This window comes from Xenopus laevis, chromosome 8S, assembly GCF_017654675.1.
Source record: "Xenopus laevis strain J_2021 chromosome 8S, Xenopus_laevis_v10.1, whole genome shotgun sequence".
In the NCBI taxonomy this organism is placed as follows: Eukaryota; Metazoa; Chordata; class Amphibia; order Anura; family Pipidae; genus Xenopus; species Xenopus laevis.
Window position 1 is genome coordinate 27,429,237 of NC_054386.1, and position 142,647 is coordinate 27,571,883.

General features: G+C 45.2%; 7 protein-coding genes across 18 annotated transcripts; 1 reads left to right on the forward strand and 6 right to left on the reverse strand.

Moving 5' to 3' along the window:
- Positions 1-6,277: 6,277 nt before the first annotated feature.
- nsmf.S (NMDA receptor synaptonuclear signaling and neuronal migration factor S homeolog) lies at positions 6,278-30,942 on the reverse strand. 4 transcript variants are annotated; one of them, XM_041574406.1, is made up of 17 exons: positions 30,632-30,942; positions 26,485-26,942; positions 21,086-21,147; positions 19,011-19,487; positions 18,828-18,903; positions 18,208-18,213; positions 17,048-17,116; positions 16,386-16,438; positions 16,210-16,299; positions 15,840-15,961; positions 15,656-15,739; positions 15,475-15,508; positions 15,021-15,091; positions 11,944-12,023; positions 11,576-11,678; positions 11,259-11,334; positions 6,278-10,673 (listed from the first exon to the last, which is right to left on the reverse strand). In XM_041574406.1, exons 2-17 carry the CDS (start codon positions 26,553-26,555, stop codon positions 10,576-10,578), a joined length of 1,572 nt encoding a protein of 523 aa, XP_041430340.1. In that variant the 5' UTR covers positions 26,556-26,942; positions 30,632-30,942; the 3' UTR covers positions 6,278-10,575. The 4 variants fall into 4 exon arrangements, with proteins under 4 accessions (XP_041430340.1, XP_041430338.1, XP_041430339.1 ...); XM_041574404.1 differs by lacking the exon at positions 17,048-17,116 and having other exon boundaries at positions 30,632-30,932; XM_041574405.1 differs by lacking the exon at positions 17,048-17,116 and having other exon boundaries at positions 30,750-30,912.
- Positions 30,943-31,506: 564 nt separating this feature from the next.
- Positions 31,507-68,301, reverse strand: LOC108699878 (patatin-like phospholipase domain-containing protein 7). Of its 2 annotated transcripts, XM_041574403.1 has the most exons (37): positions 68,167-68,285; positions 66,766-66,839; positions 65,604-65,635; positions 65,328-65,402; positions 64,882-64,969; positions 64,040-64,122; positions 63,588-63,676; positions 63,127-63,267; positions 62,793-62,952; positions 62,448-62,528; positions 61,587-61,715; positions 61,365-61,445; positions 60,222-60,378; positions 59,984-60,061; positions 59,399-59,499; positions 58,977-59,135; positions 53,846-53,926; positions 52,870-53,075; positions 52,036-52,167; positions 51,620-51,743; positions 50,189-50,302; positions 49,604-49,679; positions 47,268-47,417; positions 45,290-45,353; positions 44,745-44,913; positions 43,638-43,820; positions 42,590-42,708; positions 38,898-39,054; positions 38,085-38,201; positions 37,920-37,989; positions 36,311-36,427; positions 36,051-36,199; positions 35,795-35,947; positions 35,094-35,204; positions 34,860-34,944; positions 33,471-33,580; positions 31,507-33,385 (listed from the first exon to the last, which is right to left on the reverse strand). In XM_041574403.1, exons 3-37 carry the CDS (start codon positions 65,631-65,633, stop codon positions 33,308-33,310), a joined length of 4,017 nt encoding a protein of 1,338 aa, XP_041430337.1. In that variant the 5' UTR covers positions 65,634-65,635; positions 66,766-66,839; positions 68,167-68,285; the 3' UTR covers positions 31,507-33,307. The 2 variants fall into 2 exon arrangements, with proteins under 2 accessions (XP_041430337.1, XP_018088007.1); XM_018232518.2 differs by lacking the exon at positions 66,766-66,839 and having other exon boundaries at positions 68,167-68,301.
- Positions 68,302-68,405: 104 nt separating this feature from the next.
- Positions 68,406-70,966, forward strand: mrpl41.S (mitochondrial ribosomal protein L41 S homeolog). The gene is given in 2 exon segments (NM_001091948.1): positions 68,406-68,425; positions 68,871-70,966. A coding segment is annotated over 1 exon segment (408 nt). The 5' UTR covers positions 68,406-68,425; positions 68,871-68,879; the 3' UTR covers positions 69,288-70,966.
- A 3,894-nt stretch (positions 70,967-74,860) lies between these two features.
- zmynd19.S (zinc finger MYND-type containing 19 S homeolog) lies at positions 74,861-77,595 on the reverse strand. Its single transcript, NM_001090803.1, is given in 6 exon segments — positions 74,861-75,257; positions 75,509-75,689; positions 75,843-75,983; positions 76,088-76,194; positions 76,520-76,579; positions 77,538-77,595. Coding segments are annotated over 6 exon segments (684 nt in total). The 5' UTR covers positions 77,589-77,595; the 3' UTR covers positions 74,861-75,113.
- Positions 77,596-86,048: 8,453 nt separating this feature from the next.
- Positions 86,049-90,332, reverse strand: edf1.S (endothelial differentiation related factor 1 S homeolog). Of its 4 annotated transcripts, XR_001932859.2 has the most exons (6): positions 90,092-90,332; positions 88,104-88,155; positions 87,660-87,899; positions 87,172-87,315; positions 86,669-86,762; positions 86,555-86,595 (listed from the first exon to the last, which is right to left on the reverse strand). XR_001932859.2 is itself a non-coding variant. In XM_018232131.2 (5 exons), exons 1-5 carry the CDS (start codon positions 90,167-90,169, stop codon positions 86,590-86,592), a joined length of 363 nt encoding a protein of 120 aa, XP_018087620.1. In that variant the 5' UTR covers positions 90,170-90,314; the 3' UTR covers positions 86,049-86,589. The 4 variants fall into 4 exon arrangements, 3 of the variants coding, with proteins under 3 accessions (XP_018087620.1, NP_001089760.1, XP_018087621.1); XM_018232131.2 differs by lacking the exon at positions 87,172-87,315 and having other exon boundaries at positions 86,049-86,595; positions 86,697-86,762; positions 87,739-87,899; positions 90,092-90,314; NM_001096291.1 differs by lacking the exon at positions 87,172-87,315 and having other exon boundaries at positions 86,049-86,595; positions 87,739-87,899; positions 90,092-90,176.
- A 13,229-nt stretch (positions 90,333-103,561) lies between these two features.
- On the reverse strand, positions 103,562-117,058 carry LOC108699880. 2 transcript variants are annotated; one of them, XM_018232522.2, is made up of 17 exons: positions 116,649-117,058; positions 115,970-116,206; positions 113,569-113,749; positions 111,332-111,563; positions 111,127-111,221; positions 110,357-110,553; positions 110,085-110,163; positions 108,778-108,956; positions 107,985-108,692; positions 107,600-107,746; positions 107,425-107,485; positions 107,175-107,315; positions 106,744-106,955; positions 106,590-106,654; positions 105,665-105,853; positions 105,364-105,466; positions 103,562-104,380 (listed from the first exon to the last, which is right to left on the reverse strand). In XM_018232522.2, the coding sequence occupies exons 2-17, from the start codon at positions 116,185-116,187 to the stop codon at positions 104,269-104,271; spliced, it is 2,919 nt and encodes a 972-aa protein (XP_018088011.1). In that variant the 5' UTR covers positions 116,188-116,206; positions 116,649-117,058; the 3' UTR covers positions 103,562-104,268. The 2 variants fall into 2 exon arrangements, with proteins under 2 accessions (XP_018088011.1, XP_018088010.1); XM_018232521.2 differs by having other exon boundaries at positions 105,665-105,856; positions 116,649-117,057.
- Positions 117,059-120,021: 2,963 nt separating this feature from the next.
- Positions 120,022-134,283, reverse strand: clic3.S (chloride intracellular channel 3 S homeolog). 4 transcript variants are annotated; one of them, XM_018232523.2, is made up of 7 exons: positions 133,925-134,283; positions 132,067-132,160; positions 122,821-122,930; positions 121,910-122,035; positions 121,464-121,570; positions 120,918-121,093; positions 120,022-120,571 (listed from the first exon to the last, which is right to left on the reverse strand). In XM_018232523.2, exons 3-7 carry the CDS (start codon positions 122,874-122,876, stop codon positions 120,410-120,412), a joined length of 627 nt encoding a protein of 208 aa, XP_018088012.1. In that variant the 5' UTR covers positions 122,877-122,930; positions 132,067-132,160; positions 133,925-134,283; the 3' UTR covers positions 120,022-120,409. The 4 variants fall into 4 exon arrangements, with proteins under 4 accessions (XP_018088012.1, XP_018088014.1, XP_018088015.1 ...); XM_018232525.2 differs by lacking the exon at positions 133,925-134,283 and adding an exon at positions 133,612-133,629; XM_018232526.2 differs by lacking the exon at positions 133,925-134,283 and adding an exon at positions 130,206-130,208.
- Positions 134,284-142,647: the final 8,364 nt, after the last annotated feature.

Genomic DNA, 142,647 nt, shown 5'->3' on the forward strand with positions numbered 1-142,647 from the left:
GATTGTGAATTCAGCACTGTGGCCTAATAATGTATAGTCACAGCCAAAACCATACAGCAAATACAAATAGAAAATACTGCTTTCGCTGTGGTTCAACACAACACACTTGTTTATTAATGACCTGGAGGTGGGCATTGAAAGTACTGTTTCTATTTTTGCAGGTGATACTAAATTGTGCAGAACTATAGGTTCCATGCAGGATGCTGCCACTTTGCAGAGTGATTTGTCTAAATTGGAAAACTGGGCAGCAAACTGGAAAATGAGGTTCAATGTTGATAAATGCAAGGTTCTGTACTTTGGCAAGAATAATATAAATGCAAGTTATACACTAAATGGCAGTGTGTTGGGAGTTTCCTTAAATGAGAAGGATCTAGGGGTCTTTGTAGATAACACGTTGTCTAATTCTGGGCAGTGTCATTCTGTGGCTACTAAAGCAAATAAAGTTCTGTCTTGCATAAAAAAGGGCATTAACTCAAGGGATGAAAACATAATTATGCCTCTTTATAGGTCCCTGGTGAGGCCTCATCTGGAGTATGGAGTGCAGTTTTGGACTCCAGTCCTTAAGAGGGATATAAATGAGTTGGAGAGAGTGCAGAGATGTGCAACTAAATTGGTTAGAGGGATGGAAGAGTTAAATTATGTGGGTAGACTGTCACGGTTGGGGTTGTTTTCCCTGGAAAAAAGGCGCTTGCGAGGGGACATGATTACACTTTACAAGTAAATTAGAGGACATTATAGGCAAATAGAAGGGGACCTTTTTACCCATAAAGTGGATCACCGTACCAGAGGCCACCCCTTTAGACTAGAAGAAAAGGACTTTCATTTGAAGCAACGTAGGGGGTTCTTCACAGTCAGAACAGTGAGGTTGTGGAATGCACTGCCGGGTGATGTTGTGATGCTGATTCAGTTAATGCCTTTAAGAATGGCTTGGATGATTTTTTGGACAGACATAATATCAAAGGCTATTGTGATACTAAGCTCTATAGTTAGTATAGGTATGGGTATATAGAATTTAATTAAAAGTAGGGATGGGTGTATGTATGGATGCTGGGCTTTCATTTGGAGGGGTTGAACTTGATGGACTTTGTCTTTTTTCAACCCAATTTAACTATGTAACTATGTAACTGCAAATCATGTTACATGTCCTGCAAAAGCTAAACGGTGCCACAACTGCACAAAAGTAGGACATTTTGTTAAGATCTGCCGTAGTTCTGCTAAAGATGTTCATGAAGTCACTACTACAAATGTCACAGTATTAAGTGTGGATAAAGCTGGTACATTTATTCCAGAGAAGTTTATATCCACTGTCAGTGTCAATACTGCATCTGCTTACAAACGACACTCCATTAACCTGATGCTTGATACAGGTTCAGCTGTTTCTATACTACCAAAGGATATTTTCTTGAAATACTTTGCAAAAGATCCGCTTGTTGCTCCTGCCCTGAAACTGGTCAGTTACTTAAAGGATCCAATCCCTGTGCTTGTTTGCTTGCCAGTGACTGTACAATTTGAATCAAATACTGCAAAATGTGACTTTTACATTGTGAATAAGGGTACTGCTATCAGGGCCGCCATTAGAAATCACGGGGCCCCGTACAACAAAATTTTTGGGGCCCCCTGGGCCCCGCCCACACTGACGACCAAGCTCCGCCCCATATCCCGCCCACATCGCAGTTAAAAGACCACACAGACATCAGCGCTAAAAAAGTAACCCCCCCCCCCCACACAAGTTGTAAAAAGCTATTGATGGTCAGGGCCCCCTTATAAAAAAAATTGGGGCCCCAAAAAAAAAAAAATTAAATTTTTTTTTTTTTAAAAACATTGGTGGCAGGGGCCCCCTGTTAAAAAAAACTTGGGGCCCCAACAAAAAAAATGTAAAAAAAACTAAAAAATAAACAAACATTGGTGGCAGGGGCCCCCTTCTAAGTTAAAAACAAATTGGGGCCCCAAAAAAAAATTTGAAAAAAAATTTATTTTTTTTTGAAAAAAAAAAAAAACATTGGCGGCAGGGGCCCCCTTATAAGTTAAAAACAAATTGGGGCCCCAAAAAAAAATTTGAAAAAAATTAATTTTTTTTTGAAAAAAAAAAAAAACATTGGCGGCAGGGGCCCCCTTATAAGTTAAAAACAAATTGGGGCCCCAAAAAAAATTTTAAAAAAAAATAATTTTTTTTTGAAAAAAAAAACAAACTGGTGGCAGGGGCCCCCTTACAAGTTAAAAAAATTTGGGGCCACCAAAAAGAAAATTAATTTTTTTTTTAAAAAAAAACCCCAAAAAAAACAATGGTGGCAAGGGGCCCCTTACGAGTTAAAAAAAAAATTGGGGCCCCAAAAACAAAAGTTTTAAAAAAATGATTGGTGGCAGGGGCCTATAGAATATTAAAATAATACATTGGTGGCCAGGGGATTAAAAAAAAAAAAACACAAACTGGTGTTCAGTAGAATTGAACTCATGGCTTCAGTACTTCAACTTCGCCTCCTTTCGTGACTTCGGGTCTTTTCACCGCTTCAGGACTTCGGCTTCGGCTGTTTTCGTGACTTCGGGTCTTTGCGCTGCTTCAGGACTTCGGCTTCGGCTGTTTTCGTGACTTCGGGTCTTTTCGGCTCTTCGTGACTTCGGGACTTCGGCTTTTTCCGTGACTTCGGGTCTTTTCGTCGCATCGGCTTCGGCTTTTCGGCACTTCCGCATTCGGCACTGAAGAGGCAAGACGTACGGCTCGGGCGCTCGTAAGGGGGGCCCGGATCTTCAAAAAAATGCAGCGCTGCCGGGCCCCCCTTCATGCCCGGGCCCGGTACGCTTGTCCCCCCTGTCCCCCCCTGATGGCGGCCCTGACTGCTATACTTGGAAGGGATCTCTTTGCTGCATTAAACCTACAATTAGTTGATGGTCTCATTACTACAGCACCAGTGCCTGCCACACAGCCAGTGTCTAAAATTTCACCACAAAGCAACACTTCACTGGGTTGCAAAGAAATTTGTACACAAAGTTAAGTTGAGACCAGAAGTAAAACCAGTACCATTTCCTGATTCAGCATGGGAAAAACTTGCTATTGATATTGTCGGCCCTTTTGCAGATGCTCCTATAGACTGCAGATTTGCTATAACCTTGATAGACTATTACAGTAAATGTACAGAAATTGTATTTGTTTCTCATATAACATCAGCTACAGTGATAACATTTCTGTCTACAGTCTTCAGCAAAGAAGGTAATCCAAAGGAGTTAATATCAGACAACGGACCCCAGTTTGTCTCATCTGAATTTGAATCCTTTCTGAGAGAGAGGAATATTGTGCATAGGAAATCTTCAGTGTATTACCCAAAAGCAAATGGAGAAAATTAGAGATTCAACAGAAGTCTGAAAGAAGCACTACAGACAGCAAATCTTACTGAGAAATCTTGGAAAGTATTTACAACAGAGTTCCTACATAACTACAGAGCAACGTGCCATGCAACAACCCAATCATCTCCAGCTGAATTATTACATGGCAGACAGATGCGCACTAAGTTACATGCTGCAGACATCAAACTTCCACAAAATACTGTGCCTACAAAATCATCTACCGCTGACATTGTGAAACGTCAACAAGCCAAATGCAAGGCTTATACTGACAGAAATCGTGGTGCAAGAGAAGTACACTTTCAGCCTGGATCTTTAGTCAGAATTAAGAAACCAGGAATACTGAAACAAGGACAATCTAAATTTACTACACCACTTGAAGTGAGACGCCAGCAAGGACCATACACATATGAACTGTCTGATGGATGCATATGGAATGCAAGTCGTCTTGCTCCTGTTAGATATGACTTTGGAGAAGCTCCATTTGATGAAGGACATTTTCCTACTCCTGATGTCAACTGCAATGAACTGAAAGAATCAGAAAACTACATGCATGGACTAGGGACTTTGTGATGTGAAGAATGTATAATATTGTTTTAAAATGCATACTGTTTAATTGTTGCTGTTTATTATAGTTGTCCAAATGCTTTCCTACTATAGGGGGAATATGTGGTGTTTGTGCAGATTGCCTGTACTCAAGACTTATACTGTCAGCTTAAAAGTGAAAGTTACTGTTGTGTAATGGCTGCATGAGCCTGCTAATAAAGCTGTTATACTCTACTCATCCTCAACTACCCAAAACATAACACTACCAGTGACCAGTTGTGCCAGTAACCCCTTTCAATGACTCCTTTCAAAACCACGTATCCAGGATGAGTTGAGATTCAATGTAAGTTGCACATACCAGATAAGCAGCTACTTTATCGCTTAGCCCTGATCACCAGCACAAAACACCATCCTGTGTAAAGCTTAGTCTCACCTACTCCCTAACTGTGCTTGGCACTCAGATAGGGTTGCCACCTGCCTGGTATTTGACCGGCCTGGCCAGTACAAATTAAGCTTGAGCCCAATGTTATCAATAGGGGAAATGCATGAAAATATAGGAAGGCTGATATGAGACAGAAGATTTTTGTTTTATTAACTTTTTTTCATTAACTATTAACTTTTCTTTAATTATTTAGGCAAACAGTTTTAGCCTTAATGAAAATCCGCCTATGGTTGGAGGTGCTTTGTAGAGTTCAGGAGTCAGAGAGTGGTTTTTAAAGTACAACTGGGTGAGTTTGAATGGGGATGGTTTAGTACTGGGTGCAACTCTCTGTGGGGCCACTAGGGTTGACACCAGGGGCGTAACTACGGGGGGAGCAGGCCCCTCAGGGCCCCCCGGCAGCTCGCGCGCCACTCTGTTCTGCGGCCGTTTCCGGCCGCACGGAGGGGGTGGGGCCCGGCTGCACGTCCCGCGCCAGGGCCCGTCCCCCTCTAGTTACGTCTCTCTGGTTGCCACCTTTTAGTCCGGTGGAGATCGAGCAGGGGGTGGGACCATGATATGAAGGGGGCAGGGCACTGATGTGGAGGGGGCAGTAAGTGATGTTGGGGGCTGGGCAATGGCCGATCACCGTGTCAATCATAATAGAATCCTGCCCAATTTTCCTAATTTGGAAAACCAGGCAGGCAGTTTTGACCCGGGCAGCCCTTCAAAAAGCCAGGCTGTCAGGGTCAAAACCGGACAGGTGGCAACCCCCGTGGGCACCCCTAATGGCAAACTCTAGCCCAGGGTAACATTGGGTGCAGAAGGCACAGGGGTGACATGGGAAATGAGAAACTAAATCAGTGCTTTTTTTGATTTGCCATGCTTTGGCCCAATTATCTTCTATTGCATGTGCTTGAGACCTTATATGATAATGATGTGACTCTGCCATTCCAGATGCAGGATGATGAGAAGATGCCCACCTGGAGAGATGCACTGCCTCCAACCTATGGTAAGTACCTGTTAGTCTGCTTCCACCTGAGCCACTGGGGCAAATTCACTAAGATTCGTAGTTGCGCCAGGCGCAACTTCGCCGCACTTCGCCAGGCGTAGTTTCGACAGCGCTCCTCAAATTCACTTAAATCCGAAGTTGCGCACAGGGGTAGCGTAAGGTTGAGCAGTTGCGCTAGCGTTGATTCGCTAAGCGAAGCGAAGTCACGCTAGCGATGGTTAATTTGCATACGGCGCCAAATTCAAATTTCAGTGGAGGAATACGTAGAATCACTACAAATGCCTGGGAAACCTTCAAAACATCAAATAAAATTTTTTTTTTGCCCTACACATGTGCCCTCTGTATAGTTAAGTTGCCATGAGTTAGGAAATGTAGGGGGGAAGGAGGGGAGCCCCAAAATTTTTTTCGATCTTTTTCAGCCTATCACCCATGATATAGAAAAAACACCAGCGTTTTTTGGGACTTTGAACTTTTTTTGAAGCAATCCCTATCTACTCTATTGCGCTTCGCCTGGTCTGAGGTGGTGAAGGAAGTCTAGCGTAAAAGGTAGCGTTCAGTAAACTACGCGCGTTAGTGAATTTGCGTAGTTACATCCGTAGCGAAAATTCGCCTGGCGTAAGGGTGCGAAGTAACACTAGCGAATTTACGCCAGCGTTCGTTAGTGAATTTGCGAAGTAACGAAAATGCCCAACGCTAGCGAATTGACGCTAGCGTTCGGCGCTTCGGCGCTTAGTGAATTTGCCCCACTGAGTTATACAGGGACCTTTGTTGAACAAGTTGCACCAGTCACTGCCCCTCTATGCTCCTGCCCATACCCCCATTCAGTGCAGTGCTTCTACAAACTGCCCAATAGGTGGCAGTCACTGTATATGAATGCTGAACTGATGTAAAGGCCATATGCAGTATATTGCATCATAACAGTCACATGGGTTAAAGGACCAATAAAAACATCTGGAACAACAATGAATAAATCAATATATTTTATTAAAAAATGACAGCGACAGGATTTGGCCCAACACTGCCCCCCAAAAGTCACATGGCTAATTTGCACTTTGGAAAGGTTAGAAAATCCTACTCTCGGCACTCTATGTGAATCAGAGCTTGCACCAAAAGCTACGGATGGACCTGCATTAGGGAAATGGGCGTCGGGAAATATCTGGCAGAGATCCAGCAACACCAGGAAGTGAAAGTGCCCAAAAACATTTGCATGGAGTTGGAGTGGCCAATTTACTCACCTTTTTACCCAAAAAATATTGAATACATATTTATCACCCTTTCCACTGTTGGTGTGAGTTGTTAGATACATGTGATGGATTAACCACACTCCTGCAGTTCACTTCTACTGCACTGGTGGTGCTGGCCCTCCATTGACCCGCCTAGGTCCCTTAGCAACAACAAGATTTTTGAACAGATCCGCACACACACACAATTATCTGCAGTTGGGGAGCTTACCCCTTTTATTACATTACCAACAGTATCTACGTTTCAGGATGTACACCCTCCCTTCATCTGATGAAGTGAGGGTGTAACCCCCCCGAAACATCGATACTGTTGGTAATATAATAAAAGGGGTAAGCTGATAATCGTATGTTTCCATTCAAAAATCTTGTTGTTGTCAGATACAAGCCCACCACTGGGGGAAGGTTACACATTGGGCAGTCGCTACATTGGCTGTTTCTAAGTTGAAGTTCTAGATGTTGCTACTTTTTGATAAACCTGGAACGTCTAGCTTTTACACCTTTCCAGCCCATATACCCAGATTTTTGTGCTCTGATGTTGGTATGAAGTTTTGAACTCCTTGTCTTTCTCTTCTGTAACAGTCGCAACCTGGTATTGTTAGTAAACACAACATGACATGAGAAGGCCCAGAGTCTACATTTTAGCAACAATGAAATCATGAAGGTACATTTCCTCTACTCATAAATAATCTATTTTTATAATATTTATAAGTAATAAAACAGAAAACACTATCTTTCTTCAGTAAAGACCCTTAAATGCATTCTGTTGATGCCCCTATACCTGGTGCAGTTTGGATCCATTGCTTCAAATAGATCGTAGACCATGCACACCAATTCCTTTCCCAAGACTGGGTGACCCCAAAAGTTATTGACTTCCCAATAAAACAAATAGAAAAGGCAGTTGGTGTGTGCTCTTCTATTTCTTTAAAGCAGAACATATGATTGTGGTGTGACGGTGCACCACCAAGAGTAGACCATGTTGTGTGATCTCCCAATGCATTATCTATTCTAGAGGACGGAGTTGGTGTGTGGTCATCTACTGTATCTCTTCAAAGAACTCATTGTGGTGTGAAGGTGCACCACCAAGTGTATGTACACCAATTTCTTCCTAAGGACTGGCTGACACCAAAAGTTGTGTGACCTCCCAATACATGATCTAGAGGAAGAAGTTGGTGTATGGTCGTCTATCTCTTTGAAGAACTCATTGTGGTGTGAAGGTTCCCCACCAAAAAGATAAGCACCACAAGGCCCAGGCAAGAACCAAGAAATATCTTATGGGTCATGGGTCCCATAATTTGTGTTCTGAGCTTGTTTTTCTGATTAAAAATTTGAGTATGGAAAACTTGAATTGGAAAAAAAATGAATTGTGTGGGTTTATTCCATGATTCAATCCAATCCAAAATCTTAATTAGGGAAATTAGAGTTCAAATTTAGTTCAGTATTTGCTCAAAAGTTGTAGCTTTTGGCTGAATTTAAAAATGATGGATTCATTGTACCCAATATATGAGTGAAGAGACCCTCTACTTTTTTGGCAGATAGGAGAAGAACCAGTTTCTTCTGAATTATTTTGCATTCCAAATAAAATTAAATAACGTTAAGGCTTTACCCAAATGCTATATAAACTTTGAAGATGATTTCACTTTTTTGGTCACTTTATATAAATCTGGGTAATTTTTGCCAAAGAATCCCTATTCTATTCAGACATCCAAAATATTTGTACGATTCAAATTTTTTTCATGATTTTATAGAGTTTTTTTCTGACACAGGAAATTTTTGGAGAAATTGATCAATAAATAAGGGGAAAAAACGTTTGGTCGGAATATTCTACCGAAAATTATCAAATATTTTTGGATTTTGATAAAATCGATTGCCAAAACAAATTGTGTAAAAAAAAAAACAACACATTCCACTCATCATTTTCAACAACTTGGCAAAATTTTAAACTTATTTCAACCAAAAAAATTAATAAATAAAAAATAGCTTCTGTTTTAAAAATACGCCTCCCACTGACTTGCTTAAAGCTTTATACTTGTGTTTTTGCACTTCACAAGTCCGAAAAACTTGAATTTCAGAATAGCTGAGAAATCAATAAAACTGCCGCTCAGAGCATCAAATTCTGAATCCATTAAAAAATAAAAATGTTATTAAAAAAGGGCAGAAAAAATAGAAAATTATTTATTTTCAGTAAAATGATTCTAATGGGACGGGTCCTTTTCCTACGGATTTAGATTTTGATTGGAATTTTATATTGTTTTAAACCATTATTGATTAAATTATTAAATCATCTTCAAAATCCTATCAAATTACTCAAATTCTCAAAGCTGATGGTCAGTGCAATTTTGACATTCAAATTTAACGTGTGTAGAGTTCTGAAAAAGAAATGCTATACATATGTTAAAGCTAATTTGGTGACATAATGACTGACTTGAATGGGGCTAAGGTAAGTGTGACACTCCAGTTGACTTTGGTCGGACCATTTATTCATTGGGTTGAAGATGGGAACCATGAAGAATGATACGAGAAGTGTTTAGAAGGCACCAGTTCCATGTTAATGAAGTCATTGTGCAGATGAGCCTCACTACCGTGTCTTAATTGACCTTGGAACCCCTCAATAAAAAATACAGCCAGGAGTCCAACGTAATGTTAGAAGCTAAAAGTGAAATTGGCCCAAGAGTTACGAACCAGACTGAACCATGGCCATGGCTTCTCCTCATTGTGCTGTTTAATCTCTGAGATTGACCTCAATGAAGAGCAGTGGTTTGGCCATTAAATAAACCTGTCCAAGCACCGTCTAATAGACACTTACAATATGGAGTGAGATAGTGGAGCAATAGAAAGCCCAGCCGCTTAGATAGCAGACAAAGGCGTGTTCTACATTATTTGTGAATCAACACACTAATTGTATATCTAGATCTATATATAGTTATAAAGACCTACCAAACCTGAGCTCTGGTCTGAAGTAAAATTACATATGGCATGACTTTATGCAGGCCGGTCACCTTGTATATAGAAATAAATAGATATATCAATGACTGGTCACATAGAGAAGTCCTACCAATGACTACGAAAGCTACTGGAAGCGGGACCTATTATATTGCAATGAGAAGCTACTGCAAGTCAGTGTTCTACACGCTTGGCTAATACCAGGCCAAGCAACGAGACGTCAGATCAGATGTATGTACAGATCCCACCACCTAGAAGAAGTCGGCGGCAAGTTAGGGCTGCTGGTGATATGACTGTGGGAGAAAGCCAACGACTGTATCCCACATGGACCCTACTAACCGCCCGTCACGGTGTCTAACAATTGAATAATGCTATATGTAGAAGAAAAAAATTGCACTTATTTCCTAAGTCAACCTCACAAAAAAAAGCTACCCCTCAATAAGAAATAGATATTTATGTGTAGCTACTGTAAATATCGCTAAATATATATAATACTTCTACTTGTTAGTCACTGTGGTAATATTGATTGGCTTTCACTTAGCAATGGCTGAGCAGGGCAAAAATGGCTTCAGGCAGATAACTCATCATCAGCAGCAGCAACTTCATGCGAGTAAAGATCAACGGATCGCCTGGTTTTGCTACAAATGTAAAAAGAGTTGAGTGTGATGTTCTTTGAAGGCTTGCGAGTCCTCACGTGTTTGTGCAAGACATTGCAACGGTATTGTCTTAAGAAAACCTGAGCTTTAATGCCTTGGAAGGACCTTATAATACAGATCCTTTTATGAATTTGCCCTGAATTTGTAAAGCTCAGTGTTGTGAAGGCTTCTTATTCCTGACCTTCTCTACACGATTGTCTTCTGGCTCGGCAAGCACTTGAAGCAACTTGACCCAACGGGCCAATGATTGAGAACTTATTCCTCCACATTCACCTTTCTCGCTCTCTTGAGCTGCTATGTTTGTTCTTCACTCCTGAAGATCCAAATGGGCTCATTTCACCACCAGCAAATAGCAAAAGAGTTACTCCCAAAAGGTGGCATCATCCAGATACTTTGCCCCTTTCTTGAAGGGTGGTTATCTTCAACTCATAAAATGCCATCATAGTCCAACATCTTTGAGTGTTGTCGAGTCTTCCACAGACGATACATTCGGAAATCAAAGTATCTCTCGATCATTTGCTTTCCTGGATGGTCAATCCAGCCAGGTCGTGGAGCAATCAAGAAAGGTTTTTTTGAGGAAAAAAACAGATAAAATGTGAGTTGGTTTTTTAATAATGGTGGAACTTATTGTAATTCTACTCTGTATCTGAAATGCCCCTTATCATTACAGTTATCCCAACAGTAGTGATTGTGTTTCCAAAACCCAACCATTTTCCTAATAAGGTGACCCGCAACTTCACTAGACCACTTTGCTCAGGGACATCCTTCGATAAAAAGTACAGTAAACATCTTTTCAGACAGTTGATTCTGATGAGTTATTACCTTCCTGAGATCTAAAGACTCAATCCCAGTATAACAGAGATATAGTAAGGAGGTTGAGAAGGTGCATGTAATCATAGAAGCCAGATGAAGGCATCATAAAGTCCATTTAGATGTTCATCTGAGCTTAGCAATGGTAATTGATTCCAATGATTTTAATTCTGATATCTCATGGGACCTCTAAGTAGGACACTCTAATCCTCTAAGCAGCAAATTTCACCAAATACCAGCTGGGATTCCAGATCTTAGACTAAGGAATAGGTTACCAGAAGTACTTGCCAAACTCGTACCTTGTGCAGAAAGCTCAAGTGGAGACTTGAAGTCGATCCGATGGGGGCACATAAGATTCTTTAGATTCTGGAAGAGCTGAAAGAAAGAGAACCATCTATTGAGAAAGAGCTTGGGTAACCTTGGCACAAGCAAACATTGGCACATTGAAGACAACCAAAGCTACTGACTCTAAGCACAATGGGTTTTCCATCACCTGCCTGGGCTTGAAAAGGGAGGCACTTCATCCATCAATCACCAAACCAGGAAGCTGATTTGCATATTATTAGAGCTTTTGACCCATCAAAGATTTATTATATTTTATTCTCCCTGAACTCACCTTCTCCCCGTTGGGATTTCCGAGTACATAGCAGCCCATGATGTTAATGACGTTGGCTTCCGGATTCACTTTACTCATCAGCTGGCCCAGCCGCTTCCAGAATCTGTCAACAGACCCACAAGGTTGACTATAAAGCAACATTTTTGAAAATCCAAGTGTAATGTCCAAGTTGGGCTGCAGAGGCCTTGGGGCTAAATTCTACCTGCTAATCCATAGAACCATTTCTTTGTTCTTTATTATTACAGTATATATCTCAATTATGCCTTCAGTGTCTAAGCTTCATAATGTATATCCCCCATTATCCCGGACTAGGCACCAGCTAAAGACACCCCTAGAGAGATCAGTTCTCCTTTGAAACTATAACTTACAAGATGAGATCTTCTTCCTTTTCCACTTTGGCAAATGTAGCAACTTTGTTCTTCAGCAGGTACAGATACCCAGGTCCACCCTGTGGGTGCCGAAGACAATCCATCAGATATTCAAGGATTAGTCCCTGGTACGTTTCATTCAAAGATATATCTGCTCTACAGCTGCCCTTAGTTTCCTTCCTACTAGGGATGCACCGAATCCACTATTTTGGATTCGGCCGAACCCCCGAATCCTTCGCAAAGGATTTGGCCGAATACCGAACTGTCGGATTTTCAAATAAGATGATTATTAACTATAAGATTATTCAGGTTTATTAATAATAACGTATGATTATTTTACTCAATAGAATACATATTCATGATTGATATTATCCATATTTGATAATCATATAGTGGTGAGAAATGAATGTTATATTTTGTTTTATATAAATTAATGTTTAGTTGGTAAGAAACTTCTGTTCTGAAAAGGATGTTTTATCAGACTCCTAACACAGGTGTATAACCTTTGTGCTTAAAGGTTGTATAATCCTTGGTGTCTGTGTGAATAAGATGAGAACACCTTGAAGGATTTTACAAACTATCCACAGTATAGAGCACACCTGTTTGAGAAGGTAATAATTAATCAAAGACCAGACAAATTTTGAATGGCTAGTGTTTTCACAAGTATATTGTATGTGTACTGAAGGTATTAAGGAGTTACACAGCATTGTTCTAGTCTGAAGCAATGTCAACAATAATGTGTAACATCAAATTAAGAAAGGTCAAAGGCTATTATGTATTTTTTAGATATTTTTAGGTCACGATGTTTGAAGCAATAGTGCCATCTACAGGTAGTATAGGACATCACGCCCAGGGGTAAATGATTGACATTTTACAAAATATTTAGATTAGATGGTGATAGTTTAACTTTTGGAGACTACCCTTCAATTCCAATTGGTTAGTTAATTAATCCCAGGGGTTGAGTTTTAGACAGAAAGGAGGGATAAATTAGGAGACACTGGGGTACTAAAAAAAAAAAAAAAGGAAAGAATTAAAAAGAAGAAACCAAAAAAGGAAAGAGGATAAGAAAAGGAGGGCTGACTGAAGAAGAAAAACTCTACATCTGAAAGAAAGAGAAGGAAAGAAATCTAAAACTACTTGGAGACTCTCAACTATAAGAAGACTCATTCTTCAACTAAAAAGAAAAGGACCAGTGGATTTTAAAGATCCAGAAAGTGAGATCAGGGTGACATCACAGGCCAGTAAAAATTCTACATCTGGTAAATATAAATTTTTGTTATACTCTTTCTCGATTAAGTTGTATGCTTGGATATTTATTATTCCTATGTGTATTATAGTCATACCCTAAACATTGACTTTCCCAGAATTGCAAACTGGGAATAATCTGTTTAATTTGGGTCCATTTTATTTTTCATTAATATATATATATATATGATATCCAAGTTAACAATTTAATGGGGAAATAGGAAAATTTAAGGACAGAATTCCTTAGCAAATCAGAATCAGTCACATATTCCTCCTTTGATTCCAATACCTTATTATTAATAAGAGTGTATATTGTCTTGTGGATGCTCGCCATATTAATGATTTTGGTCTTATCAATTAATATCTGTTGATAAATTTTATCTTGTGTTTATATCAAGAAGTATTTGGTGGATTTTAAAAGAAGTGATAATTTGATTTGTTATTATTATATATAAATAAATTAATTATTTTGTTAAATAGTTGTCCTGATTTTTCACCATTTGTACCAATTGATTGGGAAAGCTCGATATCGAATTCAGAGTTGGGCATATATTATTTAAGACTCCTCCTCTTTATTACTTATAAGGAGCCTTAAATTCTTTTAAATAATTTTATATAATTTCATTAAATATTCGCACAAATAGCCCGACAGAACCGAATCCGAACCCTAATTTGCATATGCAAATTAGGGGTGGGAAGGGGAATTTTCTTTTACTTCCTTGTTTTGTGACAAAAAGTCACGTGATTTCCCTCTCCACCCCTAATTTGCATATTCAAATTAGGATTCGGTTCGGCCAGGCACAAGGATTCGGCCGAATCCGAATCCTGCTGAAAAAGGCCGAATCCTGGCCGAATCCAGAACCGAATCCTGGATTCGGTGCATACCTACTTCCTACACATGGGCTGGTCATTATATATAGTCATTTGGCTGGAACCAAGTCCATGGGAAAGAGAGCAGCCCAGAAACAGGATATACAGAGAAGCAGAGCTCTGTACCTGGGTGAGTACTGGGGAAGATTTGATTCACTTACCCAGGGGGAGGTTCCTGTCTGACCATGGGAAAGAGAGCAGCCCAGGAGTAGGAAGTAAAGAGAATCAGAGCTCTGAACCTGGGTACCGTATATACTCGAGTATAAGCCGATCCGAGTATAAGCCGAGGTACCTAATTTTACCTACGAAAACTGGGAAAACTTATTGACTCTAGTATAAGCCTAGACACAACTACAGCCCTGTCTCCCAGCAGCGCACCTTCCGCCAAAGAGACTCCCCCAGCGATTGACCGGACTTCTTTGCAAAGTTGATGGTGACAGAGAATTGTGCAGAGTGCTGTGCGTCATAAAACCATCACTGATCTTTCGTATAACCAACAGATGGAGCTGTGTGATATTGCCATCACTGTTAATCCTTTATTCAACCAACAGATGGCGCTGTGTGATATTGCAGTTACTGTTATTCTTTGATATAACCAACAGATGGCGCTGTGTGATATTGCAGTCACTGTTATTCTTTGATACAACCAACAGATGGCGCTGTGTGATATTGCAGTCACTGTTATTCTTTGATATAACCAACAGAGGGCGCACTGTTATTCTTTCATAAAACCAACAGAGGGCATTGTGGGATATTGCAGTCTCTCCCCAAGTGAACTGTTGGTATAGGAATGATTAAAAGTGACTGCAATCTCGGCTACTGACCGCGCACATTTTGGATGCTGAAAAACTCGGCTTATACTCGATATACGGTAAGTACTGGTTGTACACTGGATTCAATTAGCTAGATGGAGGTTCCTGTCTGCCCATGGGAAACATCTGGAGGGGCATCTTGGCACCCACCTGGCAAAATACAAGCATCTCCCAGATCTTGCAGCCTCTCCGATATATATTGAGTTTCTTCTCAATTTCCTCTGCAAGAAACGAGGTAGGTGTTAAAGGAGTAGTTCACCTTCGAACATTTTTAGTATGATGCAGCCAATGACAAAGCCAAAGACAATTTGCAATTGGTCTTCATTTTCTATTTTTTGTGGTTTTATTATTATTTAGCTTTTTGTTCTCTGCAATTCTCCAGTTAAGGGGGGGGGTATTATAAATACCACAATGGAGACTGCTGGTGCAGTTGGGACAATGTAAGCTTAAATGCAAATTATCTTTGGAATCTACTGCTCAAAGAGATGGAACCATTCCCCCAAAAACCTCCACCCTATGTTCAATTTAGTATTCAGCCTGAAATGCACTGGGAGGGCGAGTGAGACTAAAGCATGGCCTAAGAACAAATGTACAAACAACCTACCCAAAATATCTTCAAACGTGGCATGTTCATGATCCTGGGAAGGAAACAAGAAACATCACATTCATTTTTGGCCGAGAATGTAATGATTAGGAGAAGGTCTAAAGGATTCTCCCTACTCATTTCATGCAAAGATTGAACTTATACAGCAGAAGGAAGTATCAGGAGGGGAAGAGGTTCTTACGTAGAGAATGGGAATGATGGAAGAGTCATCTCTCCGGATAATGGTGGGAATGTATTCGGCTTTGGGGACTTTGGATGAAATTAGCTGAGAAGACAGATGGAACAGGATCAGACACCTGAACCCAGACTGGTGGTACCTGACAAGCACATACACGTAAGCAATAACGGACACACAAGTCTCTTACCATTATCTTTGGGGGAATAAAATCACCCCCCTCGCATGACTGAATTTCCATATTTTTTTCCACCTCCCAGTTAGAGTCGCATTCCTCATTGAGAGCAGCGCAGGAATTCTGCAGGTCATGGCCTGGAAGAGAGAAAAAAAAGCCATATGTTAACAGGGGTGGGGGGCATTAATGAGGCAGTTGAGAGGGCGACATTTCTAAAATAAACCTCAGGGGGATCTTTACCCTCCTCATCTGAACCCCCCCCCAAGTTTGAATTTTGGAGAATAGTTGATATCACCTTTAATATTACATACAAACTGCTACGCTTCCCGGGGCCCCCCTACAGTCCAAGGGCCCGCTTTCCCTATAAGAGCCTATCCAAACTCACTTTCTCTGGAGTCATGGATGGAGTCGATCTTGATAGGGGTGGGGTCACTCCAGGACCGGCTGAAGCTCCTCTCCCTGCGCTCGGCAAAGGCTGCGACACAAACACAGAGAATCATGGGAATAAAATCCCATTCCCCAATAGGATTCATGCACAACCCAACCAACCCAAATCCTTACTTTGTGCCTTCATCCTCCGGCTGCCGACCATTCGTAAATGTTTGCGGAAATTTCTGCGGAGAAGAATAAACACATGTCCCTCTGAGTTTGGGGCGGAGGTCAATAAGGAATCATTATTGTAGAATATTATGGGACATGTAACACATTTGGGGGGGACGAGAGACACCTGGTTTGGCCCTTCCTTTTGGTCTGGCTGCTCCAAATCCTAATCACTGCAAGACTAAGCCCCCCAATATAACATTAGGATTATTTTGCTCATCTGGTGGATAAAGTTGGTTGCACAAGAAAGTTTCCGCCGGCAATGAAAGAGCTGACAGTTATAGCACAGGGAGGCAGTGGTCCACTACTATATTAAGCCTTTGCTATTTTCTGCTTTACATTCACACATTCAGCAGCGGCACCTCCAGGGAATATGGGCTAAGTTTTCCAGCCTATAGAAGGTGCCCCATGTTCTGAATATGAGGGGGGGGGTCCCTAAAGCCAATTATATCAGAATCTATGGAACCAGGGAGGTGCATGTTACATGGTCTTTATATGTTAGTGTTATATGTTAGTGTTTTAGGAAGAATTAAACCCAACATAAAATGAAGAATGAGGAGCGGTAGCATTTAGTGGAGTTTCCCATTAGTTATTGGGTGGGACATGCATAGGGGTAACCCTACCTCTGTATAACCGCTGCCGAATCATTCTCTCCCTTCCGTCTTTTTCTCTCCGCAAAGCCTCGGAAGGCCCTGAGAAACCGTGTCATGTCATTAACCATGGGCGGCCAAACACGGGAACAGCACTAGGCACCGGCCCACACCAACGACAACAACCAGGGAGGGAGCAGACTTTCTGCGCACAAACACGGATGGGAATGGACACGATGGAGTCAGAAGCACTGCCAGACCAAATTCCTAGGGCTCAGCATCGAGTCTGGACTGAGAATCAAAATAGACCCTGGCATTTCAGGTACACAGAGGCCCAATGAGCCCACACAGAGGCCCAAACAGCCCCCATCAGCCCACTAAATAAGGACTTTCTATGGCACCTTATAGCAGCCCCTCTGGCATTTGCCAAAACCCACAGATTGCCATTCTGGGACTGTTCAGCATTATACCCCTTCTTAGCCCCCCTGTGGGGCAACTCTGATGCAGCCATTGGCAAAGGAACCCCAGAAACCAAGTATCTGTAGCACCTGATAATATCCTTATAATTTACAGTATGAGGTACATGATCCCTTATAATACATGAGTGATACTCAGAGTTCCCTGTATAACTCAGCCTGCAGCCTTGTACCTTTATATAGTCACAGAACCCCTCAGTGACTTCTAATATCCTTATCATTTCCAGTAGGGGGTACATTATCCCTATTAACCTAATATTGGGGGGGGCAAGCACCTCCTATTTTTAACGTTGAAGTGTCAGTATGTGAGAACAGCCATGCAGTGAATCTCTCCAATACTGTATCACACACAGAGTTAAGGGGAACAGCTGCACAGATCACAATGTGCTAATAATTACAGTGGGGTTCGGTGGAACTATACCGTTGCGCTGCTCTGTGTCGCTGTCTGAGAATCAATAGATTACATAATGAATGTTATTCTATAAACAGAGTTGGTGAGTGAGTGACAGGCCAGTAATTAGAAGAGAAGTCCCGGCTGCAGGAATGTCACTGCTGTGTGTGTTTCATTGTACAAGAGTTGTGAGTCTGGAAGCACAGACAACGTGCAGACAAAACAACACAATGGCAAGAAACATGCGACTGAGTGATCTATACAGAGCATGCACATGCGCAGCAACATGACGACATGGAGGCATGAGGTTGAAGGGAATTACTTACGAGATACTGAGTGACAGGAGTTGTAAGGAGAAAAAAAAAGGCAATGTCAGTATCCTGCACAACTAACAATGGGGGTGAAGTCTGGCGAGTGGGGCACGATAAACTATACCCATTATACCCAAGTCTCATTCATCCCTTTAAGGCCTTATTGAAGCCCTCTATTGATGGGTGACTCCACGCTCTACTGTGACCCAGTAACAAAAACCCATTGCGCAGGATATTCCTGTAAAACAGCTGGCTGCAAATTCTCCCCAGGGAGCCACCATGTTGGAGAACATCTTGTCAGCCTGAATCATGGAAACGCTGAGGGAAGGGGATCTGGGCATAGGAAGGTGCTCTGATTCTGTCATGACCAATGCGCCTTCATCTGGACTAACTGCTTGTGTCAGCTCAATGGGCCAGACACAGGTGTATGGGAGAATGCCAAGGGCATGCTGGGCTGTTCTCCAGTACTTTCTGTCGGTGGGGCCATGATGATGTTTTATCAATAAACAAGAGCTGAAACACAGTCCTGCTTTCTAAAGAATAGACCAGGGGGCCCAGCAAAGTGATATCATTTTGGAATGTTCTGCCCTAAGTGGTGCCAAGGAAAGAAGGCAGGCCTGTGCCAGGGTACTCACGCTTGCATAGTTGTGGTGGCCGTCTGAAAGGTAAAAAGGTTCTCTTTAGGAAACCACGTCTTTACTGGTACATCATCTGGGGATCAAACACACATGATTGGGTGTATATTTAAAATCTAATAAAGCTTTAACCCCCATAACAAAGCACAAGGATTAAGTTATTGCCAAGCTGGGCCTACTCACCAGACACTCGGTCAATGCTGTACATGCGCTCTAGTTTCTTCCTGCGCCAGCCTGACTCACTGGCCTGGTGCTGCTCCAAATCAAAAGAGTGCTGGGTGGGTACCATTAGTCTGGTACAGCTGGGGCATTCCTTAGAGTTCTGCCTGCTCCCTGACCAGCTTTTACATGGCCTGGCAATGTTATGGGCACTGCCTGAGCTCTGCAGTGGATGGTGATGGTGGTGGGAATGGTGGTGCTGTTCTTCATGTCCATCCTTCATCACCACCAGCTCCATGCTGTCGCTCTCTTGATCGGAAAGCATGGGCCTTTCCCCGGAGATGGTGTACACCAGAGGTTTGGATCCCTCGCTGGGCAGATTCTCCCCACGTTCTTCTGAGAAGCTCCTATCTAGTTTGCTGTCGGAGATGGAGGACAGACGTCGTTTGTTTTGGGAGGCCTGCAGCATTTCAGGGGAATCTTCTTGGACAAGAAAGTGATCTGAGGAAAGAAAAGCGTCATGAATGGACATATATACTCTACCAGTGCAGCCATCTCAACCCAACTCTGACACTGTACGTCTCTAGGTCACATAGCGTTTGGTAGCTCGGACATCTTACCCCCAACTATAACTTCATACTTTCAAATGAACATTGTGCTTTCTAAGCAGCTCCAATGACATGTAGAGACCTTTTCAATGGAAACTCTGGGTTGGACTTGCCTTGTAGAGAACCAGAGGGTCTCCCAATGGGCCCCAGCCAAGGACAATTCCCACCATGCCATTCTATTTCCACCATAGGTCCATATGACATCTACTGTTGTGAATGTCAAGTTCTCTGGTGGCCCCTAGGAGGCTCAATCCAACTCTATTTAAACTGAAGGCCCACCATGTACAGCTGAATGGGTGAAATAGCTCTTAAATGGAATTTCCTTGGTTCTCTATACTGTTTAGGAGGCCAAATTGGCCTGTCGCATTCCCTTTACAGAGCTTGTATAGGTTCCAGACCCTTCTACTTGGTAGGCACCATAATAAAACCCCCTACCCTAAGACAGGGGATAAGTGTGCAGGGGTTTTTATAGCAAGAAGCAGAAGCACCAAGCCAATTAAACACAACCTATCCTTATTTACGGCTTCCCGTGCCGATGCCAACCAACTCTCCAGCAGAAATTAATGTATCAGATAACACAATGTGATTGGCTGTCGGCTGGACAACTTTACCCCTTGTATAAGTTGATTAGAAAATAAATGTGTCAATCAATGTGGGAAAAGTAATAATGGAAAGCAGCCAATCAGCTAATGGCAATGATTCTCTGTTTTATGGATCTAAAGAGAAACATATCGATAGGAAGGGGAATGTCTGAGCCGAGACCTGAAACGGATCAATAGAAACAGGATGAGAATCAAATCTTCTGCTCTGTGGGAATTCACATATCTAATTTGCTGAAAGAATTTGCTATTGAATTACTTGTGTTTGTTCGACGGGGAGGGCCTTCCAGAAACAGTCACAAAGTCCATTTGGGGGGGGCCTGTCCTGGTTTTGGCACAGGGATGGACCCCTTAATAAAGTCAGAACCACAACAGGGGAGATTTGAGGACAAACAATGACACAATTTAGAAGTTTTGTTTTACTTTATCTACTTTTCTAGTTACTTACTTACTCTGTGGCCTGTAACCCCCCCCCCCAGTACTGCATTATGTCTGTCCCATCCCCTATATACCTAAAGAGCTCAGGCTTATTCCCCCCTCCCCCGGGCCCCTGTGAAATGTTGGGGCACAAAGAAAGAACTGGGAGCATTTGCATAGAGAGAATAATGGGCCTAATTGCTTGTTTCAATCACTGGAGGAAGCAAGTTGTTGGAATAAGCCCCCGCTGGGCAGGAATTACCCCCGATAAGTGCTGCTGTACACACATGCCTTGTACTACAGGCCCATCCTGCATCTGCACTCTCATTATATGTGGCACTCAGCTGCAAGTGGCAGTGAGAAAACTTTAACCTTGGTGCAGGATGTTTAAAGGCAGTTTTTTTCTAAAAAAAACAAAATTAAATTTCCCCATTCTGTGATTCATGGGTGATGGTTTAAATGTGAGACATCTTACCTGATCCGTTCCTGCTGTCCGGATGGGTCTGTGAGAGATACTCCCCAAAAACCCGAGCCGCTCTGTGTGTTTAATTCCCACGGACACAAAATAAGGAGAGGAGAAAAATAATGCAGGTTAGACATGATCTCCTATATATTCCCTTCTATATACTCCCTACTATATACTCAAAGGTTTGTAAACAATATGGCACCTCCTTCCCATACGTATAAATACAAATATACAGAGAAGGAGAAAGGCTGCTTAAAAATAGGGTATTTGTTATATTTTAATATGTACATTATCAGGGTTGGATTTGCTGAGAACCGTCTGTGCTTAAAACATTATTAAAATGGGCTAGAAAATGTAAAAAATTACGTTTCAAGTATGTTGTGTCTGAATCGCAATTGGAAAGCAAATAAAAAGGAATCAAGGCACATTCATAGAAATAGGGCTATCAAGGGCCCCCTTAGCTCATAACAATATTACTGATATATAGAAACATTGGGGTCACAGTCACTCTGCTATAGGTCCAGGGGTACCCAGGGCACAAATAAACACTCACCCCAAATCTCCCCCTAACTGGCCTTCAGGCTGAGCCCCCTTAGCTCATAACAAGGTTACAGATATATAGAAACTTTGGGGTAACAGTCACTCTGCTATAGTTCCAGGGCTACCCAGGGCACAAATAAGCACTCACCCCAAATCTCCCCCTTCTTGGCTTTCAGGCTGGGCCCCCAAGCTTATAACAAGGTTACAGATATATAGAAACATTGGGGTAACAATCACCCTGTAATAGTTCCAGGGGTACCCAGGGCACAAATAAGCACTCACCCCAAATCTCCCCCTTCTTGGCTTTCAGGCTGGGCCCCCAAGCTTATAACAAGGTTACAGATATATATAAATATTGGAGTAACAGTCACCCTGCTATAGTTTCAGGGGTACAAATAAGCACTCACCCCAAATCTCCCCCTAACTCATATATCCAGTACTTAGGCGACATGTAAGACAGACAGAAGAACATAAAGGGACAAGGGGGAACAATGGCAGTTTTGCCCGTGGCTGGCAGTTTGACACGCCTCTCTGCTTTGTCCCCGTAGGTATTTTTCCAGTTGATGCCCACGATGAATCTATAAAAATCCTCCCAGTGAGAGTCCCACCCACATCTCACAATAAAGATTTCAGAGCCAGGGTCCCCCAATGCTGAATGAATCAAAGAAGCGCAGAGCGGCTGGTTATTAAGCCTCAGTATGTGAGCCGGACCCTCTCTTTCTGTCTCTATAGAAATTACGGGACATAGAAGTGTCTACTGCGGGAAATGGATTCAGGGAATCAGGGCTCTTATGGGGAGCTGAGTGGGGATTTATTATACAATAAGGCTTAAAGCTCCTCTATTTGCTTTTCTCTATTAATGAGGATCCTCCGAGGAGGCAATTTCTATCTAATCCCCTTATGAAAATGCCTTTCTCCTCCATGCTGAGTATTGTAGTAGGCAGAGCCCATGTCTAATATATTCTATATCTATTGTACCATATCTGTTTCTAGTTACCCTTTAAATCTCCCATTGCCTCCCACTTCTCCCTCTCAAGTACCTGCCTCAGACTTAATCACAGATACAAAACTTTGCTCCTAATAGTCAGGGTCGGGCCCTTATACATAGTCACCACTAGATGGTGCTGTTTTCTCTAAAATCAAAGTGTCAAAGCAAGTGTTAACCCTTACCTGCACTCAAAACATAGAGACTGCTACCTTCAGCTAGAACTTTCTGGCTTGTACTACAGTTCACAGCAGCCCCCGACAGCCCCAAGTCTTTTTCCCATAGTGCTAAGCGTTTAATATAGAGACCTGGGACTGGTTTACAGACCAATTTTTACCCTGTTCCTGGTGTGATCATGTTAAACCTCTCTGTAATCCCATCACAAGCCCTCAACATTTGCCCCTGGATAATGATCCAAGGATATAGGGAATGTTATCTGGAATATTATAACCAATTCTAAAATATAAGGATTTCACAAGTACCAGAAAACTGATATCTCATAATATACAGGTTTCATTAAACCACAGGACACAAATGACATCAGTGAACAGTATTTATGACGGTGACATCACTAATCCCTGATTATAACTGATGACATCATTGAGAGTTGTATTTACCCAATCCCATTGCTGAACGAGGCTGCCAACGGGGAGCAAACTGGGACCATGACAATTTGGCCCAACTCGTAGATGTAGGCTATAGAGCTGTGCCAACTGCCAGTTTGGTGAACAATTGAAGGTGCCTCCAACTAAGTGTATTTCACATTAGAATCATTCTCCCACGCTAGCTCATGAGCTGGACAGAATAATCGTTTGGATGGCACAGAGCCAGCCTTTGCTCGGGAAGGGTGCCCGCTCAGTAATCACAAAGCTGTGCCAAGGCTGGACTGGCACAAGGTGCTTCTTGGCATTGTCTTACTTCCCTATTTTCCAGTAGTGGATGTTGGTACGTGGAAGGGAAAACCAGGGGTGGGTAATGCTCGATGGGAGGGTTTAGTTTGGCAGGAGAGAGTCTGTGGGATATTTGGGTGGATTTATGGACTGATTGGGAAAGTTTGTTGCTGACCAGTCATTGCAAAGTGTAGCCTCTGTGTTTGTGCTGAGTGGCCTCTAGTTATGTGGAACCCCTTACATCAACCCTGTAGGGTCCTGCTGGGAAATATGTTGGGAGGGGCCACCTGCCAGGGGTATTCATTCTACAGGCCACTTGTGTTACCCTCTGTGGGCTCATTCCAACTCCCTGCTACCTTGGTGCTGGGGAACATCTCTGTGAGTGCAAGCATCTGGAAAACAGGCATTTAGCTCTGACATCTCCCACTCATTACCTTTGTCTCCCTCCCTTCATCCGTCTCTGTCCCTATCAGAGAGGAAAAACCTCACACTCAGGTATTAGATCCTTCCCAGGGTGCTGTTCCCAGTGCTTTATTATTTAGAAGAATGCACCTTAGTGGGCACAACATAGGCCCCTCCGCACCCTGCACCCACTTTATGGCCAGGGGAGACAGCTGACCATCACTCTGGTATTAGTCTCTTGCAGTGTGCCGTATATGCACCCAGTGCTTTATAGTATAGAAATAAGCACTTTAATGGGCACAATATGGGCCCCTCTGTACTCACATTATGGCCGGGCTGGGGGAGCAGAGCATTGCTGCCTATTGCAATTGTGAGACCCCCAAATGTGGGAACGCCAAGCCGCACCCTTGTGAAAATGACCTTGAATTCCATGACTTTGGGTAATAAAAGTGCAACCTCCTTGCCTTGTTGCCCACAAATCTCAGTTTTGCACCAAAGGTTGCCCGTTGCAGGGGAGTTTTATAGTTGGGTTCTTGCCCGTTCTTTTAATTTCTGTTATGATGTCACTGCCTTGTTTCATTTAATGATGCGTCATAAAATGTCCTATTTTAATCAGCCTCTTGGCACTGGATCAGTCCTGTAGGGCATTCTGGGGGGTGCCTATATGCTGTGACGTGTGGCATTACTAGATATTACAGGGCCCCACAGCAAATTATTTTTCTGGCCCCCAAAATGTTTAGAGGTTGTCTTTTTTACCAATATTTATTGAAACTGTATATGATTTATGGCCTCATGGGACCCATATACCTCCTGGACCCCCCTGCAGACTCAGGATCTGCTTCCTCTATAGTTAAGCCTCTGGCTGTGACTGTACTTAGCAATGGAAGGAACCCACAGACCACAAGAGTAGATGTAACAGAGATACCATTGCTTTATTAAATGTTGCCAGTGGGACCTTTTGGAATAAGCGCTGGCAGTCAGTTAATGACGCTTTGCCTTTAAATGGTCTGACATGTGGGACACGCGGGCGCCTTGCTGCTGGCAGATAAAGTCTATAGATTCAAGGAAGGAATTCATGGGATAGAATTTGCCTGTATTTTCCACCTAACAAGGGTAGGGGGTATTAGAGGAGGCACTGGCTTAGTTCAATATTTAGGCTCCTCATTCCCATGGCTGGACCAGACACCACACAGCAGGGTTGAACTTGAGCTCTCTGTGTCTTTTTCTCAACTCAGCGACTGTTTCCAAGGCAAAATTTCTGATGAAAAATGCACATTTATCTGCTCGAGAATTCCATGCACTGCATAGCCTGCTCAAGTACACACAATGCCACTTGCACTTTATTTAAATTATTTTAATTAAGCGGCTCAAGAGCTTGCAGCCTAACAAGCGAACACATGCCCCTGTGGGGGGATACTGTCAGCTGGGATAAGATAAGTAATAACTGGTATAAGAGTATTAATGCTCCAACCCCCAGCACTTATACATTCCACAGTAACATTAATGACACCCAGCGTTGGACCAGTCCCAGAATTCCCAGCAGGCCATGAAATATCAGCATTTTATATCATTCCTAGGAATTTCTATTTTCTACCCATAGTTACAAGCATCCAACTCTTATAAGGGCAAGGTGGGTGCAGTGCCAGGGAGAGAGGGCAAAGCACCCTATAGGTGCCGGAGGGGGGAGATGTTTGCTCCCTACTCAGTCCCCCAGGATGATATGTTTGCACCCTGCAATTAACCTGCAATAATGAGGCTGCGCTGTGTTCCTGCTCAGGTCTCTCTGGATAGGAGATGTGCCCAGACATGGGCAAACTGGCATCATTGTTATTAAGGGCAAGGCAGATAAGTGAGACTGGGAGCAGGGGGTGCTTGGAGTAGAACAAGAGGGTATAAAAACAAATTTGGCCAAATTACAGTAGATAAGTGTATTATTATGTAGAATATAAATTTATAATAAAGGAAAGGCCGAGCGCAGACTGCAGAACATTATTGCTTTGGTGTAACTAGCAGGTCACTGTCCGACAGAGCTGGCACTCTAAGAAACAAAGGGTTCTAGTCTGTTAGTTCAGAGACCCCACAGAAGTGTCATGGTTGGCAGCAGCCAAGAGTATAGTTTAGTGTGCCAAAAAGAAACCCACAGTACAAGAGAAAAGCATGGCATCGGTAGCATTTAGTGGCATCATTGTGCTCTGTTACCAGATGGGCCATGCCAACTACCACCAGCACATCCTAAACTAGTACTGATCCATGTACAATGGGCAGAGGTTCAGATATGGAGGGTGCAGATGGGTGAGGGTGATTGCAGATGTTAGGCTGGTACCTGCGGGTGCTCAGTTGGCAGGGGAGGGCAGACACAGGAGGAGGTGATAGGGTGCAGACGATGCACCTGTAGATATAACTGAGGGACAGGGACCACATTCATTAAGGGACAGAGCCAATGAGACATAAGAACTAATCACTTTGCCCCTGACCAACATGGCATCTTCTTCCTTTAGCTGCCCAACACCCCCTGTGGAGGGACACTCCCTATCCACCCTGGTACCCCCCATCATTCCCAGCCAGAGACCCAGACAAGTGAGGTCACTCACCGAACTTTGGCTGCTACATTGGAGATGGGGTCATTTCTCAGCACTTTCCTCTTGGAGACAGCTGTGCCCATCCTTGGTTGGAGAGGGGATTTGGAAACACATCCGAGCTGCCCAGGAAGTAGATGCCACTGTGTTAAAGCAAGGAGGAGGCTGGGGTACAAAGGTGCCCTTGGGTAGGTGCCTTCCCAGATGTGAGGCAGGTGCAAGAATCCCAAAAGCCGGGTTGTGTTAGTTGTGCCAGAGTCGACTGTGCCGTGTGCTTGTCTCTCATTGATTGCTGCAGGAGGGAGGGGGTGTGCAAAGCTCTTTCTCTCTCTCTCACTCACACACACACACACACAGCAGCACAACCTCAGGAAGCAAGATCCTTGTTTGGACAAAGGATGCCTTCCTCCTCTTCCTCCTCCTCCTCCTATAGATGCTCTCTTGTCATCATGGGAGTCTTGGAGATGAGAATTCTAAGGATGAGGCAAGTGAAGTGTAAAGAAAAGAACAAAAGTCCTGCTCATGTCTTAGTTAGTAGCTTCTGTTGTACAACAAACAGTTCAACACTGACCTAGTGTATTTAGACTCATTCAGGATCATTCGGCAGAGAACTGACTCTTTTATACTGTATCAGCAGGGAAACCAACTCTTTTATACTGTACCAGCAGGGAACCAACTCTTCTATACTTTATTATTAGAAATTAAACTGACTGTTCTATACTGTAGCAGCAGGAAATTGACTCTTCTATACTGTATCAGCAGGGAACTGACTCTTTTATACTGTATTAGCAGGAAAACTGACTGTTCTGTACTCAACTCCCATTCACTGTAACTCCCAGCGTGGGGCAGGTCCACTGATGGAAAGCCCCCCCAGGGACTGTTGTTGCACTAGTGAATAAGGGGTGATACTGTATCAGCAGGGAATTGACTCTTCTATACAGTATAAGCAGGGAACCAATTCTTCTATATGGTATCAGCAGTGAAACTGACTGTTCTATACTGTATCAGCAGGAAACCGACTCTTCTGTACTGTATCAGCAGAGAAACTGACTGTTCTATACTCAACTCCCATTCCTTGTAACTCCCAGCCTGGGGCAGGTCAGCTGATGGAAGCCCCCATCCCCCACAAGGACTGGTGTTGCACTAGTTGTGGTGTTTGTGCAGATGGCCTGTATATGTCACTGTGCTCAGACTTATACTGTGCACACTTCCTGGACAGCTTTAAAGTGAAAGTTACTGTTGTGTAATGGCTGCATGACTCTGCTTGTAAAGCACTGTTATACTCTACTCATCCTCGGCTACCCAAAACATGACACTAGTGAATAGGGGGTGATACTGTGACCTTCCATGTGCCTAGAGTAAGTGCCAATCCCAATGCATGGGTTTTGTTTAGAGCATATTTGGGTTGAAAGTGAAAGATTTTGCTACCTGGGGTAATTGGTAATGCCCCAGGAAGAGAAGAGTGGGGAATGTATTTGTTTGACCCATCTGGGTGCCCATGTGAGTGTGGGTTTGTTGCACCAAGCGTGAGCGCTGGAGCCGTCACCTCTCCTTGCTGCCAAGTATAAAATTACATTTGTTCCTTGTGTCCCATCTTGGCACAGCATTGCCTCATCGCCTGCCAACTGTGCCCGCCTGCGCCATGGGCCTGTGGCAGCGCTGCCAGGAATATTTTAATTAATATTTACTTTGTTTCATTAGCCCGATTCCCAGTCTCCCGGTTACTCCCGGCACCCTGGAACTTACGCTTAGGCGCCAGGGCGTCCCTGATTTCCCTGTTACTGTTAGCATTGACCAACTGCATGGAATAAGCTTGCAGAAACCAAGGCCATTTGTCTCCCTGGGAAGAAGCTGCCAACTTGATATTCCATGGCATCATCCCACATTATACAGGCTATGCTGGAGGCCACATCTAAGGCTCGTCTCACCCGCATACATAAGCAATGGGGCTGCTGTTTATTCAGCTTCTGGCAATTCCATCTGTGGCTCCATATAATAAACCTGGGGCCCATTAGATTCATCGTTGCAGACTCTGACTCCTACCTGTGCATCCGCAGAACCCACAATGTCACTCCAGTTATTTATTGGCTCATCCCAACCAGCACCAGGGAAGCACAACGATAAGGATTAATTCAATGGCTGATCAGAGCCCCCTTCCAGATTATACTGTAGAGTTTTCGGTCTTCACACAGAGTACATTATCCACACAGTCACAAACGCACATTCCTGCTCTCACTCTTATACATATATTTCTAATCATGTCATTCACCTTGCTACATACCCCCCCCAAACTGCAATAAACACTGGGGTCACCCTGCTATAGTTCCAGGGGTACCCAGGGCACAAATAAGCACTCACCCCAAATCTGCCACTAACTGGTCTTCAGGCTGGGCCCCCTTAGCTCATAGCAAGGTTACAGATATATAGAAACATTGGGGTGAATGGGGGGCGGCACTATGGCAGCACGGGGAGCAGTCAGGTTAGTGACACCTGCAATGCAATGAAGGTACTGAATGAGTTAAAGTGTAACAGATGCAGAGACTTGCCATGAACAAATTAGCATCTTGGTCTCACAGAGCATGGCGCAAATATGCCTTAATTAGTACATTTTTATCTGCTGTGAGTGTGCCACTATGCAACAATTAAGGGCAGACGGGAAGCTGACAGTTGGGGAGGGTCCTTATTATAGAGGTCGGCCTGAGACTTGGTGTAGAGAGATGTTTGTTTAGTCCCCACTGTGGAGAGACGAGAGGGGCCCCTGGGAGGCACATGTTAAGCAGTCACCTCAAAGGGCCACATCAGAGCAAACAGGACTGTTCCAACCGAATAAACAGAGGAGACTAGAAAAAATAACCATAAAATAATAATAACCAAAATAAATCAGCCCCATATAAAAGGGCAGGTTCGACATTAGATATCCCACCTGGGTTGTATAAAAACATTTTTTATTTATTTACCCAGGTATAAAGCTCCAGTGGCTTAACTACTCGCCTGTGGCCCTGATACAGGATAGGCACGTGGGCTCCCTGTCAGGCCCTCCCCCCTGTGAATCACGTGCCGGAGTGCTGCTGGTGTGTGTGTTGTAAAATCTCCCCCTGTCCTGCCATTCGCAATAACCTTTATCATAGCTCTGGCGGCCCCTAGGGCATACCTTCCAACATTTTAGAAATAGTAAGAGGGACAAAAAATATTTGCTGCTAATTTTTTGACCACGTCCATTTTTGTGGCCACACCCCTAATTACCATGACCATTTTACAAAATTTGGCAGGTTATGAAAGTTTGAACACAATTCTGTGTTTTTTATGTGTTATTACAGTTTGCTAATGAAGGTGAATTGCCCTTTAAAGGGGTGGTTCACCTTTGAAAAAACTTTTAGTATGATGTAGAGAGTGAGATTCTGAGACAATTTGCAATTGGTTTTCATTTTTATTATTTGTGGTTTTTGAGTTATTTCGCTTTTTATTCAGCAGCTCTTCAATGTGCATTTTAAGCAATCTGGTTGCTATGGTGCAAATTCTCCTAGCAACCATGAACTGATTTGAATATGAGACTGGAATATGAACAAGAAAGGCCTGAATAGAAAGATGAGTAATAAAAAGTAGCAATAACAATACATTTGTAACCTTACAGAGCATCTGTTTTTTTAGAAGGGGTCAGCGATGCAGCGAAAGCTGCAAAGAGTCAGAAGAAAAAGGCAAATAACTATAAGACTATAAAAAATAAATAATGAAAACCAATTGAAAAGTTTCTTAGAATTGGCCATTCTATAACATAATAAAAGTGACCTTAATGGTGAACCACCCCTTTAAGCTGTGAGCCTAGAATCTGCTTTTCTTAAACTGTTACAAAAGTAACTAAGTATCTATTCTAGGCTCTCTGACAACAGCCATTAAGTTTTCAGAAACTTTGTATTTTTCTGGCTGTTCATTGCAGGTAACAAACCTGGGACTGCGGGATGAGCTGTCAAAATCGGGACTGTCACGTGAAAAATGGGACAGTTGGGAGGTATGTCCTAGGTGGTGCGGGCCCAGGTGCAATCACACCCCCCCCTGATAGTTACGCCACTGCAAAGCTCCAATACTCTGCTGGGCTGCTCTCTTTCCCATGGACAAGCATGAACCTCCCCCTGGGTAAGCGAATCCAATCTCTTCCAGTACTTACCCAGGTAAAAACCTCTGATTCTCTGTACTTCCTGCTCCTGGGCTGCTCTCTTTCCCATGGTCAGACAGGAACCTCCCCTTGGCTTACTGAATGCAATCACTTAGCATTACATACCCACCTTGGAATGATCTGCACCAATAGAATAGAATGATCTGGATAGCAATAGGGGACCTGTTCCTGTCTGTTCTCTGCACTGCTGGTTGTGACTCAGAAGAATGCAGCTGAAGCAAGGTCCTATTATATTGTGGCTTATCCAGTAGAACAGCGTGCAGAGGAGTCTGGGCAGAGCAAGAGCACACACTAAATTGCAATTAGTTCCTAATGAGGATAAATACAATTAATTACAGATGTATTTGAGGATAATTATGTGCAGAGGTTCTGGGAGTCTGCACCTTTGTGCTGATTTCTGCCAGACACAGACACGATCCGGAGCAAATTAAAGGGCAGATTAACCTTGGCTGAAAAGCATAAAATTGTCCTGGAAATCAGTTTTGTTCCCGTGTAGTAATTGCTCTTGCGTATTAAGGAACAGACAGGTGCAGCAGAACTTGTAACACTCACCCTGTAATGGAACTTACTGCCTGAGCTAAACTGGAGGTGAATGGACCTCTGCTACATTGTATCAGGAGTAAGAACCACCAGGTTTGGCCTGGACAGGAACATTACAAGGTTTTCTTCCTGGGCCCCAAGCAAACATTCTACCCCCCCCCCCCATGTACTGGGGGTCAGCTTTGTGCAAGTGAAGAAAGATGCAAACTCTGTGGGGCAGGGCCTCATATAAATGCAAGTTTTATAGCATCACCGTTTACTGCCGAAATTCCCTGATACACATGCAGCGTCCCGCCCCCGAGGAGAATGAAGAATCTCACACACGATTTGGTGTCAAACGCCTTTTATTGTAAAAAAAATTTGTTAGTACATGTGCAGTCGCTACTAAATGCACCCGTTATCCCAAGGCAAAATGCCACACACAGTCAGCTGCCCCCTTGGCAATGCAGGGAGGCAGGCCTGGACTGGAAATCAAAATAGGCCCTGCCATTCCAAGTACACAGAGGCCCAAACAGCCCCCTATATAGTAACTTGCTATGGAACCATACAGCAGCCCCTCTGGCATTTGCCAGAACCCACAGATTGCCAGTCCGGGCCTGCAGGGAGGGGTATGGTACCAGGGGCATTAGCGCTAGGCAGCAAAAAAAAAGCAATATTGTAGTAAATTAAAGAGAAATCCCTAAGCCAACGTTTGGTGCTGATAGGATGGAGTCAACTGATGATGTCACAAAGACTTATGGGAGGGAGGTGATTGTCAACCTGGGGCCCTCCAGCTTTCTACTAACAACTGGGGAGCTAAACATTAAATATCACTGGTTGAAACTTTGCTGTTGGGTGTTGTTGCCACATTCAATATGGCGGCTCATCCCTGTGCCGTGGGGGGAACCTTGCTGAATTAAAAGTCCAGTCTGGTCTCCTCCCCTACCTACTGTCATTCATATGTACAGAATTCCACAGCCAATAGTCACAGAGACCCCCACCCTCCATGCCAGGCTGCTGGGACTTCCCTTTTTACATTTACCTTGGAAATCCAGTGGTGATAAGGCGAGGGGGGAACGGGAGAGTAGCTTACTGGGAGTTTTTGGTACAGGTACATTAAATGGTAAGGGAGCTGGGAGAAAGGAGCTCATTGGGAAGGATAAAGTGCTGTTCACAATGACTGGGGCCCACCTTTGCACAAAGCAAGGGGTAGGGAGTTGGCTAAGATAATAAACACCACAAACCAGGAGCTTCAATTACTGGATAATAAACCTAATGTCCCCTTTATTGTTAGGACCTGGACACAGAAGAAGCCAGATCTAGAAACACTGAGCAAGTTATTGAGCATTTTGATTCCGAACACAGCCCCCCCCCTCTCCTCATCCAGTGTCTGACTTTGGGGTAGAAGCAGATATCAGGGGTGCCTGGGGGACTACTTCCAGTATAATCCCATAAGCACATCCATGCTGCTGAGTTCATAACTGGGTATGCTACTCTATTATAATGGTATGACCCAGTGCTATGCTACTATATAATAACAGTATGCTTCAGTGTTGGATGCTTTAATAATAATAATGGTATGATCCAGTGATGGAAGCTAGACTAGAATAATGGAATGACCCAGTAATGAATGGTTCTTTGTAATAATGGTATGATCCAAGGCTGCAAGCTAGACTATAATAATGGGATGACTCAGAGATACAGTAGATGTACAGTATAACAGTGGTATGACCCAGTAATGTATGGTACTCTGTATTACTGGTATGATCCAATGCTGGAAGCTAGACTATATTAATGAGATGACCGAGTGATGGATGCTACTCTATGATTATGGTATGACCCAGTGCTGAACCGAGTATATACTGTATATAGCTAGAGCCTGTTACTAAGCAATGAAATGCATGTTATGATTTTAAGGCTTGTATAGATTTTTGGCTCCTTCCAAACAAAAAATATTCTCGTGTCCATCACGCGCCCATGCGTGCTACAGGCTTTATTGCGTCTTTATGGGGCCCGGCCGCAAATATAGATCTATATATATAAATATATATCTAGAACCACACAAAGCAGAAGAACCGCTGATGCAGGAGGTTCTGATGCAGGGGACAGGTGGAGAACCATCTCTTGATCTCCTGAACAGGGTCGGGTTCAGCTGTTCTCCTGGGTTCTGTCCTGGCGCCATTTCACTGCAGGGCGCTGCCTCACCTCCATTACCCCTTCTTCATCCTACAATAGGAAATGAGGAGAAGCTTCAGTTCAGGTATCGGGTTAAAATAACTTCAATTTAGCGGTTTGGTTGGCGGTGACTTACGCTATCGGAGACATCGTCATTGTTCTGGGTGCTCAGGAAGTTGAGATAATCCTCTTTCTGGGAGTCGGGGATCTCTTCATCTTCATATTCTGTCTGATAATCAGACTCATCTGGGGGAGAGAACAGATAGTGGGGTTATATTATGGGGGGAGGGTATTTGCTCTGCTGCCCCATGTTCCTGCAGTACAGTATCCCACTCATTGCTCACATCCACCAGGCCAGGGCACCCACTGCAGTATCCCATATCCACCAGGTCAGGGCACCCACCAAAGTATCCCATATCCATCAGGCCAGTGCACCCACCAAAGTATCCCATATCCATCAGGCCAGTGCACCCACCAAAGTATCCCATATCCATCAGGCCAGTGCACCCACCAAAGTATCGCATATCCATCAGGCCACAGTGTGTCCACTGGGAGTTTCTTGGATGAAGATTAGGGAGCACGTTGGGACCCGGCCCGTTTCATGCCTGACAATACAAGTCCTAGGTGTTGTGCCTGCCCCCAAAAGTGGGCAAGAATGGCTATGCCAAAACCAAGATGATGAATCATATGCTTTATGTGCTGTGCCATCTCATCTGAGCAGGAGAAGCTGAAATTCCCCAGGGCTAAAACTGGGGGGATCCCTGGGGGTAAGTAAGAGGAATGGCAGATAGAATAGGCAGCTGGTTGGTTCCTGCCCAGTATGATGCAGCACAAGGGGTCAGGGATACAGAGAGGCCTGGTGGAATGCTTAGCAGCACAGATAAGGGGTGTAGGAATCTTGGCATGATGAGCAACTTGGCAGCACCGACTATGGCAAAGCTAAAGCCCCAGTGAAGCTTTTGGTTATGAGTAGAATAATATGGGGGAAAAGCAGCACTAAATCACTGTCTGCTCATTCAGCTGTGGGAAAACTGTCAATCACTGTGATGGATCCCTCCCCCGGGGGTCAGTCACTCACATTAGGATTATTGTGTAATATGCCTTAATAATAGTCTCTTGCAGGAAGGAGCATGAGGTTGTGCCCATCAGACCCTGGTGCGGGGCGGGGTTATTGCTTGGGGTTTATACCCGGGGCTTTAGTGTGGGGGGAGCAATAAAGATTTCTCTTCGTCCCTTTATTGGCAGATCAGCACTAACAAGCTGCCCCCCCCAGGAGTTACACTCCATATGAAAAATACAAGAATTGCATCCAGGGTGAGGTAAACCTTTTTTTCCCATTATTAGGGAGAGTTGTTTGCTTTATTCTTTGGTAATTTATCCTGTGACTGTATCACCCGACGAAGAGGGAAATGACCCCGAAATGTTGTGACGCAATAAACGCAAAAGGGGCTTGTCCCCTGTTTGAATTGCTCTGTGTGCCGGTCCTAATTTCTGGCTACCCCAGTGGCCAACAGCATGCACTCACCATCCATGGCCGCCGTCTTCACAGGCTCAATGCGGGACACGATCTCTGCCAGGTCAGTGAAAGAGGCATTGGGGCAGGTGTTTATCTGTGGGGAGAGCAGGAAGTGATTAGTTAAAGCAAAATCTGGGGGGGTTAACTGTAGAAGCAGACCCTGTGGCTGTCGGGGGGCAGGAGTTATAAGCAGGGTTAAAACATGGTCAGGACAAATATCTAATTCCCCTTCCTCAAACTCACATCAGACGTCTTGGCTTTGCAGGTATCCTGTCGGTCCTTCAGCATCTTGTCAATGACCCCGCTGCGCCCCCAAACGTTGAACACGGTCTTGCCATGCTGGTACCCCACATCCTGCAGAAATGAGCTTATAAATGGATACAGTGCTCATAAGGGGCTCCTAAAGCAGGGGGTGCAGTTGCTGCGCACATTCATGGGGATATGACTGCAGAAAGCAGCGGCTGCATAGCAAGGACCCCCAAGGTGAAGAATCAGGGGGGGTATTGTCGAGGGCCAGATTATTATTCATAAGGAAGGAGTTTATTCTTGCAGGCACCATCCTTACATACAGGAATGGGAGGGGTTAGACTTGGTTAAAACAACAGACTGGAACCCTAATTGCCCCCCAAGGTCACATGATAATGATCAACTGAAGGGAGGGATTGATTCCACTCAGAGCAGAGGTCATGGGTCTCCCATTGAATTCTGGGGGGGGGGGCTCGTTTATTTGAGGTTTCCCTGAATATTAATGAGCTTTAATTGGAAAAACTAGTTGTGTGTGTATACATCAGGAATGGCCACTCCGACCTCACATCCCAATCACCCCCTACAGCTGTCTTCAACTCCCTGCATCCTCAACTCCCTGCATCCTCTGTATGTCTCCAGGAACAGCTGCAGGGTGCCACTGAGCCATAGCACCCCAAAACAATCCCTCAGCCACTTACACAGATCTCGTCGAACTTGCCGAACTCCAGGGTGCCATAGCGGTCAATGGGGGGGCGGATATACTCGCAGTAGTCATCGTTCTTGACCATTTCCAGCTGGCGGACACAGCACACGTAGGCGAGACGGGTCTGGATTTCCGCCATGTTCAGGACCTGTCGGGGGTTCAGAGTAACTGTGATTGCTTTGTCTTTGTGGCAATGCTGTGCCCACATCTTGCCATCACACGACTAAAGGAAAATCCATGCCATCCCTCACCTTGACTCTCTCTGCCAGCGGGTTCCAGCGCTTCCACAGCAGCCACCAGCCTGAGAGGGCATCTCCGTAGTTTGTAAGATCCGTTTCGTCTCTGCTGCCCACGTCGATGGCGAGGACCACTTTAGCACCCATCGACCGAGCGACATCAGCTGGCAGTCAGGGAGGAAAAGCATCTTGGGGTCACTAGCAATATTGGGGTGCTCTCAATAACCAATAAGGACATACAAGCAATGGCCCATACCCAAGCCCTGGGTTATTACCTGGCAGGTTGTTTATGTATCCCCCGTCCATCAGGAGGTGCCCATCCTTGGGGTCACAGAGAGGTGGCATATACCCAGACAGAGACATACTGGCACGCACGTATCTCCACAGGCAGCCTAGGGAAATATCAGACGTTATAGGGCCAAGAGCCAAAACACTGCTGTTAGCATACTGGCACCCTGGCATTTGCACGTGGGTAGAGGACGGTTACTCAGTACAGATCATTATCTGCATTCCCGGCTGTTCCTGCCTGAAACTGATGGGAGAATGTCAATCACTGGAATATTTATATCCCCACTGAGACGATGAACCGGGAACAATGGGGAATAGCGTGGGAGAGAGAACCTTTATACCTGTCAGGCCTTAGCACTGGGGGGCTCATCTGTTTAACCCCATACTCCCCTAAACAACCAATGGTTATACTCATGTATTAGCCAAGCCAGCAATCACTTCCCCCTCTCAGCCTCCAATATGGAAGTTATCCACCCCAGAACCCCAGTTCCATGTATTTATACCCTACCTTGGGAACCTAAAGGCAGAGGAGATTGACAACGCCACTCGGGCTGGAAAGAGATCTCTAATGCCCCCTACAGGAAAACACACAATGACCCAAGGGAGGGGGTGTCTGAGAATGAAAGGAGTCAGGAATTGGAAGCAGCCCCCCCCCCCCCAAGGACTCCTATTGATTATCAATAAGCTGTGAATTTGGGGTGAGGCCAATGTCCTTCTCAGGAATGGAACACAGTGGGGTTCTAAATACAGTCTGATCATCTCTACTGGAAGATTTTATTCACCACAAGCAATGATTTGTTCTGAGGTTCTATTTCCCTTTATTCTATTGTCATCTGGTGTTAATACCATTTACAGGCTGGTAATTCCTTGCTGCTCAGTGATCAGACTGCTGCTTCCAATGGCGATCGTGCAGCCACTGGGACAGAATGCTCTGTTATACAGATAGCTAGAATCTTAGCCATAAAGCAGGACAGGACTGCTGCTTCCAATGAAGATCAGATAGGATCTGTGGGGACAGAATGCTCTGTTGGGACAGAATGCCGTTGGGACAGAATGCTCTGTTATACAAATAGCGAAAATCTCAGCTGCCATAAAGTAGGGCAGGACTGCTGCTTCCAATGGGTGACCCAGATGATCATTCTATTGCTAGGCCAGCACCCTACTGACTGAGGGGTACATTATCTACAAGGTCCAGTGTATAATTATTTGTGCCTCTAATGCTTCCCGTGCAACAGATAATGGGTAGGAACCTGGCATGTCTAATTGACAGGACTTTAGTAGAGCCTTGGAGCAGGAGACATGGATTATTAATGGGATACGGACTACCCTCTGTTCTGATGAGTCACCTGCATGAACTCCTCTGGCTCCAACTGAAATGACAAGAGGGGGTTCATTGCTGCGGAGCTATATTCACAGTATTGGGCAGGGGGATTGAGTTACACTCACTACTTCTCCTCCATGAGCAATACATATGCGGCTTGTTTACAATCTCTGCATAGCTGGTTCTGGCTCCTGGAACAACATAGCTGGGGGGAATTGCCTTCTGCTACATTGTTTCAAGAGTGTGAAGCAGAGAAGGATGAGTGCAGCTCCTACCGTCCGTGTGAATCCGCATGGCGGAGGCGGTAATGTCGGTGGTGATGTTAAAATACGGGATCCACAGATCCTGCAGGGCAAAAAAAAAAGAGAAAGATGACACGTGACTCACTGGGTCTGGGAAAAGACAATTGGGGGGGGGGGGGTGTCAGTGGTTCAGCTCACCTCTATCTGTTTGTCTTTATAGATGCTGCTGATGCTCTTGTTGAAGGCTGCACCAGAAAACATGGAGGTGGTCGGATATGTCAGATCCAGAACCTTCTTCCATACAGATGTCATGTCCTGGGGTTAGGGGGAGAATGAAATTGGTACAATTTGTAGGGGATCCCCCTTGTTACCAACTCAGGTACTGTGTTATTAGCAATAGTACAGACTCAGCCGTACTCAGTTGCTGTCTTCCAGTACTCACCCGCACAACAACAGGACAGGTGTGAACCTGTCCATTCTGTTCCTTAGAAGAAAGAACCCCCTCTGCATCATCAGCTGTGTGTCAGCTGTCCCCTCTTGGAGGATGACACCTAGAAAAGTCAGTGTCCCTAACAACCTGTCTGCATTTAAAATTTTATGTAGGAAGAGCCAGAGAGAGGAAGGCCAATAAAGACCAACTGCAAGCAGTCTAGTGAGTAGAGTGCTTGTGCACATACAGACTGTGCGTGTGCTTAATAGATATTCATGTTTGTTTATGGAACTGCTGAGGAGTCAGGACATTGTAAGTAGGGATATAATAAGGCAACGGATTGTGGCGGTTTCTGGAGGCACCATGTGAATCGCGGTTGGGGGGGGGTGTGTGTGAGTTAATGAATCCTGTTCTTGAATCTATCGGCCTCATTACTGCTCAGACGCTGCAAAAGGCCACTCATACGGCAGGAATGAGCCAGTGGCATTAGCACAGCCATGGCTCGCACAGCCTCTGAAAGGGTTCTCTCACTGCCTGTCTTGCCTGTAGGGGGTTAATAATATATAGCAAGGGGCCCTTACCATACACCACTCCCGCGCCCGGATCTTCATGCGGTTAAAGCTGCGCTCCTCAGCGTACAGGGCCCCCATGAAGGCTCCTATAGATGTGCCCCCCACCATGTCGATGGGGATGCCGGACTCAATGAGCGCCTTGATGATTCCAACCTGGGAGCAGCCCCTGCAAAAGAACAGCACACAGAAGGGGTTAACAGGAAAATACACACACATGCCATAAAGCAAGACAGGGCTGCTGTGTATCTGCCAGAAAGAAGTGGAGACACAAGTACCAGGAAACGGCACAATTAACCCTTTCTCTCTCTGCGTTTGACATTAGGGGGCAGGCACTGGTGCTGATTGGGGGCTGAATTAAGCAGACACGGCAGCAGCGGGAATAAGCTCCTCGTCCCAAACAGACTGTGCCGCTCAGGTGTTGGCACTCATCATCCCACTGGGATTTTTGGCTCCCAGTGATTATCATCTGTCTGATCCCTGGCTAATTTGCATTAATTTGCTTATAGGGAAGCCGTTAGGCTGCAGCTCAGGCGTGGGCCTCTGAGGAGGCAATTTCCCAATGTTGAGCAGCAAAAGTCTGCATTGAAAGGAACGGGAGGCTCGGGATCCAGTCCAACTCCCTGCACCCTTGCACTGTGTCAGAGCGGCTTCCCATCCATTACAAAGCCCCCCAAAATCAGCTCTCTTCCCTCAAAACATCCCCAAATAACAGAATTCTTCCCACAATCCTTTGCCATGCCTTGCAGTATCATTCACAGCTCTTTTCACAAGTGCCTCGTACCCCAGGGATGTAAGTCTCTTGTATTCAGTGCAGCAGTCACAACATGACCACTAGGGACTGAACACACAGGCCCTGCATTACCCTCCCCAGGAGGGGACATGCACAGTCCTTGTAGCAGTGGGAACATGGCAGCCCCTTTTATAATCCTTTGGCTACAGGGAAGGATTGTCCTGGTTATTAATGTGAGTCATCTCTCTCCTGCCAACGGAAACGTATCCCCATCTAACACAGCACAGTGTCCCCCAAATCTCTCTCCCACCAAACCCAGACCAGTCACCCTAAGATCTCTCTCCCATCTAACCCAGCACCGTCTCCCCAAATCTCTCTCCCATCTAACCCAGCCCAGTCACCCCCAGATCTCTCTCCCATCCAACCCTGCACCATCTCCCCCAAATCTCTCTCCATATCTAACCCAGCCACCCCCAGATCTCTCCCTATCTTATCCAGCTCAGTTTTCCCCAGATCTCTCTCCCATCTAACCCAGCACTATCTCCCCCAAATCTCTCTCCCTATCTAACCCAGCCACCCCCAAATCTCTCTCTATCTAATCCAGCCCAGTCTCCCCTAGATCTCTCCCGATCGAATCCAATCCATATCTAACCAAGCCCATTTACCCTCAAATGTCTCCCAATCTAATCCAGCCCAGTCAACCCCAGATCTCTCCCTATCAATCCCAGCCCAGTCACCCCCAGATCTCTCCATATCTAACCCAGCCCAGTCTCCTCCAGATCTCTCCATATCTAATACCAACCCAGTCACCCCCAAATGTCTCCCATCTAACCCAGCCCAGTCTCCCTCAGATGTCTCCCAATCTAATCCAGCCCAGTCACCCCCAGATGTCTCCCATCTAACCCAGCACTGTCTTCCCCAGATGTCTCCCAATCTAATCCAGCCCAGTCACCCCCAGATGTCTCCCATCTAACCCAGCACTGTCTCCCCCAGCCCAGTCACCCCAGATCTCTCCCAATCTAATCCAGCCCAGTCTCCCCCCCCAGATCTCTCCCTCTCTATCCCAGCCCAGTCACCCCCAGATGTCTCCCTATGTAACCCAGCCCAGTCAGGAATGATGGGTCCAGTTCAGCAGAACCATAGAGCAAACAGTGGGAAGGTGGTGGCCCAGCAGTGGTTCTGAATAACACGCAGCTCTGTGCAATTACTTTAATTACTGGGAATGCCTGGGGGGCGATATATATAATTTATAGCAATTGCCTTTCATGCAGCCAATAAAACTTCATCAGCTGAGGGTTATGCCAGGACAGGTAGAATAACTGTGTAATTGTTACACCCCCACCAGTGCCACCTGGGGGGCATGAGACAAACAGAACCATTTCTGTGCCAGGAAACCATTGGTTCTTGTTTGCAAGGAATAATCATCCATCTTCCATTAAGGGAAAAACCCGCTGCACAGGAGACATTCATAGTGCTCCATTATCTGCAAAGCAAATCAGCATTTCCGACAGGTGTACCCCCAAACTTCACAACTGTATTCATCTGTCCGCCATGCCCTTAATAGGCACTAGGCAGCTTTGGTAGTGGGTGCAGGGAGTCAGAACTGACAGTACAGGTGCCATCAGGTCCAACAGCCTCCTCCTGCCCTAAGGAAACAGAGTGGGGCGGTACTGATCCAATAACCCCAGAACAAAAAGTCATTGCTAGAAAGAGCCGGGGCGCAGATTAGAATGATGCAGGGAGTTGTTCTGGCCAAGGGCTTATTAGCAGGGGGTGCCATATTGTATAGTGTTCTCTGTATCCAGAGCAATTACACCAGCGGTGTATGAATCATAAGGCAGTAAAGTGCAAAACTACAACCCTCAGAGATGTATATGGATTATGCCTGTTATTCAGACTGTAAACTCCACAGATCAGATCAGATGCTTTGGCTGCAAGTAGGGAAACAAGAGGTTTCATACACCCCCCACCCTCTTCTTGCTTCCAATAGGGCCGGATGACGTCACACCAAGCGATGGGTGCTATGCCCATGTGACAGAGGGAGAGATAAGAAAGGGTAAGTAATGCAGAGCCATAAAGCCATTATCTCATGCAAATGGTCTCCGTGTCTGCGTCACATAGCAACCAAGATCTTATGTGGCTGATAAGTTCCTGATTGGCTGGCGTCTGTGGCACCATGTGTCATTAAGAGCAAAAGATTAACGTGATGCACAATAAATCAATGGCACCGGGGGGTGTAGTAATCAATGCCACGGGTAGGGGCATTTAGTTGCTTCCAGTGATTGGTCGATCCAATCTAAGCGCACATCCCCCTAGTGGCCCTAAATATTACCCCCTGCTTGATTTATCTGCCCCAGGGAGTTGAAGAACAAGAAAGGCAAGTTAGATCCCAGCTGAATGGGTGAATGAGGTCTCTGGGGGTCAGAGGATCCACTTGGATTGAGAAGGTTCCTCGGGGGGGGGGGGGGCTCAAGGTGCAGAAAGAACTGGTTTTGTTTAAACCTCCCATTAGTACCAGGCTGAGCCAACCAGAAACTTTGGAGCCACAGGTTAAAGGGTGGTTCACCTTTAAGTTAACGTTTAGTAAGGCTAATTCTACGCAACTTTTCAATTGGTCTTCATTATTTATTTTTTTATAGTTTTTTTTTAATTATTTGCCTTTTTTCATCTGACTCTTTCCAGCTTTCAAATAGGGGGTCACTGACCTCTCTTATTTATATCCCAGTCTCTTATTCAAATCAGTGCATGGTTGCTAGGGGAATATGGACCCTAGCAACCAGATTGCTGAAACTGTAAACTAGAGTGCCGCTGAATAAAAAGCTAAATAACTCAAAAACCACAAATAATAAAAAAATAAAACCAATTGAAAATTGTCTCAGAATATCACTCACTACATCTTACTAACAGTTAATTTAAAGGTGAACAACCCCTTTAATAATCACCCCCTCCCCCAATGTATAGGTCCCCTCACCTGGCTCCTCCTCCTCCCAAGATTAAGGCGATGGTGTTGCCAGTCAGCGCACGGGCGAGCCGGGAGAAATCACAGTGTCGGTCTGGAGGCTTCTGGGAAACCCGTTCGTACATTTCGATCTGCACGGAAAGGGAGAAGTGGCCTCACTAGTAAGATATGTTTCCTGCAGCCGCCATCACGTGCCATTGCTCTGGGTATAAGGGGCCCTTGATGTGTTACTGGATCCAGCACTAAAGCCTATAAGGACCACTCACTGGGGGGGGGGGGCAGGACAATGGGGCCTGGGAGCTGCGGAACTCATTACAGGGCCCATCAGCCAAGAAAGGGAACCATCAGCCCAGTTATTAGCTGTGGTACCAAGTGCCACCACTTGCAGCCTAGCCAGGTTTCCCATAGGGCTGCAATAGAACAGTGCCACAGCCAATAAGAGACACTGGAATGAAGTGAGGGAGCTGGATGTGCAGGAGGCAGAACTAGAGATGGAGATAAGGTCTGTGCCTATAGGTCTTACAGGTGCGCATTATTCACATATAACCCCCACTGTACACATAAAGGAGAGAACACCTGGTGGGAGGATTATTCACTCGCTCCAACTGCCCCCAGGGCCCCCGACACATAACAGAAGAGGCCGAATAACAGGAGGGTTTGATATACTTGCTGAGTACTGTGTATATAAACCAATCATTCTCATTGAACCCCCCCCCCAGAGGCCCAAAGCGTGACTGCCAATACACAGGGGCACCAAGTTCAGCCCGGTAGCCCCATTCCAGAGATGGGATTATTAAGACAATACATCAAGATCTCCCTGTCAGAAGCAGCCAATCAGAGAGCCGATGGGAGAGACCCCCCCCCAACCCACAAATAAGGGAGCTGAGAGACATAATATAAATTCATGGGAATAATACTCTGTGCTGGCAGCAGGCAGGCCTCATCCCTAGTAGAGAAAGGAGGATTTAATCACCAGCAAAGGAAGGGGTGCTATATGAGAAGAAATCAGATATGAAAGAAATCAGTACATTTATTGGATCACAACCCCCCTTTGACTTACCAGCTTGGGCAGGCTCCTCTTGGAGAAGACCCGGTGGGGGCAGCTAAGATGTAAATGACCAGAGCACCAGCTCCTCATGTTCAGCCACTCAACTGTGCGGGACGGAGGGGGCCCATCTTCCTTATGGAGCAGGACGAGTTGTTTCTGGGCCCGGACGGCCGTATTCTCCAACATCTTCTCTAGCTTAAAGATACAAGCACAGGGGTTCCCTCATACAGGTGCCAGAGTACCTTACTCATACAGGGGGTGCCCTCAGTTCAGGTGCCAGGGTACCTACCCACATACAGGGGGTGCCCTCAGTACAGTTAAGGTGCCTCCAGGCCTCCCAGAACCACCCATTACTATGTATCCAACAAGATGCCTCAAACCTGTGTTGGCGTGTGGCTTTGGGGTGCTAAGGGGAAGTTCATTTTTAGAATCCATTTTATTGTGGAAACAAGTAGAATAAAGGAATACACATGTAATGGTAATTTGCTTTATCGTCATCACTTCTGCGGCTTTATTATATAGGCCGGGTGCCCACCAGCCCCCCGCTTGTCCCGCTTGTCCTGAGATCACCCCCACAGAGCAGCTGTCACCAGAGAAACTCATTAGATGGAGAGACGCTGGGAAATAGATGGTGTGGGAAGGAAAAGCTGCTCTGCTGCTGCTGAATACTCGCTCCCACAGGGCTGCCGCACACACTGCCATCAATCAGCACAAGGGTCAGTGGTACAAATAGGACTTCACAGGTCTGACATTAAGAGGGAGGAGGTACTGGAACTCTTAAGTGGCAACTCCCAGCAGGTGCACAAATATATGAGCAACACTCTGCCGTTATTTTGACAATTTCCTCCAGTAATAAAGAACCATCACGTGCTAAGAATGGATACCATCTGATCCCCATTGGAAGCAGCAGTCCTGCCCTGCTTTATGGCAGCTGAGATTTTAGCTATCTGTATAACAGAACATTCTATACCAGTGGCTGCACAGATCCAATCGGATCCAGACACGTGACTCAGGGCAGCGACTAATTCCCACTGTGCCAAATTGACAAATGTAATTGCCCATAATGAGAGACATGGGGCAGTAAATAGACTCTCTGCACCTCCATCATGTGTCACTTACCTCTCCGACAGTGGGTTCCTGCTCACCTAGCCCCACTATGAGGATGCAGTCTGCCTGCCGGATACAGCGCTGAGTCCATGGTGTCAGGCAATAGTCCGACTGATACAGAACAATTCGGTGAATGTCCTCTTGTTGCCCCAACCAGCTGGACAGTCTGTACTCATGGACACTGGGCAAGAGATTGGGGGAGCAGGTTAGCTGGGCTCCCCATTAGGGGAATTTATAGGGGTACAGACATTTGACATAAGAGGAAACAAATACTGTACAAAAAGCAATCAGATTAAGGAGAATGCTCTGGGCCCACAGATGAGAGAGACCCATCTGGAAGGTTCTGGGACACAGTGGGTTAATAATGCATGCCTTTATTACAGTGACCCATGGCAAGTAAATACTGCGGGGGGGGAACAGATCAACAATCCAATATCCTTTATTGAACCTGTGTAGCTGCGACCAACCTCCTGACTGTCAGAAGTCTCAGATGTTACAGGTGCCGCCTACAGGTGACAGTTTGATGCCATCCCCATGTGACCAGCAGCCAGACCTACCTGTCTAGAGCGGCGGAGCCCAGACGCTGCTTGATATTGTCGCTATTGAGCAGCAAGGTGGGGCCTGTGGGTGGAAAGAGTCAGAGGTCAGGCTGGCACAGGATTCTGGGAAATAGAGGCTAATCATGGTCCATCACGAGCTGTAGGGGAGGAGCATATGCAGGCAGTGAGTGAGAGCCAGAGCTGCTTATTATTCTGACGCACGGCACATTTTCCCCCTCGGATTCCTGATGGGAGGCAGAAGGCTCAGGCCCGACTATCAGCTCTAGTCACATTTATATCTGTGCCCTCGGCGTGACACAGGCGTGATGTCACCTTCAGTCAGTGCAGACAGACACCCCAGGGCCACACATACCACCGCCTGACCGAAGGGACGCATGTGGCATTTACACGACTCAAAAGCCCCCCCCAGCACTGCTCCCCTCCTGCACATTACTGAGATAAGCAAAGGAAACCACAGCACGTTAATATTTCATGCTCAGCCAATCAGATGGTGGCAGCTCCACTGGCTCTTTTAATTGCGGTGTTCTGATTTTTAAATGATGCAGCCGGTGCATATATACATACAGTATATTATATACATCTTATGGGAACTGCCGCCTTCTTAAGGCAGAAGGGCAATAAACCCCCAGCAACAACAAATCATTAACTATTTACCAAACAGTTTCTATGGTGAGTAATAGCACCAGTCACAAAAGCCCCCATAATTAACCCCATGGCAGCCAGACCCCCCACAGTTATGTGAGTATTATGTGAGATCATATGGTCTCTTCTATGGTGGTTGTTAAACTTTATCTCCCAGCCAAGTCCTCCTGTCTCCGGCAGTCCCCTAGCTACACCAGTCCCAGGCCTCTCCAGGCGGCAGTGCTGCACTCAGATGAAGCTGCTCTGCCGAAGGCTAAGTGGGATATTGCGGAGAGGGTAAATGCCAATCTGAGTTATTGGATTCAGCAGCACCACATTGGGGGCATGAAATTCTGCTCTAAATGTTAATGTGAATTTAATGGAACTAAGGGGGGTTTGTGTCATTCTGTCCTGCCAAGAAGAGCAAAGAACAAAGGAATGTTGTCGCCGCCCCCTGCCTAAACCTGTGCAGTGATTCCGTCTGTCCGAGAGGGATTATGGTGGCATATTGCCCACCGACGCATATCCGACATCTTATGCCCCAGTCAAGTACCACTCACTCTCATATTAGAGCCCACCCCTGTGCATGTGCCAACATGGAAGCCAATGAAACAGACAAGACAATTGCTGGTTTATAGGAATTTTGGCACATGCCATTACCCCTCTCTGATCAGCCATTAAATCCAATTAGCCAAGAGTAGTCCTACTTGTCTGTGCCCCTTACACGGCCTATTTCAATACACTTGGCACCTTTACCAGTGGCTGCTGCGAGATGTAGTGCCAGGTCTATTGAAGGACTTGGGCCAGGAGCTCAATAGCTCCAACACGCTGAAACTTGCTTATTGTGATCTTTAATATTCACACTGTAATCTGACAAAGGAGGCAAGCTGGCACTCGCCTGCCACTCACTGACAGTTGTAAACTATTTGCCACCTTTGTGTTGTTTCTGCCTGTGAGATCTCTGTCCTGCTGCTAATCCTGTATCCTGTTCAGCTTCCCACAGTCAGACTGAACATCTTGAGGCCCACCAACGTCCCTGCCACTTAGGGCCCCACCAACGTCCCTGCCACTTAGGGCCCCACCAACGTCCCTGCCACTTAGGGCCCCACCAACGTCCCTGCCACTTAGGGCCCACTCTCCCAAAAGTTGCCTGTAGATAGTGATACATGTATTCTATATTGGCCATTGGTTGGATGAAAACTGCCCTGGACTGCATCCCACTAGAAGACCCTTTGGAAGTATTTGTGACAGCTGATTGGTTTAACCTGCCCTACGGCTGCTCAGCATTGGGTGGAGCAGGCAGAGTTGTTTTAGCACCTTGTCTACAACAGGGTGAGGAATGGGGGGTACTCACCCACATCGCTCAGCGCATGCTTCAGTTCAAGAGCAAAGGCCGTCAGAGGAACTTCTTCAGACACCGGCAAGATGGCGACGGTGGAAAGGTTACTGGCCGGGTTGCTGGAATCCCACTTGCTGCCAGTTGTACTGAGACCCAGGCTGTGCCCTGTCGGGTTAATAAGAGGACAATGCAATGGCTGATGTCTTACACTTAGACACACAATGCAGCAACTCTTATTATGGCTTGAGCATGGATTGGATAGTGGCACTGTTCTACTGTAGCCCTATTGGAATAGGAAAGTGGTGAGAAGCGGTACTGCAACTAACAACCCTTAAACCTGTTACTTTTCAATCACTGGTGTTGCCATTTATCCGGCAGCATTGCTTATATGCCTCAACACTCATTTGAATTTGCCTAAAAAATTATTTCTTTCATTTTCTTGCTGGACATTAATATGCAAGTACTAAAATGCAGAGACTTTTGGGTCCCACTGAGCTGGACATAGCTCAGCTTACTGAATCACTTTATCACGGAATATTCTGGCACTTTGGCATTATTGGGACACAGCACAACTGCAAGAATCAGAAGCCTCTGCAACAGCTGAAAACTCAGCTTGAACCAGCAGCTTGGGCTTTGTGCTCTTCTGTTCCAGTGCCGCGTCTTCAGTGAACTCTCATCAGAACCAGCGGCACCTGAATTCTCTCTCTCTTCTTTTTGTTGCCCCTAAACAAAGACAATCTTGCATTCACATTAACCTGCCCCCTCGTACCCCCATTGAGGGGGGCCGTTTGTTACCATAAACACAGAGGGGCTGAATGGCACTGCATGAACTGCGTCAGGAACGTCCTCCAGCAATTAGGACAGAAACAAAAGAACAGAACGAAAAGTAAAAGGAACAAACTATTCAGCTGAGTGAGAAGCCAGAAATCATAATGAACCCCAGTAGCATAACGAATATTAGATAGGATAGGCCTGACTTTATTTCATACTGAGCCCTGATTAAAGGAGGGTGCGACTAATGAGATCAATTTAGCAGCACATGCGACTCCAACTGGGTACCCCCGGGTGACCGTTACCCCAATGTTTCTATATATCCGTTATGAGCTAATGGGGCTCAGCATGAAGGCCAGTCAGGGGGAGATTTGGGGTGAGTGCTTATTTGTACCCTGGGTACCCCTGGAACTATAGCAGGATGACTGTTGCCCCAATGTTTCTATGTATCTGTAACCTTGTTATGAGCTAAGGGGGTCCAGCCTGAAAGCGAGTTAGGGGAGATTTGGGCAGTTTATGTTAGTTAGGCCAGGGTGTAGCTGACAGGGTAGAAATAGGAAATTTCCCAGAGCAGGGAACCCCACCCCATTGTCAGAATGTAGATGCTTTAAAGAAAGCAATAGGTGGTGCCATCTGCCATTCCTACCCTGTCAGTGTCTCTGTGCACCATGTGGCAGTTTGCTCTCTCCCCATGGGGAATAATAGAGTTACCAAGGAAACCATCAGGGCACAATTATTCTCAGTGACCTGGCAACAAGAGCAACCGCTCTGGCACAGAAATCCGAGCTCTGGCATAGCTGCCCTTGTGGGGCCCACACCTGCCCCAAGCATTGCAGGAGGTACTGTATAGAATGTACATTGTCCTGCATAATGGGAACAATATGGCAGCTCCTGCCTAGAACACCTGTATATTTATGCACACGCATAGGTACAAGAATAAATACACAGATTTAAGCCGTTACAGTTACAGGAGACTTTTACATGTGAATAAAAAGCCCAAATGTGAATCAGTAAATAGCAGAGCATAGATTTTTGGCTAATTTAATTTACTGGAGAAAGTGAGCAAAGCAGTGCAGCAAATTTGTTCCATTTAAGTAAAGGTCAGAGGAAGCGCCTGAGGGAACAGTTTCAATTAGCCTCCCCCCCCCGTCCCTTATGGTCACCCCCTTCAGTTTAATAGAACATCGGCATCAATTATATTTAACATTCAATTCTCCTTAATGTTCTGTGCGTTGCTTCCCACAGCTAAATGCACCCACATCCCATTAGATTCCTTCAACCTGCTCCTCTGCTGCCAAGGACACAGGGACAGTGGGACTAGGAGCCCACCTTATACAAAGTAGGGGACACAGAACCCCTCAGTGACTTCTAATTTCCTTTTCATTTACAATAGGGGGTACATTATCCCTTATAATACATGAGTGATACTCAGAGTTCCCTGTATAACTCAGCCTGCAGCCTTGTGCCTTTATATAGCCATAGAACCCCTCAGTGACTTCTAATATCCTTATAATTTACAGTAGGGGTACATTATCCCTTATAATACATGAGTGATACCCAGAGTCCCCTGTACTGCTCACCTGTAAGAGGGCCATTCACCTGCTGCAGGCTGCCAAGAATCTTCTCCCCGAGTAAGTGGATGAGCCGGGTCACCACCTAAATGGCAGAAGCAGAGGAGACATCAATTTGCCAAATGAAGCAGAGGGACATCAATCAAACGGCACAGAACGCCCAGACCAACATAATAACTATCGATTTTCATACATTTGTGTAATTACTTTCTGACTAAATTATTTGCTAATGGGACTTGGCAATGCCATGTACAGAACCTGACACTATTAACCCTTCTCCTGCCAATCTGAAGCCTTTAACTCCCTGCATCTTACTATAAAGATAATGGGAAACTTGTATCTCTCTGTACAGTCTATGAGCAAAGAGCAAACTTAGAGGGCTGTTCCGGCTGAATTGTGCTTAGTACAGGGGAATACCTATGCTGCCATAGCTTTATGGTATCCCTCTGTACAGGCTATGAGCAAACTTAGGGGGCTGTTCCTGCTGAATTGTGCTTAGTACAGGGGAATACCTATGCTGCCATAGTTTTATGGGACTCTCTGTCTTCACTAACAAAGGGAATTAGTATCTGCGGGGGCTGGAGACTCACTCACCTGGGGAAATTTGCGTTTGATGGAGGTCAGGGCCCCCTCGGGTAACTTGGCGAGCTCGGAATCTCGAACGGCGTGCACAGTGGTGGCTCTCGGCTGGTGAGTCAGGGCTTCTACCTGGATAAATGCACACAAACATAGGAAGTCAGGCAAATGTTATAATGCTGGGGGAAACCTTGCATTGGGGGCAAGGAAACATTTTGAACTGAATTTGGCACTGCTTTTTGTACAGTTAGGTCCATAAATCTTTGGACAGAAACAACTTTTTTCTAATTTTGGTTCTGTACATTACCACAATGAATTTTAAATGAAGCAACTCAGATGCAGTTGAACTGCAAACTTTCAGCTTTAACTGCATCTAAGTTGGTTTATTTAAGATTCATTGAGGTAGGAAGAAAGAAAGCACTATGGCAGATCCTACAGCCACTAATAAAGGTAAATAGAGTTCTCACTGCACCCGCTACTAGTGACTCCGAGCACAATTAACCGACAGGCTCGATCCTCCCCCTCTGACAGAGGGATTTATTTATATTTAGTCATTACGTCTGCAGCACGACAGCCCCCAGTAGGAGCAACAGGAGCAGAGATGGCGTCATCGGTGACCTGTGCCATTGGATTCCTTAGGTCCCCAGGTAACCGAGGGAAAATGCACGGGGGGGGTTTAGAGTAGAAGAGGTGGCTACAATTAGAGGAGATTACAGGTAAATAAAGCAGCACATTCTGTAGTCACAATGCTCTGCCGTGCCAGTGTGTCACGTTTTATTTCAGTCATACACTGGTACAGAAACAGGTAACAGGGTTGTGCCAACGGGGAGCCACACTGCCAGGAATGCTCTGGGCATGAGCAGATGATGAGAATGAGCTGTGCCCAGGGCATGTCACATGCAGCCCTCCTGCTGGACTGAAGCACACCCCCAGCATGCTAGATATATAGAGGCTGCAGTACTATCTTCCTGCGCAGACCGCAGGAAGATTGTACTGAGTGCGCAGACAAGGGTAAGTGCAATGTAGAGATATTGGCTGCTGAGCCGTGTCCCTGCTCGGATTTATAAGCCATGGAGGATTGGGAAAGTGCCACAGAAAGGGGCGGCGCGTTGGCTTCATGTGACGTCACATAGAATGTTAAAGAGGGGCCCCTGGGTTGGCAGAGCTGCATTTACTGTAGGGACATACTCAGAACCATGAATAGTGCCCAGCCTGCATCATACATGCTTAGCAGACATGGGCCTTACCTTAGGCCGGCTGCCTACACCTCTAAGGTGGGGGTAGTATCAAGGTTATGGTACCACTGATCCCACGAATGTAAAATGCCCCTCTCCTATTCCATTAAGTGTGGGGGGAGATAATTCATTAAGATATATATATATATATATATATATATATATATATATATATATATATATATATATATATATCTTGAGAGAGAGTTCTTACCACCCCAATAAGGTCTCCACGCCCGTATTCACCAGTCAGCTGCTTTTTCCCATCATCCTTCCTGATGACCGAGCGAAGGCGCCCGTTCAGTACAATGTAGGTACAGTCGGACTTGTCCCCCTGCCTGAGAGATAGAGAGTAGAAGGATAAGCTGGGGGTTGGAAGACCTGGGAGCGACCAGAATTTATTCATCTGCCTTTTATTTAGCAATGGCCGAAGCACAACACTGTACTAGCAACAAGCAAACTCCCCTCTTTCCTACCTGCTTGACCATGGGAAAGAGAACAACCCAGGAGCAGGAAGTAAAGAAGTTTGTCTGTGCTTTAAGGTGGCCATAAATCTGCCAACCGTTCATTGGCCAAACTACCCAATTAAGTGTGAGTTTATATGGACAGGTGTAGAAGAAGTGGACTCACCTGTAAACGGCCCGGCCGGCCTCCACTTCCATCCAATCCAATGCAAAGTCGATTTGCCTGACGAAGGGGGACATCCGCTTGACAACAGTGTGCGCCACTCCGAGTACCACGCTGGGCTGCTCCCTCATAATCCTGGAGAGGGCAGAGAGGGCAGGGTAACCAGCTGGTAAATGGACAGGCTCAAATGTGCAACAAACACCTGGTTGCTAATGTAAATGGGGGTTAGCAACCAGATAAGTCACTCCATTCCAAACAATCAGCTGGCCTTTTGTACATGGCGTCATTGCAGGGGCCAGTCAAAATTCCAGGGCAGGGCTTTGTTGATTGATTTAGCTGAACCGAAGGTGCACACAACCATCCATTTCCCCCAATTTGTTAGCGCAGCAGTTTCCAGCAAGTGACAGGGCCCTTATGTCGGGGAGTAATGGGTGCAAGGAATGTAGGCCAGCGCTGCATCACGTCTATATTTAGTAGAACATACCTACACAGTGTTGCTCAGGCACGTGGAGGTGCCCGCAGACCAGCACCAAGCTATGGCCTAATTATGTCACATGTGAGGAACCGTAGGCGGAGGTGCCATACTGCTCACACCCACTGAAAATAGGTATCCAACAGCTGAAATTCCCTTTGGGGACTGTCACTCTATATGGGCCCATAGAATGCAGATTATTAAAGGTCAACTAAGACTGTCCGTCTGTGACACTTTCAAACCAATTATAAAAGCATCTGATGTGGAGCAATTGTATTCTGGTTTATTCACTGGGGTACAGTGGAGAATATCTTAAAGCCATTCTCCGTTTGGGGGGCCCTGTAACATAATAAGGGAGCACTTACTCATAGAAGTGGCATTTGGAGATGGAGAGGAAGGTGCAGTCGCGATTGGCTTTGATGGTGAAGATGAGTGGTTCTCCCGTTAAAACTGCGAGCTGTCCCACCAACTCCCCAGGGTGCGTGATGAAAAGGCAGGTCTCCTCCTCCCGGTCAATTTTCCTCTGGTAAACGTGGAGGAGCCCCGATATCACGAAGCGAATGTTGACGTCCTGGGCAGAACCAAGCAATACGGATGAATGGACAGCAGAACGGAAAAGTAAGGGCATTTATACAGTATAAACAGTGATGTTTGGAGGTCTGCAAGGAAGTCACCCCAACAGTCAGAGCACAATTCACTCCAAGCTGTAAATGTACCATCAAAATGTATCAAATGCTGCCATATGTGGGCCTATTGTTGTAGTTTGGATCCAGTGCAGCAATTCAGCACCAGGGTATTGTCCCAAACTGACCGCACCCTCTCTGGTCCAGTGCAGGTACTTTCATCACACATCAAAGATGGCGGATTTGACCCCCATCACTCACTCTAAAGCTGGCCATAGATTTTTAAAATATCTTTTAGTTATCGTGAGACCACGATTATCTCGAAACGATTGTTTAAATGTCCATCAACTAAAAAGACCATTTCAAGCGATATTGCCAGGAAAACTGAGGGTAGCTGCCTGCTTGGCCCTGCAAACATAGATAGATTGCACTGGGACCAATGAAGTTTTTTTTAACCTGACCAATCAATTTTCTGACAGATGTCGGATGAAAAATCGTAATTACGATAATTTGACGGATTGGTCAGATTGCACTGAAATCGATCGTTCACCAACAAAAAAATCTTTGCATCCATGGGGACCTTACATCAATAGGGAGATTTACTGGACCTGAAATCCAGGTCAATCGATCCTTCTCCTTTCTACTGTGTATATTTAAATTATCTACTGCCCCTCCGCCGTGTTTTCTTCTCCTCCCTCTATAAACTTGTCATCCTCACCTGGTCCCCCTGTCTGGATAAAATGGTTCCAGAACCATTGACTTGATGCAGAGTAACCCTTCCATTCAGCAGAGTGGGGTCCTGGAAAAGGAAAACAAGGGGGGGGGGATGAAACAAAGTCATTGACGGGGAACTGTATATAGTCAGGGCTCTCCTAATGTGTTCACGCATTAAAGAGTAAATTCACAGGGCCACTTGTATCCAAAGAGCTCAGACTTATCCCGTCTCCACCCCCCGGCCTTATGTCTATCCTGCATTATACAGCCAATGACTGGGGCCTAGTTAAAGACAGAGCATTATCATTCCGAATAAAGTGACATCTTCTACACTGAATACTTTAAATAACCCATCTGTCCCACTCTCTGCCGCCCCCAAACAAACACACAAAGATTCTGCATTCGCTACAAGAGACAAAGGGGAGGATAAGAGAGCGGCAGCACCGGAGTCAGATTTTGGGGGGGATAATAAGCAGTGACGGTTGCGGGGAGATACAAGTAGGCGGGGCACTTAAGGAATGTCTTCTCTTAAAGCTTAATTATCACTCGTAGAACTGTAATTATTCTCAGCCAGCGGCTTCACTATTCTTTTTATAAGGAAAGATAATTAAAAGAGTAAATTCCATGAGGAACAGCACAAATCCCTGCACTGCTGTCATCCAACTTTTATGCAGGGACTGTTTTTAGTGTCAGGAACGGACCACTTAATCCAGATACGTAATCTGTAACCATTTGCACCACTGGGTGGGGGGGGGGTCTCTGCAAAAGCACATTAGGGGAAGATTTGGGATGAGTACTTATTTGTGCCCTGGGTACCCCTGGAACTATAGCAGGGTGACTGTTACCCCAATGCTTCTATATACAGTCATATGAAAAAGTTTAGGAACCACTCTTAATTCTTTGGAGTTTTGTTTATCATTGGCTAAGCTTTCAAAATAGCAACTACTTTTAATATATAACATGCCTTATGGAAACAGTAATATTTCAGCAGTGACATGAAGTGACAGAAAATATGCAATATGCATCATAACAAAATTAGACAGATGCATAAATTTGGGCACCCGAGAGACATTATATTAATACTTAGTTGAGCCTCCTTTTGCAAATGTAACAGCCTCTAGTCGCCTCCTATAGCCTTTGATGAGTGTCTGGATTCTGGATGGCAGTATTTTTGACCATTCGTCCATACAAAATCTCTCCAGTTCAGTTAAATTTGATGGCTGCCGAGCATGGACAGCCTGCTTCAAATCATCCCATAGATTTTCGAGTCGGAGGGGCTGTGACGGCCATTACAGAATATTGTACTTCTCCCTCTGCATAAATGCCTTTGTAGATTTCCAAGTGTGTATAGGGTCATGGTCTTGTTGTAATATCCAACCCCTGCATAACTTCAACTTTGTGACTGATGCTTGAACATTATCCTGAAGAATTTGTTGATATTGGGTTGAATTCATTGGTCCCTAGACTTTGACAAGGGCCCCAGTCCCTGAACTAACCACATAGTCCCCACAGCATAATGGAACCTCCACCAAATTTGATAGTAGGTAGAAGGTGTTTTTCTTGGAATGAGGTGTTCTTCTTCTGTCATGCAAAGCCCTTTTTGTTATGACCAAATAACTAAATTTTTGTCTCATCAGTCCAAAGCACTTTGGACTTGTGGCTTGTTTAAATGAGCTTTTAAATGAGCTTTTGCATATAACAAGCAACTCTGTTTGTGATGGGAGTGCAGAAAGGGTTTCTTTCTCATCACCCTGCCATACAGATGTTCTTTGTGCAAATTGCGCTGAATTGTAGAACGATGTAGATACACCATCTACAGCAAGATGTTCTTGCAGGTCTTTAGAGGTGATATTTGGGTTGTCTGTAACTATTCTCACAATCCTCCGCATATGGCACTCCTATATTTTTCTTGGCCTGCCAGACTTGGGTTTTACAGCATCTGTGCCTGTGGCCTTCCCCTAAACCAGGGATCCCCAACCTTTTGAACCTGTGAGCAACATTCAGAAGTAAAAGTAGTTGGGGAGCAACACTAGCATGAAAAATGTTCTTGGGGTGCCAAATAAGTGCTATGATTGGCCATTTGGTAGCCCCTATGTGGATTGTCAACCTACATTGAGACTCTGTTTGGCAGTACATCTGGTTTTCATACGACCAAAAGTTGCCTCCAAGCCTGGAATTCAAAAATAATCACCTGCTTTGAGGCCACTGGGAGCAACATCCAAGGGGTTGGAGAGCAACATGTTGCTCACGAGCTACTGGTTGGGGATCACTGCCCTAAACTATGATACTGAACAATCTTTGTTTTCTGATCTTTTCAGAGTTGCTTTGAGGATCCCATGCTGTCACTCTTCAGAGGAGAGTCAAACAGAAGCACAACTTGCAATTGGTCACCTTAAATACCTTTTCTCATGATTGGACACACCTGACTATGAAGTTCAAGGCTTAACGAGCTCATCCAACCAATTTGGTGTTGCCAGTAATCAGTATTGAGCAGTTACATGCATTCAAATGAGAAAAATTACAAGGGTACCCACATTTTTGCACAGCCAGTTTTTCACATTTGATTTAATTACATATCACTGAATACTGCTTCACTAAAAATCTTTGTTAAGAAAACACCCCAGTACTCGGATGTTCCTGGGAAATGAAAGACATACCACTGTTATCCTTTTTGTTGAAAGCGGAGTAAATTATTATGCAGGCTGAGAGGGGTTTCCGAACTTTTTCATATGACTGTATCTGTAACCTTGTTATGAGCTAAGGGGGGCCAGTCTGAAGGCCAGTTAGGGGAGATTTGGGGTAATTTTTGCTGGTTAGGCCAGGGTGTAACCTTGTACTACTGCAGGTAAGGACAGGGCACCAGTTAAAGAAGACAAATAAGAAAGCTCTGTGACCAGAATGATAACGCGGATCTTTCTGGCGGATCAGGCAAATTAGCCGACACATTGGGAAATGGAATGTGGTGGGACAATGGCGTCGGATCATTAGATGAGATTATTACAAGATGCTTCTTTCCATGTTAGATAATGAGATAAAGCAAAAAAAAAAAACTGTTAACCCTACGAGAATTGGAAGGTCCTGTGTCGGGCAGTCTTTATCTTAACCCCTTAGGTGGCAGACGCTGATAAATGCAGGATTTTATCTCAGGCAGTGACCCAGTTATCTCGGTGGAACACGGAGATTATCCCATCCATCTCCCAAGCTAATTCAGCAGAACAAAGCTCTGGCAATCATTTATCTTGTGCTGATCAGCCGGAGAGTGGGCAACGTGCTGACATTTTATAGAAAGGAAAGGGCACAACATTTCAATCCCCCCTCTTCCAGATAATTTCACTTTATAAAGAAACATCATCTGCACTATATGTACAAGCAGCACAGAAATGGGCAGCCTATTAGCCCTACTGGCACTGGAAGAGAGAGTGAGAATGAACCTCACACACATCCCACATTCCAGGGCAGGGGCTGGGCATAAATAAAGCCTATTTCATTGTCAGAACATAGCCTATAATACTGCGAATGGGTTAGAGGCAGGGCAGGCAGCTTGGGGATTTGTAGAATAAATGAGTATGAGGAGTGTAACCTATGGATTCTTGGGGGTGCAGGGAGTTTTTCCTGGGAATAAATAAAATCAAGGACTGCGCTGTCGCTTTCATTTACATCAACCCCCCCCTGCCGGAATTCTGATCAATAGCGGCTTGCATTGGAGTTTCTTCGACACTGCATAAGCGGCTATTGATTCAGCGGCAGTTAACCCCTTCCTTACTATTACACACAAATTCAGATTCAGTGATCCTTTTAAAGTGATACTTACACTAAAAAAAAGTATTATTCAAAATACTAATGTACAGCACAAGTTACCTACAGCTCATGTTGAACATTTTTCACTGATAGGGCTGCTTTTGTAAGTAATTGTTACTTGAAGTTCCTACACCTGACTGTTTTGCCAACCTGACCCTTCCCTTCTCAACATGTCAGTTAGAATTTCTAATGCTAACAGACTGCTGAAGTTCAAATATGGCAGCCCCCTTAGAGAGGAACATGGGGGATCAGATGTGTAATGCAAAAGCATCTGTAAATACTTTTTATGGCAAAATTATAAGTAGCATGCTAAGACAATATTATGATAGATGTAAAAAAGGTTTAATTTTTGGTGTCAATATCTCTATATATCATTAACCTAACGTGTATGCCCCCCCCTTTCAGTTGTCTCCTCTTCCTCTTAGATTGTAAGCTCTTCATGGGAGAGAACCCCCTTTGTGACAATGCCTTGGGAAGCACTGGGTCCACCTGTGGCACTAGATTAATTAATACATACAATATTGATCAGATCCCAAGCTGTATAAATATTACAAGTGCTCTGATGTCTTCTCAAGCACACAATGTACAAAGATGGGCAGCAGGGAGTTCTGGGTAAATAAAGGTACGTGGGGTGTAGCAGGGGATACAGCGGTAGAATTGTAGTGGACCCCAGTAGCAGGAATTATAGGCAATGGACTGCCAGCACCAGCCAGTAGCAGCAAGGAATTGTGGGTAGATTATTTTCACTTATTATTACTTTTTCAGCACTTTCTTGTTGAAACCACATTTAGCGGGGGGTGCTCATTGGAACATAAATCCCGGCTACAAATCTCTTTCCCCTGTATCACTTTGATCACTGGAGTCAAAAAGGCGACCCAGTGCCTCGCGTAAGCGAATCCTGCCATTATCCTCAGCAGCTCTGTGACTCCGATAGGATATAAATGAAACCCATAATGGTTCTGTATGACACTGTAGCAGGAAGGTGGGGTACAATGTGTACAGGAAGACAAATATCTAATTATCACCTGTCAGGCTGGCAGCTCCTGCACTCTGATCTCTGTTGGAGACATTGGTGCAAGATGGAAAAAAACACAGTAGAAAATGGGGCAAGTCTGGGCCTGTGGAGCTCTGTAACAGGCAGAAATGCTTTGCAGAGCAGTGTATACCCCGCAGAGGTCAGGTACATTACTTTATGTGGAAGATGTTGCCACCTTGTGGTGTAAGGAAGAACAACAGAAGACATAAGGAAAGGTCATCAGCGGAGGAGAAGACACGTCTGATAAGTATTTCCTATATTTGGCCGGGTTGCTGGACCAGTGCAGTTGTCATTTGCTTACCTGAAGCTTGATAAGGGTCGACAGATCTTTTTTGGCTGCCTCAAACATGGCGTTCAAGTGCCTGTTGACGCTGAATTCGGGTATGACGAGATCTTCTTCTTTGTAGTGGTACACAGCTGATGGCGTTTCCGTGACGGTTACCGACTTCTTCAGGATGGGCTGTATCAAGGGAGACAAAATTAGAGTTCTATGGTAAACAAGCTCACCCATTATCAAACTAGTTAATTTCCTGCAGATAGCAGACAATCAGGACACAATTATAAAGAGTTGTATAAGAATCAATAGACTTTTATAGTGAAACATCTGTCCTTTATTTTACTTTTAGCAGAGTGAGGGTTCCAGATATGATGACATGGGTGGGTACAGACGGTCTCTCTGTATGAATGGTGTCCTCTCACCATTATTGTGCAGGTTCTGCTCACCTTGTTCATGACGGGGCTCTGCGGAATGTCATCGAGGGTTATGCTCACTCGCGCTCGCTCATACGCCATGTCCATATCGGATTTAGCTGCCTTGGGACTGCCTGTTATCCACAGAAAATAATTATTGAAGGAAAACTCAATATATCCTTCATTTGTTCTATACCCCTAAAACATCCGATTTCAGTTTGCTAAGGCAGTTACAAAGTCATCCAGTAATCTTGTGCCAGACACACAGGGCCATTGTCCAGTTAATACATTTTTTAAAGGACTGTTGTGGGTTGTAGTTACACAGTGTCTGCAGGGCCAGGGAGTGCCATGAAGGTGGGAGTGAAAGGGCACTGAACCTCTAGACAGACAATTCTGGGACATGAAAACTGTCAATGCAAGGGAAATGCTGTTCACACGCTGAAACCTGCAAGAAGTGCTAATTAGCTCAGCACGTGGAGCTATATATAGGGGGCCCCGACAACGGGGGTTAAAGTGGTAAACTGAACACACACACATATATAAAATAACATCTGCTGTCTAAATAATTGTGGAGGGGGGAGGCACAGGGTTTTAGTTGCTCAGGAGGAAGGCATTTACCTGGGATTTCGGCAATGCTGGAAGAGGAACGGCTCCGCTTGTGGCCACTTCCATCAACTGATGAAAATTTGCTTGGGTCTAAAAACCAAAGAAAAAGACTTTTGTGTATTTAGAGCCCGTCTATTCCTAATGATAGAAGTAAAAGCAACTCTCTGCACTGCTGATCAGCTAAATACCTGCCATTCCATCTCTTGGTACATGCACAAGACACAGGGTTTAGAATCCACAAACCACTCACCAAGGTTTCCTTGGTCAGACTCCGGCTGTTGCTCTATACTTTTCTCTCCATGCTCCTCTTCGGCCGACATGCTGGACACCTGCCTCCTGACAGCCTTATTACCTCCACCCGTGCTGGTCAGACTGGCCACAGATAACAGAGGAATGGCCTGGCTCTCCTGGTGCCAAAATAGTTAAAGAACAATCAGTGGTGACCAGAAGGAGAGAGGAGAAGGGAAAGGGGATAGGGAGTAGAGCGACAAATGGGGGAGAGGGGAAATATAGAAGGCGAGAGAAGAGGGAGTATGGGGGAGCATAAGACCAAACAGTTGGAGAAGAAAAGGGGGAGAGAGGCTGAAGGAGAGAAGGCAAAGGGGGTAAAGGTCCCCATAGACGCAAAGATTTTTCTTTGGTGAATGACCGATTTTAGTGCAATCCGACCAATCCGTCAAATTATCGTGAAGTAAGTGGGAATCAAACGATTGTACATCTTATGATTTTTCGTCTAACATCTGTCAGAAAATTGATTGCCAGATTAAAAAATTTTCATTGGTCACAGTGAAATCTATCTATGTTTGCAGGGTCAAGCAGGCAGCTACCCTAGGTTTTCCTGGCTTCAACTAGACAATATCGCTTGAAATGGTCTTTTTAGTTGATGGACAATCATACATTTAAACGATCATTTCAAGATAATCGTGGTCTCACGATAACGAAAAGATCTTTTAAAAATCTTTACATCTATGGCCAGCTTTAGGGAGTAGAGTGACAAATGGGGGAGACAAGGAGAGGGAATGAGAGACAGTAGGAGAGAAAGGAAGGGAAAGGGGGTTAGGGAGTAGAGAGACAAATGGGGAGCAGATATATAGAAGGGGAGAGAAGAGGGAGGAGGGGGGAGAGTAAGGCCAAACAGTTGGGGGGGAAAGGGGTAGGAGAGTTAGTCAATGTTTTTAATTAACACTCAGCAGCAGCAGGAGCAGTGTAATTGGACTTTCACTCATATTTAGGGCTCTCAAGGGACGGGTGCCAGTTAGTGCAACCCAGAGAGGGAGAAGTGATTAATAGATTAATTTGGATGAATTAAACCTGACGAATTATACTTTTGGGCTCCTTCCACAGGCAGGGGTAACCCAGGACACTCATGCTTAGCCGGATCCCTCATACTCACAGAATTGAAGAGCTCGGTAGTCAGACCCAGGTAGTTATGCAGAGCTAAGAATGTTACTCTCTGAAGTCGGACCATGATAATCTGAGGAGAGAAACAACCAATAGGAGAAGTGTCCCCTTCTAAATATGCCCACCCCACAGTTTCTGGCAGAGGAGGCCAGGAGTTGAAGGTTTCTGTTTGTACCTCCCAGATCTAGCAAAGACCTGAGGTATCAGTGATTACCTGCACCACCCTCACAAGGGTCTCTGGGTATTTGGCAAAGACGTCCTGAAAGGCATTGGCTGGGAGGCGCAGGATGGTGGAGGCTGTGGCAGCTCTGGCTGAAACCGTTTTGTAAGGAGCCGGGTGTCCCTGTGGGTACAGAATGGAGACAGTCAGTCACAGCAGTTACATTACCGACACGCCAATAAAGTGGGGATCACACAAGCGGCCCATCAATATAACTGGGTGGCCAAACTATCTGGCCAGGCAGCCACCTCTCTCTTGGGTAATTAAACCCCCCACTACTTACCCAGGTACAGGTCTCCCAGTCCTGAACCTAGGCTGCTCTCTTTCCCATGGTCAGGAAACCTTACCAGGGTAAGTGAATCCAATCTCTCCCCAGGAAGCAGCCTAATATCAGAGAACTGGGGGGGGGGTACCAAGAGGAGCCCCAGTTCATACAGTGCAGACTGATCATGTAGGCAACTTTTCGGCATAGTACAGGCAGGTTGCTTTGCTGCACCTTTGCACTGAGAAAACCTATAAAAACCAAACTCTTTACGATAAGTAAGCAGCATACAGGGAATATGTAGGGAATACTTTATTTTAATGTTCTGTGCCCTTATGCTTGTGCTGTCAGAGCAGAGGAATAAATGTGCCCAACTCTCCTGGGTGCTAGCTCTGACAGCCAGTAAAATGGTACTGAGGAGCGGGCATCTGTGAATGCAGAGAGCAAAGCAAAGATAGGATTTCTGGAACAGCAAAGAATTACACTTCCCATGTGGCACACAGCCAAACTGCTGGCTGAGACTCATGAGAATAAACCCCCTTTGAATCACAATGAGTTTAACCCTGTGTGTGCCAGGTTGGCAATTTACTTACAGTTATAACATCGAGGATACTGAGCAAGCTGTGCACGCTGTCCCCTGCCAACACCTCCTTCACCACCACGTCGGTGCCGTCCTGCAGAGCCACAAACAGATAAATGAGCACATGATGCAACCAACGTTCCATGACTCCTGACCCTTTGCATTAAAACAAGAAGCTGCCATGTAGCTTGTGGGCTTACACCCCACCATATGCTCCATTACAATGAGGGTGATTCCCTGTGCTGTGTTATCAGAGGGCCATGTGATGCTCGATAGAGGAGAAGCCCCCCAGCCCATAAAGCCACGGTGTTATTACCACCCCACTGAACTCTGGATATGGGACAGAGGCAGCACTTACGCTCTCTTGGATGCACACTTCCAACGTGCCATCTTGCACCACGTAGATGCTGTTATCCAATTGGCCGGGCCGGAAGATGTACTCCCCCTCGTGCAGCTGAACAAAAACCATGTGCTTGCACAGCTCCAGGAATAGGGGCTTCTCAAAGTGCCCCAGCACCCTGCCAGACAGACAGACACCATCATGTTAGTGAACTTTAGTCAAAGGCTGCACGACTCTCGCTCTCCTAGCTAAATCTTCAGTACTGTATTAATGAGGTTTTAGGGAAATATTGCCATTGGTCCCTCTGCACCCAATGGCTCTTGGCATTCACAGGTCACAGAGAGACCCTCACCTGACGTTCTTCAGCATGTACAGAACTTCTGAAGGTAAATGGGAGTTTTTCACATCAAACTCAGTAAGGTCAGCCTCCAGCAGAGAAGGGGGTGGCTCCTTTTTCTGCAGGGTTGGGTATTCCTTCTTAAAGCGGAGTATCCTGGGAAGAGCAAACCGAGATAAACAGATCTGCCCAGAGAGGGGGCGATAGAGAGTAAACGGATTGCATGTGGAAAAGGTGACTGTGGGTGATAGGGAGTTACTAAATATGGAACATAACTATCTATACAGACCGTGGCTTTCAGCTTAACCTATAGCAGGTGGGGCTCAGCCCACAAACAGGAAGTAGTAAAGCACAGCTAGTGTGCTGAAATCCAGTATTACAAAAGTAACAGTCATAGGGTGCTTGCACGATCATTATGACAGTGTCCCAAACGGACTCACCAGGATTAGGGCAAGGCACTTTGTAGGGTAGGTTACCTTTTAGCCAGAGACAGCACTCTAGGTTTTTTCCTGGTTCTCGGCCTGGAGACTGCGTTTCCCACGAGGGTGTTCGGCAGGGTGGTGACCTGGGTGGCACAGGCAGGGGTAGAAGGTAGGATATTTTATAGGGCATGGAGAAGAGCATTACATATACTTTGCTCATACGAGCCCTGTAGTCTTCCTAGTTATGCTGCTCATGTTGCGTTTCCCGTCTGGTAGGAAACACAGCGATGTCCTGCCATCTGGTGGTCATTGCTAGTTTATGCAGCTGCAAATATTTAATTGTTTTGGACAAAAACTTGATTTTAGAACAGTAATTTCCACCCCCCCCAGTCAATTATTGGGGGCTTCAGTTATAAAGAATGCTTCCCCCAATCAGTTCTGCCTAAAGCCCTAATGCTGAAGGGGTAACGCTTGTATCTAAAACAACTTATCTGAGCTTTCTGTACCTTCCTCATGATCTTGCGCCCATAAAACATCATTTTGTCCCTCTTGCGGAATCGATATCGTGGCACGTCTGAATGCGGCTGCTCTGTAACAGAAAAGCCCTGAGTATTAACAACCTACCTGTTATAAACAATAGCCAAGCAGAGCCTCCTCGACCTGGCACGGATTTTACTGCTGTAAACAACTCAACTCAGTCACAGCCGAGAGTGCTTGTGAGATAGTGATCTCAGCAGCCGGATTTCATCACAGGCCAGGCATTTGGAATATACAACTGACAAACTGCAGGAGTGAGTAATTTGCAGCAGGAAAAGGTTTAGGCACAGTTAAATGCATTATTATGAATGACAGTGTATTGCTGAGGGGGGACATTTCACTTTTTTGTTACAGGGGAGCAAGGTGCCCCGATGTTGCACTCTCATGCTGTGCAGAGAAGTTCCGACTCACCAGCACATTTACTTGAGTAAAGAGTCACCGCTCTCACCTGGAATGACCTCATACCCTTATCTCTACCTGCACCTGGGAATCCGTCACTTATTAACTACTATGTAGGCATAGGGAAGCAGGAAGCGACGAGGAGCTGGGGCTCAGCAACACAGAAACAGTCTCTGTTTTACAGAGCTGGCGGTGCGAAATGTAAAGGGGAAGTTAAGTTGAAAGAACAAATACTGAAGGGGTCCATATGGTGTGTGGCATAGTGGGGCAGTAAAAGCTGCTGTAAGCAGAGGGGCACAGTGGGTGAGATTACAGCAATAATACGTTGTACAAGTGCTGCCCAAATTGTGACCCCGACTATACAACTTCCAGTTTACTGACAGCAGAAGACCACGTAACTCTGGATACTTACTGGACTGTCTAAACTTCTTGTATACAATGAAGACGATCACTCCAATGATGGAGATGGCGACCAGGGCCCCGATCAAGATTCCCGTCCACTGGATTTAAAAAAAAGAAAAAAAAAAAGTTATTTCCATGATAGAAATATTTCATAAGGCAGAACCGGCAGTGCAGAAAGGGGCAGTATCCTGCTCTCAGCCGCAATGACATTAACATGAAAACTGCAAAACCAAACAATGTGGGTGCAGTTTCCCTTTAATCAATGTATATTGGAAGAATAGGAAAATGGATTGCTTTAGGAGACTATTACTGGTGAGTTTATATGCCCTTTAATCTCAGAGATAAGTTTGAGAAGGAGATCATCGAAACCACTTTGCAGTTGGCCTTCTTTCTTGGAGGGAAGAGTACAGACTATGCCCAGAGGGTGCTCTGGTATCGGTAAAGCTTTCCCCTTACCATGGTGGTCTGCAGCCGGTCTTCCACAAACTGGAGCACGCGGGTGCGCAGGTCTATTCCCATGGACAGGGCCGGCTGGAAGCACAGGAAGGATAGGGTTAATGTAACAGCCAATCACAGGCAGAGTTTCCATGACTGTCCCTGCAGCTTTTATTTTAGCAGCCAGGGGGCAGTGTTCTGTTCCGTCATGCAGTTACAGCAGGTGTAAACTACATATCCCAGAATCCTCCACTAGACTCCTGCCCACACACAACTGGAATGCAAGAGGGTACTTACCTCCATGCAGCTGCCGTTATCCTCGGCCATATCTGCAGGGAGAGCGAGATAGCAAGTAGTTAATAGGAGGGTTTGGCCTTCACAGATTCAGTTATACCATGTGATGCATTCAAACAGAATGATGGGTAAGTGAGTGGAGACTGAAGTGAATGCTGGACCAGGTGACTGGACCCAAAATACAGAAAAGCTTTCAAAGCAGGTCAGAAGCACTGTCAATCTGGACTCAATGCCAGAATGCCAAGGAGAAGAGCACAGATTCTTCAGGAAGGGTTCCAATTGGAGGAGCTCCCTGCATAGCAAATGAGTTCCTGTGCTGCAGGCCCTGCAGTGCTCTGGGGGTTTATTGCTGCATTTCCCCAATAGAAAAGGAATAGGCAGACTGTGGTCGAGGGAAGCCAAGTGAGACAACAAGCAGTGATCATTTTCAGGGCAGATCTGTAACTTCCCAATTCAGTGCAGTAGCACCCAGTGTGAATAGCACGCTCTCTCCTGAACTGCCTGCAGCCGAGTCATATGTGCTACACACTCCTGTAATACTGCCCCCTCGCACTGTACTGTCTCTCATATGTGTAAATACAAATATACAGAGAAGGAATGTTCTGGGTACACAATAAGCTATACCCTCATACTATACTGTATACTGTCTAAGGAAATCAATATGGCACCTCCCTCCTCCCATATGTTTAAATACAAATACACATAGTACAGTATGAGGGTTTAACTTACTGTGTGCCCAGAACATTCCTTCTATCTAAGGGAATCAATATGGCACCTCCCTCCTCCCATATGTATAAATACAAATATACAGAGAAGGAATGTTCTGGGCACACAATAAGCTATACCCTCATACTGTACTGTCTAAGGGAATCAATAGGTCACCTCCCTCCTCCCATATGTATAAATACAAATATACAGAGAAGGAATGCTCTGGGCACACAATAAGCTATACCCTCATACTGTGCTGTATAAGCGAATCAATATGGCACCTCCCTCCTCGCATATGTATAAATACAAAAATACAGAGAAGGAATGCTCTGGGCACACAATACACATGTAGTGGCTGCTGAGACAAATGATGTTGAAATGATGGTGCCAAGCTGTATCAATAGGTGGCTCTGTAGGCAGTATAAGGGCATGTTAGTAGAGACAAGGGGGCACCTACCTCTCTGGAGGTTGACATGAGTACAGGTTGGAGGGTGCCACGTGGACACATAAGAAAGGAAGAAAAGCCCAGAGCTGCAGTCAGAGAGTCAGGAGTTAGAGGGGAGCGTGAGAAAGAGAGAAAGAGGCAAAAACAGGAACAGTGGTTAATGCCAATGACTTGCCAGACACAGGACAGGGGTAGGAGGTTAGTGGCACTCACACCCTGGCACACACCACAAATGGCACAGACTCATCATTACACATCATAGCTAACTGCACAGTGGAGCTGGGCATAACAATAACAATACACTTGTATAACAAGGATTTAAAACATGCAAGTCTGTGCCCACTTTGCCCACCGACAGGGCACTTCTAATGATCAGATGAAAATGCGTCCCTAGGATGTGACCCTTGTCAAGCAGGAGCCTCTCATCTGCTCAAAAGATTTTCACCCATGCAGGGGGTCAAACTGTTGGAAAGGATCTGATTTGGGGGCGGGGCTTGACACATTTTATGGAACAATCAGTATAATGAGATAATAGAGTGAGTAACAGAGCAGTGACAACATGTGGGTGAAAGTGCAGAGTGAATCACAATTAGCCAGATTGCACCAGTGCCCGACTCCTATGAAATATCCAATAGTATATAAATAGAGGTTACTTGCCCTTTAACTATTCCCATTGGTCGGTGCAACAACCCAGGAATATACAGGTTTCTGGGCAGAGAAGCTGCCATAGGGCTCCACATGCTGACAGCAGCCAATAGGCAGACAGAGCCAGTGGCACAGAGCCAATAGCATGGAGCGACAGTAACCAGCCATGCACTGGCATTGCCCACACACCCGGGGCAATAGTAGGGCAACATGGGGGGAGAAGAGCAAAACGGCAGCAGTAGCACTTGATATCAGCCTGTAGCCTTGAGAAGTTCAACTCCCTGAACCCTTTGACACAAGCTGAATTCCATATGTAATTACTAGGGGGCAGCAAAGTCTGATTTGCCCAGCGACCGACGTTCTCTAATGCAGCCAGTGCTGGGGGGGGACTTCACCCATGGGGCCCCAATATTACAGTTAGAGCTGCTCCCAGTACTGGGACCCTGCTTACAGGCTATTGATGGCCCCTAGGGGCCCCAGTATTACAGTAACAGCTGCTCCCAGTATTGGGTCCCTGTTTAAAGGCTGTTGCTGGACCCTGGGGGCCCAAATATTACAGATACAGCTGCCCCCAGTACTAGGCCTCTGCTTACAGGCTGTTGTTTGCTTATGGGGGCCCCAATATTACAGTTACAGCTACTCCCAGAATTGGGCCCCTGCTTACAGGCTATTGTTGATGATTGTGTTCCCCCCAGAACCCAAGGTCTCCAGGTCCATGTCCCAGACTTACCGGAAGCGCTAGGACACGATAACAATACCCAAACTTACCGCCTGATTCCTTGCAGCCCCTGTGTTGCACAATGTATCTAATGCCCCGGCAGCCCTGGCTCAGTGTGTCCCTCTCGCTCCCAGAGCTCTCCGCTTCACTAGGCAGCGCTCAGCTGACAGAAACGTCAAGTGACCCTTTTGGCGCAGCCCATTGGTCAGCTAGACTGGCGGCTCTGCCAATAGGGAGAGGATTTCCAAAAGGGAACGACTTCCGGCTTCCGCCCTGCGCTTCTGCATGTGATACGGATACCGAATAGAGGTCAGCAGTGGGTGATGCAGGGCAATGGTTGGGGAATATCGGGGCCTGGGGGATGATAGGGGTAGAATGGATAAGTCCCTAATAATTACAGGGGGATATGGGAATATGGAAGGGGCAGTAGAGAGGGAGAATATAAAGGAGACCCTGCCGTAAAGAGCCTACACTCTAAAGAATGGGGAGAAACTAATGGGACAAAAGAGGATAATGGGGGGTTTGGGAATGGGAAATGTTGGGGGCAGGATATGTGGGCGTGGCTAACTGCAGTATTGATTGGTACAGAGTATTCACACCATCTGTCTCTTTTTACAGTCTTAATATCGTTTGTTACAAAATGTTAAATGGGAACTAAATTCCCCGGGGACTATTTTTATCCTTTAGTGCACAGCCCCCCCCCCCCACTGTGACTCTTACTTATGGTGCATTTAAGAAGTGGTTTGTTTTCTAGGGATCCATCATGGGTCTGATCACCAAAATTGCCCGAGGTCTGGTCCGGGGGGCAGACAGAATGGCCGAATGCACAAGCAAACTGGGCCCCAATTCTTATAACAAGGGGAGAGGGGCCAAGAAGATCGGCTACTTGACGTCCAGCGGCAAATTTGTCAAAGTGCGTGAAATGGTCCCAGTGTTCGTGGTCCCAGATTTAACTGGGTTCAAATTAAAGCCATACGTGTCTTACAAGGCCCCACCGGGGACTGAGGATCCAATGACTGCCAAGAAGCTTTTCATGGAGACTGTGGGGCCCCAGATCGAAAAGGACTTGCAGGAGAGCACGTTTAGGCCGGAGGACCTGGAGAAGTACGGCTTTGAGCCCACCCAGGAGGGCAAATTGTTCAAGCTGTTCCCCAGAAACTACATCCAGTAAATGGGGGGCTTCAAGTGACTTGTATAGTAATATGTTGCTGGGACCTTCCCATGGAAGGATCCCACAGCCCCACTCCAACACTGAGATTCATGTTTTGGGGTGTGGGGGGGGGGTCTCTAGTCTTTACTCTCCTGCTCTGTTGGGCCCCCACTCAAATATATATTTTAAATAAAAGCCATTAATGCACTTATATAAATGTATTTATTGCACTTGCCATGAACACGTTTGGTGTAGTAATCTTGCTGGTACCCGAGAACAAGGTCTGGCAGCCTTTTAGACAGTATGCTCTTGTCTCTTAATTCCTTTACTTGTATGTGCTTCAGTGAGATATGGTTATATTCCCTTACTGTCGACAACACAGCTCTATAAAACTAGATGGCTGTAGTCCCTTCACTAAAGCTATGGAGAAACACTGGGAGTTGTAGTTCTCCAACTGTAGAGGTACTCAATCTAGCACATTGGTGCACCCACAATCTGGCCTTTGGATTCGTTTAGTGAACAGGCACCTGGTATAACAAAATAATTGACCAATCACAACTCTCTCTTGTTCTATTAAATTATATTCAAGCAACTTCCTTATATTTAAACAAAAAAGTAGGTTGGGTCTAATCCTGCTTAAATCCATCTTCAATCCTACTGCTCAGAGGAAAACAAGCTGGTTGCAGTATTTATCAGCGTTGCTGCCATCTTGCTTGTGGGCTGAACCCTATCCCTCCTGTTTTTTGTTTTTTTTAAAGCAAGAATTGTGGCTGCCCTACTGCTAACTTATACTGACGCTTTCTCCACAGCTCTTTATAAAAGAGCGGACAGTTATATGCCAGTGATTATAGAGGGAACAAGTGGCCAGCATGCTGCTTTCTGGGGGTGCATAATGTATTGTATTGGCAGACTACTGCTTAAAGCGGTTAAACTTTTGTATTTTTTTTTGTTACCGGTGTAATAATCCTTGGTTCAACTATGTTAATATGCTATACCTGATATTGTTTGTCATTGTTTATATCTTTGTTCTTTTGTTACTCAAATTCAAATTTTTCCTTCTAGCACTTTTCTCTACCTGGGGGAAGGGGGAGAGTACTTATTTTATTATGGCGGTCGAGCGGCTCCTAGACAACATATACCAAAATGGCGAATTTAAAAATACTTAGCTGGAATGTGTGGGACTAGGCACTAAAAAGAAAAAACAGGCCCTAGTATTCCAATTTGTTAAAAAGCATAAACCTGATATTTTGATGCTCCAGGAGACCCACCTCTCTGGACTAAAGATTATGGCGATTAAACGTGCATGGGTGGGTAAAACTTTTCAAGCTACATATTCAACGTATTCCAGGGGAGTGGCAATCCTGGTACATTAAAATGTAAATTGTCAGGTAGAGCAGGTTAAACAAGACCAAAATGGGTGATACATACTAGTGCAAGCCCAAATTTACGGAATCAGGCTGATAATAGCATCTACAGTATATATGCCACTCCTGCAGTAGATACCCAATTATTGTCCCACATTACTACGCAGCTGGCTGACACCTTCTCCCACTATTCTGCTAGAAGACTACAATGCAGTCCTACACCCCACTTTAGATACGACTACAAGGTCTCACTACAGTAAACTACCGTTAAATAACTAGGCCAACAGCCACGTCTTTACGGAAGCTTGGCGGTGTAAATACCCGAACAAAAGGGAATATTCCTGTTACTCAGCCACGTATAGATCTCACTCCCGTATTGATCTGGCTTTTGTGTCCCCAGAAATTCTTCCTAAACGAAGCACAGTAGAATATTTTCCTAGAGGCATCTCGGATCACTCCCCCCTTGCACTCACACTGGTCATACACCCAGACCCAATAGACAAGATATGGAGACTGCCCACACGTGGATAGGCTTTACAAAGATGGAACCCATTTTTCAACCTGCCTTAGAACCATACTGGCAACTAAACCCCTGGAACTGCAGACACTTACATGGTCTGGGATGCATTTAAAGCAACGGCAAGGGGAATTTACATCTCAGGAATAAGTCATACCAAAAAGTCAATAGGAAATGCAGTCGAAACATTAGAGAAAGAAGCCATTGATAAAGAGAAAATATTTCTAGCAGACCCCACTGATGGAAACAGAAATGAGTGGTTACAAACCACCCGCTTACTTGCACTAGCCAATGTAGAACAAGCCAGAGTGTATAAACAAAAACAATCACACAGGATATTTAAACTGAGTGACAAGGCAGGGAAATTATTAGCAATGCTAGTTAGAGATGAGCGAAATACCGCTTCTATACCCTACATTGAAAATGCTGCCGGGGAACTTCATACTCAACCTCGCCAAATTATAGACATATTTAGACAGTACTATCAGAGTTTTATGCATCCAAGGTAAAATATACTGAAATGCAAGTAGCTGACTACCTGGGAGCTGTTCCACTGCCATACCTTTCCGATGCAACAAAAGAAAGTTTAGATGAACCCATTACACAAGAGGAAGTTGAAGCGGCTGTAAAGTCACTTCCCTCAGGCAAGACTACACCATCTGGCCTTAATAGTGGTGCCACTAACTACAATGCTTAATGAGATAACTAAGAGATGTGCGGTGCCTGTGTCCCAAGCATATATTTCCATAATACCTAAAAAAGGGAAGGACCCACAAATATGTGCTTCCTACAGACCAATATCACTTATAAACTGTGATATATTGGCCAAAGTATTAGCAAATACGGTAGATTAAAACCATACATTAAGGACCTGGTCCACTCAGATCAAACTGGTTTTATACCATACAGAGCAACAAATATCAACATTAGAAGGCTATTTACACATATGCAGATAACACATGATAATGTTGGCACCTGAACTATAGCGGCATTAGATGCCGAAAACGCCTTTGATTCAGTTGAGTGGTCTTTTTTATGGCAAACCTTAAAAAAGATTTGGCTTTGGATCTCGATAAATGGGTTGGATACAAGCACTATACCACTCGCCGGTGGCACAGATAAGGGTCTATAACATGCTTTCTTCTACCTTTGAGCTGGGGTGATGTACCAGGCAGGGTTGCCCACTATCCCCATATCTATTTTGTTTAGCAATAGAGCCACAAGCAGAAATTATCCTCAATACGGAAGACATGAAAGGCCTAAGAATATGTAACTGAAAAGGTGTTGTTGTACACCGATAATCTGTTGGTTTACCTTGAAAACCCAGGCCAAGCCCTAAGTAGCTTGCTAGGGGTAATAAATGACAATGGGAAATTCTCAGGCCTTCAATTAAATTGGCATAAATCTACCCTGTTTGCTTTGGACCATGCAGCTAAGGGGCAGCTATGCCTGAATTCCTCACTTAAGTGGGTAGATACATTTCTGTACTTGGGTATATGAGTTACACAGCATATCACTGGTTATAAAGCATTTAACATAGACCCTATTGTCACAGACATGACAACCAAATTTGCACAATGGGCGTCATTACCACGGTCACTATATGGTATAATTAACCTATTAAACATACTTCATATATCAGCTGGAGATAAATTAATACAACTGAAATGTATACATCGTTCTTACCCAACGCCGGAGTGTCTGCAACACATGGATCCAACTAGAGACGGCAATTGCACCAGAGGGTGTGGACTCCAAGGAACATGGGTCCACATGGTATGGACATGCCCCAAACTGACTCATTACTGGGTCGGAACCATCTCCTTTATTTCCAAGGTGATGGTTCTTCCCATACAACCAAACCCCAACTTGGCACTGCTGGGATATACAGGAGGCCTGGTAAATTTAGTTGAGGTGCGGTGAAAGTAGAACTTTGCTTCAGTTGCTTGTGTACTATGCTAAGAAATAGTCTTAAATGGAACAGGCCGGTTGTACCTACGCTGGAGGAGTGGAAAGACTTAGTTAATAAAGCCTTTGCTGTATTATAAAGCTGTAAATATGTCCAGAGGATGTACAGATAAGTTTATAAATATATGGATGATATGGGTTCTAAATTCTGACACAAATAGCCCAAATATGTTTTGAAAACTAGGTACAAGTAGAACACAAGTGCTGATATGCAAGGTGCTAGGTCCCTCTTTACCCCACAACCACCCCACTTTTTGTTGAAAATCAATAAAAAAATATTTAAAAAAAAAAAAAATTGATATGACCACACCCACTGATCCATGAATCGGGGGAAAAAAAAGTTGATTCAGAGCATTGCATTAACCCCAGGCATGCCAGTAAGATCACTGCAGAAATGGATACAGAGCATGACATTAACCCCAGGCATGCCAGTAAGATCACTGCAGAAATGGATTCAGAGCATGATATTAACCCCAGGTATGCCAGTAAGATCACTGCAGAAATGGATTCAGAGCATGACAATAACCCCAGGCATGCCAGTAAGATTGCTGCAGAAATGGATTCAAAGCAAAACATTAACCCCAGGCATGCCAATTTCACTGCAGAAAAGGATTCAGAGAATGGTGTTATCCCCAGGCATGCTGTAAGATCACAGCAAAAGAAAAATTATTCCAGCATTTTAGTAGCCACAAACATGCCAGCAAATGACTGCCTTATGGATTCAGAACATAGCATTAATCCCACGTATGCCAATATGATCACTGCAGAAAATCGATTCACAACATTGCCTCACCCACACTCAGGGCTTAATGTCACTACCTCAGTTGACTTGCCCCAACCCTAAGTATATCTGATATTATGGATATTTACACTTTTATATTTTTACACTTTCATAGCAGAGAGCTGCCATACTGCTTTCCATAGCTGACCTTCTTAAAGGGGTTGTTCACCTTTAAATTAACAGTTAGTATGATGTAGAGAGTGATATTCTGGCACAATTTGCAATTGATTTTCATTTTTTTTTTATTTATCTTTTTATTCAGCAGCTCTCCAGTTTGCGATTTAAGAAGTCTGGTTGCTAAGGTCTAAATTCTTCTAGCAACCATGCACTGATATAAATAAGAGAATGGGATATGAATAGGAGGGGCCTGAATACAAAGAGAAGGAATATCCTCTTTGGCTTGGGGGTCATGCTATCTGCTAGAATTAAAGCTGGGAAATCTTCCTGTAGGGGATATTACAGATGCAGATTTCTTGGAATCAAACTTGTCAAATTAAAAGGAAAGCAAACTGCTTGTGGAATATCCATTGTTTAAAACAAGCTTATGCTTTGGCCATTTAATAGTCACTGGAAGATCAATAGGTCAGTCACTGCCTTTTCCAATCATCTTAGGATCTAAGTGATCCTAATTGAAATCCGAAAACATGGAACGTGATTGTATGAGGGTGGAATTTTTTGTCAGTTGGGGACTGCATTGAGCATTTGACAGAGGGTGCTGGGAGTTGTTGTTTATTACACCAGCAAAAGGACAAGACACTTATGACTGGAAACCACCATTTACTGTTTCTGTTATAACCATGCATATCATGAACTCACAGCAGGGTCACCCCTCCTTTCCTCCATTTGGTTTGCTCTTCCATAAACAGGGAAAGATATACCATTGTTGTGTGAATGCACCCCAATTAATGCTGGGGGGGGTGTACAGGGAATCACTCGGCACCAACTTCCAACATAAAAAAAAAAACAGAACCAAAACTGTACATTGACTTTACAAACATAAGTTAGAAGCTCCGGGTCGGAACCGTCACAGTAGTCTCTCGATACTGGCGCAAGGGCGGGAAGTCCGTTCCTTACAGTTCGAGGCAGCACAGGGCAACAGTTCCCCAAACAAGGACCCGTAGGGTGATCCTCAGTGCCTACGGCTCTAGGAACTAGTCCGCCGTTAAGTGTGCAAAAAACATCCAGGTCACATGACCGGGCCGCCGTTTCCCCCAAAGTCACCGTTCCGGTTCTGGCTCATACTGGGAAATGCGGATTTTCTCGCAGCAGTGTTTTTTGTGGGCCGGCCAGTCTTTCTGTTGGCACTGGGTCCCGCAGTATCTTGCTAGTTGGCAGCGCCCGCAGATGTTGAATTCCCGTAGCTGATGAAACGAGAAACAAAGTGTCAGTTGGGACAAAAGTGGCACCAAAATAATTTGCCTGGTTAACTTTGCCTTTAAACTTTGCTTGTTTAAAACAACAAAGAATATTCATTCTAAGGGCATATTGGGTTCCTTACGCATGTCCTGTTGATGTTTAGTTGCTAAGTTCATTGGGACCCTAGTAACCAGTGCAACTTCCAGGCTTTCTACAGCATATGAACTTTTAAAGGGGGAAGTCAAGAAAGAGGTACCTGTTTCTCTATCATGGTGCAAGGAGGATAATGGCATTCATAGTATGTGCAGGAGTTGTCTTCCTCGCGCACCACCTCCCCGTTGGCATTGTAGCATCGCGTGATGTTCAGCAGCGGGAACAAGTCTTCGATGGGATCTGTAGGGAGCTGCTGTATGGCCAGCCAGTAAAGAGATTGTTCCCTGAGGCAAGAACAAAGGAAAAAAAGGTCAAGATACTGGAGAAAATAAAGCAGAGGATGCAGGGCTAAACTGAGGAGTTTAAGGGATGGTGGGAATTGTAGTCCAGAGATAAAACACAGAACAGGCTATGGCAATAATATAGCTTGGCTATACCTCTGCTTACTCGACACTTCTTCAACCGGCTGTCTCCACCCCCGAGGAACAATATGCAGGTTATCGAGTCGGTTATCCACAGTGATGGCGTTTAAGTGTACCACGTGAAACCCAGGGGCTATAGCTCCTTTGTGCCTCTGCCTAAGAGACAAAAATGTTAACAAAACAGCTGCAAGTGATGCAAGAAGGTCAGGAGCAGCGTCCTTTCCCCAGTGCAGAAGCATGCAACCAAGCCTCCAACTTACCAGAGCAATTCGTGAAGGAGGCGGCCAGAGCCCCTCCCTTTGTATTTATCAAATGCGTAGGCGAAGATCTTGGCGCCATTGCCGTCTGCATCCACTTCCATGCGAGCCTGAAGCAGTGAAGAACAATATAAGCCAACAGCTGGGGGGGGGGGAGGCATAGGCCAATGGATAAGACTTCAAGGGAAGCCAAAATCCACCAGTCGGCAGCTTCCATTCAAGGGCACCTGTTGGGTGAAAATGTTATTCCCAACCAAAGGTGCAGGCTAATAGAGCCCCACATTCCAGTTAGGGCTCTATTAGCCCGCACCTTTGGTTGGGGATAACATTTTTACCCAACAGGTGGCATTTAAAACAAAGCTAGGCTCCTCTCCTGTCAGAGTGGGCGGTTCCCCGGCAGAGAATACACCCCATGTGCCTGGCACTCAGTCTTACCTCAAAGGCATAACTGTCCACCAGTGGGATGTCCTGCTCATCAATCAGCGTGTACTTGATCTAAAGAGAGAACAGGAACTTGGGTTAGTCGGCCAGAGGCAGCACATCACTGTCAGAAAAACACAGACCAGTCATCTCAATGGGAACTGTAGTTGCACAACACCTGCTTTGCACTATTGGGGGGGGGGGGGTGCCAAGCTGCTGTACACTAATAACACAAGCCAGTTATATTTTTGAAAAATGTGTTTCTCTGTAAAGTGAAAAAAGCGGGGAAATATAAACATAGGTGTAATACGCAGGACAGGGAGAGGAAACGTGTGCAAATAGACTCAATGTAGACGTCGGACCTGTGGAAACTGCGACATCCCTATGGGAGCACAAGCCTGAACAGGAGGAGACACCAGTCTGGTTAGTCTCACCCCACCACAACTGTGTTACTGACCCCCGCTACTCCCTGCCCCTACACTCCAATACTCCCTGCCCCCCCAATACTCCCTGCCCATATGCCCTCCCAATACTCCCTGCCCCTATGCCCCCAATACTCCCTGTCCCTACCCCCCTCCAATACTCCCTCCCAACACTGCATTAGTGCCCCCTCTACTCCCTGCCTAAACGACCCCAATACTCCTTTGACGACAGCACAAAGCCACTGTCCAATCAATCTCCACAAACAACAGTGGCCCTGGAACCCCTAATCCCACCCGTGGGTCCCCTGCAGTTGCTCCCTCCCCTCACAGCCATGTGACCTCCTCCCTATATATCCCTCCAGCTCTAACATGTGGCCTTACACACTCACAGCCATGGGGCCCCTGCCCAGCTCTCCCTCCAGTTCTGCCCATGGGATCCCTTCCAGCCCAGACACCTGTGGCCTTTGCCTATGTGGCCCCGGCTGGCAGAACTGTGGCCACGTCCCAGTGAGTTCCAGCCAGGCCATGCGTCCCTCGGTTCAGGCCCACGGGGAGGCTGCACCCAGTGACAGCGCTGACACAAGGCCCCGGCTCCCCCCTCTCTCACTCACCTTCCCGGCCACCCGGCCCAACCGCACAATCCCGAGTTTAAAGTCCGTCATGGCGGCGGTAGGAAAGGAACGAGACACCGGGGAGCTGAGCCGGCAGCACGCGGGAGCCTCTGGGACAGAGAGAAAGCAGCGCTCCGCCTCCAACCACCGCGCGCTCAGGGAGGGTCAACTGCGAAGCCTCCCACCCAGACAGGCCATGCAGCTAATGGGAAGCCAGAGTGAGCGCAGGCCTACCGGTAAGCTCTGACCAATCACAAGAGAGGGAGGGTGGGGCTTAGCAATGATGCGCTGGGAGCGGAGAGCTGAGCTGTCTGCTGACGTTCCTTTCGCGGGAAGCTTTGTGCGCATCACGTGCTGGAGGCGGAACAGCTGGCGGACAGGTGCCAGCACGATTTAAAGGGACAGCAGCAAGGTCCTCTTACTGGAAGACCGAATAACAGCGAGGGCACATAGCGTGCTGGGGGTTGCAGTCCTACATTACCCAATAGGCTAAACGTTGGACACCCCTGAACTATTTTCCCTTTTCTCTAGAACGGCCGCCCCTGTCAGTGCAGACGCTATTGGGTTAAGTATCCACTTTTTGGCTCCGCCCTCCTCATGTTCCCCTCAGTTTTTTTTACTTCTGTCCTACTTGGAGGTTAGGAACTTAGGACAGTACTATTGTTTGGATCATTTTCTTCTATCTATGATAACGATGTACCCGTACAAGAAGGTTTCCTGTAGTGCAGGGATCCCCAACCTTTTGGACCCGTGAGCAACATTCAGAAGAAAAAGGAGTTAGGGAGCAACACTAGCATGAAAAATGTTCTTGGGCTGCCAAATAAGTGCTGTGATTGGCCATTTTGTAGCCCCTATGTGGATTGTCAACCTACAATGAGGCTCTGTTTGACAGTATACCTGGTTTTTATACAACCAAAACTTGTCTTCAAGCCTGAAATTCAAAAACAAGCAAGCTACTGGTTGAGGATCACTGCTGTAGTGTATCACAGAAGTACCTACAGCCCGCCCACTCCACAGGACTGGAGGGCTAAGATCTTGGTAATAATCCTGGGAAGTATTGGCAGCGGGGGAAACACTCTCTTGAAGTTCCAGGGAATTACCAGAGCATCTACAAATGCCGCTCAGGGGTCTCTGGTCCTAGAGTAGTAGTGTGGAACTTTGAAATTGTGTCTGGATCCAGGCCGCGCCCATGGCAAGCCGGCGGACCCGGCGCCGGCTTAGCCCAAGTGCGCATGCGCATAGTGGCGCTCGCGTGCGCAGGAAAAGCGGTGGTTTTTGCTTTTGCGGTGGTTTTTGCTTTTGCGCATGGTGGTTTTTGCTTTTGCGCAAGCGGTGGTTTTTGCTCTCCGCATTCACGAATTGGTGCGAATGCGGAGAGAAATGCATTTGCGCACATGCGCAGGAGCGCAAGAAGACTTAAAAACCACAAAGAGTCGGGCACCGGACTGGGGGTAGGCGACAGAGGAGGTGCGTGCCTAGCGCACCCAAGGCATGTGCCTACTCTGCCTACCCCTAGTTCCGGCCCTGGTCTGGATGCTAATATGTCTATGTCTGGTGTCCCCCCAAGTGAGCCTCCTGTGGAAACCACTGTCCCTAACGTGTGGGTGTGGTACACTGCTCCCCACCCGAAAGTGTTTGCGTCAGTTGTCACGATCTCTGTGGTGCCCAGCTTCTGCCAGAATGTTAGGTGTGCACGAATCGTCCACCACGAGAGGCTGGCTTTGGTTTGTGGTGTTATTGGGATGTTCTGTTGAAGGTCTTGGTGATCTTTGTTCCAGCTCTGAAGAAAGTTGCGCTGTAGTGGTCGTAGGTGAAATCTGGCATAAGGGAATTGCATCTTTTGCCACCACCGTGAATCCCAGTAGTTGAAGACAGTCTCCCGCCGTTTCTCTGTTCTTATCTAGGAAGCGTCTTGTACTGGAGATTATGGTCTTGACTTTGTCCCTGTCTGTTGCTTGGAGTAGAATAGTAGTCCCAGGAAGCATGTCTGCTGGGCGGGTAGCAGGGAGCTTTTGCGGTGGTTTATTAGCCACCCATGTTGTGTTAGTACCTGTAAGGTAATTGTATCTGTGGCTGCTTGATCACTGAGGAAGGGCCATGCGGTCCCGAAACGTTTGATCCATTGTTAAGTGTCTGGAAGCACCTTGAATAAAAGTGGGAGCACCCCGTTGAAATCAAATACAGGTATTGGCAATACTTCCTTTTCTGAGATTTATACTGGCGTGTGGCTAGGCCAGGGCCATATATACCTGCATCCCCTGCTACGATTATTTTCTACTCTGCTTGATCCTGTGATGCTGCCTTAAGAAGGAGCTATATAGTTTGGTGCACAAAAGAAACGGGGGTTACCGGTGGCGTAGCCAGAGTGCTCGTCTAGCTACTACCGAATTGGGCGCCGACTTTGGTATGAGGCGGATAATTTCTAAGGCTGAATCCGTTACAAAGGAGAGAGTGGTATTTAATCTATTGATGTCTGATGCTAATTCTTGAGCTGGCAGATGTTGGGCAATTTGCTGTCCCCAATGTTTTGCAGTTCTGGCTAAGCCGTTGAGTGGTTGCATACTTTTAAGTGACGAATAATTCCAACCTTTTGTCCATTGTCTTTAAAAGACGCCACTTTGGTTGGTAGTGTGGTATGTCTGGAAAGTGTAGCAATCTCAGAGTGCACTCTTGGTGGTTTGTCCCATTACTTACGCTGTTCCTCAGGAACTGGGTAAGTGTTATAGAAGTGTTTTGATAAGGACTGATGGTCTGGTTGTCGCCACTCCATGTCGATAGTTTGTGTAATGGAGTTAAACATAGGGAACATGCGTGTGCATTTCTGTAGGACACCTAGAACTTTGTCAGGTTTAGAGATAGTGACAGTTTCATCTTTGATGTCTAATGTTTCCATCATGTCTTTTAATAGTTTTATGAAATGTCAGGTTTTTCAAAAGTGACTATCAGTATCAGAGTCACTGTGTCAGCCTTCAGAAAACTGAGGTTATGAGTCATGGAGTGGAAACATATCAATATTCGATGATGACCCCCTCTTCTTGGTCCGATAGCTCTGTAGGAGACTCATGTGCTTTTCATTTCGTAGCCTGCAGTTGAGCAGGGTGTTAAAAAGTGGTCTTTAACCACTCTAAAAAATCCCCTAACTGAGGCTGAATCTGTGGCACTTTCTCTGAGGTAGCCACTCTAAGGGGTAGTATGATTGGTTGCCTGAGATGTCGGCTGTGGGTAATATCTTTGCGTGTATTGCCGATCGTACGATTTTCAGAGGGAGACTGTCACTAGCTTTATCAGACATAACTATCGCACGATTGCTGTCAGGGGCAGAACATCGGCTGATCTGTTCTTACTACTTCTGAATGGTAAGACTTTGATCTTTATGGTTAGTGGCAGGTCGGGAGATGGGAAAGTCTGATCGTACGTTGATTCGTAAGATTGGATCTTTGCGTCTGTGGCCATCTTAAGGGATGCTTGCATCTTTTACATTTTTGTGTCTTATCAGGCTTTTTTATGGACATTTTGCAGACTTGGCTATCTGAATATGCCCTCTTAAGTCTCTTAATGAGTCAGAACTTTCCATAGTATATGACCAGATTTACATATGAAAAAGTTTGGGAACCCCGCTCAGCCTGCATAATAATGTACTTCACTTTCAACAAAAAAGAAAACAGTGGTATGTCTTTCATTTCCCAGGAAAATTTGAGTACTGGGGTGTTTTCTGAACAAAGATTTTTTAATGAAGCAGTATTCAATTGTATGAAATTAAATCAAATGTTTAAAACTGGCTGTGCAAAAATGAGGGTACCCTTGTAATTTTACTAATTTGAATGCATGTAACTGCTCAATACTGATTACTGGCAACACCAAATTGGTTGGATTGTCTCGTTAAGCCTTGAACTTCATAGGCAGGTGTGTCCAATCATGAGAAAAGGTATTTAAGATGGCCAATTGCAAGTGGTGCTTAATGATAACTAAAACTGAACCTGTCAATTCACAGATGGGTGGGGCTTACTGCACTGACAGTTTGGGCTGTCTAGAAAAGGATTTTCTGGTAAGTAAAAAATCCTCATTTCTCTGGACTGGCCCTCCCTGTCAGTGCAGACACTATGGGGACGTCCTAAAGCTGTCCTGTAACTAGGGAGGGTATCATTTTACTGTTGCCCTACAGCAGTGAAAGACATGAATGGGGCAAATTCACTAAGATTCGTAGTTGCGCCAGGCGTAACTTTGCCACACACTTCGCCAGGCGTAGTTTCGCCAGCGCTTCACAAATTCACTAAAATCCGAAGTTGCGCTCAGGGGTAGCGTAAGGTTGCGAAGTTGCGCTAGCGTTGATTCGCTAAGTGAAGCGAAGTTACGCTAGCGAAGGCTAATTTGCATACGGCGCCAAATTCAAATTTCAATGGAGGAATACGTATCAGCACTACAAATGCCTAGAAAACCTTCAAAACATCAAATAAAATTTTTATTTTGCCCTACACATGTACCCACTGTATAGGTAAGTTGCCATGAGTCAGGAAATGTAGGGGGGAAGGAGGGGAGGCCCAAAAAAATTTTCGATCTTTTTCAGCCTATCACCCATAATGTAGAAAACACGCCAGCGTTTTTTGGGACTTAGAAAAAATGTTGACTTTTTTTGAAGCAATCCTTATCTACTCTATTGCGCTTCGCCTGGTCTGAGGTGGCGAAGGAAGTCTAGCGTAAAAGGTAGCGTTCAGTACACTGCGCGCGTTAGTAAATTTGCGTAGTTACGTCCGTAGCGAAACTTCGCCAGGCGTAAGGGTGCAAAGTAACACTAGCGAATTTGCGCAGTAACGAAAATGCCAAACGCTAGCGAAGTAACGCTAGCGTTTGGCGCTTAGTGAATTTGCCCTATGTAGTCTGTAAAACTTTGCAAAAGTAGATAATGAAGCCCAAGTGGCTGCTTTACAAATTTGTTCAGGAGTAGCTGAATTGTGTAGAGCCCATGATGTACTCAGTGCTCTGGTGGAATGTGCTCTGACCCTGAATGGTCTGGGTTTCTTACTAAGGTCATATGCCCAATTTATTGTCTCTACAAGTCATCTGGCTATTGTACGTTTTGAAGCAGGTGACCCTTTATTGATACCATAGGTTACTAAAAAAGCATCTACCTTCCTATAAGTCTTGGATCTTCTAGGTAGTACCTGATTGCTCTAACTACATCTAGGGCCTTCTCTTTGTCATTAGAAGGTTTTGGGCAGAGAGACGGTAAGTTAATTTCCTCATTAATGTGAAATGCGGAGACCACCTTAGGTGAAAATGATGGAATTGTCCTAAATACTGCCCTATCCTGGTGTATTATGAGTCGTTGTTCCTTGTGAGACAAAGCCACCATGTCTGATACCCGCTTAGCGGATGTATTTGCAAGGAGAAAAGTCATCTTCCAGGTAAGGAACTTGAGAGGGCAGGACGCCAAGGGCTCAAAGGGGATCCCTGTAGATCAGTAAGTACTGTAGTAAGGTGCCAGGGAGGTGTGGGATCCCTATATGGTGGTCTAACCCTACCCACTGCCTGCAAAAACTGTATAACATCTGGTTCCCTTGCCCACTGGTGTTGAATGAGAAGGCGAGAGAGCGGATATCTGACCCTTTAGCGTGGCTAGTGATAACCCCAACCGGCACCCATGTGTGAGAAACTCGACTACAGTCTGTATGCCCGCTTACTATGTTACAGTAGTTGCTAAATATCTTCCATGTCTTGTGGCTGGTTTTCTAGGTTTAATGAAAATGTCAGTGGCCTGTCTGCACAACCCTTTTGAAAGCCATACTTCTGCTTCAATAGCCACGCCATCAAATGCAGTACTGATATGTTGTTGTGGCTGAATGGGCCATGAGTTTGTAAGTCTGAAAGGAGGGGTAGCCTCCATGGAGGAGCTATAGACATATTGACCCGTTCTGAGTACCATGCCCTCCTTGGCCAATCTGGGGCGATGAGGATAGTTAATGTCCCCTCCTGTCTGATCTTGCAAATTATCCGTTGCAAGAGAGCTAGTGGGGGAAATATGTATTGAAATTCCAAGGAATGACTAAGGCGTCTAGATACGCTGCCTCCAGATCCTAAGAACTGGCGCAGTATATAGGTACCTTGCAGTTGTGTCTTGATGCAAGTATGTCTATGTCTGGCCTTCCGTATTTGGACAAAATCTCTTGGAAGACTTCTGCGTGGGGAGTCCACTCCCCCTGATCTAATTGTTGTCGCCTTATGTAATCCGCCTCCCAGTTCAGTACTCCTGGTATGAAGACTGCCAAAATAGCTGGAACATCGATCTCTGCCCAATCTAGTATCTGGGTCACCTCTAGCATTGCTCTGCTGTACACCCTTGTTTGTTTAGATAGGCCACTGCTGTGGCATTGTGTGAATTCTGAGAGGTTGACCCCTCAGTTCCTTTGACCAATGTAGAATGGCGTTTTTTTATTGCCCTGATCTCCAAGACATTGATGGGCATTTTGGACTCCTCTAGTGACCAAATCCTTTGACAGGTGTGGGGTGGAATTGTCGCTCCCCAGCTTGCTGCATCTGCTGTCACTACTGTCCATTGGTGGAGGACCCATGTCTTGCCTGGGGCCAGGTTGTGTGGTAGTGTCCACCATCTCAGGGATTTTTTGATTGGTTTGGTTACCGGGATCTGCAGAGTGAGATTGGAGTTGTTTTTGTTCCAATGTTTCAAGAAATGATTTTGGAAAACTCTTTTGGAACCTGCCGAAGGGCAGGGCGTCTACTGCCATAACCATGTACCCTAACAGTCTGACACAAAAGTTCCACTGATATTGTGGTTTGCAGACAGATCTGTTGTGCAGTGTCAGTAATTGTTTTAATATTCTCTCTTGTTAGAGATATTGTCTGTAGGGAGGGAAAAACTCTCGAAGACGATTGCCTACACCTCCCGAGCATGTTCTGTTATGAGTCAGGTTGAAGTGGCCTTACCAGGGCCCGGCTATCTGGTTTGCCTCTGCTGGTTGGACCAAAATGGCTTTCCTTTCTTGAAATCTCCACTCGACTGTGAGGGACAAAAGGAAGAGTTTTGAAAAGGCCTGAAAAGTCCCTGTGAACTCCATTGCCTATTGTATGGTCGGTTTGGTTGTTCTGACCTAGGCTTTTTGCCTGATTGTAAAAAGGTGCTCTTGCCACCTGTAACCTCCATTATGATCTGTTTTAGATCGGGCCCAAAAAAAAAGTGTCCCTTGTAAAGCGGAGATTCTGGAATTTTGTCTTGGATGCTGTGTCTCCAGACCATTGGCACAACCATAATGCCCTTCTGGTTACTGTTGTTTCAATACTGGTCTTGACTGCCAGCCTTACCATATTCATGGCTGCGTCTGATAAGAAGGCTAATGCTGAGCTAATACGTTGTAGTTCCTCCTGTAATTCCTCTAGATAGGTAGTGTTCTTTAACAACTCCTGGCACCAGAATCTTGTTGTGCGTGCCAACCCTGCGGAGGCCATTGCCGGTCGGAGGATTGCTGTGGCATGTATGTACCCTCTTCTAAGAGACACCTCCATTTTTTTATTCATTGGTTCCTTAAACGCTGCTTCCTCTGTTGGTAGAGTGGTATTTCTGGATAGGCTGGCAACTGCTGAATCTACCCTAGGCCCTATCCCAAGCCTTTTGTTGTTCTTCCAGAATAGGGTAAGTATGGAGAAAACGTTGCGTTAGAGTGAGGCGATGGTCTGGTTTGGACCAGGTTTCTGTCCTTCTCCTCCAAGTCAGGACAAAAGAACTGGGAAACATAGGTGGAGCCAGCCTATATATCCTGAGGGAGGGGCCAAGAGACCAATTTTTCTGTCCTGCCTCCAGAGGTGAACCTGGACATAACCCATACGTCTGCACTGACAGGAGGGCCGACTTAGAGAAAATAATGGCACCTTCATGGTACAGGGACCTATCTGTCTAAACAGCAAATATGGCTACAGGGGCAAAGCCTCTATTTAAATCAGGGCTGTCATTGGATGCTGGGATTTGTATACTATATCCTAAACTAGATCCTTCGAACCCTAGACCCTTAAAGGGGTTGTAGAGAGTGATGTAGAGAGTGATATCTGAGACAGTTTGCCGTTTCAGCAATCTGGTTGCTAGGGTCCAAATTAACCTAGTACCCATGCATTGATTTTAATAAGAAACTGGAATATGAATAGGAGAGAGTCTGACTAGAAAGAGGAGTAATAAAAAGTAACAATAGACATTTGTTTTAAATAGGGGCCAATGCCCACTATTTGGAAGCTGGGGTCAGAAGAAGAAGGCAAAGATTTAAAAGCTATAAAAAAAATTAATGAAGACCAATTGAAAAGTCGCTTTAACATACTAGAAGTTAACTTAAAGGTGAACCACCCCTTTAATGATCAGGTATCAGGCTTTTCTTCCCAGGGTGCACTGTGCATAACCCCCAACATAGAGCTATAAGAAAACAAAGACATGCAAGGTTTACATTCCTCTGCCACAGAGATGAAGTTTATACAGTGCTGAATCTGTGATGTGCAGTAGATGCACCACACAAGGCAGAAGGATAACAAACTTTTTATTTTACAATTACTCCCAAGAAAGGATGTGAAAGATGAAAGCGTCCAAGATGAAGTGTTTTTTTATCCATCCCCCATCCCATGTTCTTGATCATTCCTTCCATCTGCAAAAATAAACAACCCCCCCTCCCAATTCTCAATCAAGGGTAGGCGGGCAAAAATGAAAATTACACTAATTTCAAACATAAAAAACTGCCCATAAATTAGCTTCTAATCTGGCTATCTAATGAAGAGGAGAAGTAGTACTAAGTACTGATTAATTTTGGGTGACATTACAGGATTATCTTTTGTACAGCAGGTAAGAAGTTTTTTTGCTTTTCAATTCAGTCCTTTCACCATAATTACAATCTGAACCCCCCACATGTGTTGGTAGCGGCTTGGCAATGCAACAAATTAACTGGCCTGTTTAGAAAAAATAAACTGGCCAGGCGAGATCAGCTGGGGCCACTGACTTCGAGGCTTTGTCTTCATTTATTTTTTGGGCCAGGTTCCACGGGTTTTCCAATGTCCTTCCCGCGCAGCTTCATGCCTGAAGACAAGGAAAGCAATATTATGATTGGTTCACTCTACATCCAGGTACATTGACCCTAGAACTCCCTTACCTATGACCCTTTCAATCTTGCCCATCACCTGGTTGTTTGGAATGGCCTTTCCGCTTTCATAGTCGGCAATTACTTGGGGTTTCTCATTGATTTTCTGAAAGAGGAGAACAGGTTAGAAAAAACACAGACCGGACGTGACTGCCTGCCACTCCTTTATTTCTAAGGCCCCACCATATTCCATCCTTGCCCAGTGAGCTTACAATCTAAGATCCCTATAACATTCCTATCAGTTCCTGTCCAGTGAGCTTACGATCAAAGGTCCCTATTGCATTCCCATCAGCACCTGCCCCACTGAGCTTACAACCTAAGGTCCCTATTATATTTCCATCAGTCCCTGCCCAGTGAGCCTAACATCAAAGGTCCCTTTCACATTAACACCAGCACCTGCCACAGTGAGCTTACAATTGAAGGTCCCAATTACATTGCCATCAGTCCCTGCCCAGTGAGCTTACGATCAAACGTCCCTATCACATTCCCATCAGCCCCTGCCCCAGTAAGCTTACAATCTAAGGGTCCCTATACCAGTCCTGAGGACGGATTAGGGCTGGAGGCATCTCCACTTTTGCTGAGTTTCAGTGGTGGCAGCGCTTGCTTTTGCAATGATTTTCTCTAGCAACTAAGTAACTCCAGGATCATCAGAATAAAACCTGGAAAGGAAAAGAGAAAAAAAAAATGTACTGTCCTAACCTCCAGCAGGACAGAAGAAAAAACTGAGGGGAACAGGAGAAGCATAAGTGTTATGTGAGGAGGGTGGAACTGAAAAGTTCTTTCCTGCCTCCGGATGTGGATACTTTACCAATATCGTTTGCACTGACAGGAAAGGCCGGTCTAGAGAAAAATAATTAGCTGTGGGGCCCAGTGATCTCTAGTTACCCCACTGCTAAGGGCCATGTCACACAGACCAGGGGTCCAACCACTGACACAAATTATCAGACCAATGAGATTTGGCATACTGATTTCAAAACAAGCAGATCCTGACATGTGTGCCCACCTTAAAGTCACCCACAGATTGAATTGCTCTCCAGAACTACGAACACCCAACGCGAGTTCCAGAGAAGAGTTCCGCTCACCGTCGCCAGGTCCTTCTGGGTCATGCCTTTGCCCTGCCGGCCCTGCTGAATGACTTTGCCCACTTCTAGTGGCACTCTGTCGTGGTGCAGCTCCTCGGTCTCTCTGTCCAGCTTGGCTGTGTTCTTTGTGATTGTGTGCTGCTTGTTTTGACCTGCCGACCCTGCGCAAAACACACAACGTAAAATTCAATTATATATAGTGTGAATACAGCACAGTTATCCACAGCAACCATGTAGATCTTTGCCTTCAGTTTTAGCTTGTAATAACATGCAGAACAAATTACTTCTTGGTTGCTACAGATTACCAGGTATAGATAAATACTTGGGCAGATGAGCCCATGCCAGTAAATTGGACTCCAACATACATTTTTTCGATGTCTCTAGCTCTTCCCCTCGTCTCTGAGCAGCTGTTATTGCCTGAAACGAAAGGGGGGACAGTGCAAATATAAGTATCACCTCTTGGCAATCTTCAAGATTCTCATTATGCACTTTGTGTCATTAAACACCTGCTTATCACAGTTCCCACAAGCCATTGCACAGCTGTGCTCCCTCTACTTTTCATTTAAACGGCTGGCTCTGGAAAAGTGGCCCCCAGTACAAAGCGCAACTGCCCCATTTCCCCTGATTCTCTATTCCAACTGCAAAATACATCTTCCAGATCCAACATCACTTGACAAATACAGTAAAAAGTTCAAGGGCTGGAATGATCACTGTCCTGCGTGCTGTATTATAATATTTATACATATACAGAGAAGGAATGTTCTGGGCACACAATGAGCTATACCCTCATACTGTACTGTCTATGGGAATCAATATGGCACCTCCTCCCATATGTATAAATACAAATGTACAGAGAAGGAATGCTCTGGGCACACAATAAGCTATACCCTCATAGTTATACGGTCTAAGGCAGAGGTCCCCAACCTTTTTCACCCGTGAGCAACATTCAGATGTATAAAAAGTTGGGGGCAACACAAGTATGAAAAATATTCCTGGGGTGTCAAATAAGTGTTGTTATTGACCATTTGGTAGCCTCTATGTGAACTGGCAGCCTATTGGAGGCTATGTTTGGCAGTACACCTGTTTTTTTTATGCAACCAAAACTTGCCTCCAAGCCAGGAATTGAAAAATAAGCACCAGCTTTGAGACCACTGGGAGCAACGTCCAAGGGGTTTGTGAGCAACATGTTACTCACGAGCTACTGGTTCGGGACTGGCCTAAGGGAATCAATATGACACCTCCTCCCATATGTATAAATACAAATATACAGAGAATGAATGTTCTGGGCACACAATAAACTATACCCTCATACTGTACTGTCTAAGGGAATCAATATGGCACCTCCCTCCTCCCATATGTATAAATACAAATATTTAGAGAAGGAATGTTCTGGGCACACAATAAGCTATACCCTCATACTGTACTGTCTAAGGGAATCAATATGGCACCTCCCTCCTCCCATATGTATAAATACAAATATACAGAGAAGGAATGTTCTGGGCTCATAATAAGCTATACCCTCATACTGTACTGTCTAAGGGAATCAATATGGCACCTCCTCCCATATGTATAAATACAAATATACAGAGAAGGGATGTTCTAGGAACACAATAAGCTATACCCTCATACTTTACTGTCTAAAGGAATCCAAGAGTGGTGAGTGAGGTTTGGTTTAATAAAAGCAGCGTATGGGCACAATGTTGCAGGATTACAGGAGGACACATGTTCTGGCAAATCCCTACTTTTCTCTAACCTTAGGACAGGCATTGGCACCTGACACACAACCATCACACCCTGCAGTCTCTACAAACCACCTCCAAGGGGACTAATAATACTTTATGGGGATTACATAGAGGTTACTCCCCCTAGACATTAGGAGCAGGGGGTAGGGATAGAATTTATTTCTATAAACACAGACTGCTGATGAGCCTCATGATTGGGGGGGGGGGGAGACTGTGGTTTCCACAGCAACTTAAAGGGCCAGTAACAGCACAGTCAGCCCATAGGCGCTTCAGGCCTCTAGTGGGCTAGACATTTCCATATCCCCACTGAGGCCCTAGTTATTCCACTGCTTCTCTAGGAGCTCTTGTGAGTATAAGCACCACAAGCCACGCCCACTGGAATGCTATGGCTGCCACCATGGCAACAGAGCTGCTGCTGAGGCAAACACATGGGATTTCCCTGTATTGATGGGGTTACTGGACCTGTAAGACTGTGGCTAGTGTAAGTGTTCGGGCATTTGGGCGGGATATGCCATAGGGGCCAGTGTATGAGCTGCAGAAGCTGTATGCCCCGGGCCCTCTGCGCTATGAAGTCACTGGCCACGTTTAGGGTTACTAGGGGTTGCCTTAACCTGCTTGGACTTGGCCTGCGCGGCGGTGGGGCCCTTCTTTCTGAGAACGGTCACGGTATCCCAGTCACTCTCCGCCATGCCTTGCCTCTGCTGCTTTCACTGCGAACTGAGACTTCCCAACGCTTAGCCCGCCCCTCAACCAGCCTTCGGGAGGGAGGCTTCTGATACGCACCAGCGCCCGTCAATCTCCGCAGCGCGTCCTGTGATTGGAGAAGGGGCCTGTGCGACCCCGATTGGTGCGATCCTGAGGAAAGATCTGGAAGAGTACACGGATTGGCGGCGCTGTCATTGGCTTCCGCCCCCAATGGATTGGTTAAAGGACCCGTAAAAAACATTTTTTTTTTTTTTACAAAATTCGTTAGTATACATGAAAAAATAAACACCAAGACAAATAAAACTTTAAAATAGCAAAGCCTTTATTAAGAAATAACTTACCGAAACTGCACTTCCTGTCCTCTACAGAAAAGGCGACACGGCGACCATACATTGTGCGGCGCTGGATTTCTCCTCCTTGGCTCTGTCTGATGTTGTATTGACAGCATGTGAAGCGGCTGATGCATCAAGGAGCGTGGTTTCCATGTGTGCGGATTGCTGGCTCATCAGCGCGTCTGTCGAGTACCTGCGGCAGGGGAGCTGTTCAGAGTGGAGCTGGGCCTCATCGTGGATGTTTGCAGTTGCAGGCAGCAGGCCGATCGGAGTTCCCAGTCACTGGCACGTAGCCACTCTTGTCATGCACTGCTTTCCGTGCTAGAGAGCGCTTCTCACCAACCCGAATTCCCCCAGCACCACCTACAGTATCTTAGCTACTCGCACCGGCGCAAGTCTTCTCCAGCTGCCGACCCAGCCAAAGCCCCGGGGTCACATCTAGTGTGACCCCGGGCTAGCCGGTAAAACACCAGCCGGGGCCGGTATTACAAATTTACCGGCAATGTAGCTGCCGGGAAATTTGTAATACACCTAAAAAAAGCCCGTGGCCTGCCCCCAGCCTGCTCCAAACTTACCTGTTTCCTGGGCTTCTTGCCAAATTTGCGCGTATGGCTCCGCCCCCTTTGACATCACAACCCGGCCAGCCAATAGCGCATCACGGTCCCACTCCCTTTATCGTCACGGCCCTGCCCTTTTAACACCGCCCCCTCCACCTGTCGGTATATATTATTTTAAAAGGTGGCAACCCTAGTCACATCCCAGAGTTACAGCAGCTGCAGGGGCGGCGCTCTCAGGTTGAGTGCTAAGGAGAGAGCGCGCAAAGTCAGAAAGAAGTGACCGGCCTGTGAATGTGAAGCGGCTGATGCATCAGGGAGTGTGGTTTCCATGTGTGCGGAGTCCCTGCGGCGGTGGAGCTGGGCCTCATCGTGGATGTTTGCAGTTGCAGTCAGCAGGCCGATCAGAAAGGAAGCGAGAGAAAGTAATCCTCCCAGGCTGGAAAGAAGCTCGCCTTTCCCCACTCACTTCTTTCTGACTTTTCGCTCAACCTGACAGCGCCGCTCCTGCAGCTGCTGTAACTCTGGGATGTGACCCCGGGGCTTTGTGGGGCTTTGGCTGGGTTTTAGCTGGAGAAGACTTGCGCCTGTGCAAGTAGTTAAGATACTGTAGGTGGTGCTGGGGGAATTCGGGTTGGTGGGAAGCGCTCTCTAGCACGGAAAGCAGTGCATGACAAGAGTGGCTACGTGCCAGTGACTGGGAACTCCGATCGGCCTGCTGCCTGCAACTGCAAACATCCACGATGAGGCCCAGCTCCACTCTGAACAGCTCCCCTGCCGCAGGTACTCGACAGACGCGCTGATGAGCCAGCAATCCGCACACATGGAAACCACGCTCCTTGATGCATCAGCCGCTTCACATGCTGTCAATACAACATGAGACAGAGCCAAGGAGGAGAAATCCAGCGCCGCACAATGGATGGTCGCCGTGTCACCTTTTCTGTAGAGGACAGGAAGTGCAATTTCGGTAAGTTATTTCTTAATAAAGACTTTGCTATTTTAAAGTTTTATTTGACTTGGTGTTTATTTTTTAATGTATACTAACAAATTTTTTTTTAATTTTTTTTTATGTTACTGGTCGTTTAAAGGGGTTATTCACCTTTGAGATTACTTTTAGTATGACGTAGAGACAGATATCCTGAGACAATTTTCAATTGGTTTTCATTTTTTATTATTTAAGGTTTTTGAGTAATTTAGCTTTTTATTCAGCAGCTCTTCAATTTGCAGGTTAAGCTATTTGGCAACTAGGGTCCAAATTACCCTAGCAACCATGCATTGATTTTTCTCTGCGCTGAACAGCCAGAAAAAGAAACAAAGTTTCTAATTTAATTGGCTTTTGGCAGAGAGCCCAGAACAGCCACAAGAGAAGATAAGATAGATTTGTAACAATTTAAATGTATCTAGATAAGCAAATAAGTAATTGTAACAATATAACGGGTCCCTTGGGAAAAGTTAGACTCACAGCTTAAAGGGCAATTCACATTTATTAGCAAAACTGTAATAACTGGAAAAAAAAACACACAAATATGTTCAAACTTTTATAACCTGCGAAATTTTGTAAAATGATCATGGTAATTAGGGGGTGTGACCACAAACTGGGCGTGGTCAAAAAATGCCACCATGCTACGCGCGGCAACTTTTTTGTCCCTCTTTTCATTTCCAAAATGTTGGGAGGTATGAGTCATAAAAGTAACAATAACAATACATTTGTAGCCTTACAGAGCATTTACTTTTTAGATGGGGTCAGTGAGGCCACTTGAAAGCTGCAAAGAGTCAGAAGAAAAACGCAAATAACCATAAAAAATAAATAATAAAAACCAATTGAAAAGTTTCTTAGAATTAACCATTCTATAACATACTAAAAGTTACCTTAAAGGTGAACCACCCCTTTAAACTGTCACACACTCTATTAGCTAAAAAAGGGGCGGGTGAATTTGTGGTCCATTGACCGATGTTGTAAGCCAGTGATCCCCAACCAGTAGCTCGTGAGCAACATGTTGCTCTCCAACCCCTTGGATGTTGCTCCCAGTGTCCTCAAAGCAGGTGCTTATTTTTTAATTCCTGGCTTGGAGGCAAGTTTTAATTGCATAAAAACGAAGTATAGTGCCAAGTAGAGCCTCCCATAGGCTGCCAGGCCACATAGGGGCTACCAAATAGCAAATCACAGCCCTTATTTGGCACCCAAGTGACTTTTTCATGCTTGTGTTGCTCCCCAACTCTTTTTACATTAGAATGTGGCTCACATGTAAAAAAGGTTGGGGACTCCTGTTGTAAGCAAATGGTAAAAATTTCACCAACAAGATTTTGTTCGCTGCTGCCTAGAGTAGTCTAGGAGTTCTAAGGTTACTAAGTGAGGATTGCGGCCACATCTCTTGGCCGACCAGCAGGTGGTGCTATTGGGAAAGGAAATATTTCAGCAGCACTCCGATTATAGTGAAAAAAGTGTAAATTTATTCGTGCCTCAAGCTAAGCGACGAACCCTCTATAAAGCTTGATAAACGTCGCTTAGCTTGAGGCACAAATAAATTTACACTTTCTTCACTATAATCAAGTGCTGCTGAAATATTTTTATGTACATGAATCAGACCTGGGCAGACGACACCCAACGCTACAAAAAGCGGTGAGAATGTTTGTGTAGCACTACTTTGTTTTTGTGCTATTGGGAAAGGAAATCCTACTAGGATTGAGCCCAGCAGGCAGGACCGCCATCAGAAATCGCAGGGCCCCGTACGACAAAATTTCCTGGGCCCCCTGGGCTGCGCCCACCACAAGCCCCACCTACAGGTCTGCCCTCCCCACCACACAGTAAAAAAAATAAAACAAATATTGGTGGCTAGGGTTCCCACATGTTAATAAAAAATAAAAAGATATTGGTGGTCAGGGCCCCCCATAAAAAAACATTTGTGGCCAGGGCCCCCCATTAAAAAATATTGGTGGCGAGGACCCCACATGAGAAAAAAAAATTGGTGGCCAGGGCCCCCCTCCCCCCACATTATAAGAAAATTGGTGGTCAGGGCCCCTTAAACGTCCATGCCTTCTCAAAGTCAGCAGCTCTTAGAAAGATGGGGGGCCCGGCTAAACAAGTAAGTATGGCGTGGCCAGGGCCGGGGCCCGTACAACTCTCCCCCCTGTCCCCCCCTGATGGCTGCCCTGCCAGCAGGTGTCCGTAGAGAGATGTTTAGGTTGGATCATGCACAGGTTGTGTAGCTGCTGTGAGCAGTAGAGAGAGAGATCAGAGGTGCCATGACGACGTTACTGGGGTGCTTGCGCTTCTCCCAAGCATGGAGGGCACTCAGATCAGCTGCTCCTGGGATGCAAGGCAAGTGCTGTTCAAGGATCTGTGATTGTTAGGCTTTGCAGAACTTGCTGGACTACAACTCTCACAGTGCTTTACTCTTCATCAGTTTAAAGGTGGCCATAGATGCAAAGATCTGCTCGTTTGGCAACATCGCCAAACGAGCGGATCTTTCCCCGATATGCCATTAACAAACATGGCTATATCGGGTGTAATCTGATTGTTCGGCCGCATGGCCGAACGATCCGATTACGATGTGCCCTGGGTTCCGGCGGGATCGGTCGGGTCAAAATCAAACCTGACCGATCGACCAAACGACCGATCTCCGCCGGACGAAAGATGTCGGCACACGCCATACACGATCCGAAAATCGTACGAATCCTCGATTCGTACGATAGGATCTGTGTGTCTATGGCCACCTTAAGTGTCTTGAGTAGCGTTTGGGCACCCAAGATTTAGCCACACAGCTTTACAGCAACTCAGTAATCTGCCTGTTGCCTTCTACTGATTTAAAGGGGAATTCAACCCCCCAAAAACTGTTTCAAAGTACAAATAATTCAGCCCTCAGCAGTGCAAAGAGAGATCGTAATCTTGCAATTTATCCATTTGGCCTGCCAGAAATCATAAATAAGGTCACGCCATAGGAGGGAGAGCGAGACTAAATATTTTCTTCTGTGAATGTACAAATGGCCATGAGGTGACGTATAAATGGCAACTGTCTCTCAGCAGGTGGCAGTGTTTCCAGTCTAATTACAAAGCAGAGGAAGGTATATTTACTTTGCTGCAGTGAATCAGGAAAGTTCTGGTCGCCTGTAACCCAATCACATCCCCACCAACACAGTACAGAAACTGCTGCTTTCCCCCAGCTCAGCTTTGATCGCCTTGTACGACCCCTACAGGCATGATAAGAGGGTCTCGCTCTATCTGTGTTCCCTGGCCTATATGGGGTTAATTCCAATCAGTATTTCAATAAACCACCTGTGAATTGGTTACTCCATAGGGCTGCCATACTGCTTTCTATACAAAGGTAAAAGGTGCGTTTAGAGTCTCTCCTGCACTAGTATTAGCTGTCTCTGTGTCTCCATACAGAGAGTGGCCACGTATCAGCACGTCCACCCTTGATATGCAGATGTTACGAAAGATGCCAGAGGAGACCTTCAGCAGAGAATATGCCAGATTCCTAAATGTCAATGTAATAGTTTGTGGCACCTCGGGTGGGTACCAGATATGAATGCTACCAGACATGGACAAAGGAAGTGATGATTCTTCTGTTTTCTTTCTTGTTACATGTAGCATGTGACCCCTGACCCCACATTCCAGTTAAGTTTGTGGATGATGAAGATTTGGCATATGTGGCACAGAGATACCGTGAAGTCCATGACCTGATGCACACAGCACACGCTACTGGGGATGCCAACCAATATGTTAGGTGCGTGAGCACCTGGGAGTTGCCAAGATTCCTATGTTTATTTGGCTTTATATGACCCTTTTTTTTCCTGCCAGATGAGGTTGTGGTGAAATGATTTGAAGCCGTACAGACAGGCTGCCCATGTGAGATAAGTACTGCTGTCTGCTACCGGACCGCATAGTTTCCCGCTTCTCACAGGGAGCTGGTAAATCTTTACTGCAAGTAGGGTTGCTACCTGCCCGGTAGAAATGATGGTTGATCCCAATGTTATTAATAAAGAAAAAAGATAAATATATAGGAAGGCCGGTATTTTTTTTCCAGTTAAGGGGCAACCCTAACTGCAAGGAAAAGGCAGCTAACGCTTACAAGACAGCCGCACTTCCGGGTCTTCAGAATTTGATGGCAAACATCGCGCAATGCGTACACATTACGCGGGCGGTATTTTGTTATTTGGGTGCGCAGTTTTCTACAGCTCTGGAACATGGAGCATTTACACAGCAGAGGACACCGGGAAGACTCTAATAAGAGCTCCAATTAGACCAAGGTATCCAAGAGCTCCTAACACAGAATAAGGGAACTGCATAGGAAGATATATAACCAGGGTCGGACTGGGGGGCCCCCACTGCTGCAGAGCCCGCACCGCCCTCCCAACGCACCGCAGCTCCATTGGGCGTGTGCGCTTCTGCACAGGAATGCATGTGCTCTGCATTTTACGCCGGTAGCGGCAGGAAGGAAGTACAGAGAAAAAGACCCTGCCTCCATGGCCCCCTGCGTGCATATGAGAATGCCGGCGCACGGCACAAACCTTTTTTTTGGAGGGCCTGCAGATCGGGGGAGGGAGTCTGGGTTGGCAGGGGGCCCATGAGGGCTGTGGCCCACTGGGTTTTTTCTCAGACAGCGAACATCAATACCGCTCGATTGCGGGCCCGGACACAGCCAAACTTCTATTACGCGAGATGCTGGCTACACTAGAAATCAAGGATGAGGCAACTGTTACTTTAAAGGCCGACAGAGCTTTGGGAGTTCAGCCCAGGAAGTCTAGGGCTTTCCTATTTTCCTCAGTGTCTCAGCTAAGTGACACCTCACACTCACTCAATGCTTCCTTCATACTTACACGATTCCAGAAGAACAACAAAAAGTTTGGGATCAGGCCCCTTAAGTAGACTCAGCGGTTGCTCCAATATCCCGGAACACCACACCACCAACAGAGGAAGCAGCCTTCAAGGTGGATAAAACGATGGAAGTTTCTCTAAGAAGGGGTACACACATGCCACAGCAATCCTTGGACTGGCAGGGTTAGCGCGCACAACAAGATTCTGGTGCCAAGAATTACTTAAAAACCCTGGATCACCAGAGGAGTTACAGGAAGAGCTGCAATGTATTTGTTCAGCGCTAGCTTTTTTGGCAGACACAGCCATGGATACGGTCAGGCTGGCAGCCAAAACCAGTATCGTTACAATAGTAGCCAGAAGGGCTTTATGGTTACGCCATTGGTCAGGAGACACAGCATCCAAGAGAAAATTACTCAAACTCCGATTTACAGGTGACACACTCTTTGGGCCCGATCTAAAGCAGATTATCACTAAGGTTAGGGGAGGCAAGAGCACCTTTTTATCATCATGCAAGAAGCCTAGATCGCAACCACCAAATAGACCATACAATAGACAATGGAGTTCCCAGGGACGTCCTTTTTGCCCCTTCCGAAACTCAACTTTTCACTTTTCATAACTGAGTGGATACTTCAAGATGGGCATCCTGGCCCAATCAACAAAGTCAAACCAGAAAACCAGGTCCTCCAAAGTCCACTTTGCACTGAGCAGGTCTCTGAGGGGTAGGCAGTCGTCTTTGAGAATTCTTTCCAATCTGGCAAAGCCACATATAGGACACCTGGGTACCCTACCATCAACCCGGGGTACAGAATTCCATTCGACAAACTACCCCCTCACACATTCGGACAATCGTCCAGTCCAAAAAGCATAATCGAACTACAAGCCATAGTCCTGCAAGACAATGGAGTGATAACAGCAGTTTCCCCCAAAGAAGCACTACAAAGGCTTCCACTCAAATTTATTTCTGGTATCAAAGAAAGAGGGCACGTTCTGTATAATCTGACTGACGTGAGTCTCAGGCTGCTCCCACAATCCCTTAGTCCCTGGATATGGAAGCAAAGCTTTATATACATCCTGTGCCTTGTGAGCTTAATTTATTGAATTGCCTGTCACTTTCTTTTTATTCATCCTTAAAAAGAGCACAATGAAAGGGATGTACTTGTTCTTCAGATTTTATATATACAATGGTTTTGTTTTTTCAGCATTATTATGTGCACTCTCGCTAGTGAAGATCCTTCTTGCCCAGCAAGATAAGGGAGTGACACCTGCTTTGAGTGCATCTAAAATCCTTGCCATTAAGCAGGATGGGGATGATGTAATTGAGCTGTAAAGGAAGTAAAGACACATGAGCACCAGGAATCCCCTCCCCACCATGCCAACAAACAAACTGACATTGGTATCAGGTACAAATAAAACGTTTTTGTTTAATTCTGGCAACTGTATTCCTTTTTAAGTAAATAAATGAATATTCTTTTGTAATGTTTGCCACTTGAATGCTGTAGAGGTCCCAGTGAGTCCTAGGTAGGGCACAGTCCACCGTAAAGGGTCTGTCTGAGTTCGCACAATATATTGCTAGAAAGACAGAATGATAAAAAGCATGGGTGGACCTAGATAATCAGTGCCTTGTGGTTGCTCCATTGAATTACAGCCAAAATCCGATCTAGCTTCTCCCTTGTGATGTGATCTACAAATACAAGGAAAGTACAGCAAATAATGACATTAGAAAAAGCCTAATATTTCCCACATTACTTTTCACATTCCAATAACCCTGCCATGCAGCCCCCTCTGCCATCCACCTTAAAGGCAAAGTGCTCCTTTAGATTATTTTGCCAGTTATGCCGTAACTTAACTTTCTCCTGTCTGATAATACAACTCCTGTGCCTCCTTGCTCACTGTCTTCTCAATGGTTTTTCCTGGCTCTGCAAAATCATCTGTAGCTTTACCAAACTTGCCCTGTACCCCTATAAAAAACAAAAAAAGAGGGGCAAATTCTAGCTGTGGCAAAAATTAATTTAGCAAAACATTGGTTACAAGCAACCATAGACACCCATGGTATAGTGGAAAGAATCAATCTGACACAGAACTTGTTATATTTAACAACTTTATTGGCAGATAAAGTAGACAAACATGCTGAAATCTGGACTCCTTGGAGCACGTACAAAAGATCATGAGAGACTGTCAGGAGAAATAATTTGATGTAATAGGCAAAAGTACTGGCAAGAAATATACAATAATGCAATTTGTTGTTCCCCCATAATAACATCCCCCTCCTAATAATGGTTAATATGAAAACATTCACCGCTTTGTAATTGCATACCTTTTTGAAAAAGAAAATAAAAGATAATAAAAAAACAAAATAGAGAATCCTTTAATGCCACAAAAAGTATTCTAATGCTGTCTGCTGCGACATGTCGTAGGCCGCCATATTGCTCCTCCTGTTCAGTCTGAGGTAACTTTTACAGGTAAGTTGACAGTTTATGAGAGAAGTTTTATGTGTGCTGCAAGGTTACTTGACAAGGGGGGCATGTGGGTAAGGAGGAGGTTTATATCCGTGTATCTAGGGGGATGCATATGACATTCCTCACCTGCCATTAGTTCTGATTTACTCTTAAAAGGAAAGGCTTTGTGCGCTTGGGGTGCAAATTGTTAGGCACCCCAAGTGATTGTATTGACTTACCTGAAACCCCGGGCCGGTGCTTCTATCAGCAGAATACCAGTGAGCACCATGGAGCGATCCTCTTCTGGCTTCTTCATTCTTCAAATTTCCTGGGGCAGACGCATGCGCAGTTGAACAAAATAGCCGACTTTTTAGTTAAACCTCCCATTAGTACCAGGCTGAGCCAACCAGAAACTTTGGAGCCACAGGTTAAAGGGTGGTTCACCTTTAAGTTAACGTTTAGTAAGGCTAATTCTAAGCAACTTTTCAATTGGTTTTCATTATTTATTTTTTTATAGTTTTTTTTAATTATTTGCCGTTTTTCATCTGACTCTTACAGCTTTCAAATAGGGGGTCACTGACCTCTCTTATTTATATCCCAGTCTCTTATTCAAATCCGTGCATGGTTGCTAGGGGAATATGGACCGTAGCAACCAGATTGCTGAAACTGTAAACTAGAGTGCCGCTGAATAAAAAGCTAAATAACTCAAAAACCACAAATAATAAAAAAATAAAACCAATTGAAAATTGCCTCAGAATATCACTCACTACATCTTACTAAGAGTTAATTGAAAGGTAAACAACCCCATTAAAGATTGGCTTTTCCCTCTACTGCGCATGCGCAGCCGCAAGAAGAAAGAGGAAGACTGAAGAGGATCGCTCCATGGTGCTCACTGGTATAACCCCGGGCCTGTGCAGTTTTCTGCTGATAGGAGCACTGGCCCAGGGTTTCAGGCAAGTCAGTACTATCACTTGGGGGTGCCTAACATTTGGCACCCCCAAGTGCACAAAGCCTTTCCTTCTCCTTTAATTGCATTGATATCAGTTTTTCTGTTGTGTTGAATGGGCTCTGCAGAACCATGTATATGTCATATTCATTTCTGGGCAACATGTTCTTTTGATATGTGACCTTTAACATAAGTCAAACATGATCCTGTCTGACTGAGGAGGATGTGCAGCTATAGAGCCACAGGGTTTTCCTGACATTGTGTTATTGAAACCTGTTTGCTAGGATCACTGAAACGCTAGCAACCAGGGGTTTCGGATGAATACATGCTGTGATGTCATTCAGTTCATCCCCTTTTTACCCCATTATACATTTACCCAGGGTCTCTGTGGGACATAAAGCTGAAGTGCTGTGTAGCCATGAGGGCAGCCATTCAAGCCCAGGATACACAGTAGATAACAGATAAGTACTACTATAGTTTATATAAACAAGCTGCTGTGTAGCCATGGGGACAGCCATTCAAAGCTGAAAAAGAGTAAAGGCACAGGATACACAGCAAATAACAGATAAGCTCTGTAGTATACAATGGGATTCTTCAGTGCTTATCTGTTATCTACTATGTGTCCTGTGCTTGACTGGCTGCCCCTACACAGCAGCTTGCTTATATAAACTATATTAGTACTTATCTGTTATCTATTGTGTATCCAGTGTTTTAATGGCTGCACCCATGGCTACACAGCAGCCTGTTCATATAAACTATAGTAGTACTTATCTGTTATCTATTGTGTATCCTGTGCTTGAATGGCTGCACCCATGGCTACATTTCTGAAGCAAACACCCCAGTTGTACCAATGCAGGGAAACGGTACATTATATTGTCATTCTATGTCCTGCCAACAGGTGGCAGTATTTTACCTGTGTCTTTATAGATAATGCCTCCTTGCAATGGCCTGTAACTGTTGCAGCATGGCTCCTGCCTCTGTCAGCAGGGCCGGAAGTAGGGGTAGGTAGAGTAAGCGCCCACATAGGGCGCAGTCATAGGGGGCACACTTTTGAGGGTAAAGAAAAACATTTCTTTTTTTTTCCGTTATTTTTTAAAAAATTTCTTTAAGTTTTAAGGTTCGTCCCAGGCTCCAGCAGCATTCCGCTCTACTCTCCACCTCCCTCTTACTTGCCCAGCATCTGACTACTGACTGCGCCTCTCTCCAGTAGTACAGATTTCTTCTAACGCGATGTGGAAGTGGATTCGCATGCGATGTAGTAAGCGGCGCGTGGTGGCGTCACTCCGCATAGTGAGGCAGAGAGCTATGCTAGCCTAGTGCATTGGTGTGCCGCACATTGAAGAGAGCCAGGCAGTGCAAGGTACAGATCTGGGGCAATATTTTTGCTGCTCTGGCACAGACTTGGCGGGCAATGCTGGCACAACAGGTACAGACTTGGGGGCAATGCTGGCACAGGTGCAAACAAAGGGGTGCAATGCTGACACAACAGGCACAGACTTAGGGGGCAATGCTGGCACAATAGTCACAGACTTAGGGGGGCAATGCTGGCACAACAGGCACAGACTTAGGGGGCAATGCTGGCACAATAGTCACAGACTTAGGGGGGCAATGCTGGCACAATAGTCACAGACTCAGGGGCAATATGGAGGCACAACAGGTACAAACTTGGGGGGCAATATGGAGGCACAACAGGTACAGACTTGGGGCAATATGGAGGCACAACAGGTACAGCTTTGGGTGCAATATGCTGGCACAACAGGTACAGATTTGGGGGGCAATATGGTGGCACAACACAGACTTGGGGGCAATACAGCTGCACAATGGGTACAGATTTGGGGGGGCAATATGCTGGCACAACAGGTACAGATTTGGGGCAATACGGCTGGCACAACAGGTACAGATTTGGGGGGCAATACGGCTGGCACAACAGGTACAGATTTGTGGGGCAATATGGCTGGCACAACAGGGACAGATTTGGGGGGCAATATGGTGGCACAACAGGTACAGATTTGGTGGGCAATATGGCTGGCAAAACACAGATTTGGGGGCAATACAGCTTCACAACGGGTACAGATTTGGGAGGCAATATTGCTGGAACAACAGGTACAGATTTGGGGGCAATATTTTGGCTGGCTGGCACAGGCAAAGATTTGGGGCAATATTTTGGGGGCTGCTGACACAGGTATAGATTGGGGGCAATATTTTGGCTGCAGGCTGAAACAGGTACAGATTAGGGGCAATATTTTGGGTGCTGCTGGCTGGCACAGGTACAGTTTGAATCATTAATGTGTTGTAAGCTTTCTTTATTAAAAAAACTTGATTAGGTGGGAAATGGTCATACATAACGGGGGCGGGGGCGCTGATTGAAGCCCTTGCCGAGGGTGCCAAACTACCTTGGCCCAGCCCTGTCTGTCAGTCCTTGGCTTTTACAAAAGTGCAGCAGAATTACATTCTCCTCTATGTGTGTGTTAATCAGCTGGCTATTGGCTACACTGTTTTAGGAGCCAGAGCCTGCAGTGCATGAACAGCCAGACAGATACTGCTTTCAACAGCAAGCGTGTTTCCACATAACAATAAAATCAGTCGAAATATGTAACAAATGTGTAATGTAAAGTTGCTTAGAAGGATCAATTCTTTTTGTAGGCAAAATCAATAGACGGTGACAAGCACGCTGGGCAATAGACTCCCCACATGAAAGCAAAGAAAAGGGGTTATTTTGTAACTATAGCACACATTATATTCAGGTACAAGTTAAAAGAAAAATACATTTTATTCCTTTAATAGAACAGTTGTATCAAGCAAAGTGCATCTGCCATTTGCGCCAGGGCCGGCCTTAGGCCTATTGGACCAATTCGGCCCAATAGGGCCCCGCACCTCTGGGGGCCCGCACCACAGTGCAGCACAGATAATATTTCCCTCAGCACATGATGCTGCCTGGCTTGCCCCCAACTTTGAGGGTTCAGCCCATCCCCAAATCCATAGGTCCAGCCCACCCCCAACTCTGATAAGCCAGACTATCCCCCAACTCCATACTGTAGGTCTAGCCTGCCCCCAACTCTCATAAGCCCAGCTTTCCTCCAACCTTGATAGGCTCTGCCTGCCCCCAATCCAACCAAGCCTGCTCCCAAGCTGAATCGGCCCAGCCTGCCCCAAACTAATTGGCCCAGTCCACTCTCCTATTTCCTCCCTCTCTCACTTACCCTGTGTGCCCCTATTATGTGCCCCTATTTCATCCCTCTCACTCTCTTACCTTGTCTGCCCCTTTCCTATCTATTTTGTGCCTGTATGCCCTTATTTTCCTAAATACTTTGTTTAGGGGCCCCGCCAACATGGTCCCAATTGGGCCCCACATTTGATAGGATCAGCCCTGATTTGCGCAATGAACTGTAATGAAGCTTCTAATGAGTAGGCACATTGTGTATTTACACCCAGCACAACCCTTTGTGGCTCCAACCCTTTGTCCAAATCGCGCAGAAAGGTCACTGAGGTTGGGAACTCCTTATATACAACTGAGAAAAATAACAGTCACACATCCAATGGCGCAACTCCCAGCTCGCCGTAGCCAACTGGCTTTGTTGCTATAATGATATGTACGAGTGTCGAGCAATGTTTCCACCTAATTTGGCCTTTATTTCTCCAACATATGACACCCTGTGGGTGCAACGCTGTATTGTTTGGCTAATAATAAGGACACTTCTTCTAGCTGTTGGTCTGTTCATTTGATATTGCTCATAAATTACAGGTATTGTGTGAGTTTCCAGTTACAGTAACTCTAAGTAATGACGCTCAGGGTTCTCTCTGGGCCGATCTTGGTACTGCTTGTGTGGAGATGGACCCCACTTTCCTATTTTATTGTCCATAGGTGGTTTATGGGTCCCACTTTCTTCTCATATTATCCATTAGGTGGGTCCCAATTTCATCAGATATGTTCTTGCTGAGTTGCATATTTTAGTGTATCTCCATCCACCTTTGACATTAGGCCCACAATTTGGACTGGCTTTCTACTGGATAAGCTGATTGTGCTGGGCCAGGGGACGGGGGACGCCAGTACCTGCATATCCTACTAAAGCCAAAGTGCCCTTCTGAATATTTTCTGGGAGGCACCCTCGTATCCTGAAATCAGAAGAGAACCCAGAGTTATTAAAGGGCACAAAAGCTAGATTTCAGCACACTTTCGTTAAGTGGAAGATTTCCCATCAGTTTTCATCAGAACATTCCTTCTCTGTATATTTGTATTTATACATATGGGAGGAGCCATATTGATTCCCTTAGACCAGGGGTCCCCAACCTTTTTTACCCATGAGCCACATGCAAATGTAAACCCGAGTTTGGGAGCAACACAAGCATGAAAAGAGTCCCTGGGGATACCAAATAAGGGCTGTGATTGGCTATTTGGTAGTCATTTTGTGGCAAGCCTATTCAAAAACAAGCACCTGCTTTGAGGCCACTGGGAGCAACATCCAAGGGGTTGGTGAGGAGCAAGTAGCTTGCGAGCCACTGGTTGGGGACCACCCCCTTAGACAGTACAGTATGAGGGTATAGCTTATTGTGTGCCCAGATCATTCCTTCTCTGTATATTTGTATTTATACATATGGGAGGAGGTGCCATATTGATTCCCTTAGACAGTACAGTATGAGGCTATAGCTTATTGCGTTCCCAGAACATTCCTTCTCTGTATATTTGTATTTATACATATGGGAGGAGGGATGTGTCATATTGATTCTCTTAGAGTCTAAGAGAATCAATATGACACATCCCTCCTCCCATATGTATAAATACAAATATACAGAGTAGGAATGTTCTGGGCACACAATAAGCTATACCCTCAAACTGTACAGTCTAAGAGGGAATCAATATGGCACCTCCTCCCATATGTATAAATACAAATATACAGAGAAGGAATTTTCTGGGCACACAATAAGCTACTGTATGTCCTCATACTGTACTGTCTAAGAGTCTTAGACAGTACAGTATGAGGACATACAGTAGCTTATTGTGTGCCCAGAAAATTCCTTCTCTGTATAATTGTATTTATACTAATGGGTAGGAGCTGCCTTAGACAGTACAAAATGAGGGTGTAACATGTGAGAGTTACCTGTAGCCTTTGACTGACTTCACTGGTTTTCTCCCCAAGTTTTGCTGCTGATCAGGTTCCTGAGAGAGCCGAGAGAAGGCGGGATGACTGCTGTTCAGTAACCCTGTAAAGCAGATAATCTCAATGACTTATATTTTATCTGTGCATATATATTTATAACATATTACAGTTTTACACCGAAAACCTGAACAGTATTTAAAATAACAGTTGACATCACAATGGGAAACACTCAGAGGGCTCGTGTAAAAAATGTAACGATATACAGCACTTTGGCACATCCATCTAACTACGAGATACTCACCATCCAACTGTGCAACGAGTACATCTTTACTCATCGGGCTTTTAGCCTCCAGCTTCTGGCGACTCTTTTCTTCTGTGTTGGTAGTGGGAGCACCAGATCTGTGCAGCGTTCCTTCTCCAGCCTTCAGAGATCCAGTACTTTCCCAAGAATTATGTGCCTGGTTTCTGTTCCTAAATCTGAGCAGCGGATCTGCTAAGGTCACAATATGTATCTGTTAAGCTCAATGCAATGGTTTTAAGGACTTATTAATGCCATGTTTTGTAAAGGGATTGTCATTAGGCATGGTACATTAGTTGCGTTCACCCTGTAACTAGTCCTGTATTCTAATTCTCTGATTGGCAAGAGGTTGGTCAAACCTTGGGGGTTATCTAATGCTCTGATTGGCTAGAGGTTGGTCAAGCCCTGGGGGTGTTTTAATGCTCTGATTGGCTAAAGGTGGCCATACACGGGGAGATTAAATCTGCCAATATCAGTCCTTTAGACTGATTCGGCAGCTTATCTGCCCATGTGTGGGGGCGTCCGACGGGTCTCCCCGATGGATATATGGCTAAAAATTGGGCTGATATTGATCAAGCAGGTTTAATTTTTCCCTCTACCGAGGACTGCATTGGATGTGGTCCTACGATACATTGGTGCCCATTTCCTTCGGATAATCGGATCGTTTGGCCATAGGGCTGAACATTTAGATTAATCCGATAAAGTAAAGATCTGCTCATTTGGCGACCTCACCAAGCGAGCAGATCTTATCATGTATGGTCACCTTAAGGCATTGGTAACATAATAATTTATTTTGTACTATGATTTCCAAAAACATATAAATAAACTTTATATCCAATCCAAGCAGCTTTGTGATTGGTCTTAATAATAGTCTTTCCATTTCCCTTCTTGTCATCAATTGTGACTTTCTGAACCAGCTGTGCCTTACCTCTTATGGCCTGTAATGTCTTCCTCTGGCTCATATCCTTATTCACTTCTCCCAGATCCTCTCGCCTGCCACAGAGAACAGAATGGGGCTTTTATCTATAGGTTATTAAAGGCACTGCGGTGAGTGTTGAGCAGGCAAGACACGTTGTACCTACATTCCCTTATCTTGAGCATTTGTCAGTGGATGCCACGTGAGATCAATATCCGTCTTGGCTCGCTGCAGCAGGAGTGACTCTGGCGTCAGGCTGCAAAGCGAAGCTACAGGTACGGGACGCAAACCCATTTCACTCTGCAGCTTTCTATTGTCTGACGAAACTGAGGAAGCTACTGCCGTATCGGATCCTTTTGCCAGGCTCTGTTTGGCCAGCTACACAGAAAATGGAAGTAAGAAAGGGTGTGGCTGCCTTAATTGCCATAGGTTATTTAGTCTAAAGTGGCCAATGTCTGAAAATGATTGCTTTTTGGAATAGAGGTTGCCATACTGTTGTACCTCATACAGTTTCACTAAAACAATGCTCTCTAGTGGCCAAAGTGGCAGGATGCGGCCTGTTTAACTGTATTATAGCAATGTACCCCAAAGCATTACCTTAATGGAGCACCGAACATTCCCCTTGGCATATACTTGGGCTCTTTTGCCTTGACTTGATGCAGATCTCTCAGGGCCAAACTTGTTCTGTTGGATCTTTTTCCCTGGCTGCGGACTGATGGCATCATCATGAGCATCGGGCTAAACAATGAGAATATCAAAGTGGGTTGGTGCAGCCTTCAAGATGTTTCTTTGTGAATCTTTAACAGCTGCCCACCCCTTGGTTTCTCACCTCTATGTAGTGACTCACCTTGGTTGAACTTTCTGCACCATCGCTGGATTCTGTAGTCCATGAGAGGATGGAGTCTCTTCTAGATTGGAAAATGAACACCAATGGTGACAGGTGGTTTAGGACCCACAAATGCACATTGGCACAGGTGGCAGAGTGGCTATATGGCAGAATGTGACAGAACTTTTGTTTGTACCTGGATTTTGAAGCGTTGACCTTCTTGTCTTTAGTTCTGCTGGTTTGCCGGCTCCCAAGCTGTGTTTTTATAGGCCAAGCCTTGGTTAGGCAGTCACTTGCTGCCGAATGGATACTGACATGATTGGTTCCATTTGTAGTGTGGCCCCTGGAGAAGGGATACCATTATTACACCCATTTTGCTGTATTCATCAAACTAGATTATTTGTCCCTCTTCTGTAGCTAAAGCAGTCCTAGACATCTCCAACCAGCAGCATCGTAAATCAGATAAAGGGTAAGTCATGTTGCCATGCATATATGTATTTCTAAAGTATCTGCAAAAGGAGACAGTCACAGCCAAAAAAAAATACCCCTTAGGTGCAAATAATTGTCTCAGATTCATGTACCTGCAAAGTCTGATGTATTCATCTTTGGCAGTGCGCTTAGTGACCGGACGGCTCTCATATCGTCCTTCGCTGGTGATGGCGCAGACAGTGCAGGTGTACTCCATGTTGGGAACCAGGCGACGGGCAGTATAAGAGCGCTCTGTGCCCAAGTAAACCGGTTTCCCATTCAAACACAGTTCATAGTTGAAGAACCTACCAAGAGGAACTTTGGGACCATCCCAAGTGATGAAAATCTCACTTCGGCCAATGACACACAGATTGAGTTTGCATGGAGCATGGTCTCCATTGTCCATTGTTTTCACAACCAAACATACCTTTTGGCTATGGCCTGTTGATGTGCAAGCACTTACACTGAATTTGTACTTGGTGCTCGGGGACAGGCCTCCTGCTATGCAGCTTAGCTCAGAGGTTGTCTCAATCACCACATCCTCCCGATACACTATGTAGTATTTTATGGTGGCACCACAGTCTACTGGAGGGGACCAGCATAGCTTTATTTGTGTGGCTGTTCGGCCAATAACTTTGAAGTCTTGTGGGCTGCTGGGTAGCGGGTCTTCCATCAACAATACAGTAACAGGACTGTCTTGGCTCTGGTCCACTTCAGTCTCCATGACAACCACCAGGTGATACTCTTGGCCAGGTTTGCCCTGAGGGGCTTGAAAGGAGCAGGCTGGGCCACAGTATAGAAGCCTTTCTCCATCGTACAGTCTGCAAGATATAAGAGAATGGAGAAACCAACAAACTTAAAAATCAATCAATGACACAACAATGTGTTGGTGCTTTGTGTACTCACCTGTATGTAACTGGAAAGCTGCTTTCTGCCTTATGACCCTCCCAGCTGACCCACACCGATCCTGAGTCTAGGAGCTTCGCTTGGGGGGCAGCAGGTTGGGGGAGACACTGAAGATTCTTTAACGTCTGCTCTGCCTCTTCCAGCACTTCCTTCCCCGTGTCATGGGAGCAGACTACTTTCTGGGAAGGCAGCAATGGGCTATAATTATTATTATTATTATTGATATTCTGAATATTCTTGAACATTTTATGCAAACTATTGAGAATGTGTTATATTGCTACTGGTAATGGTAGGTATGAATTAGATGAATACACCTGGTAAAGTTAGGGACTAATTAGATGGGTGCTTCTGGTAATGTTGGGGACTAATTAGATGGATGCCCCTGGTAATGTTGGGGGCTAATTAGATGAATGTGCCAGGTAAGTTTAGGGACTTTTTAGATGGGTGCTCCTGGTAATGTTGGGGACTGATTAGATTTATGCTCCTGGTAATGTTGGGTGCTAATTAGGTGGGTGCATCTGGTAATGTTGGGGAGTGATTAGATGGGTGCTCCTGGTAATATTGAAGACTGATTAGATGAATGTTCTAGTAATGTTGGGGACTAATTGGATGAATGCACCTGGTAGTGGAAGGGACTGATTAGATGAATGTTTCTAGTAATGTTGGGGACTGATTAGATGAATGCACATGGTAGTGGTGGGGACTGATTAGATTAATGCACCTGGTAATATTGGGAAATTATTAGACGAATGTTGTGTGTGTGCAGTAAGAACACATTTATTTGCCTTGTATCTGCTAGATATATCCCAAATCTCTCACGACTCACTGAGTATCCATAGTGACAGTCTCTGTGGTGACATGGACACCATTAATCACAGCGGTGTCCCAGCCAGCATTCCCAGAATCTGCCCCCTCAGCCCCCTAGTAAAACATTTACGAGGAATTCTTTGGTGGAGAATAGGGACCCGGAGCTCAGAGATAATGACAATCCCATGGAGAGGCATAATTAATCTGCACTCATAGAAATGTTTAGCGAAATGTTTATGTGACTTGTAGCCTTTGGCCCAGTTTCTTTTCATTCCCATATTGCTGAATTGATACCCGGGGCAGTGTAGGGGGCATTGCAAGGCCTGAACTGAAGGGGTAACTAAAGCAACGCTATGAAGGAATCATTGTTTTATGTTATTGCTATTGATACAATGTAACACTGGGGAGAGTCGTAGAATATACAGGGAATTGCAAACATTAAAGTTTTGTTTGCTACATTGTTTCAGTGTTCTGTTCCGGATTACTTGGTATCAGAATACCTTCAGCACTGCTTCCAATAGCTGATGCTGGCGCAGTCTAATAACCCCCTTTGGCCGGCTGGATAAAACCTTCAGTGTCCTGCAAGGAAGAAGGAAAGTTTCTGTTGTGCTCTCACCAGGAACCCCATCCCCATGAAAACCCACTACTTCACCTTCCCAATACAGCTCAAGCAGAAAAGATTATATGTAATTACTGTGAAAAGCAGTGTTTGTCATTGAGCATGTGCAAATCCCCGGTGGGTAGGATTAGGGGCACAAGCCTAAGTACATACATAGCTGCAAACCAGCAGGATTCCTGCTCTTCTGACTGCAGCAGGCGGCACAGCGTGTCGAGAATCTGGGAGAAGTTTCGGTTTAGTAGAATGTACTGGTGCCCAACTTTGTCAGTGGCGAGGCAAGTCAGTGCAAAGCAGGCATTGCTGCTGCCCCCTTCATCCTCTGCCGACATCATTTCCCCCAGGGCAGCCACCTGGAGTGGGTGTAAAAATGTGGCTATGTCAGCTCAGATTGCAAAGTAAATGGGCTGCTCTCTTTTCCATGATCAAACAATAAACCCTCACCCTGGATAATGAATCCAGTCTCTGCCCAATGGTTACCCAGGTATAGAACTCTGATTCTCTAAACGTGGGTGACTACTCGATTTAGTGATCCATAGAAGCATAATGCTTAAGGGCAGAGACACACGCTGCTATTTAGGGAGATTTGTCGCCCAGCGACAAATCACTTCTTCCGGCGACTAATTTACCTGAAAAACCTTCCCAACTGCTAGAATCTAAATCGCCGGCAGGATGGCACTCGTGTCGCTGAAGTTTCCTAGTGAGGCAACTTCGAAAAACAAAGCATTCTGAGTGCCATCTCACCGGTGATTTTCATTCTAGCTGGCGGGAAGGCAGATCGAGGAGATTAGTCACCTGAAGAAGAAGCGATTTGTCGCTGGGAGACTAATCTCCCGAAATAGCAGCTCTCTGCCGTAAATATAATGCCTGGCAGCAGGGGGTTAATACAATTAAATCCCATTTTAAGGTCCTTATGTGTTTCTCACCATCGCATTGGCCTCTGGCAGACTCAGCACCCTCATCCTCCCCACGTCTGTATCACAGAGGCGCCCCAGGGCAAATGCTGCATTCAGGCCACATCCTGGGGGGGGGGGGAAGAATAGTAAAACCTGTTGGTCCAGGGACTTATTTTATTGCATCTTATTGTAGGTTAATTTAAAGGTGACTATATGAAGATTCCCTTGCACTTACCTGCCTCATCTGCACGCAGGGATGATATCAGCCTCTGCAGGATACTGTCTGATTGGGGGTGACCGAGGAGCCGGGAGCAGCCCTCCTGACTCATGGAGATCCGGGCCAGCACCAGGGCACAGTTACTTGCTGTCCAGTCATTGGGAGAGCTCAGCAGGGCTGTAATATTCTCAATGATAAAATCTGACTTGGAGGAGCAGAGGAGCCAGCGGCGCCCATTGCTTGTCTCTGCCTAGTGGGCACAGAGCAAATTGACCAATCACACATGAGACCTGTTAGATGGGGACCCACCCACCATTGTTACCTTGTTGCTCTGGAATTGGAACCCTCAAGTTGTTGCCGAACATGAGGGAATTTAAGTTCACCAAATTCTCCCGGGCGATCAGAATCACCCAACACATAATTTTACGGACACTAATATCCTTATCATTTACAGTAGGGGGTACATTATCCCTTATAATACATGAGTGATACTAAAAGTTCCCTGTATAATTTAGCCTGCAGCCTTGTGCCTTTATATGGTCACAGAACCCCTCAGTGACTTTTAATATCCTTATAATTTACAGTAGGGTGTACATCATCCTTTATAATACATGAGTGATACTCAGAGTTCCCTGTATAACTCAGCCTGCAGCCTTGTGCCTTTATATGGTCACAGAACCCCTTTGTGACTTTTAATATCCTTATAATTTACAGTAGGGGGGTACATTATCCCTTATAATACATAAGTGAAACTCAGAGTTCCCTATATAACTCAATCTGCAGCCTTATGCCTTTATATGGTCACAGAAGAACCCCTCAGTGACTTCTAATATCCTTATCATTTACAGTAGGGGGTACATTATCCCTTATAATACATAACTCAGCCTGCAGGCTTGTGCCTTTAAGTCAGAGACACAAGGTCAGATTCGGGGAGATGAGTCGCCCATCGACAAATCTCCTCTCCTTTGGAGCGATTAATCTCCCCGAACTGCCTTCCCCCCGGCTAGAATGAAAATCGCAGACGAGATGGCAATCGGAGCGCTTCGTTTTTCGAAGTCGCCCGAAGTTTCCTCGTGAGGCAACTTCACCCCTCAGTGACTTCTAATACCCTTATCATTTCCAGTAGGGGGCACATTACACAAAACAGGGATAAAAGGAACTTAGGGAAATGTACTGATCATCACTTGTTTGCTCAGTTGTGTGTATTTAAACATTATAAAGTAGAACAATCCCAGGAGACACAATGTTTCGGTAGCAATATGTGTTGGTTTATTAGACAATCAATTATATATGGATTAAATACAAACAGTAACTATTCTCTCCTGCCAAAAAAACAAAAACAATTCAGCCTCTTTCATTGGTTACAGTTTCCCCTGTAGAGTGTTTGCCGTAACCCCACAAACCAGTCACGTTCTGCTTCCTTGTATAAAATATTATGCTCCTGCCAGTAGTGCACTCATGCTGTCCAGGCAAGCTTTATCTAATGTATAGTCACAATGCTAGTGAAACAATATGTATATATAGAGGTATGGGATCCGTTATTCACAAACCCGTTATCCAGAAAGCTCTAAATTACAGAAAGGCTGTCTCCCATAGACTCCATTTTATGCAAATAATCCAGATTTTTAAAAATGATTTACATTTTCTGTGTAATAATAAAACAGTGGCTTGTACTTGATCCCAACTAAGATAGAATGGATCCTTCAACCAGCCTATTGAGTTTATTCAAGGTTTATAGCATTGTCTAGGATTTTATGATATGAAGGTCCAAATTAGAGAAAGATCAGTTATCCAGAAAGCCCCAGGTCCCAAACATTCTGTATGAAGGGTACATACCTGTATATAGAAAGAAAATGTTCTGTATACCCTGATACTATACTGTCTAAGGCTGGGATCCCCAACCTTTTGGACCCGTGAGCAACATTCAGAAGTAAAAGGAGTTGGGGAGCAACACTAGCATGAAAAATGTTCTTGCCAAATAAGTGCTGTGATTGGCCATTTGGTAGCCCCTATGTGGATTGTCAACCTACATTAAGGCTCTGTTTGGCAGTGCACCTGGTTTTTATACAACAAAAGTTTGGCTCCAAGCCTGGAATTTAAAAATAAACACCTGCTTTGAGGCCACTGGGAGCAACACCCAAGGGGTTGAAGAGCAACATGTTACTCATGAGCCACAAGTTGGGGATCACTGGTCCAAGGGAACCAATATGGCAGCTCCATGGCTTAAATAGATATGAGCTCAGTAAAGGACTTACTAGAGTTCCCAGGGCTCCGGCAGAATTCATTACGGCTTCTGTATCGTCCCACAGCAGCATGGCTCCAAGTCTTGCCAACAAATCCCAGTTCTGTGAGGCTTCTGCCAGTTCCACCAAGGTTACAGCAATGGCTTGGTCTTCAGCGACAGTGCCCAGGATGTATGATACATTACTGCACAGCCTACAGGGGGCAATGTTACAGTGAGCAACTGAAAAACAGAACCTTGGGATATATGCGCAGGAGCTGCCGTACTGCTTCAGGTAATCCCCATGTGGCTGCTCTATCTGTGTATGGGGCTGTAGGACATATTCATTGGGACTGCAAGCCTGCAGACTGAACTTTGTAGGTACAATGTAATGAGAATTCATAGGGCCCTTTTTAAAGGGTAAGTATCCCACATTTTTAAGAAATTTACTATGTATCTGAAATACATGTAGGGACACAGTTATTCAAAGCATTTGTCCCAAACTGTAATTAAGATCCATCTCTACTGCACTTCAGCTGCGCTCACCTCCTATTGTGCCCCTAAACTTGGCACACACTGCGGCAGAGCCTTGATTGTAAACAGAGCAGTCCAGCTTGGCTAATCAGTTGCTGGGGAACCACTTGTAAGAAAACACATTTATCCACAACGTGGGGTTGAAATCTGCCAGCGGCTTCTATGGAGTGTGACATTTAAAGGGACACAATACTTACAGTGAAGGTGTTTTGGGGTTAAATACTACTACTACTATGGCAGCTGAGATTCTAGCGATCTGTATAACAGAGCATTCTGTCCCAGTGGCTGTACAGATCATATCTGATCCCCATTGGAAGCAGCAGTCCTGTCCTGCTTTATGGCAGCTGATATTCTAGCTATCTGTATAACAGAGCATTCTGACCCAGTGACTGCACAGATCCTGCCTGGAGCTAGTTGTTTACAGCAAAGCATGAATTGATGATTGAATGATGAATATAAAACAGGTTAGCAAGGCAACTGAAATAGATAAGTGTATAAGTGAATGAATAGTGGATATATTTAGCAATGGGGTTATACAAGAACCGCACCCCTGTTACTTGCTATTCTGGGCAAGCAGAGATAAGCAGAGAAAGGAAAATAAAATCCAGCCCCTTCTGTAAATGCGCCGGGTTTGGCCACTAATGACCTTCTCTCTATGTACAATCCCCATGGCAGCGCCGGCCTGTGCAAGGCTGATAAATACAAGAATTGCTTTTTGAAAACTTTACTTATTACCCTATTCAAACTCATATGGGCACATCATCTGTGTTGCTTAGCATTGGCAGCCAATAGCTGATCAGAAAAGGCCTCCTGTCTTTTTAACTTTAGCTGCTACCTGATTGGCCCCTATATTAGATTTACCCATGTTTCCTAGTGTTTCATGGAAAATCTGCCCTAGAAGACCCCCCATTAAGTCGGAGATGCAGGGCAAGAAAGTGTTAGGTTCAGAAGGGGAAGCGAATTGCATCTTGTTACAAACATGCCTCACATGGCCTCCTCTTGTTTATAAACTGGTTCCTTGGTGTTCTCTCTATCCCCATAACCCAATGCACTCAGGTTCAGGAAATACTGGGTCAGTCCGATGTTTGCTCGGATTAGTCTCGCCTTGGTTGCTGAGTATCAGTCATGCGATAGCGGGATGTGTTTACTCTGTGCAGCTCTCCCTCTTGGCTACTCCATGCCCCCCACCCTTGTGTCAACTCAATTCTTTATATGTGTTTGTGGAGTTTTTGCCTTAATATTATCGCTATAATTGTACCTGTCAACAGCATGACCACTCTGCACTCACTCACGCCATGTGCTCTCCTGCTAACTGTCACCTCTTATATCTATTTATATGTCTTATTTGCACCACCAGCAGCAACTAATTGTATGAGAATTGTTACTCACCCGGCACTCCAGTTCATCCCAGTTTGTCCCCACCCGCTTCTCTTGGGATTTCACCTTGTTAGAAGCTACTATAGCAGGGTGAACGTTACCCCAATGTTTCTATATATCTGTAACCTTGTTATGATCTAAGGGGGCCCAGCCTGAAGGCCAGTTAGGGGGAGATTTGGGTGAGTGCTTATTTGTACCCTGGGTACCCCTGAAACTATAGCAGGGTGACTGTTACCCCAATGTTTCTATATATCTGTAACCTTGCTATGAACTAAGGGGGCCCAGCCTGAAGGCCAGTTAGGGGGAGATTTGAGGTGAACACTTATGTGTGCTCTGGGTACCCCTGAGATTACAGCAGGGTGACTGTTACCCCAAAAATGTTTTGCTGGGTACCCCAGAAGGACAGAATGAATGAATCATTAGAAAGCTCAACTGTCCAGAGTGCAACATTTTTGGATTTTGGTTGTGCAATAATAAAACATAAAATGTAGTAAAACACTACAATGAGAGTTCAGACCCCTCACCTGATATCAGAAGAGTCCAGCAGGCGGCACAGGGTGTCCATGTATTCCTTACATCTTTCACCCTTCATTAGCATGTCAGCCAGCTCCTTGCGGTTGGTCTGCACTGCACACATTATCTGCTCCACCGCATGCTGAACCACATGGGGCTGAGGGGAGAGCAAAGCAGACAGTATCTTCTCCATGCCGGTGTCTTGACTCTCCAGCTTTTCTGCCACCATTCCCAGGGAGGCCGGTTACCTGTTGATAAAACCCAGTTCACCAGTTAAAGACGCCTCAACTGCTCATAACAAATTGACTACTCTCAGTTTTTTTGAGATTCTAGTGGTTGGTTCATGAACTGCACTCTGTTTGTTATAGAACTACAGCTCCCAGCATTCTCTCTATTAGCTTCAAATCCTTCATGTTCAGGTGAAACAAGTCTGGTAAACCGGTAAAGGGTTTCTTTGTTTGTCAATAAATGATATTGATTTATTATGTATTGTAGGCATAGTTTGTTGCTTATTACCTGTCTCTTGAATGCAGCATGGCATGGGACAGGGGATATATAAACACAGAAAACACAGACATGCCCAGTAGAGAAGTGGGTAGAAGCTTGACAGGACTGATACATTTCTGTTACATTGTTTTACATTTTGCCCATTCTGTCCTGCCAAGAAGCAGCTTCTCCTGTGGCTCATACCTGTTAGGTTGCAGCTTTCAGCTCTGGACTGGCCAGCGTCCGGCTCTGTTATCCTTCTCTCTCCTGCCTGCACAGAAAGATAAACATCCTTTCTCTTTACTGCCTCCAATCACAGCAGGTCCTGTGTGCAAGAGGCAGGGACTGGCTACGGAGTCCTGTTGCATGGCACTCAGGAATGCCCTAGTCAAAAGAACAGTTCTGCGCATTCCTGCAGGGACTCCTCTCCTCCTATATAAACACACAGCTAATCTCAGCCTCTCTATATTACCTGCCCAGGCCCCGATTTGTGGAAAGGCCACCAAGTCCCGGGCCTAGGGCGGCAGGATTTCAGGGGGCGACATGCTGCCCAACCACACCCACATTGGATCAGAAACACTGAGGAGGTGCAGGAGATAACAAAGCTTTTTAACCAATCCCCATTGCTCCAGTTCCGATTATGAAAGTTTGCGTGAACAAAAGAGAGGGGATGGGGGTGACGAACGTCAGTGGGCCTAGGGGTGCCCGCTATGTAAATCCAGCCCTGTACCTGCCTCTTGTACAATGTACACTAATAACAGGGACTCCACCCAAAAATTGTAATGATAAGCACCTTCCCAATATGTACCTTTTTACTAGCATTCCTAGTGCCTGGCTGTTTCTATTCTCTGCACTGCTGATTCTGACACTTGAAGGAATGCAGCAGAAGCCAGTGGACTATCAGCTTTGAAGTAGAACTGAATTCTGCTACGTTATGGCAGCAGTACAAAAATGGACAGACTAATGCTGCTTTCAATAACAATGACAGTTACCCAGTGCCACCCTCTGGCAGCCTGGTGACTATACAGCTTCTTCTAATGTAAGGACTGCAGCACCTTAACATGAGCTTCCCTAGAGACCTGCCCACTAGTAGTGCTATATCGCCTCCTTCGCCAGATAGTACCAGCCCCCTGTTTGTACAGTAAGGATGGCATTTACCAACCCATAATGCATTTATAATATAGGCAGCCTTGCACTGGTTCCTATCAGGACTCTGCCTTTTCCAGAGAAGGAGTGTGCAGTCTGCAGGCACCTCAATTTGTTTTCTTGCCTTTCAAAGGATCATGGAAGTTGTAGTTTTGTCTGTATCAGTAAAAAGGTTAACACCCTCCCCCATTCCCCAGTTCTTTAACTCAACTTTCTTCCCCTTCCCTTTGCACTTCCAGCCCAGTACTCACAGGGTTATGAAAGGTATGGTGGACTTTTTAAAGGACAAGTAACGTTGAGCAAAAAATAAATGCAATTGGCTTTATTAGTGTTTGTATAAAGGTTTGCAGGTTTTTTTGTTTTTTTGCCTTTGGGCTTCTGGTGACTGTGTGTAGTGGAACAGAGGACAGTGTAGCATTCCAACTGTGTTGTTGCTATGGTTGTCTATCCATGTACACAGTGACCCTCTCCCTCTTATGCAACACAGGAGCTAACATTCTATTTACTAGCACTGCAGAGAGAGAGGAATGGCAGCAGGCACACAATCAATTCTCATGTGGTGGGGGTGGGGTGGTATTTGCCAGCGGGTTCCAGGGTGAATTACTGAATGTTCCCCAAAAATGTGCAGCACCCTTTCTTGGCTCCTCCTCTTATACACTTGGAAGCCAAGCCATGATAGAATGTGTATAGGATGCCTAGAGTGCCTGCTCCCTAGATTTCATTTCTGACAATCCTAAATATGTCTCTCTGTCTTTCCAAGCTGCCAGTGTCAGTCCAGGGGGGAACGTGCAGTCTCTCATCTTCGATTTAACGGATCGTGTGTGGGAACTGGAAAGGTTGGGATGGTCCATATACGTTTTATGAAAGCAGTATGGTGAATAAGTTAGAATTTCACCCTGGGGTTCTAGGTTTGATTGTAGCCGATGGCACTCTCTGCAAGGTGTGTGCATGTCTTGCCTGTGTCTCTGTGGGGTGCCGGTACTCCAGTTTCCTCCCACACCCCAAATACATACATAGAGGCAGGTTAATTAGTTCCTGATAAAATTGACCCTATTGTGTGTGTGAATGAAATAGGGCCCTTAGACTGTAAGCTCACTGGGGCAGGAAAACATGAGAATGTGATAGGGCCCTTAGATTGTAACCTTCTCTAGGACAGGGGCTGATGGAAATGTAATAGGGAGTTTAGATTGTAAACTCACTGGAGCAGGGACTGATGGCAATGTGTGAATATGTACAGTAGGTGTAATACCTTTGCAGAGCCACAGAAATGCAACTTTCTTTATTACCATTAGAGGGCAGTGCACCCATATCAACCAGCCCAGTGAAAGTGTCCCAGAGTCCTCAGTCGCTCCTCTTTCCAAGTAAGTTGAATTGGTTTGTGTAGTGGAGAGATTAACCCATTCATTTAACTGCCCCAAGTACACATACCTTATCTGCTGCATGATGTTGGACTGCACCTCCTAGGGCCCACCAGAGAGCCTGACATGCAGGGCCCAGTCTTAGGGTAAGGTCACACTGAGCGTTTCGGGGAGATTTAGTCGCCTGGCGACTAATCGCCTCATTTGCGGCGACCAATCTCCCCTCACTCTGCGCTGGCTAAAAAGAAAAATCGCCCCAGCGATTCGTTTTCCGAAATCGCCCGAAGTGGAAAACGAATCGCAGAGATTTTTCATTTTAGCCAGCGCAGAGTGAGGGAAGGCGTTCGGGGAGATTGGTCGCCGCAAAGATGAGGCGATTAGTCGCCAGGCGACTAAATCTCCCCGAAACACTTCGATATTCGAAGTCGAAGGATTTAACTTCGAGGGTCGAAAATCGAGGGTTAATTAACCCTTGATATTCAACCATTAGTAAATGTGCCCCTAAATGTTCTGTACTACTTATACTTCCTGCTCATGGCCTGTTCTCTTTCCTATGGTCAGGCTGCCGCGTGCCTATACGAAAGAGAACAGCCTAGAAACAGAAAGTACAGAGAATCAGAGCTCTGTATTGGGATATCCCCTAAAATCAGCAGGGAACAGTTGCACTCTACAATCAATGGAATATCAGGAAAAAAAACGTTATCATGGAATTAATTATATTTTCATAATTAGCCTGTCGTTTGCATAAATTCATTTCATCTTTCCAAGCAATATCTCTCTCTCTCTCTCTCTCTCTCTCTCTCTCTCTCTCTCTCGATATAGATATACAGCTCATATGGAAACATTGCTTGAGGAGAGCTGGGTACTATTATGGAATGCATGCTGCAGACTGTACAAGCTTCTGTAAATTCATTGCTCATAAGCTATAGGACAGCACCCTCATGCAAAATCAGAATATATATGCAAAACAAAAAAAAACACCACCAAAGAAAACTTGTATTAGGACATGGTATGCATGACTGCAGTTTCTGTCCCCATTGGGACCTTTCTGAAACACAATAAACAGAGACTCCTTCATAGTGGAAATTGTGTATTTTGTATTTCTAGCTTATGGCTGTTGCACTAAATACAGTAGATTTAAATAGAATGAATTAAATATTGGGATCCCAGACATCTATACTCAGATCAATATTGTAGCCAGTCATAGTACCGGTGCTGGCTGTGCAGGTACAGATTCGTGAGATATAAATTATGATGTTCAGGAAGTCTAAGTTGCCACTTAATGTCTTATCAGAGTCCTACTGTGCCCGGGTATAAGCTTGTTTGCAGTGTCGTTGCCAGAGAGGTGGGAAGGCACTTGGAAAAGATGGCAGCTCTCTTGCATTGGAAAGTCTGGGCAAACAAGAAAGCTCTGACTTTTATCTTGTGCTCAGTCTTAACAGGGGATGCGCTGGGAATCCTTTACTTCATTGGCTTAACCACATTACGGTAGAAAAGTAGGATCTCCTCTGTGTTGGGGCAGGTGTACTTGAACTCCTTCATCTGTGACGCATTCTCCAAATAGCGGGTCACCCCTTCAAGGTCTCTGGGAATCTCAAACTTTCGGTAATATTTGCAAACGGTCTGCCAAAGAAACAGTATGAGGGTATAGCTTATTGTGTGCCCAGAACATTCCTTCTCTGTATATTTGTATTTATACATATGGGAGGAGGTGCCATATTGATTCCCTTAGACAGTACAGTATGAGGGTATAGCTTATTGTGTGCCCAGAACATTCCTTCTCTTTATATTTATATTTATACATATGGGAGGAGGGAGATGCCATATTGATTCCCTTAGACAGTACAGTATGAAGGTATAGCTTAATGTGTGCCCAGGACATTCCTTCTCTGTATATTTGTATTTATATATATTTTTTATTGATAGGAATGCTGTGGCACTCAGCAGGTGGAAGCAGGTTGGTACTCACATTGATGATATTGAGCTTGGGCAGTAGGTTGCAGTCAGGCAGGGTCAGATTGTCACCGTCCAGGAATTTCCTGTGTGAGACAATTTGGTTTGGGTTGTTTTTCACTTCGTGTGGAAGGGGCGCCAGCAGGTATCGGTCCAAGAACAGTAGTGACTTCAGGAGGTTCCTCTGTAGATCTTAAGAGGGAGAGAGAAAATAGCTCTGATATCTGGCAGTGTTTTCAAAACTTGATTTAACAACTTATTTTTGTTATGGATTGGGAGGAGTGCATTAATTTTTAGGCAGTGCCTACTTTTCAGGGTGGGTTGGTAGAGCTCAAAGCGGTCACTGAGCTCTAAAACCACAAAGAACTGAATGGTATTCAACAACTCAGCACAGTCAGGGCATGGGAATCCAAACCTTAATTACTTACTCCTTTTGCCTGCTTCTGGGCTGCTCTCTTTCCCATGGTCACAGAGAATACACACCTTCCTGCCCTGACCCACACATACACTATAATCAGTATTTCTCACTCTGTTCCCCTGGGTGGCTGTTCCCTGTACTTACTCTCTTCCAGGGCCGGCAGTTGGTTCTTGATATAAGCCGAGAATTTATGGAATATGTCGTTTCCCACCGTGTTTGATTCCTTATTTTTGGGATTCATCCTGGGATAACTGGGGGGGATTAAAAAAAGCAGTCAGCACCTGGTGCTTTATGAACAAATACGAAATCTAAAAATTTGTAATTCAAATTGTGGGAGAACCTGAAGTTGCACCCAACTTACAATGACATTTTCTGCTATAAAGGAACTGGACTCTCGTTGTCTGTAAGATAGTTTTAGTATACCTGCCATAAAGCATAACTGAAGTGCTGTTGCATTTATTTATACAGAAAGGAAGTAGAGACAGTCTCATAGAAGTGACTAACGGTTTTCAGTATGGCACTAAAGACTGTAAAGGAAGAGAGAGTGTCATCATTTTCCCACGGACACTGGGAAACTGTCCATCACTTACTTGGGGGGTTGGAGAAGCTCCTCCAAAAACTCTTCGATCTTGTTGGTGTCTGTTTTGACTTCACTGTTATAGAGGAGAAACGGTGGTTGGGAACCCGGGGCCAAATCTTTCAGCACTTCTGGGGCCCTGAGTGGAAGACAGTTGGACAATGGGTGAACCCCTACCATGCCTGGCCCTTCCCAATTGCACCCTATTGATTTCACTACATGCTGAAGCAATATGGCAGCTCCTGCCCCAATGTCTGTAAATAATAAACTTAGAGGAGGAATGATGTGGGCTATTCTTTTGCGCTGCAGTTCAATGGAAGAGAAACAGAGAACTGTTGCCCTCTAATGACTCTCGTATAACTGAACCCTTCACACGGCTTTGTTGTGAAACAAGACTCTGTACGTCAGCTCCTCACCTGGCTGCCTGACTATATATATATTTTTATATTTAGCAGCAGGAGATTAGCAGAGCATTGTGATGCAGGGAAGAGCTCGGTTGTGGTGCGCGTGAGTGCCGGTGAGTAAACAGACGCAGTATAGAAATGCAGCAGGAGATACAATACCCCTGTCAGGCCTCACTATAGACAATGGCTGCTTGTTTGTTAGGAGGCAGCAGCCAGAAAGGATTCTTATTTACCTCTGCAACTAAGAACTGAAAAGGGACAAATAGCGCCAAGATTGTCCCACGCAGAAACATTGCACTTAAAAAAAGGTATTCGACCCTTCCTTAAAATGAACTAATGTATCTCCCAGTATAACTGCTTCCAATTGCCTATTGTATCTTGGGAAATGTTATGCTATACTGCTATAATGATGGCGCATGCAGGTGGCAAAGCTACTAAAGCTTTAAGCGCCCTCATTTCTGTCGCAGCATAGCTGGGCGGCGGCCTTATGTGCAAGATTGGCATTGATTCGAGCGCTTACCTTTTCATGTCGACGGTGGTGAGGGTGAAGGGGACCCCTTTGTGGATTAATATCATGAAAAGGCGCTGGCAGAAAGGGCAGTTGCCAATACTCTCGCCATCATCGCTGGCCTGGAGGGGACAAAATGTGTGGTATAAACAATTGAAACACCAAACTGCCAGGACAGAGGATCATTGACTTTTCCATGGATCATGTGACTAAGCAGCTGATATCTTTTGCCTTACAGTGAGGTAGATGGATTGATGGGCGCATCTAGCACCCCTGCCATAGGACCGCCCTGCAGGATTTTGGCCAGGAAGGAAGAGGAGAAGCACAGTTGCGACACTCTGCGGTTACACAACAATTTGGGTTCGGAGCAGAGTGCAGTTGATTCTGCCTTTGGGCACTTTGCCTGCTCCCAACTAAATTGGGAAATATTGATGAGCAGCTGGGGACCTGTTGGACTAGAAAGTCTGGCCTGCTGGGAGGGCGACTCATCCTGATGCTCATCTATGGAACACGGGGGCTGCGGAGAACAATGGCACCTGTCGGATTTTTCTAGAAGGCTTTTCATGCTGAGGGTGCTACGCCCTGTCTGTGTGTGTTACGGCTCACAGAGCACAGATGCCATCCGGAACGGTTTAGCCCAGGTGCAGATCTACAGAATGCCCTAGGGCAAAAGTTCCCAAAGTGCCCACTCTGGCCCCCTGGAGTGGTCATTAGTGTGAAACCTGTAGTGCTCAGCTCAGAGGAACCATGGGGCATAACAATATAAAGTGTCATATCTTTCCTTCCTTCCTGTGCTAAAATAGCAGTCCTGCCTTGCTTTATAGCTATGATTGCAGTTGTCTGTATAACAGAGCAGCCAGTCACTATTGCTGCTGCCAAATGTAGACACCTCATTAAGGATTCATAAAAGGCAAATGCACCAAAACCATGTGTAAGGGCCAAATGGGTCCCAGGTGGTGGCTAAACATGGCTGACTTTAAGGCCTAAAATAGAGTGAAACATTTCTGAACTGCATAAAGCAGCAAACTTGGCATTGGGATCTACAGGAAAATGGACTGGAACCACCCAGATGAGTCAGGGAATGCGCCATTATTTCCATTATATCTCAATGGCCTCGCCTCAACCTGTCCCTGGCACCAGACATTACTCCTATGGGAAGCCTGTGCAGTAATAAGCTTAATTACCACCAATTAGAACCATAGGCATTGGCTTTGTCTTACTAATCTGCTGTCTAAATAAATGATGGGACAGCCTAACAACAAACATAGGCAAAGTTGCCCTTGTAACCCTTAGCAACCCATCAGCCCTTTGCTGGACCAATACTGCTAGATTCATCAATCCTGGTGTTGCTAAGGGTTACAGACTTGTTGCTACCAGTTGGCTCATGGTGTATAGAGAACAGACAGCATGAACTAATTGGTTGCACCTAGGGTTGCTACCTTTTCAGGAAAAAAATACCGGCCTTCCTTTCTATTTATCTTTTTCCCTATTAATAACATTGGGATCAACAATCATTTTTACAGGCCAGGCTGGTAAAATACCGGCCAGGTGGCAACCATAGTTGCACCAGCCATAGTGGCTCATTTACTGGGTTTATGTAATTGTCTTTTATCCTTTCTTTACTGGCTTTTTATTGTCTCAGATCAGATATAAAAACACGGTGCCTTTGTTTGCTCTGCCTGTGCAGTAAGTGGCTGCAGGTGGCAGTAGTGGAAACAAAAGAAAGCCATTGAATATCTGTGGCTCATGCCTCCAGGTACTTTCCAACAGAAGGATGCTTTTAATATTAATTAATTAATTAATAAGGAAATTAGTGCCCCCATCTCCGTGTTTGGATCATAAGGGCTACTTGCTTGACAAGAGCTGTCCTTGGTTGAAATCACTTGTCTTTCAGATTTACTGGTATTTTAATTTAAAAAAAAGTGTGCTATTACTGTGAGCTGTCATAACTGCCTCTGGGGGGTTTACCCCATGCCTGTGCATGCTCCCTGCTGCAGATGATCACAATGAACAAAGGTGCATTTATCTGGTGAAGACTGGATAATTATACCCTGCCCAGGAGCAACAAGGCTAACAGTATGGCAGCACCTGCAGCCCAGAGACACCAGAATGGCATACAGAAGAAGACGAGGGATAGCTATCCCTGCAAATGCTGGTGTTTCCTATTGCTGCAGGGATTAAATCATGAACTGGAGGGATTTGCAAAGGATTGTGCACCAGGCATGCCTGCAGCTAGGAATTCTGGCTCATCCCTTTCAAATGGGGGCACATAGGATGGAAAAGTTCATGGCCGCACAGCATGCACCTATCTAGGGCCTTGTTTCCTCTGCTGTCAGGGAAGGTGCTTAGGGCAGGAGACTGGAGCAGAGAATCAAGTGAATGTCAGGTTTTTGGCTTCCTAGTGACTCAGGCTGATAAAGCACCCAATGTGGATCAGGATCTGCACTGCCCAGAGCAAAGACACATAACAGACCAGTTACCTTTACGAAGAGTTCCAAGGTGAAATTTCCCTGCTCGGCCATAACTGCGGGTCTTGGTGAGTCAACTTTCTGCTCGGTTCTTTGGGGGGGTTGTAGGCAGGTTGCTGATCTTGCTGCTCCCTCCTGCGCTGGCTCAGTCTGAATGTTCAGCTGCTTCTCTGGAGTGTCAGACACAGAACTTGGCACTCCCAGCAAGCTGCTCCGACTACATTCCTGTGTCACACACGTCACTCAGCCCCTATCCTTCTCCCTGCCGTGCATCCCCAACGTTGGTTCTCCTTGTCTCAAGGTGTGCGCCAAAACCACCGTCAATGGGGCTGGGACAGAAACCCCCAAATTGCTCGTGTGTATCACCCACACCCCAGACTTTCAAGGTCTTCCCAATCCCAGCGTGACTGGAGCGGGGATAATTAGTCACTGGCTTAAGGGACAATTCCACTCTTGAAACAATCTAGCAGAAGTTGGTTCTGCTCCAGGTGCGTAAATCAGACGGCTTCTGCTACATTGTTTCAGGAATCCAATACAGCGGTCAATAGCAATAACTAGAAAGCCAGTAAGAGTGAGGAATGAATGCTTATTGGGAAGAATGCTATTCTCTTTCATTAGAAAAATTTTAATGGTTCACTCATGCTTTAAAAATGGGGAACCAATTGGACCCATCAGTGTCTCATATAATTTCTGATTGGTTCACCTGTGTTAGAGCATGAACCAGTTTTAGGCCAGGTTGTGTGAGTTGCAGGATACTGGACTGCTCCAGGAGGAACTGCTGGTGTCCTCACTGGGCTGAGACTGACCACTTCCAGCACCAAAGTGCCCCAACCACATACACCTGCTTCTTAAATCCCGCTGGGGCCCCTAATGAATTGCACCAGCAACTTTCTGTATTTCTGTACACTGGCTCAGCTATAAATATGATATTCTAGCGGGGCAGCTCATTTGGGCTGAGCCATTGGTGCAGGAGGAAGGTGGGCTCCACTTGCAGCCAATCAACAGCATTTTGCCACCAAGATCCATTATTCTTGATTCACCAGATACTGGATCAGGACCCAAACGGCTCCCAGCTATACATGTCAGATTGTATGATCAACCAGTATCAACAGTATGGCACTGCCCAGCCAACCATATGTATAAATACAGATTATACATGGAGACTGTGAAGGCATAAAGCATACATGGAGGAGACTGAAGCCTGTGACCCAGTTCCAAAATGAGGAGCAATTATTGGGCTGTGGAACCGGAGCAACATTCCACGTAATGACGAGCTCTGACCCAGCACTATAACAGACACAGAGTTCCCATTTGTGTGTCATCGGCCCACTAATGACTCGGTCAGTACATTCTGGGTGTGGGTCCTACAACATTCTTACACTCTGCTTAGCCGACTTGCTGTGCTGCATACACGGGGGTGGGTGTTTATTCTCTGACAGTGTCTGGGTACCCTCCTCCCTCATACTACTACTATTGCAATTGTTGCCAAATATGCACTGCTCATACTTCTAGCAACACATCATAGTGTCACTATTACTCTAGTCCTCACTGCAGCATAACTACGAGTACTACTCCACCCACCTACTAGGGTTGGCCAGTAAAAATTATGCTTGATGCCAATGTTATTAATAGGAAAAAACAGCAAGAATATAGGAAGGCCGGTATTTTTTTCCAGAAAAGGTGGCAACCCTACCACCTACAGAGAGAAAAGGAGCAAGTACTACTCTATCCACCTACAGAGAAAAAAGGACTAATTACACTACTTGCCTAGAATTCTACTTTATCCTCTTAGAAAAGCTGTATCGCTCCTCACCCCCGGACAGACAGCTCCTCACCCCCAATTGGGAAGAAAGAGAGGCTACACAGGGGCCACAATATAAAGTGCTTGGATCTGGTCATTTCATTTGCAATTCTGTAAAAGGAAAGACAAAGTTACAGGATGGGTAGGGGGGGGGTTATTTACACAAACATTTCCTTTCTCTGTCTTTTTGTCATTGTTGGGTTTGGCAGTGCAGATCTTCAAATGCCCCAAAACTGTGAGGTTAGTTTCCCCACTAATGCGAGCCCCCCGTGGCATGGCACACAGATATTGCACAAGGAAACAGTAGGGGCAGCACTGAAACAGGAACCACAAAATAAAGACGTCACATGGGGGGGGGGTTATGTATATAAGTCAGTGAAAACAAAATGTCGGGGAAAAAGAACCTCCAGCTTAGAATTCAGAGGGTGCTGGAGCTTTAAAGTCTGATATTTCATAAGTGTGGAGATGTTCAGTGGTACAGTGCTAACATTCCCTTTAATTCTCCGACAGCTTCTGCCCAAACCACAGCTCTTTGGAGTCCAGTGGTGGCAGTGCCATCCTGCCAGGCAGAGGCGGAGCCTAAAGCGTAACCCAGGCCAGAGACCCTTTTGTCTTTCACAAATGCAGCAGCTTGGGATGAATTTATTAAGCAGCGCTGAGACCGAATTGGAGACTTCATTCTGAAGCAGCGACTACATTATGCGCAAAACAACATGGAGTCTCTTGTGTTACCCAGAAGGCATTGGGACTGGACACCTTAAATGCACCGTAGCAGCAGTATGATCCTTGAACACATGGAGGTCAGAGTCCCAGCGTTGGAGGACAAAGACATTCTTGGGAAAAAATGAGGCTGTGCTCCGGCAGCCAAAGAGCTTAAAGGGATCCTGTCATCAGAAAACATGTTTTTTTCAAAACACATCAGCTAATAGTGCTACTCCAGCAGACTTCTGCACTGAAATCATTTCTCAAAAGAGCAAACAGATTTTTTTATATTCAATAAAAAATCTGACATGGTGCTAGACATTTTGTCAATTTCCCAGCTGCCCCCAGTCATGTGACTTGTGCCTGCACTTTAGGAGAGAAATGCTTTCTGGCAGGCTGTTTTTCCTTCTCAATGTAACTGAATGTGTCTCAGTGGGACATGGGTTTTTACTATTGAGTGTTGTTCTTGGATCTACCAGGCAGCTGTTATCTTGTGTTAGGGAGCTGTTATCTGGTTACCTTCCCATTGTTCTTTTGTTTGGCTGCTGGGGGGGAAAGGGAGGGGGGTGATATCACTCCAACTTGCAGTACTGCAGTAAAGAGTGATTGAAGTTTATCAGAGCACAAGTCACATGACTTGGGGCAGCTGGGAAATTGACAATATGTCTAGCCCCATGTCAGATTTCAAAATAGAATATAAAAAAATCAGTTTGCTCCTTTGAGAAATGGATTTCAGTGCAGAATTCTGCTGGATCCGTACTATTAACTGATTCATTTTGAAAAAAATTTTTTTTCCCATGACAGTATCCCTTTAATGGGAGAAGAGCCATTCAGAAATTGCTGGTGCGTGAGCGTGTCTGTATTGAACAACAACTGGGCCTGTAGGAACAAGGACAGGGGCAGGAAAGTTCGTTAGTGGGTCAGAACCCAGCAAGGCCTGGTTTTAGATCTTGGTTCTTCCCTTTGATACTCCTTGATATCTCCTTGATACTCCTTTGATATCATGTGGAGAAGAGAGAAAATGATGAGAAAAAGTTGGTCAATTAGAGAAATGAAGAACAGTGTCAGAAAGATGAAAAAAAAAAGGGAAACTCGTTAATTAAATACAACACAGAGCAGAGAAAGAAAGAGGTTAATTATGTATATAAGTCAGTAACTGAACATTAGGCTAATATCTCCAGCAGTGAGTAGGAGGCAAGAACCGAGGAAAGCACGGCAGAACACTAGCAGGGTTAACCAGGACATATCTTCTAGAGGGGCCCATACACATGCTTCTTTGAGGGTAAGACAAGAAACCTGTTCTTGGTGCCTTTGAGGTCATTTGGATTAGGAGTGAACACTGTGAAAAGCTACTCTTATGGCAATGGCTGAATGACCGATATGGCAAATGGGGTTCTTGACCAAATGTTGGAGCCCAAAATGAGGGCTCATCCTAACTATACAATAGTACAACTTGCTGTTCCAAAGGACTTTTAAGGTAAAGAATATATTCCTTGATTCAAACCTGTGTTGTCTGACAGTAAAATGGAGCAATTGTCCAAAAGTAGGACACATTGTGACCTTCCATGGTCTGTAGAACATAGCTAGACCCTGCAACCTGCCCTGAGAATGTCCCCTAATTGAAGACATACTTGAAAGATAATCTCTCCTCAGAGTGATACCCAGGTAATAGTATGCTATATGTTATACACATACATATGATATTGACTGGATCACATGCTGGCCCTCAGAAAAGACTACTACCTTATGTCCTTCAAGAGAATGTCCCAGCTGAACATATACAAGAGGGAAAAAGAAGGATTGTTATTCAGGTCTGGAAAGTAGAAGACATTTAAACCCTTAACCATTAAAGACAGACGATATTAAACAGCGACCCATCACCTCCACGATAGCCAGATATTGTGAACGAACGCCAGCCATAGCTATAAAGACATTGACTTAAAGAATGGCCAACCAAGGTATTTTTGTTCCAAAAGTAGCCTAACTAGATTGAGGTTGTGTGGCTATTGGGGTATTTGGTGGGACCATTTAGAGATCATCTCAAATACAATTCTAATGAAGTTTGTAGAAACTCAATGAGATGAGTTGTGTGACCCATCATGGCAAAAATTATTTGTTGGAGTAATTGTCTACAACCTCCCCTATAAACGACACTATATGCTCATGTTATGAGGGCAATTAACCCTGGAGATGTGTTGGCACATACAGGTCAGAAACACTCCCTAATGTGGAGATGGGTGAAAGAGCCCAACCTTCTGCCCTCTAGCTGAGGTCAAATGGCAGCACCAGCTGGAGGACTGCAGGTTGGACAAACATGGAGTAGAGCAGCCATGTTGATGGGATGGGGTGACGCAACAGAAAGAAGATGCCAATGCCACCCTTCTACTTGATTCACATGAAAATGGAAACCAAAATGGGCCACTTACAGACTGGAGCATGTGATGCAGAATCAGGCAGTGATGGATGCGAAAATAAAATATAATCATGGAAAAAAAGAAAACAAAGATTAAAACAAACAGGAACGACCACAAAATATAGACGCCCAAAGATAACTCAACATGGCAGTTTGCACAAGTGCCAAAATAGTTCTCTCTCACTTATTTGACCATAGCATGTGATACATGGATGGGTAAGATGACACATTGCATGGGACAGCATAGATCAAAGATGAAACCCAGGAACATAAAAGTCATGGCATCATGGTATTTTTATGGAGGCACTTTAGGTTCTATTTTCCACAAGATTTATATTTTTACAGATTATAACTGAATTGCCCATATCCAAGACAATGGATTTTCCCTCAACTGGTATTTCAGGGTAGTTACATATGAGCAGGTTATACATTTAACCTTGGAAGTTCCAGCTCCACTTTTGGAAAGTCTTCTTGTGCTAACAATAACGCGTGGCAATGAGTGTAGGATGGAAAATTTCAACCAAGGGGTGTGCTTGGGGCATTGCTTTGGAGGGCGTAGTTATCCAGATCAACAACTTATAATAGAAGAACATAGTGTAGTCAGTAGCTGCTTCTGGATGTTGACTAGGGCTCAAGATCAAAGGCTTGAACTGGAGTAGAAAAGGAATGAACTGGCACTGCCCACAATAATCATAAGATCCTTTCCTTTGGTGAGCTTGCCTTACCCAATTGGGCACCAACGTACTGGACCAATCTGAGTAGAGATGCCACCAAAGGAATGGATCTGTCACATATGCTTTTGGTCATGAGACAACTGGTGTTTTCCACCCAAGCAAGACTGTTGCTTACTGAGGCCAGGGGGTTTAGGTTGACATCAGTAGGGGGGTTTCATGTCTTGATTATGAGTTTTATAAATATCTATAGAAATAAGTCAAATCAACTGGATTCTGGAAACACAGCAAGACCAGTTGATTTGAGTTATTTCTATAGATATACCATGGCCTGGATGAATAAGAACTTTCACAAACATATTGAATTCTATAAAGTTGTATGGTTGCTTGTGGACTCTGTAAAGCCCACAAGTTGCACAAATTGTTTGTGAAACAAAGGTTTCCAGGCCAGAGTGTCCCAAAGAGCACAGAGTTCTGTTACCCTGAAGGCAGTTTCAGCAGCAAGAGACGATATACACGCTGATCCGATACATGTAGATCTGTGTCACTGTGATATCATGTTCTTTTGTTACAATTTAATAGGTACAAACTTCTCTGTGCTGTTTCTCTGCCAGACTGGGGGGGATATTGGGCCACAAAAATTACCCCCCCAACCTGTTCCCTAACACCCTTCCCTGTTCCCTAAGTCCCTTTCAGCACCAACGGCTCAGTCGGTCACACAGACGCCTTCTGCTCTCTGAAGGATAAATCTTTCTGCTTCACACGTCAATATTCTGTATCCCTAAACAGCAATACGTCTCTGCCAATTATTAACCAGAGTATCCAGAAGCCGCCTGGATTTATTTTCCTGCCATCAATAATCTGCATTCCATATCTTCACCAGTCACCAGTCTCATTCCCTAGCAAACAACTGAATGCTTTCTTATAGATAGCTAGAACCTCAGCTGCCATAAAGCATGGCAGGACTGCTGCTTCCAATGGGGATGAGATAGGATCTGTGCAGCCACTGGGACAGAATGCTATGTTATACAGATAGCTAGAATCTCAGCTGCCATAAAGCAGGGCAGGACTGCTGCTTAGAGTGGGTGCAGGACAGGTTTGGATACAGTATATGGTTTTGCAACAAACATTATGAATAAAAATGTATATCCCCCATAGTTTCATAGTCCCAACAGTATATAGAGAAGTTCAGGCTGGACTCACCTTCCTTAACTGGGATGGTTGGTTTCTTCTGCCTCAGGCCAAGGAGGATAAAGAACAGCACCAAAGGGATAAAGATTTCAAACGTCAGCACCCACTGCGAATAAAGTAAAGGGCTATTAGATTTATTAGATGAGTTTATTACATTATTCAGTCTTATATAGTAATATTGAAACAATGTAGCGCAAGTCAGTTCTCCTTCAGGTCTGTATATCAGTTGTTACACAGAACTATAATCCCAGTGAGCCTGAGGAATGAATGGATATTGGGAAGTTGTATCAGGAGTCAGAGGCAGCAGTGCAGAGAAAGGGACAGACACAATGACAGTTACACAGGAGTCAGAGGCAGCAGTGCAGAGCCGAGAATGAGGAATGAATGGATATTGGGAAGTATCAGGAGTCAGAGGCAGCAGTGCAGAGAAAGGGACAGACACAATGACAGTCACACAGAACTATAAACCCAGTGAGAATGAGAAAGTAATTGATATTGGAAAGTTGTCAGGAGTCAGAGGCAGCAGTGCAGAGAAGAGAATGAGGAATGAATGGATATTGGGCAGTAGTTTAGACAATCCCCTTGGAAAGGAAGTGACTGTTTTATCGTTGTTCCGTGCCAGAATCCAGTGTCTCTCCTGGTTTATGAATGTAAATCTCACTGGACTCCGGATCCCAATAGTTTTATTAATAAACAGAGGTTGTGATTACAGAACAGTCACACATGGGGTAAGAAGCATGCTGCAGGCTGCACTGGGTTTTGGGTGCCGTGTAGAATTAAACCAATGAGCCACTCTGAATGTGGAATATATATGTGTCAGTCTGGCATTGCCTGCGTGCCCAGAACATTTCTGCTTTGTTTAGCTGTATGGCAGCTCCTTCCCTGCACAACAGGTGCACACAGGAAACAGACTGTAAGCTCACTAATGTGTCATATTAACAACAGACCAAGCAAGAGCTGCACAGGTGTCAAAGTAGACAACAATTAACCCACAACTCCCAGATACCTTTCCTACTGCCATGATTTCTCAGCAAAGCTCCCAAATTTACTCAGTTTGTATTTTCCATATTCTGCCCTGCAGAGCTTGCAATCTAAGCTGAAGAGAGACAGGGTTGGCATGTAGCAGGGCACAGACTGGGCAGAAAGGTGGAAGGAAGAGCACGGGTTGAGAACAGGAGGAGCGGATGGGAGACAGAGGATTGTAACGAGGCAGCCATCATTCCTTCCTGACGGAACCAATTCACACAAAACAGAGGACCCTTGAATGTGGCCCTCGGCCATATCCACATGTGCCTAATACTCCCGACCCAGAAAAACAATAGGGACTTGCGAGTAAGTACTCACTCTGCACAAGAAATGGCCTACCCCACAAGAGGTTCTGCAGCAGGTAAGGGATTTTTGGGTGCAGCCCCCCACACACATACACAGCTTCAGTTATATTGTCTTTTCTCCCCCTTATTTTTGGCATCATTTCCCCATAAAAATATAAAAATATGACTAATCTGCTGGATGTGAGGCACTACAACTCCCATCATCCTCTTGCAGCCAAGCACTTACAGCAACGGCCGGACAACACTGACTTTAATCATAATGTTGGATGGTGCAATAGCCTACATATATCTATCCTTGTCAGAGAGCACCTATTCACCCCACCACTCCTGTTCCATGGACCCCCACTCTCCACTAATGACTATGGGCTATTTAACTCTTTACAGTGCAGATAAAACAGATTAGCAGCAAAATCAATTAACCTCAATGCTGCCAACATAGTCACCAACAATCCTCATATATCCCTCCCCCACCAACACAAGCGGGTTAAATAGAGAGAGAGATTCCCCCCAACCCTAAAGCATATTTCAGGGGTACTCACAGGGCTCCTGCGATTCAGGGTGATGTTCTTCCATAGCAGTTGGTGTAGGAATCCCATGGCCAAGGTGCTTCTTTACCTCCAACACCAGCTTCTTGCCCCCTGTCACCCTCCAGCTGCTGCTGCGCTAAAGGGTTAAAGTGCAGAAGAGAGGGGGGGGGGATTGAGGTGCCAAGCTGCACAGGGAGACATGGCCTCTTGCTCATTCAGGGGGGGGTAGCTCCACACTTCATGCATTGCACCTGGGTCCCTTTACACACAGGAAAGCAGCAGTGGATTGTGGGAGGAGGAAAGGGGGCTGGTAATGTGCAAAGTGTTACCCCCACCTTGAGCGCTGAGGTCTCTAGTTCAACAGCAACCTGTTGTGCATTGGCCAGAGTGGGGCTTTCTATAGCAATCAGCTGTGTTTTCATCTGCTCTTGCCTGGCTCTCTTAGCCACCTCCCCTTAAAGGTACGGCTACACTTGAAAGTTTGAACATATTTCTGTTTTTTTTTACTTATTTCCTTATCTCAAAATTGTTACAAAAGTATCTTATCTGAACCTTGTGGCTGTTCTGGGCTCTCTGCCAAAAGCTAATTAAGCTAGAAACGTTGTTTCTTTTTTTTAGCTGTTCAGTGCAAAGAAAATCTGGACTTTGCAGTACAAACGTGGGTCTGCGGGTTGAGCTGTCAAAAGTGTGACTGTCCCTCTGAAAACAGCTGGGAGGTATGCTCACCTACCCGTCCTCTGACCAGCTCTGGGGTTGGGGTTTCCGTTTTTTGCATATACAGTCTGTGCTCACACTCATTGGATGTTGAACTGTCAATCATGAGTGTTTCACTGAACCAGGGTTGCTAGGTGACCTACACTTGCTTTAGAGTGGTCCTGTACTGTCCCCCCACTATGCCATGCAGCATATGTATTTTATAGATGTCTGAAGATACTGATGGGAAGTAACAAAACAGAAGGTTTAGGGGATCGCACATTACAGTCAGTTGCATAACTTCACTTACCTTGGTCTCTCTGCAAAGAACATTTCGGGGACCCATTGTTACCATTTCCCACAAGCAAATGGATCTGACAGCATGAGTGCAATAGTGAGGGCGTCTGGGTCCTATCTGTGCTCCCCTGGAGTTAGTAGTGGGCAGTTACAGAGAGTTTAGGGGGGCAGGAGGTTACAATTAAGGTTACCACCTTTTCTGGAAAAAAATACCGGCCTTCCTATATGTTTATCTTTTTTCCCTATTAATAACAGTGGGATCAACCTTAATTTTTACCAGCCAGGCCAGTAAAATAGCAGCCAGGTGGCAACCCTAGTTACAATACGGGGGTTTTTAGCGGATGCAACAATTTTAAAGATGGAAGAAGAGTCATGAGTCTAAATGCAGATTTCACATTTACTGTGGCAAATAGAGAAGATATTCCACCATCTAGTGGCCATACTACGTATAGCGCACACATTTACCTTCCCAGCCACAGAAAAGAATATTCTAGCACACCCCAAGATTCTCTTTCCACCCTCAGCCCCCACAATAGTTGCTGTTGCTCTTCAGCCTCATATTTGCCAGGGTAGGTTCACTTTTCCAAGCTGGGCCAAAATGACACTGTAAACAAACCGCGTGTAAATGTTTTGCCTTCACCGATTCTGTTATACCATGTGCCACATACAACGGAATGCTGGGTAAATGGGAGGGGCCAAGTTGTTTATGTGATATTTCTCCCATGCCTAGGAGGGTTTTTGCTTGTTCAATGATACCATGTAACCTAACAAATTCCCCCTAGCAAACAGGCATTGATGTGAATAAGAGACTGGAATATATAGAACATTTGTTTGTTTTTTTAAGATGGGGTCAGTGACCCCCCCAAAAAGAAAAAGAGAGTAAAAAGAACAAGGGATTTGATGTATTTCAAGTAATTGGATTACATGGGGAAGACTATGGTCCTTTCTGGGACACACAGAGCATCCTCTGCCCCAGGGAGGAGTTTGACTATGGCACAAGGGGCACAATGAGCAGGGCCATTCTTGGGCAGAAAGGGCCGTAGCAGTAGATGAAAACGGGGCGATCCTGGGGCTGTTTACTTAAAACATCAGATCGGGTCAAAGGGGTAATGGTGTAATAGTTTAATAGTGTACTAGTTTAATAGTGTTCTCTGTTTCATTGAGCTAAATTTTTGGGTTAAACCCCAGAAATTTGCCTCTTAAAGTTACAAGAGATTGTTTTTGCTGACTTTGTAACTGGCTGTTTGCTGCCGCCTTTGGCAATGTTCTCAACTTCCCTCAAGGCAGGAGCCCCCCTGGGTGAAAGTGCATTCCACTTATTCGGTCACAGCACCCAGGCCTGCAGTGCCATGGGTCTCACCTGGTTTCAGAATTTGCCTCCAACCCCGGGTTTGTGCTGCTTCCTTTTCAAATGAATATAAGTTACTGGATCTCACAGCAAAATCGTTTTGGGGCCCACCTAAACTCAATCACATACTTATCCATTAACTGTAGCTTCTGTTGTGGGCCCCCAGCACTTGGGACTATAGTTACACCCCTGCTCCCCTTATCCCCAGTGTTTTGCTTGCATAAACCCAGATATACTACCAAACATAGTCTCCTGTAGGCTGCCAGTTCACATATGGGATGCAAAATAGCCAATCATAGCCCATATCTGGCACCCCAGTGACCTTTTTTCCATGCTTGTGTTGCTCCCCAACTCTTTTTACTTTGGAATGTGGCTCACAGGTAAAAAATAAAAAAAGGTTGGGGGCCCCAGCTGTACTGTCTAAGTGAATCAATATGGCACCTCCCTCCTCCCATATGTATAAATACAAATATACAGAGAAGGAATGTACTGGGCACACAATAAGCTATACCCTTATACTGTACTGTCTAAGGGAATCAATATGGCACCTCCCTCCTCCCATATGTATAAATACAAATATACAGAGAAGGAATGTACTGGGCACACAATAAGCTATACCCTCATACTTTACTGTCTAAGGGAAACAATATGTCAGGGCGGATTGTACGACACTGGTTTATTTAGCACTGAGTCAAATCTTGGGTGTCCAGCCTTGCAATGCCCATATGCAGGAAGCAGAGAGGTTGGTGGGTGCAGGTTGAGTGGGACTGTGGGAGAGAATCGTGCCAAGTGAAATCCTGTTAAATTTGATTTTTGTTTTGTTTTTGATGTGAGAGATGAGTAATGAGAAATAACTGGCAACTAAATGTCATCTCTAAGATTTTATTGCATTGTATTAAAGGGGAACTACACCCAAAAATTATTTTTCATGGGGCAAAAAAATCGTTTTTGGATGGATTTCTCCTTTAAATTACCCAAAAGACCAGGGATTTATCACTAATACTTACATGGGCTTTCCAGAAACCCCAGCCTCTAAACCTAAATGCATCTGTGTCTTATTGCTCTGTCCGTCTGGGCCAGCAGTCATAATGGTACAGCCAGGAACCATTGTTTAATAGAAAACTTCTTCTGAGTTACTTAGTACCAAATCCTCACACCCAGAGCACAGGAGCAGAAAGTACAGAGAATCAGAGCTCTGTACCTGGGTAAGTACTCTGGGAGATTGGATTCACTTACCCAGAGGAGGGCCCTGTCTGACCATGGGAAAGAGAGCAGTCAAGGAGCAAGATGTACAGAGAATCAGAGCTCTATACCTGGGTAAGTACAGAGGGAGATTGGATTCACTTACCCAGAGGAGGGCCCTGTCTGACCATGGGAAAGAGAGCAGTCAAGGAGCAAGATGTACAGAGAATCAGAGCTCTATACCTGGGTAAGTACAGAGGGAGATTGTATTCACTTACCCATGGGGGAGGTTCCTGTCTTACCATAGGAAAGAGAGCAGCCCATGAGCATGACGTACATAGAGCCAGGGCCCTGTACCTGGTTAAGAACTGGGGTAGGTTCACTAGAAACATACAATAACTTAATAATAATAGTAATAATAGTGAAATATTTGTTCAGTGGGAGGGCCAAACCAACCAGGTGCCCTAGCCCGGCAGGCCAACTCGTTCCCCCAGTGCACATGCCCGATGACGTTGTACGGGGGTACGTGTTGAAAAGAAGGGAGAGCAGAGCAGAAGGAGCAGAAGTGAATTTGGACTAGGGGTCGGCAGAAGACCCCCTGATTTTTAGCAGCTGATATTCTGTATAACAGATGCAAGACAGGGGGACACACCCATTGTACCAGCCAGGATATGATTTCATCGAATAACATCAGTTACCAGTATTCAGTACGTCCGGGCCGGTAGTGATGACAAATCCCGTATCTTTGGTTAATCAATTTCTAAGGGAAAACAAAAGACATTTCAGACCTATATTTAAATAAACAGCACTTTAGACACTCTAATAAAGGCAAATATAGCACATATAAATGGTTTAACATAAAAAGTTTGGAATGAGGCCAACATCTAATTGGGGGGGGGCTTACGGGCCCTGAGTTGATGGTTTTTAAATGGCTTTTCCCCAGAAGACAGAATATAAAATACAGTATAAATATATGGAGAGTATAAAGTGCTCGGCAGGAACAGAGTCATGCAGAAAACGTCGGTACGGAAGCAGAATGCATCTACATTTACACACAAAGAGAACGATGCACTAACACTAATTCTCTATTATATTGTAATATATTTTTACAATCATCAGATGGTTTGAATCTGCCTGATACCGACCAATCACCAATGGCCTTCCTGTAGGTAAGTGAACTGGGAGAAAATGGGTCCAATGAAAGAAACCATGCAGCAGAAACCAGGGCTGGCACAGATAGCCTTTGCCTCTATATTATCAGACACAAACGTTGATGGGTCTGGGGCAGTTAGAAAGTTTAAAGAAAATATAATTTTTGGTTGCCTGGGTAACTGCACTTGAAGCCATCTGTGCCACTGAGAGGACCAGCATGAACTTGGGCCACAGACTGTGCTGCTGGTTAGCCCTGGGGACCATGGTTCTGATAGGCACGCTCTTCTGGAGCAACAGCCTTGTATTCATCTCTCTCCCTGGGGTTGGACCGGACTCCCTGGATCCATTTACCATCCTGATTTGGCACTGGCCTATCCATATGGAACTTCCCAGGAACATTTGTCTGGATCTGTATGGTATCCGAGGCTGCAGACTGTTCCACCAGGCCCACGCTGTGGTGTTTCACCATAAGGAGCTGGGGGAGAAGGGCTTTAAATTCCCAGCCGTGGGTTGGCATTGGGGCAGAAATGCTCGTGGGCCTCGTTGGAGTCTCCCAGCCACATGCACAGAGACTCTGAATTGAACAACATCTTCAACTGGACCATAAATTATCGAAGCAACATATTTGTGTTTTATGGGATGATGGTCCCTCAATCGGCCAAGGTGTCCAACTTCTGCAACAAGACCAGGGTGGTGTCCTGGGTGGTCAGAGTTGCCACCTTTTGCTGAACAAAGGGGGTGGGGCTTATGGCATCAGGGGCGGGCCAGTGGTGCTGGGTGTGGCCATTATGACATCTGTGGAGGGCACAATGATATTAGTTGGGGTTATGATGAGAGATTACTGAAAGATGATTACTGAAAAGGGGTTTATGGGCAATACATTAAAAAGTTACAGATAGACAGATTATATAAGTAATTAGGGTAGGTTGGAAATAGTCCAGGGGTCTGGATTCAGTCAGGTCACATAGTTTGAACTAGACCAAGACAGAATAGGGTAAGGTTAACACAACAGTGCAAATTAGGAATTGGGCAAAAAAAAAAGTAAAGATACAGGTAAGGGTTCCACTGAGTGGGATAACATATGGAATCAGTATTTATCCACTTCACACGTCCATTGTACAAATAGGAATTGTGACCTGTAAATATAAGACAAAATTTCAGCCCAGATTTTAATGATCTCCCTACCTAGGGTATGTTAGCTCTAGTCAAGGAAGCAAACACTAGTACAGTCAGCACCTTGTTGTGAGGTGAAGTCAACCTAAGGAAAATGGTTTTCAAGTTGTAGATTGTCTTTAGCTGTGTTTTTTTCTAAGTGTCATATCCCTTAGTTAAAGGAGAATTCTACGCATGCGTGGAATTACACAGAAATTGCAGATCATAAAACTCCTGTCTCTGTTCAGGCCACATTCTAAAGGTGGCCATAGACGTAAGAATTACGATCTTTCTTGGAAAAGATCTTTCCAAGAAAGATCGTTCGTTTCAACACACACGTGTAGAGCTTAATCGTCAGATATACAGGTAGATATACGGGAAGAAACAATAGAATTCTACCTGTATCTGACGATTCAGCACTAACAATGGGCGATGTTTGGGTCCCTTCAAATGCACCCGATCAAAATTTTCCGTCCAGCCCGATCGACGAGCCGACCGATATCCAAGTCTTCTGCCGATATCGGTCTGCTCTTTTTCCACCATACACGCAACGAATATCGGACGAAAATTCGTTTCGTACGATATTATCTGTGCGTCTATGGCCACCTTAAGATGTTTAACTTTCTCATGAGTTTGAATTCCCACTCCTTCTGCTCCTGTTGTGTCTTGAAGTTACCCGAAGATCATTGATGCTGTGGGTATTGCTGCAGAAGTGTGCTGCCATTGGGCATCTGTGTTATCATGCTTGATGTTAAACCTGTTTAAACAGGCCTGTGATGCTTGCAAAAACACTTATGCCCCATGATTTCATAGGGGGCCTAGAAACTTTTCTTTTGCAAGGGGGGCAGGCTCAAAAATTATTCCAATAATCTAAAGGGATATAAAAATGAGCTGGAGAGAGTGCAGAGAAGTGCAACTAAACTGGTTAGAAGGATGGAAGACTTAAATTATGAGAGTAGACTGTTAAGGTAGGGGTTGTTTTCTCTGGAAAAAAAGGCCCTTGTGAGGGGACATGATTACACTTTACAAGTACATTAGAGGACATTATAGACAAATAGCAGGGGACCTTTTTACCCATAAAGAGGATCACCGTACCAGAGGCCACCCCTTCAGACAAGAAGAAAAGAAATTTCATTTGAAGCAACGTAGGTGGTTCTTCACAGTGAGGACAGTGAGGTTGTGGAATGCACTGCCGGGTGATGTTGTGATCAGGCCCAGACTGGCAATCTGTGGGTTCTGGCAAATGCCAGAGGCGCTGCTATAAGTTCCCATAGAAGTCAGTATTTAGTGGGCTGGTGGAGGCTGTTTGGGCCTCTATGTGGGCTGATTGGGCCTCTGTGTACCTGAAATGCCAGGACCTATTTTATTTCTCAGTTCGGACCTGGTTGTGATGGCCGATTCAGTTAATGCCTTTAAGAGTGGCTTGGATGATTTCTTGAAAAGTTCAGTTTAAGGGGTAAAAGGCTATGGCACTGGCCTAGCCCAATGCCAGCAATTAATCCAAATGCAGAAAAAAACACCAATACCTTAGTATGCTGCAATAGGGGTGATCCCAATTTATTCCATAGTACTACCAGACACTGCAGTTACAATCAAACAGTTCGGGAACACCTGTCCCTTCCTCGCGTTTTTTTTCTACATTTGGATGATTTCTTGGACAGATAATATCAAAGGCTGTTGTTATACCAAGTTCTATAGTTAGTATAGATATGGGTATATATACTTTATCTGAGTTTAGGGAGGTGTGTGTATGGATGCTGGTTTTTTATTTGGAGGGTTTGAACTTGATGGACTGTTTTTTTTTTCAACCCTACTAACTATGTAACTGCCTGGTTGCTAGGGTAAATGGGACCATAGCAATCACTTACATTCCAATCCAGATATCCACAAAACCTAAGTAGAATAACGACAGGCTATGCAACTGCAAACTGGAGAGCTGCTAAATAACTCAAAAACCACAAATAAATGAAAACCAATTGCAAATTGTCGCAGACTTTCCCTCTCTACAACATACTAAAAATGAATTTAAGGAGGGGGAGGAGTTAAACCACGTAGCGTGATGGCCGTGGAGTAGGGGAGCTCCGCTAGCATGGGAGCAAACCAAGCGGCGCAAACCATTACAACCAAGCCGGGTACTCACCTATGGGAGAGTAGGCACTCGGCAAAACATGGGAAGGACGCGTAAGAAGGTCTCCCCGGCAAAAATGACAGCCTTCTATCCTAAGACGGTGTCACTCCCAGGTGCACAGATCCCTTCCCAAAATGGCGGCGACTCTGTTAGCGGCAGCCCAACGCATCAGGCGCAATGCACAGGGAGGAAGCGACACACAGAGGAGCCGTCAATACAGGCGGAGGATACGCATTCACCGCTCACAGTGTCCTTGCTTAAGGAACTGTTGGCAAACCTGAGAACGGAGCTCCAGGGAGATTTTCGGTCGGCCATAACATCGCTGCGCACAGACCTCCAGCAGGTGGGTGAACGCACTGACCATTTAGAGAGTAAAATGGCAGAAATTGTCACGGCCCACAATGAACTTACAGACGCTAATTGTGCACTAGAAAAAGAAGTCCATAGCTTAACTGCTAAATTGGCCAATATGGAAGACAGAGAAAGGCGTAATAACGTCAGGATAAGGGGCATCCCAGAGTCTATTTTAACATCAGACTTAAATACATACGTGTGCGCTTTGATGGAGGAGCTATTGCCAGATATACCTCAAGAACAGATTATGTTGGACAGGATTCACAGATTGCCCCGAGTCAAAACGGCACCTCCAGGAGCCCCCAGGGATACCATTATGCGAATCCATTATTACCATGTGAAAGATAAGTTGCAACAGTGCTTCCGGAATAAGAAGGGTCTTCCAGCTAAATATAATCACTTGCAATGCTATGTAGACCTCTCTAGTTA

Coding starts and splice junctions, on each gene's coding strand:
- LOC108699878 (XM_018232518.2), bottom strand. CDS start 65,633: ATGGCCGAGGATAACGGCAGCTGCATGGAG. Junction 42,709..43,637: donor AGAGGAGCCTGCCCAAGCTG/GTAAGTCAAAGG, acceptor CTTTCCGTGCAG/ATCGAAATGTACGAACGGGT. Junction 38,202..38,897: donor GGGCGCGGGAGTGGTGTATG/GTAAGGGCCCCT, acceptor CCCTAACCCCAG/GACATGACATCTGTATGGAA.
- edf1.S (NM_001096291.1), bottom strand. CDS start 90,169: ATGGCGGAGAGTGACTGGGATACCGTGACCGTTCTCAGAAAGAAGGGC. Junction 88,156..90,091: donor CGCAGGCCAAGTCCAAGCAG/GTTAAGGCAACC, acceptor CTTTCGTTTCAG/GCAATAACAGCTGCTCAGAG. Junction 86,596..86,668: donor CAAGATTGAAAGGGTCATAG/GTAAGGGAGTTC, acceptor CCTTGTCTTCAG/GCATGAAGCTGCGCGGGAAG.
- LOC108699880 (XM_018232521.2), bottom strand. CDS start 116,187: ATGGTGGCAGAAAAGCTGGAGAGTCAAGACACCGGCATGGAGAAGATA. Junction 110,554..111,126: donor TGCCAGAGGCCAATGCGATG/GTGAGAAACACA, acceptor CACCCACTCCAG/GTGGCTGCCCTGGGGGAAAT. Junction 106,655..106,743: donor AATGCTCAAGATAAGGGAAT/GTAGGTACAACG, acceptor TCTCTGTGGCAG/GCGAGAGGATCTGGGAGAAG.
- clic3.S (XM_018232528.2), bottom strand. CDS start 125,330: ATGGCCGAGCAGGGAAATTTCACCTTGGAACTCTTCGTAAAG. Junction 122,931..125,288: donor CCTTGGAACTCTTCGTAAAG/GTAACTGGTCTG, acceptor TGTCCCCTCCAG/GCCAGCGATGATGGCGAGAG. Junction 121,094..121,463: donor ACTGCCGGCCCTGGAAGAGA/GTAAGTACAGGG, acceptor CTCCCTCTTAAG/ATCTACAGAGGAACCTCCTG.
- nsmf.S (XM_041574406.1), bottom strand. CDS start 26,555: ATGGGCACAGCTGTCTCCAAGAGGAAAGTGCTGAGAAATGACCCCATC. Junction 19,488..21,085: donor GGACAGCAGGAACGGATCAG/GTAAGATGTCTC, acceptor TTCTTTCCTCAG/ATCACTTTCTTGTCCAAGAA. Junction 12,024..15,020: donor AGATGCTTGTATTTTGCCAG/GTGGGTGCCAAG, acceptor CGGCACCCACAG/GGTGGACCTGGGTATCTGTA.